Source organism: Rhinatrema bivittatum, chromosome 16 (assembly GCF_901001135.1).
Source record: "Rhinatrema bivittatum chromosome 16, aRhiBiv1.1, whole genome shotgun sequence".
Taxonomy (NCBI): Eukaryota; Metazoa; Chordata; class Amphibia; order Gymnophiona; family Rhinatrematidae; genus Rhinatrema; species Rhinatrema bivittatum.
In genome coordinates, this window is record NC_042630.1 from 23,923,640 (window position 1) to 24,047,871 (window position 124,232).

The 124,232-nt window shown below is 46.1% G+C and overlaps 2 protein-coding genes across 4 annotated transcripts; one reads left to right on the forward strand and one right to left on the reverse strand.

Moving 5' to 3' along the window:
• The first annotated feature begins 7,161 nt into the window (after positions 1–7,161).
• On the forward strand, positions 7,162–26,171 carry PFN1 (profilin 1). The gene is made up of 3 exons (XM_029580238.1): positions 7,162–7,550; positions 18,196–18,382; positions 25,799–26,171. The coding sequence occupies exons 1-3, from the start codon at positions 7,425–7,427 to the stop codon at positions 25,894–25,896; spliced, it is 411 nt and encodes a 136-aa protein (XP_029436098.1). The 5' UTR covers positions 7,162–7,424; the 3' UTR covers positions 25,897–26,171.
• A 12,389-nt stretch (positions 26,172–38,560) lies between these two features.
• On the reverse strand, positions 38,561–117,766 carry RNF167 (ring finger protein 167). 3 transcript variants are annotated; one of them, XM_029581888.1, is made up of 11 exons: positions 117,587–117,766; positions 108,841–108,891; positions 92,427–92,528; positions 91,459–91,539; positions 91,091–91,213; positions 90,523–90,610; positions 81,202–81,292; positions 66,470–66,575; positions 65,672–65,765; positions 40,458–40,538; positions 38,561–40,060 (listed from the first exon to the last, which is right to left on the reverse strand). In XM_029581888.1, exons 3-11 carry the CDS (start codon positions 92,520–92,522, stop codon positions 39,717–39,719), a joined length of 1,104 nt encoding a protein of 367 aa, XP_029437748.1. In that variant the 5' UTR covers positions 92,523–92,528; positions 108,841–108,891; positions 117,587–117,766; the 3' UTR covers positions 38,561–39,716. The 3 variants fall into 3 exon arrangements, with proteins under 3 accessions (XP_029437748.1, XP_029437749.1, XP_029437750.1); XM_029581889.1 differs by lacking the exon at positions 117,587–117,766 and adding an exon at positions 117,373–117,431; XM_029581890.1 differs by lacking the exon at positions 108,841–108,891.
• Between the last annotated feature and the right edge of the window lie 6,466 nt (positions 117,767–124,232).

Here is a 124,232-nt window from a genome sequence, read left to right on the forward strand (position 1 = left end):
TTTTATGTATTCTTACTCAGGATTTTGAGAGATGAGGATTTTCCCCCACCCTTCAAGGGGAAGACATACGGGATATTGATTCAAATCAGAGGAGGAGCACGACGATGAAGGAAACTGCAGCCCTGGGAATTGTTATTTTACTGTTATTGTCGATGGTCTTTTCCATTTTGGCATGAATCCTTTTCTTTAAGTCAGGGCTCACAAAACCTTCCGCTGGAGCCACAAGGGCCTCATATGACAATGCTCTTCAAGTACCAACAGGAGCAGCAGCAGCATTAGTGGTGGAAGTCAACCTAGGGCCTGTGAGCCAGCCCGCGCTCCCAGGCCCTGCAGTGGCACTGCCCTTGCATGAGTTTCCGTGGTAACAAGAAGACCTGCACAAACATCAGCTCGCAGGCCCCATGCCGACTTCATTACTAATGCTGCTGCTGCTTGGGGATCGCCGTCAAGCTAGGGACCAGTGGAGATTGCCACTGCTCCTCTCTCCTCACCCACCACTCAACCTACCCAAGAGAAAAATAAACCTACCCTGTCATTCACTTTTGACCCAGGGTCCAACCCCCCCCCAAAAAAAAAACCCCAAATGTTGCCGCTGACCCTGGCCAGTGTTTGGAGGAGGGGCTGTTTGAAGGGAGGGTTGAGAGGCAGGAGGAGTTTTGTGGGTTGGATATGGTGGGGTTGTAAGAAGGGCTTGGGGTGAAAGGGTCAACTTGATGATGCGAAAAGAGCTGGAGAGGGTGAGCGAGAGGAGATGGGCTGGGGAGGTGAGAGGAGCAGAGGTTGAGAGAGGGGGGTCTGCTGGAGGGGAGACGGTTAAGACCATGAGGGCCAGGGAAGGAGCGTGGAGGTTGAAATGCAGGGAGGGTGCGTAGGAGTGATCCCTGTTAATTCATTTTGGTCGTTCTCTGGGGTCAAGTGGATTTTCAAGTGCTAAAATGAGGTCATAGTAGCGAGACATTTGGTAAGTTCAGCGTTAAGTTGAAGCAAACCGATTTTTGTTGAACACCATTACTGGACTGTTGGTTGTGTTTCTCCAAGCGACTCAACTGGGTGAGATCTCCCTCCTATGGGAGTACCCTCTGAACTGAAAGAGTTACTGAGAGCGTCTGTCAGTGCCCTGGATCCCCACCACTGCCTCTAGGGCCTCGGAGGTTGGGCCTCCTCCATGCCGGTGGAACCCTGGCACCCAGGGCTGTGAAGTCCGATGCGAGAGACAGGAAGACGCGTGAGCTTTGCTGAAGGAGTTATACGTACCATGGAGGCAGTGCAGGTGGCTCTGTCTCCTGCATATTCATGGTGGATATCCTGAGAATCAGATCGGCTAGGCGTGTGCCGCTGATATAGAGAGAGGCAGGGATAGCCAAGCAAGACGCCAGTACTTCTGGAGTAGAAGGTCTGCTTCCCATCTCTGGGGTGATGGGTATATTGTTATGATGCTGATGATGATAACCTGGGTACAAGTGAGTAACTTGATGATCGTTGTCAAAGTTCCTTCCAGCGCCATCACTAATTGATCAGTAGGCGTCATTGTTGGGGCTCCTTCCAGCTTGGCATTGACTGCTTCCGCAGAGTCACTGACTGGTCACTCCTGGTTGCTGCCAGCTTTTCTCACTGGCTCTGTACTTGCCAGAACTCCTTCCAGTCCCATGGCTGGCCAGATGAAGTCGCTGAGCCCTCCCTAATCTAGTGATGGGCACTTCCCCCTCTGTTCACGGCCTGCATCATCCCTCCTGCCCCTCTCTTGCCTGTGGACTCCTGACTGGTTTTGACTGCAAGCGTGTCCTCGGGATAGGGATCGCCTTCTCCGGCAGAAGAAATGTTAGCACTGGTGGGGGGAAAGGTAATGAGGTGACAGACTCGCTGCTTCCCCCTCTCCCTCCACCCCTTCCCATGCACCTGGAACCGGACTCTGTTCAGTCACCCCCAGTAGGAATGAGGGGAATCCCAAGAGGGCAGAGTGACGTCTCTTTCTAAGTTCCCGTGGGTGCCTACTGTCGGGGTGGGGGGGGGGGGGTGTGAGTCTGGGCAGGCAGGGACTGGGTGTAGTTTAGGAGCAGTGCTGCTGTTAGAAAAAAATGCTTCTACGTGGCCGTGTGTAGCTAGGAAAGGAGGCTCTCTTCCCGCACAGCGACGACTGGAGGAGTCAGACTTAACAAGCCATGCAATCCCGATTTTTAATGACTCCCCCTTCTTGGCAGAGCCGGATTCCTGTAGTGCTGAGGTTACTGACAGGGTCCCGCAACTGTTTGGGGGAGGGGGGGGGGGGACGGGACTGCAGGCTGGAAATGTTTAAATAAATAAATAAACTAAACTAAACTACCACAGTGCCCTGAGGAATGTAATTAGAAACCAGCAGCACTGCGCAAAAGGCTCTTCCTGCCCCCTTCAGGAACGGAGTCACTGGGCATGTGCGGGGAGGGCGGCTCCCATGCCAGCGTTGTGCAGAATGTCCTGGGACGGCTGCTCCCAAAAACCAGGAATCAGGAACGGGGCCGGAACTCTGGGGCAATGTCCTAACCCCGCCAGAGGGATAAGGCAGCAGAGCCGGTCCCCAGCTCTGTTCTGGGAGAAAAACCTTTTTTAGGAAACCTAGGCCCCAGTCACAATTTTAGGGAGCCAGGGAAAAGCAACTTTTTTTTGCAACTGGAGCAGCAATTACAATCCTGAACATATCGCTGGGCAAACTGAAGGGTCTTTAGGCTTTTTCTGCTTATTTTTCTTTTTTTGTGCTCTCCCCTTTCCCCTCCAGTCCTCCTTCCTCTATTCCATCTCCAGCCTCTCGCTCAGGACTGCTTCATAGGCAGGTGATCAGCTGGCTCCAGGTCATTAGGGATGGGCTGATCCAGTCCTGGTTTTACACCCATTGTATGCACAGATTTCTAATTCTGATTTTTCTGGGGTGGAGATAAAGATAAATAAACTATATATATATGGTAATGCTTTTTTATTGTATCAACTTAATACATATCTTAACTAGTTTTTGGGAGTTGCACTCCATTCATCTGAATTTGTTTTGTCCTGATGAAAGGAGTGTTATCTCCTGAAACCTGTTCAAAATATATTTTAAGTTCATCCAATAAAAAGGTCTCAGCTTAGATTACTTTTTAATCTTTACTTCTGCTCATTCAAGTGGACTAAAACCCAACAATACTGAATTTCTGGGACAACCAATGGGAAATCAGAACTACATTTTCATGCATGCAACAGGGCAAAATGATGAGCAGGTCAACCTGTCCCCGATAACCTTCGCCATCTGATAATTCTGCCTTGGCCCAAGCCCAATGATTGCTTCTCTACTCGGACCTGACCCCCAGCAGCAGTGCATCCATGTGGGCCAACTGGAAGGTGCTGAATGATAGGTGATCTGACAATGGGGTTGCATCTCACTCCACATCAACCAAGCAGGCTGAGGCAGCCTTGGATGTACCCTACTGTATGCATGGATTTGTAGTTTTTAATTTTCTTAGGGACCGTAACTAGAACAAATTGGAACTAGAAATTCATTTACACAATGGAACAAAACCAGGACTGAAGCAGCTTGTTCATTTGACCTGGCGTCAGGCCTGAATTTTATCCAGCCCTGTGTCTCTATATGTTCATGTGTATCTGTCTTTATGTATATGTTGTATGCATGTGTGTCCTGGGTTTCTGCATGCACCTTTATCTGTATTGGAATTGTTATCCACTTTGGGAGGCAGATCTATCAAATGTCACATTAAGGTCCGAGGCTGTATGTCTGTGTGTGTCTGTATGTGAGTGACTCTGGGTGTGGGTGTGTATATATGTGTACTGTCTGTGTGTTTGCATGTTTGTGTAAGTGTATGTGTGTTTATACATGTCTGTATGTTTATCTGTGCCTGTGTGTGTTTTTTTTCTATTTCCTTCTCTGTTCAGATGATCTTTCTCTTCTATCCATCTCTACCTCACTTCCTACCCTCTTTATTCATTCATGCTGACTTTTAGCCTTCCTGAGGTCCCTGAATCTCTTCTTTTCAGTGCCACTTACTTATTCATAAAGTGTTGTCAGTGTACACCACTCTCTGCAGGTTAAATCATAGACTTCAAAGAATTCTGGCCCCCAAAAACGTAAGATAGGACTGCAGAAGATCAAGCATTTTGCTGTAGGTCACACGGTGAGAAGTGCGGGAAGTGGGATCAGAGCCTGGGTGTGCACTCATCACAGCCCTGTGCCCTCCCTTTGGTTCCGCATGGCCGATCCATAAACTTCTTGTGGACATGAAACGATTAAGCATGGTAAGGTACAGAAGACCCAGTGCACGTGGTGAAACAGCAGAGTTGGAGCCAGCAGCCACATGCCCCCCTCCTGCTCCTGCTTCCTCCCTCCCCAGCTGACATGGAATGCTGCCGGCAGCTACCAGTTCCGCATGCAGAGACTCGCGGCAGAAGAGCCTGGAATTCACTGAGGCGTCTTCGACAGAATCCAAGAGGGCAGCTCCGCTCAAGCGCACAGACTAAGGTGAGAGACCTGGACCAATCCTGTCTTTCATTGCACCGTGGGAGTTGTAGTTTCTGCCTCTTCCCGAGTACAAGCAAGTACAATATTTCCAGTCTTTTAACTGGGGACCGCTCAGAGTTAAAGAAAACATTCTGGCAGGGGTGGGGAGTAGAGAAGGGGCATGATGGGACCCTGTATGGGAGTTAATGGACAGATTTTGGGGATGCAGGGGTAGCAGATGGAGAAATGACCAGGGCAGTAAGGGCACACTCTTGATTCTACGTCTGTCAGCTGAAGAAGACTTACTGGATCCGAGTGCCCCTATGTGGCAGTGCTTGGTGTCATGTGCCAAAATGGCCAAGCTGCCACTTATGAACACATTGACTAAACAGTTATGTCTCAAAATCACCGAGAAACATATTAATTCACAACTTTTCTGGGACCCCACCTATCATGTTTTCCCAACACAATTAGCAGATCCTGCTAGCTCTCCTTCCTCACCCACTCCAAATATCTTAATTTCCACTTTATCTTTCTTTTTTTTTCTAAAATATTTTACATCTGATATTTTTTGCAAACGGTTATATCCCTAACATAAGGCACAGAGCAGCAGTTACTACTATAAGAAACTCGCTGGGCAGACAATTTGGGCTTTTTCTGCTGTCATTACTATGAAGTGTGTAGCCAGAACAAAATGATCACATCGCAGCTAGAATGGGAACATGCTCAAAATAGACACTTCCCTACATTGCACCAATCCCACCTCCCAGCCATCAGATAAATCATTAATATTTAAATGTCCCCATTTCTTGACCAATAAGGACCCCCTAATTTTTCACGAGTCCAATTCACCTCCAAACGGATGAAGGATGGCTGCTATCCGAAAATCTGTTTTTTTTCCAATCCCCCGGGGACTAGGTAGTTTTGTCGGGGTGTAGGAAATTGAAAACTTAACTGCATGCATCGCTTGCTACATCATCTTTTCAGAGTTTTCACTTCATCCTGTACGAATGCTTTGGGGACTCCAATCTAAAAGATCTGCCGTCTTTTTTATGGGCTTTCTGCTCAGTCGGAACTGACCTCTGCTGGGCTACCGCACAGCGAGGTGTCATTCGCAACGACCCTCGCCCCATCCCCCAGCTCAGCCGAGCCATTGCTGTGACAGTCCGGCCCCTCGAGTGATGACCGAGACTTCCCTCTCTTCAGGGGCTGTGAATGCTGACCCTGCCCTGGCTGACCCATGGAGGAGTACGGGAGGGCGGGGGGCAGTTTAATCCCTTCACTGAGCAGCCTCCCCCCACACATTCATGCTTTCCATGGGGCCGATGTACTAAGGTGCGCTGAAGCTGCCGTGGGTTTGTGCGCGCCTGTATGCGCGTTTTCCCGCACAAAGTCCCATACGGGGATGTAATAAGAGTTTTGTGCATGGGAAAAAAGTGCGTACAAACGCGCTTACAGACCTGCGGCGTGAATGAACGCTATCGGCACGCAAAGGAGGCGATTAGCTAATCATAGGCAATGCAGGGAGCCGCGCTAATGCTAGTGCGGGTTTTTTACCGCCACAGACAGGGTGTGAGTTAAGTGTCAGTGCCAACTTGGGGGCCCCTGAGAGTCCTGAAAACCACCTAGCTGAGTGCCTATCTCAGCATCTGAGTGGCCAGCTTAGCTTCTGGGCATCAGAATGGCCAGTTTAGGCAGGTGCTTCCCTAGGCACTTTGCTCAACATCCGAGTGGCCAGATTTGCAACCAGCTGAGCGCCTAGCTCAGCGCACGTGCGGCCAAATACATGGCCGGAACAGCGCCTAGCTCAGGGCCTGAGCAACATTTGCTAGGCACCTTTCTGGGTGCCTAGCATCCATGAAAATATTTGCCATGTTTTCTGCAGCACAATTATTTGAAATATTAAAAATACTTTCCAGGGTCATACTTTCACTTAATAGGGAGACCTGTTCGCTCGCTCGCTTTTATGCACAGATTATTGGTGCAGGTTTTGAGCGTGGATGCGGCCGCTTATTACATAGGCCCTTACCATGCTTAGGTATGTGCATTTTTCCCATATGTGCGTGGATTTCTGCGTGCAAATCATGTGCATAATTTATGTTTTTTACATCCCGCGGATGTGCGATGTCTATATTGGGTGGGGGTATCTTCAAGAACAGCCAAAGAAAATAAAACTATTCTTGCAAAGAAATACTTTGAACTTCCATGATGCAACTTTGTAGCCTTAGTTTAAAAGAAGCACCATGAGCCGTTAACCCCAGACAGGAAATCGCCAAAGAACTCTGTAAAAACAAAAAGTCAAATAAAAAAGTAAAAAAAAAAAATTAAAGCAGTTTAAAGTCCAGCGAGATCTTTTCACCATACAAAATAAACTCTGCCTGAAGTAGCCAAAGGGGTCTAACTTCGCCGCATAACACTTTATTTGTAATAATGGAGAAAAAAACTATGCATATGAGAACAAGTTAAAAAAAAACAAACTGAGTAATGGAGAACCTGAAAAAGCGCCATTAAACCCCCAGAACGACCCTCAGAAAATAGACTAATTTTGATGTTATGATTCCATTCCAATATAATGATTTGGAGGGTTGCTTGAGAGGCAAAGTTGTTTGCGGAAGAATACCTGGGCCAGGGCGGGGCGGCACACCTCCTTCCTCCCAGTTCCCCGCCCCAATTCCCCTTTCCCGCCTAGGGTTTAAGAAGCGGCGGCGCGCGCTAAGGATCTTCCTTCTAGCTACAGCGGCCCCGGCAGCTCGTGCAGCAGCTTTTGGAACGTTGCCCTGGGACTCGCTGCTGGCTCGAGGGTTGAAGGAAGACGCCACGCTTTTTTTTTTTTCTTCTGCTTCCCCCCCCCCAATTTGCACGCACCTCTTTTTTTTTTTTTGGCCATTTTCGAGCTCCGCCACACTGCGGGGTGGAGATAGCGAAAAGCGATTTTTTTTTTAAGGCTTAAAAACTAAACGTAAAGAAGATGGCTGGCTGGAACGACATAGTCCAAACCTTGATGTCACCGCACACGTGCAAGGACTTGGCAATCCTGGGCCACGACGGCCTCGTGTGGGGCGCCTACCAGCTCGGTTTCCTGAAGAACGTCACGGTAAGTCGAACGCCTCGGCTTCTAAATCTAACGCTCGCCCGGACGCGTGGCTATAAGGGGGGCTTTATTTACTCTTGGGTTTAAGAGCTTGCTTAGAAAGGAAGTCTTGAGTCGCGTCCTCAGAATACCGAGACCCGCTTTCTGTTTCCTTGCCTTCTCTTGAGTCATTTGTAGAACTTTTCATGACTTTAACCAGTCGAAAAGTGACTTCCGGGGAGTGAACGGCTGGCTTTCTTTTTTTTTTTTTGTTGTTGTTGCCTTTAGCCGAACTTTGCAACTCTTATTACTGAAGTGAATATTTGCTTCCCTTAATGTTGATCAAAGGATGACTTCCCCTTTTTTTTTTAAACTTTTTTTTCTTTTTGCTTGTAAAAAAAAAAGTAATGGAGGGCAGGAAGCCGCCCAGAGCGGCCATGTCTCTAAAGAAGGAAGTGCCTGAAAGCTTTGAATTTGAGTTTATAATAAAAGCTGAACTATGCTGGCTGGGCTGCAATCGAAGAGCAGACATAAAAGCCGTGACGGGGGAAGCAGCTGCTTGGATAGCAGAGCAATGACTGAGACCCAGGGGTAGGAAGCTGGCACTGAAGTTTCTTTTTTTTTTTTTTTTTTACTTTCACACTTAGGCGCGTAAATGCACGTCCACGCTTTAAAATGGTCTTATTAAGTCCGGGTGTCGGGCTGCATGCTAAGGAGCGCGAGGTCTGCCCTTCCGGAGCAGGGACTTCACAGGAAGGCTCCCACCTCGGTACAGCACGCCGGGAGCGGATGGTTAGGAGGTGTCTCTCTTGGCCCTGTAAAGCGCCCGGCACGGTGGGGATCTGAGCGCTTTCTGGGCAGACGAGTTGCGACTCTGCGCCTGGGCCCCACCCTTCCTGGTTCTTCAGGCAGGTGGAGAGGAGCGCGGTAAGGGAAGGGCTCGCCTTCGTGTTTGAAGCTGAATGGGCGGGATGAAGCCCTCGCGGGTCTCCGGCCCCTTTGCTTGAGGCGGAAGGCAGCCGGTGCAAGGTTTTGGCTGGCGTTGGCCCTCGGAGCAGGAGGGGAGGGTGCAGAGGCGAAGCGGGGCCTTGCGGACGGGCACCCGCCCCGCCCTCCGCATGGGGTGTAGGTCGGGCAGTGACTCATTCCGGCCCCCCCCCGTTTCCGCTGCCTTTCGCTTCTCTAAAGCGGGGCAGGATGTGAACTCGTAGCCTCAGTGAGAAGGTGGGGGCTGGGGCCTTCCGGACCCCCCCCCAAAGCTGTAAACGTGCGACCGCAGGGGGGCGGGGGATGCTTTTTTTTTTCAGGTCCTGGCGGGGGGGGGGGGGCTGGAGCAATCTTAAAGCTGGCTTTACCCGCGTGGGGTCTCCGGGGGCAGAGCAGGCCGAATCGCTGAAGGGAAACCGACGTGCACTGTTTGGGTGGGGGAGAGAACCCAATCGTCCAGCCCCTTAACCGGCAGCCCCCCTCCTCACTCCCCAATCCAGCTCGGGGACGCGAGGCCTGGCAGCGGCGCGCACTGCTCAGTTACCTCCTTACTGCAAAATTTGCAGGATCTTTTGTGTATTTGGTAAAGGTCAAACCTATGCGTCACCCCCCCCCCCCCCCCGGGCCCGAGATTTTCGGGCCTCCCCGGCTCCTCCCGGCCGGCGCCTTGGCTGCCGTTGACGTGGACTGCCGAGGGCAGCACCGCAGCGACTTCCTGCTGCTGTCTCTCTCCATATTGGGGGAGGTAAATTCTTGTGGCATGAAGCTGGAATTGCATCTGAAAGCCGAGGCAGGCTGGCCTGCAGGAGGGTGTGGCACTTCACCACCCCAGGCATATTTAGGTAGCGTTTGCTAGGATTGATTTAAACAAATGTAAACGTGGTCACCTACTAAAGGCTAATCCTTCCCTTATCCTGGAGGGGGTAGGCTTGGAGCCCTTTTAGCTGACTCTCTTGCTAGTGCCCTGCCTGGAAACTCTTTAACTCCTGGCAGTACCGTGTAGTGCCAGGGTGCTAGAGCGCTCTCGTGTAGTGCCAGGGTGCTAGAGCGCTCTCGTGTAGTGCCAGGGTGCTAGAGCGCTCTCGTGTAGTGCCAGGGTGCTAGGCTGGTTCTGTCTTCTGTAGGTTGTTACTGTTCTAACTTGGGGGGGGGGTGGGGTGTCTTTCAAATTCTGTAGGATTTCTTTAACCACCCTCCCACTTCTGCTTTCTTGATGGGTTTAACTTCTTGCCTTATACTGAGTCAACTCTTTTTTTTATTTGGGACTAAGATGTTCTGAATCCAGTCAAGTATCTGCCTAGGGCAGGTTTTTCAGTGCTCTTAGAACACACACGCAGGTTACCTCGTGTTGATCCTGCAGTCTGGACAGCTTTTTTGGGAGATACTTGAAGACAGAGTCCTTGTGGGGGCAACGGCCTGGAAGGCGGTTGCAGCTTTTCAGTCTTACAAGAGGCAGAACAGAAGGGGTGTTATACCCAAGCTCCCCCCCTCCAGGCAGCTTACAGGGAAGATCCAGTCACCTCTGATTCTACAGGGAAGAGGGGAGGGTGTGAACCTGATGCATACACCAGAGTGAAGACAAGAGTTGAAATCATATGCTTGGGAAATTCCGTGCACAAAATTCTCCATGCTTTTATATTGGTGAAAATAACACAACATACACGAGTCTTTTTTAAAATAGAATACAGAAGTTATTACTTAAAAGATGCAGAGTTTCCCTAGAAATTCACTGTAAGTGGCCCACCCTCTCCCTATTCTCTTGGCCAGTCTCCTACACTCTGCCCCCTCAGGCCCCAACTCCTCCACTTGCCGCTCACCTCCTCATACAGGCTCCCTCTTCCTTGCACACACCCACACAAGTTCCCTTTCTCTCACGCATACACCCTCTCACAGGCTTCCTATGCCTCCCACTGCACACTGGCTTCCTCTCTTGTGGCATACTGGGACCTGCTCCATCTTCCCCCAAATTCTGCACAGAAAATGGGAGTTCTGCATTCTGCAGTAGTGCTGAGTTCCCCCCCCCCCCCCAGGAGTAAAATTGGCACAAGCTTGAAACTTATAAGCAGCAGTGCCAACGACTAAGGCTTCAGCACCGTCCTTGATTGGCACTTCTGCTTTACAAGCTTTGAATGTGTTTAATTCAACCCTTTTTGTCAAGTTAACACAGGATTTAATTTCTGGCAAACTAACTCAGACTGTGTGATCTGCCACACTTTTCCAGGACCTGATGAAGTGAAGCGAGGCTGACTATAAAAAGCGTGCACTTTGATTTAATCAAACACACAACATGAAGTACTGTGCCCTTGGATACTCTGGTAGGAATTTCAGGGGCCTAGAGGAGTGGGAGAAGGTGTAACGTCTAAATTAGGATGCATAGTGCAGTGGCATTTCAGTCTACAAGTCTAGGTATAGACTAAAAGCTGCTCTGCTTGCCCCATGTTGATTGCTTTGTTCTTGGCAAACTTCCCTGGACTTCATGACTAATGTTGGAGGCAGGCCGAGGTCACACCTGCACGTCAGAAGGCTGGCTTGTTGAACTGCTGTCCCCCTCCCAGAATGAGCATTTAGGACCAGCAGAGGGGTGGCTATCCCTAGTGCCACTGCCTAGCAAAAAAGGCTTATTTTTAGCTCACCTGACATAAGCTATGCTCAGGATAGCTTACATTAGACTTCAGGTACAATATGTTCTTACCCTCGGGGCATAAAATCTAAATGCATATCAGAGGCAGCAGCCTTGTCTTAGGTCACAGGGAAGTGTTAACGGAGGAAGATTTGAAACCCATTGCTCTGACTAGGTTGCTCTTCTCAATGTCAGCTCTCCACGGTTGCAGGAAAAACTCCAACCTTTAGCTTTGATTCCTGTCCTTCTAGGCTACCCTACCCTCGTAGCTATTCAAAAGAACGTGCTTTCTAAGTTTCAGAGTAACACTACTGGGTATTGCTGCTGCAGGGCAACTGCTTTGTATGCGGTGGGGGAAAATGTCCATTAAAGTTGTTAGCTGGGGAGAACTGCAGGGTCTATCCTCCACACCAGGGCTGGGTTGCTATATTGTACTTTTGGGGTGTCTCTATCCGTGCATGCTTACTGGAGATCCTGGTGACTCCTTTTATTTATTGCAGGGTTGGCTGCAACAGAAGAGAACCCTCTCTTCCTCTAGGCACTTAATTATAGGCCCCACCAAGTCAAACTCATGCTTGCTGCTTCCAACACTGCATTGAGAAGCAGGCTCTGATATAGATGGGTGAGGGAGGGATTAGCAGCATTGTAATTACCATATATACAAAGGTGTTTAAATGTGTATGGGGAGGATCAGGGATGGGAGGTAACTAGTCAAGATGGGAATTTAAAAAAAGCAATACCTAAATTGTAGCAATTGAGACTCCCTCTTCATGTCAATTTGCTTGGAAAAGCTGTCTCCATATTAACCTTTGGGTGACAGTGTTGCCTTCATGGGTGGCTCATCTAGAGGGAACTTAGTTCCTGGTTTCAAAACATTGTCAGGCCTGATGCAATGTAGTACATGGCTCTGATTGGACATGCGTCCAATAACCCCAATGCAAAACAGCATGTCCAACCGAGTGCATAGCTAATAGTGCTCATAACATGTAAATTCATGTTTGATCCTATTAACTATTTCCCCTTGGCAAAAAGTGTGCCAGACATGCACATTTTTACCCTCAAATTAACAAATACTGCTTTTCTGTAGTTCTTCTGACTTGATATCATGGTGATATTAAGTCTGAGGAACCAAAAAAGAGCCCTAAGTGTACCGGCAGTCAGTTTTGTTAATTGAGCATCCTTTCCTAACCTATCAAAAGCACCAATCTACTCAAACAAAATCCATGCAAACAGAATTGACTAACCATGGCATGTGATCTGGGTATAATTGATTTCTCTGAAGAAGCATATTAATCACAAGAGATGGCTAGAATTATGTATCCTAAAGCATTTGAAACCTTTAATTAGAAGTACTGTACAGAAATCTTCATAATTTCCAACTTAGATTATTGTAATGCCATCTTATTGGGTTTGCCTGCACACAAGACCATTAGTTATTGCAAGATGCCACAGCTAGGGCCTTGATAAACAGATCATATTACTCCAGTACTTGAAGCTCTTTGGTTACCTGTGAAATTCAGAATACAATATAAAAGTACTATGCCTATTACATAGTGGCTGAATGAGTCACTGCATCTTTACACCCCACAACAAAACTTAAGATCTGCAAATAACGGTCTTCTAAATATGTGTGAACTGCACACTTAAGTGAGATATGGGAGGGGGGGGAAGAGCTATAATCTATTGCAGGGCCTAAATTGTGGAACTCCCTACCTTGTGAGCTACAATTGCAAAGATTTTATGGAATTCAAGAAAAACCTCAAAATATGGCTGTTTAAACAGGCCTATGAGTAATGCAAACAGAACTATCAAATATTGTAATATAAGGAGAGAAAGTTAATAGGAAACTAAATGAAATATATATATATCATGAAGTGCTGGAAAGCTCTAAACTTACTTTGTTACACTTTAATGTAAACTGAATTGTTCACAAATTGATTTAGTTTATACTTGGTGTAAACCATGAAGATTGATAGATCAGTATATAACAGATATACCTGGGTGGTGCTCTTATTTTTGGGGTAGCTAGTCAAACAGGATAAAGATCCTGCAAGAGATGGAATGCAGAGGCTTTATGGGTAGGAATCTCATGTCTTTTGGGGAAGAGTAAAGTGATAGCATTTGTCTTGTTTTGGCCAGGTGGATGTAATTCTAAGAAAAAATAAGGGGAGCTAACCAATTTGGCAATACAGTAATGGGGATTTCAATTGTTCCAATAACTGGGTAAATATAACATCAGGACATGTTAGATGTAAAGTTCCTGGATGGAGCGACTGGTTCAGGAACACAGCTACTAGATCTAATTCTTAGTGGAACATGAGTTGGTAAGGCAATAGTGATCTTAACATCAAATTTGAATTGACTGGTAGAGGGACAATACATCTACAACTCTAGCACTAAACTTTCAAAAGGCAGATGTTGATAAAATGAGGAAGATGAGAAATGGAGGTACAGCTACAAAGTTTGTGTAACAGCTGTGTCTAATTTAAAAAGACCATCTTAGTGCAGTCAAGATGTATTAACACCTTAAATGTGGCAGGCCCAGAGACTGCCAGCTTAGTTAAAAGGTGGTGAGGATATTTTAATTAAAACTTCCTTCCAAAAAAATGGAAGGATCCATCAGAAAAAAATAAGCATTAGCAAGCTAAATGTAAAATATTAATGACAGCTAAATTTGACAAGCTGGCCAGAGGCAAACTCATAATAAAAACTTTTAAAATATCTGAAGAAGGGAACTTAGACCTTAGATGATCAAGGGGGTCAAAAAGAAACTTGGCCAGACTAAATTCTTTGCTTCAGTGTTTACACACGATGTTGGAGATTTGTTTTCTAGTTTTCAACAGTGAACCTGGAAGATGCAGTAGACCAGAGTAACACATTACATGGACAGGGTTCTGAAAACACAAACAAAATTTTGGAGCTATTACTAGTAACTTTATCTATCACTAAAATTGTCCACTGTACCTGAAGATTGAAAGGTAGCCATTGTGACAGGGAATTAGACTGCTGCACCTGACTTCAGTGCTGGGATAAATCATAGGAACCATTGCAGAACATAGCCAGCATGGATTTACCAAAGGAAAGCCTTGAAGTGGATAAAGGTGAGCCAGATGTAGTGTTTGGATTTTCAGAAGGTGTTTGAGAGGCTTCTGAGAATTCCTCATGAGATAGGGGGCAATCTACTTTTGTGGATTGAAGACTGATTTCAGCTAAGAAATAGAGATGGTCAGTTTTCTCACTGGAGAAGTGAAACAGTACTTCAGGGATTTGTACTTGGTCTGGTGCTTTTTAACATTTATAAATGATCTGGAAAGGGGAATGACAAGTAGAAGTGAGCAACTTTGCAGATAATTCAGAGTAGCTACATCACAGGCAAACAGTGAAATTGTAGAGGACAATTGCCATTCTAAATGGCAGATGAAATTTAATGTGGCAAGTGCAGAGTGCATATAGGGAAATAACCCATGCTGTAGTTAGGTTTTTTATCTTTGGAGTTACCACCCAGAAAAGACCTAGGTGTCATAGTGGACAAGACATCAAAATAGTCAGCTCAGTGTACTGTGGCAGTCAAAGCAAACCTAATATTAGGAAGGGAATGATAAGACTTATGACATTCTTTGTTGCATCTCAAAGATAGTTGTGCTGGAGAAGGTTCTCCTAAATGATAAAGGGAATGGAACGGCTCCCATGTGAGAAGGTTAGAGGTTAGGACTGCTCAGCTTGGAGAAGACAGCCAAAGGAGCGATGGTCTACAGAATCACGGGGACTAGAATGGGTAAACGATCTTTCAGATAATAGGACTGGGGCACTCCATAAAGTTAGAAAGTGGCACAATTAAAACCAGAGAACTTTCACTCAATACACAATTAAGCTCTGGAATTCATTGCCAGAGGAATGTGGTTAAAGCAGTTCCTGGAGAAGTCCATAAACTTAATCAGGTTAACTTGGAGAACAGCCACCATTCACTATGGGCATTAGTATGAGATCTAGTTAATGCCAGATAACTTCTTCTTTTCTGTATTGGCCACTGCTGGAAACAGCATGTTGGATTTGAACTGTCTGACCAAATATGGCAACTTGTTATCTTATGACTTAGCTCACATTAAGACTTTAACTGAATGAAAACAAGGGTTGCAAATTCCCAGCAATATAGACTTGATCTAATACCCAGCTAATCTAGCCTTAGTGTTCATTTGGTTTGCTATAGGCAGAGACCTGGCTGCTTGCAGCAGTCTTTCAAGATTAAGCTAGGAAATTGTGGCAAATTTGCATAACTGCATATTTACAATTTTAAATGCAACTACTATCTAAAGTCACTTTAATTGTGTGGTTCTTACAAGAAAATGGATCTTAGGGCTGGAGGGGACCTCTTGTGTGCAATACTACGCAGGCTTTGTTGCTGTCTGTACCTTTTTGTATGCTTTTTATTGTATTCAGCTGCTGTTTGAGTGCAGACATCTTTCTTATATCCTCTCAGAGGATCCAAGGCAGGGATAAGGGGTTGGGGACTCGAGGGCCAAGAGGAAGGAATGATTCACTCCCCAGACCCTGGTTCTGACAATTTCACCAATCTCACTTGCACAGCACCTCAATCCCCTCACTCTTGCCTCTGTTCCTCAAGCTCTTCCTGCTCCATTCCTATCTGCCCTCTTGCTTTTTCCTGTCCATGAGCAGTGCAGTACCTTGGGCTGTAGCTTCAATTGCCTAGGGTCACTGTTTTGAACCCCACAGGACACTAGTGCTTCATGGCAGCAGAGGATCCCACTGTCTGCAGCTGCATCTCAGCACCTTTTTGTGGCCCTTCAAAATGCCACAGGCTTAGTCAGATTGTAACTTGTGGCTTCCCTACGCCTCACCCCCACCTGTATGCTGCTTACTTAGTAACACAGTAGATAAAGACCAAATGGCTTGTCCAGTCTGCCCAAAATCTCTGTACCTGTTACCTCCCATGCTCCCCTTTTCCTTTCAAACATCAGCAGTATCTAGCCCATGCCCTCCTGAAGCCATTTACTGGTTTTTGTCCTTACCACCCCCTCTGGGAGGGCATTCCAAGCATCCACTATCCTTTCTGGGAAGAAATATTTCCTGATATTGGAGTTGTCCCCCTTAGTTTCATTTTGTGACCCCCCCTAGTTTCCTTTCCAGCAAAGGCTGGTTTGTGCTTCAATACCTTTCAGGTATCTCAAGAACTGTTATATCCTCTGCACCTCCTGTCCAGGGTAATACATAGTTAGGTCCTCCAATAGACACAACACCATTTTGGTTGCCTCTCGGTCTCAGGATTGACACGGTACCCAGGTGAGGTCTCAAGGACCTGTACAAGGGTGTTATCCCTGTCTATGCAGCCCAGCATCCTTCTGGCACTGGCTATGTCCTTATTACCTAGCTTTGCTGCCTTCAGATGGCCACACTGTCGCCTCAAGATCCTGCTCTTGGTCTGTGCACATCAGTCTCCCCACCTCCCCCATTGCATGCAGCCCTTTAGGATCATCACATCCCGGATGCATGACCCTGCACTTCTTGCCATTGGATCTCAGCTGTCAAAGCTTCAGGAATGATCTTTCCGAGCTGAGGGCCCTGCAGAGGCAGGTCTCTGGAATGTGTGCAGAAGAATTCCTCCTCCTGGGATGGGGCCTGCCACGGCTTGTAAGGGTCCTGCTTAGGACTGGTTTAAGTTCTGGGGTGGTTTTAGCAGCTTATGTTCTCAATCTTGCTTGCCTTCACTCTTCCTGGATGAGACTGTTTTTTTGTTTTAATAGCCCAAAGCTATGTGGCGTTCACCCTGGTGTTGAAAAAGCTACCTAGCAGCAGTTTGCATTAAACTAGCAACCAAACCTGCCCACTCATTGCATAGGTAGTCTCCTGCACGAGGGTTTTATTAAGTTAACATGGAATTCATAAATAGCAGAAGCAGCTTCAGTATATAGGAATCTAAACTGGAAGGGGGTAACATTGCTGTTTAATGTACTTCATTTGATCCCAGAGCCCTAATTAAGAGGGGCAACATTATAAATGGAAAACATATTTCAGAGACATATTTCCAACTCCCTGCAGCTGCATATAAGGTAAAAAGCCAACATTTTTTAATGCAATAGCTACAAACTAGAGGCATAGAATGAAACCATAGCACAGTGGTCTTGTGACCAGATGTATGTTGGCATTTTTCCTCTTGATAACTGCACTGTGTACTTCATTACCACCACCTTTAGAAAAGTAACATGCTTTTTAAGTTCAGATGTAAAACTTCTGCATGCATGCAGCTATTATAAACTCATTGGGTCTCTATCTGCCATCATATATTGTTACTACGTATGTGCTGGTTCGCTTGCTGTAGGTGGGTCACATGCAGACTCTAGTTGGTCCAGTAGCCCTTTAGACAGCAGAAAGCACTTAAGTGTAACTATTCATCTGCGTTCTGATGCTGTACTGCAGATGGGACAGATGCGGTATCCTCCTAATACATGCATTTTGACTTGTTTAGGAAGAGACTTGTATTCAGAATTATAATTCTTTTATTAACATGGATTATTACAAGTTATAAGCATTTTTATAAGTATATAGTTTGTATAATCATCTTGTGCTCAGCTATAAGTATTAAAAAGCACAACCTCTTTGCAACACCAGAGAAATACACACGCTGCCTCCTGTGCAAAATAGAAACAGTATATCATACAGATCCCACAGATGAGGCTTAGAATGCCCACAAACAAGCAGAAAAACCTTCTGCATAATCCTGAGAAAACAGGATCTATAGCAGCAAAAGTGTCTTGCCATTGGGCCAGAAATGCAGTTTGATAGGTTTTGGTGCACTTTTGTACTGTCTTAGTTACTAAATTGTAAAATGCGTTCCTGGAAACACGTCACCGGTAGCCGTCTGAATCTGACGTAGACTGGCAGTGCTACAGTAGTGGTGGGGAAAAGGGATCATAAAATGTTCTTGTGCTCCTTGAGCAGATGGAGCCCTTACTTTTCCTGAGAGGTTGAGGAAGGGGCAGGGAAAGATGTTGCAGTGCACTTAACTTGTGTCCTCCCCCACCCCCCTTTCTTTCTCTCTCTCCACAGCCACAGGAAGTGACAAAGGTATTGGGAAAGGATCGTGACAGTTTGCTTATCAATGGCTTCTGTTTGGGTGGTGAGAGGTGCTCTGTCATCCGGGACTTAATGCAGGAGGATGGTACGCTGGATGCCAGGACGAAAAACAGTGAGGGGGGCACAACCTATGCCGTGTGTCTCAGTAAGACCAGCAAAAGTGAGTAGCATTCTGCACTGGCACCGTATGGAGCCTTGGCTGTTGGATAAGTGTTTTCTATTGTGGCTCGTGTTGCTGCAGTGTGGTAAGATGTTTTGTTTTTTTTTTAATTGCCACCCTGCAGTAACACGTAGAACAGAGCAGATACGAACCTAATGTGACTAGGAGTACTTAGATAAATAGTCATGCTTTTTAGATTCACAATTACTGTTATAAGTTTGCCTTGTCATGACTCTTTTTTTTTTTTTTTTTTTTTTTTTTTTTTTTTTTTTTTAATACCTGTCTGTAGGTCACTATGCTTTATGCAGCCATATTTACCCTCTGGGCTGTAGGATGTTGGCACTTAAGTAGGATAAATAATTTTTTTTTTTTTTTGTGGGAATCTCCCAAACAGGAGTTGAGACATTTTTGCTCTTTCAGATGGAAGTTACTTTGGAAAGAGCAACTATTATCATAAGAGCTTTAGCTCTGTGCCCAGCAGCTGATCTTATTTGATCAGAATGGCAGCACCAAGGCCTTTAACAAACTTGTTATCCAGGTCTTTAAATACCTTTCTAGCCTAGCCAATGGAGGGGTTCAACTGAGGTTGCCAGGATCCTGGGGTCTGTGCACAAGCCTGGTTGCCAATTCTATGCTAGCTAGGAGACCCCAGCATTCTTAGATGGCCAAGCTGGCCCACCACATGGGCATGTTAAGCAGTATCAGTGGCTTCAAGTCCTGAGGATGAAGAACTCTAGCTTGTTGGCTAACGGTTTAAGGCAGTGGTTCCCAACCTTTTTATCAGAACACCTGAGATGACTCTCACATGTGACACCCATTGAACACATGACCATCATGGGACTAAATATAAACATACACTGCATCCACAGGAATCTCCCGCTTCCTAACAATGAGTGCAGAGCAGAACTAATATTTCTCTGTACAACTCACCATATAAAAAAGATATTCTGATACCTCAATAACAGCATCACAAACTCCCTCTACTACCAGGTGCTTTGTAAAATTCAAACAAACCTCACTCTGTACATGTGTCAAACCTGTCATACCTCAGCAGCAGTTCACCACCAGTGCAATATCATACTGAGAAAATACAACAGACTGCTACAAATCCCTACTTGCTAGTATAGTACCTCATCTGTCACGCATACAGAATACGGACAGACCTACCTTCACCTAATATAGAATAAAATACCACTGACTACAAATGCAGTAACAAACTGGAATGGAAGCCCCAAGAAGGCCACCAGCATGCTGTGCAAAACTGGAGAACTAGGAACAAATTTCCTCCTACACTAAATTTGCATTTCTTCTGATATGGCTTGTAACCCATAACTTCTTCTCCCAACTACTCAGTCATCCCTTCACATTCTCATATCCTTGTCCAACATTTCCAACACCCCCACTTCTGCATCCTCTTCCCTGACCTCCCTTCTCACTGACCCAGCCCCCACACCACCATCTCTCCTCCCTGCCCAGCACACTTCACCCTCCTGGTTCCCAGCCAGCATAAGTCTTCAGTCCAATCAAGTCTCCCTCCCACTTTACCAGCAGTGGATCGAGAGTACACACCTCTTCCTCTTCCTCATGCTCCTGCTTTCATGCCCAGGCCCCATGAGGTGAAGAGAGCATCTGCAGCCTCACTGCCAGGCAGAGGAAGATAAAGTCAGGGTCCTGCCAGGACCATATGAACAGAAGTGGATATCTCACTCTGATCTGGGTGAAAGGAGGAAAAACCTCCCACTGAGTCAGGAAAAGAAGGAAGCACTTCCCAGAGACCCAGACTGAGGAAAGAGCAGCCTTCAATCTCATGTGTCCTAGTATACATGTTGAGAATCACTGGTTTACAGTATTCTCAACAGCTAATGCAAATGCATCAAAGGTCAAACCACTTGAGCATCAAATTCCTGAGTATAACAGTTACTCATGTGGTTTATTTTATAGAGAAGGTTCCCTTCTAGAAGGGAGCAGTTTTTATGAATTCCAAATATAAGTCAGACTGAAAATGTTTGCTAGCCTTTATTCATAGCTTTAAGCTACTTTTGAGTCAACTAGTCACTGCTTCAGTGTTTTTACAGTGACCACTACACAGAACATACCTGATCCCAAAAAGTCAGTAACATGTAGAGATGTGCATTTGTGTTCACAGTACACATGTAGGTGTCCAATAGAAAACCTACACATGTACTAGATGTTGAAACAAATGCACATCCCTAGTAAAATACATACTCCAGGGACAGTTCAGGAAGTGCTGCACACCGACATGCAGGAGACCTGCATTTAATTCTTCAGTGAAGCTTGCTGCAGAGACAGCATGCATGGAGGTAGATCTGTATACTAGAAGCAGAGCATGCAAAAATATACCTCAATACATATTTATTGCAGATATCATCATGAAAACCAGACTGGTCCTGTCTTGGAGTGCCACAAGAGTTGCCTATTCAATGTTAAGCCAATTAGCTTGGGATTCTTGAACTCATCACCAGACTAAGCTATTCTCTTAATGTAGAGATGCTTTCTCTTCACCTCCAAGGCTTCTTCCAAGTAAATGCTTGCAGTCAGGATATTGGGTTAAATGATCTGATTTTTCTGCAATGGATCCAGCTAGTGATTGCACTTGGGACAGGATTTTTCCCCCACAGTTATGTATATAGATGGCTATAGATAGCCCTAAAAGTGATTAGGGAATTACTTAGCCCATCAAAAGGGTTCACAGGAGGGGCAATGGGTGAAGTACATGGCTTGGACCAGGATCACCCAAAGGAATACTTCTGCACTATGAGTTGGGGGGGGGGGGGGGAGCAGCAACTAAATTCATATTGCATCCCAATAGTTTACGGGGCTTGTAACATCAGCTAGAACTATTTTGTAGTTGGGCTTCAGTTCATCCAAGAGTGCAGCAACAGATGACCCTAGAGGAAATGGGATGAACAATCTATCCACATTCAGAGCATTGCTTATCTGTAGCTGCTGCAACAACTTCTGAAGTCTATGCCACCCAAGACTGGCAGGTCCTACAAGGACCATAAAGCCCCATACAGGTCAAGCTTCCAGCTGTAGGGAAGAAGCACCATTGAGAGAACTTAGACAGCCTAAGGACGGTGCTTGCTGCCGGCTTCAGTTTCCTCCTTTCTCCTTCGCCCCTGCAGGGTGGCCTGGAACAGTTAGGCACCGTGTACCAAATGTGGCTGCCTGAGGCCCCCATGTGACTTTCTGCTAATCCTACAGGATTGGGATAAACAGCACCTTTAATCCAGCATTTCACAAACCTATACTTCAGAGGATAAGCAGGATGGTAGTCCCTGCACATGGGCTCCATCAGATGGAGCCTGGTATGGAGTTTTCTCAGTTTCCAGAACTTTGACTTGGTATATGAGCATGTCCTATAACACACATTCATGTGGGGGTCCCTCTTCAGTCTCTCTTTTTCTGTGGAGCTGTTGTATTGTAGTTTGAGCTCTTGGCTTTTTCTCAAACTTGTGGGAAAACCTTTCCCCCACTCTGGTTTTAGAGACCAGGTTCCTCCTGTAGCCTCCTTAGCTAGGTTTGTTGGTGTTTAGAGTAAGTTGTCTATCACAGATCCCTCATGTGTCCTGCCTGGGGGCATCATGTGATGTCCAGGGTTGCTACACTTGTACCCAAATGACCCCAAAGATGTCTTGCCTAACTTGACAAGATGGAAAAACTCTTCTGGTTCGAAGTTCAAGCCTTTGACTTCAGCATCAGTAGTGTTGTCAGTGGGACACTAGTTCAGTCAATGGTACCAGACTGGCCACACTTGGTAGTCTCAGGTCAAAGATCTGGTTCCTAATCTTAAAATCTGCACTCGGAAAGACCATGTTAAGCACAGAGGGTAGCTGAGGAAACATCTGCACAGATTGCCTTCAATGCACTGGCTCATGCCATGATGCCCCTGAAGTGACCCCATGCTGAGGAGCACCCATCCTAATCTATGCCAGTGGTCTGTAACAGAATCCACTGGACCTGGTGTCACCCACCAATCTACCTCTGGGATCAGAGGAAGAATTGGCCACCCTCCTTCCTCCCAGTTGGTGTTGGCTTCAACTTTCAAGGAGGAGCTGGAGCAGCAATATAGGGCATCAATCCCATGGTACTAGCACCATCCCTGGTCCTGTCTGCCTTGGAATGGCTCAAGTGTTGTTGGCCCAGCTGGTCCTGGTTTCTAAGACCATTGATGCCCAATGGGGCACCAATGCTTCCCCAACTGATCATCTCCTATCACCCGCTCCTCAGAGGAGGAAGCTCTGCCTAGATCAGCAGAGATGCAGCCTGCTACCCCATCCAGCTTGGCCATAGCTTGCATCAGCTTCTGGACAAAGACTGAGCACCCAGGTTCCATCCCCTGTTGATTAGTGAGAATGAGGGCCCCTGTGATCCCTGGGGATAACTGGAGTTCTGCTCTGAGGGTCTCCCCTCAGAACATCTCCTGCAGAAGAGTGAGGGAGCTCCCTGCCAGAGGATTTATCCTCTGCAGGTTTTATGAGGTTAATAGTAGAGGAGAATGTCCAGCACAAGATGTTGGAGATCTCCAGTTTGTGGAGCATCCTAAAGAAATTGTGGCAGTTCCAGTGCATGGTATTCTTGAGCTGCTGTTGAGCATATGGGAACACCCCCTCACAGTACCTCCTGTTAACAGGAAGGCAGACAGGGTCTACCTTGTCCAGAAGGCTACCAAATTCAATAAGCATCAGCTGTACCACCAATTGGTCACAAAATCCACCCTCAAGAGGGCCAAGCATGCTTGGACCCATTCCTCAGCCCCCCATGAAGGACCACAGGGTGTTAGATGCTCCTGGGAGGAAAGTATTTGTTGGCAATGCTTATTGCCCACATGACTTCCTACCAGTTCTACATGAGCCAATACTTGTGGGACCTCTAGCAGGACTCCCTCAAGTCACTGGTGCAGAAAACAGGTCCATGTGACCTACAATGTGTTTGAAATAGCAGCAGGGGGAATTGGTACCCACAGAATGGCAGGGCTGCAGGCCTCTAATCTCCATCCAGTGGCTCAAGAATTGCTGACATCAATGTACTGGGGAGAAACCCTTTGGAGATAGGGTGAGGGCCACCATGTCCTCACCCTAACAGCGCTCTACGAGCACTTCAGACCCTTTCTCTTCATCCAGGAGGCTGGCAAGGCAGGGGTGGAGGTACAATCCACTGCACCCTCACTCACAGCTGTGGTGGTCTATCGGAAGGCCCTAAGAGTTCAAACTCACTTTGTGAGTAAATGGTGCTTCTAACTCTTAATCTAGAAGCCACCACTGGCCAATTTGTGTTTTGTCTTCAGGTTCTGATAAGATAGCTCCCATTTGGAGGTGGGGGAAGGAGCTTGAATATGTACTTAGTGTGTGTGCCCAAGTATCATCACTGTATTTCTGGGGTATTGGGCAGCTGTGCATATGGCTGAATGGTCACATTCAGTGCATGGATCCTGCCAGACATGGGATGTTTGCCTGACCTCCCAACCCTAGCTCTCTAAGGCTTGTAATGGCTGTGTAGAAACCTTTTATTACATACTCCAGTGTAATTTTTTGAAAACAATTATTAAATATAAGGAATTGTATACTTTTCACTCCATAAGACATTTCCCCCCAAAAGAGGGGGGAAATGGTCTGTCTTATGGAGCAAATATAAAAATTAAATCTAACTACAACCCCCCCAGACCTGCCAAAATTCCCTGGTGGTCCAGGAGTGATCTCCTGCACTTGGGCAATCAGCTGCCAGTAATCAAAATGGACAGACAGCCCTTTGCCCTTACTATGTCACTGGGGCTGACCAATGGCACTGGTAGCCCCTGTGACATAGTAAGGACCTCTTCTGAACCACCAGGGACTGGGGGGGTTCCCACAAGTGTTCTGATTTGGGGAGTGGACCAAAATGGCCCTCCCCAGACCCAAAAACAAAATGGGGACAGTTATGCACGCCTCTAATTTGCTCCATAAGACAACACAGATGCCCAGGGACAGAGCTGGTTTAGCACAACTCTCTTTTTTTTTTTTTTTTTTTTTTTCCCCCCCCCCCCTCTGAATCCTAGGTGTGTCTTATGGAGCAAAAAATATGGTAGTTCAAAAACCCTTGAACCCCCCCAAATTGTCAAGTTCAACACTGTAAAATACCTTGACTTCATCTATTGTTAAATATGTATTTTGACCAAAATATCCCCCTGACAAAACTATCAAAACAGTGAACTGTTGGGGTTCACTTCAAATTGTATAGACCATAACTATGGGATACATTTAAACAGGTTTTGTATCTAAGATGTGAGGGGTATTGTCAAGAGTCATACAAATTAAGAAGCCACATGCAATAGTTTGGGTTCTCCTTTTGTTAGATACCATCTATGGTTTTATCTGTCTGGAATGAAGGTGTGTGTATATTTTTATACTACGTTGAACCTTTTGACAATTTGGGGTTTGAGGGTTTTTTGAACTAAATAGTTCTTTATTGAAAAATCATTTAAATTGATTTAAAATTAAACCAAATATGTAAGTATTCTGTACCTGATTTTTGGATTTGTTCTGTAGTACCTTCACTTTTCTATTATCTTTGTCCTTTTTTAAGCTACGGCACATGCATCAGAACCACCTTCTATAATAGAATTGTCACCTCAGAATCTTAGGCTAATATCTGCCTCCAATTGGCTTAAATCAGAATTTAAAAAACCAGCAATATACAAATCATTTGTTTTTATATAGCCATCACAGGTAACAGTAACAATAGCATCATTTTAAAGTAGCAATGTACTTTGAATCTTTCCCCATTCATTCTAACACTTCATTCACTTTTCCATCTCCAATGTTGACAACTAGACACTTAGTTTGCAATACTACATTACTCAATCAGCTGTCTCTTTTTCTTTTTTTTTATTCCTCAGTGATGCAGGTCTGGCAGCATGATATCCTGGTGGTAGGCTAGAAATAGGGGCGCTGGGTATACCTAAACTCTTGCCAACACTTGGTAGCTTGCTCTAACCCAAATTCCTTTTTGTATTATGTTTTAATTCTTTCTGCCTTTACCTTTCTTCCAGCTTTTAAGCTTCCCAAGTTTTTACTCCTTGTTAAATGTAACTTTGCCTTATTCACCTCTTGTTACTTACTTTTATTTATTGCTTCAGTTATACCCTTGTTTTATGTAAACCGATCCGATATGGTTATTACTATGAAGGTCGGTATAAAAAAGTGTTAAATAAAATAGTTCCTAAGCTTAATGGATTTCCTTTCAAAATGTAATCTAACACTAGCTATAAAGACTACCAGTTTATCCACCCATACCTTCTCTAAAGGCCTCTGTTCTAATACTGTGTACCAAAACATCCATTGCAAAGTCTGAAATCTTCCCAAAATTGCTTATTGTCAAACTTCAGTCTACTAATGTCTCTTCTTTTTTCTTCCTCAGCTCTAGTGTGTGCAGTTGCCAAGGAAGGGACCAGTGGAGGAGTACTCAAAGAAGCAGTTAAAAAAATAACTCTATACCTGCAGAATTCAAATTACTGATGGCCCTGCTGCCAGCTCCTTCTTCCCTCCCTGACCCCAAGCTGCTCCTCTTGCTTATCCGATGCAGTACTACTGAGCACATGTGGCAAAACACAAAAGGCAGGCACATCTATAGGAATCCTGGGCACAGCTGCTTGCTTCCTCCCTACCGTCTGTAATTTTGTCAGAACGAACTCCCTTCAGCTGCCAATGTATGTCCTATTCAAGATGTGGTGGTTTTCTAGAATTTATATTGGAATATAAAAAAAATGCAAATAAAAGTTTGAAATTCTAAAGCTTGGTGTGGTTAGAAGCAAGGGTATCCTCTGGTCTTAACCAGGAAGGTGGGATGTCTTAACACCCTACCACAAACATACTCACATGGTCACAAGGCAAGCCACACTATTTTATATAACTTACTGAATTAGCTGGGAGACCAAACCATGAGTTACAATCAAGTGAGGGAAGACTTAAAACAAAGTCATACAGAATGATTAAGCCATGGTGTCAGCTTCCATAACAGGTCTAACTTCATAAATCGTTCACTAAAGATTGCAAATTAGACTGCAGAGGCTCATTCAGGAGCCAAGGAGAGGGAGCTATTTCAGATTTAATCCTTAGTGGAGCACAGGATTTGGTGGGGCCACTTGGCAATAGTGATAACATGATCAAATCTGAACTAATGGCTGGAAAGGGAGAACTATGTAAATCTACATCTCTAAAACTACATTTTCAAAAGGGAAACTCTGACAATGAGGAAAATAGAAAAACCAAAGATGCAGCTGCAAAGGTTTAAGTGTACAACAGGCATGGACATGGTTTAAAAATACATTTAGATTGCACATCTCTAACCTTTAATGTATGGAATACATTCAATTTTCAACATAAATTGCCATGCTGGGTCAGACCAAGGGTCCAAGCCCCAGCATCCTGTTTCCAACAGAGGCCAAACACTAAGAAGATCCCATGCTACTGATGCAATTAATAGCAGTGGCTATTCCCTAAGTAAAATTGATTAGTAGCCATTAATGGGACTTCACCAAGAACTTATCCAAACCTTTTTTGAACCCAGCTACACTAACCATATCCTCTGGCAACAAATTCCAGACTTTATTGTGAGTTGAGTGAGCATTTTCTCAGATTAGTCTTAAATGTGCTACTTGCTAACTTCATGGAATGCCCCCTAGCCCTTCTATTAAAGTGTAAATAACCAATTCACATTTACTGGTTCAAAACCTCTCATCTTGGAGTCCTCTTATCATACACCCAGCCATCTCTTCTCCACACTGAACAGCCCTAACCTATTTAGTCTCCTCCATAGGGGAGCTGTTCCATTCCCCTTATCATTTTGGTTGCCCTTCTCTGTACCTTCTCCATTGCAACTATATCTTTTTTGAGATGTGGTGACCAGAATTGTACACAGTATTCAAGGTGCGGTCTCACCATGCAGTGATAGAGGCATGACATTTTCCATTCTATTAACCATTCCCTTCCTAATTACTAACATTCTTTTTGCTTTTGACTGCTGCAGCACACTGAGCCGACTATGTTAAAGTATTATCCACTATGATGCCTAGATCTTTTTCCTGGGTGGTAGCTCCTAATATGGAACCTAACATTGTGTAACTACAGCAAGGGTTATTTTTCCTATATGCAACACCTTGCACTTGTCCACATTAAATTTCATGTGCCATTTGGATGCCCAATCTTCATCTTGCAAGGTCCTCCTGTAATGTCACAATCCACTTGTGATTTAACTACTCTGAATAATTTTGTATCCACAAATTTGATAACCTCACTCATCTTATTCCTTTCCAGATCATATATAGAAATGTACAGATTCCTGAGGCACTCTACTGTTTACCCTTTTCCACTGAGAAAATTGACCATTTAATCCTGTTTCCTGTCTTTTAACCAGTTTGTAATCACAAAAGGACATTGCCTCCTGTCCCATGACTTTTTAGCTTTCTTAGAAGCCTCTCATGAGGGACTTTGTCAAACACCTTTTGAAAATTCAAATACACTAAATCTACCAGTTCACCTTTATCCACATGTTGTTTAACCTCTTCAAAAAAAGCAGATTTGTTAGGCAAGACTTCCCTTGGGTAAATCCATGTTGACTATGTTCCATTAAATCATGTCTTTCTATATGCTCTACAATTTTGTTCTTGAGAATAGTTTCCACTATTTTTCCTGGCACTGAAGTCAGGCTCACTGGTCTATAGTTACCTGGATCGCCCCTGGAGCCTTTTTTAAATATTGGGGTTACATTGGCCAGTCTTCAGGTACAATGGATGATTTTAATGATAGGTTAAAATTTTAACTAATAGATCAGAAATTTCATTTTTTAGTTCCTTCAGTACCCTAGGATGCATAACATCTGGTCCAGGTGATTTGCCATGCTTCAGTTTGTCAAGCTGGCCTACTACATCTTCCAGTTTCAGTGATTTTGTTGAGTTTGTCTGACTCTCCACCCCTGAAAACCATCTCCAGAACTGGTATCTCACTAACATCCTCATTAGTAAACACAGAAGCAAAGAATTCATTTAGTCTTTCTGCAATGGCCTTATCTTCCCTAAGAGCCCCTATAACCCCTCTGTCATCTAATGGTCCAACCAACTCCCTCACAGGTTTCTTGCTTCGGATATATTTAAAGTTTTTGTTTTGCCTCTATGGCCAACTTCATTTCAAATTCTCTTCACCTGTCTTATCAAGGTTTTACACTTAACTTGACAATGCTAATGTGTTATCCTATTTTCTTCAAATGGATCCTTCAATTTTTGAAGGATGTTTTTTGGCTAAAATAGCCTTTCACCTCACCTTTTAAGCATGACGGTAATCATTTTGCCTTCCTTACACCTTAATGTGTGGAATGCATATGGACTGCACTTCTAGGATTGTATTTTTAAACAATGTCCATGTCTGAACACTTAACCTTTTGCAGCTGTACCTTTCATTTTTTCTAACTATTCCTCATTTTTTTTTCAGTTTCCCTTTTGAAGTTTAGTGTTAGAGCTGCAGATTTACTTATTGTCCCTCTTCCAGTTGGTAGTTTAAATTTGATCATGTTATGATCACTGTTGCCAAGTGGCCCCACCACCGTTACCTCTCACCAAATCCTGTGTTCCACTAAGAATTAAATCTAAAATAGCTCACTCTTGTGTTGGTTCCTGAACCAATTGCTCCATGAAGCAGTTAGCTTCCCTGATTTCTCTAAGCATTTCATCATCTGTCTATTTTGGCCAGGTGGATGGTAGTATACTCTTTCCCAACACACATGGGATTTCTACCCATAGACTAATGAGCATTTAGTCTCTTGTATGATCTTTATCCTGTTGGGCTCTATACCCTCCTGGACATAAAGTGCCACACCCCACCAACAAAATAGACTATGGCAACAAAATTCTGTCTTGGTTCAGGAGCACCCCAAAACAAAAATTATGAAATTAGGGAAACCTGAAATCAGTGCACATAACTATTAAAAGTGGGAGGAAGGCAAAACAATTATGGGCATGCTTAAGGTGAGGTTATTTTAGCCAACAACAATCCTTCAAATGGTAAGAAGGATCCATCTGAAGAAAATAGGGAAGCATAGACACGGTCAAGTGTAAAACATTGGTAAGGCAGGCTAAGAATTTAAAATGAAGATGGTCATAGAGGCAAAAACTGACTTTAAAAAAAAAAATACAAAGCAAGAAACCTGTGAGGGAGGTGGTTAGACAGATGACTGAGGGGTTAAAGGAGCTCTTAAGGAAGATAAGGCCATTGCAGAAAGACTGCTTCTGTTTACTAATGAGGATGTTGGGGAGATACCAGTTCCTTTAATGCATGTGAACATGGAAGATGGAGTAGGCCAGATTGATGAGCTAAAGAGCAGCAAATCACCTGGACCAGATGGGATGCACCCCAGGCTTCTGAAGGAACTCAAATTTCAGATCTATTAGGCAAAATTTGTAACCTATCAATCATCCATTGTACCTGACGATTGGAGGATGGTCAATGTAACTCTGATTATTTAAAAAGTGATCCAGGAAACTATAGATGAGTGAGCCTGACTTCAGTACTGGGAAAAGTGGAAAATATTCTAAAGAACAAAATCACAGTATAAGCAAAGATGTGGTTTAATGGAACAGTCAGCATGGATTTACCTGTGGCAAGTCTGGCCTCACAGATCTTCATATTTTTTTGGAGGGGTGAATAAAGATGAGCCAGTAGATGTAGGGTATTTGGATTTTCAGAAGGGATTTGACAAAATCCCTCAGGCTTCTAAAACTAAAGCATGGGCTAGGTGGTGTCCCTTTGTATATTACAAACTTAAGACAGGTAATGGGAGGATTAAATGATCCCTTTTTCTCAGTTGAAAAGGGTAAACAGTGGAGTGCCTCAGATCTGTACTTGAATGGTGCTTTTCAAAATTTATAAATGATCTGGAAAAGAATGAGTGAGGTATTCAGAGTAGCTAGAGGACCTTGTGAGACTGGAAGATTGGACATCCAAATGGCAGATGAAAGTGCAAGGTGTTTCATATAGGGAAAAATAACCCATGCTGTAGTTCCATATTAGGAGCTACCACCCAGGCAAAAGACTTGGGCATCATAGTGGATAATACTTTAAAATTGTCAGCTCTGTGCTGCAGCAGTCAAAAAAGCAAACAATGTTAGGAATTATTCAGAAGGGAATGGTTGTTAAAACAGAAAATGTCATAATGCCTATCGCTCCATGGTGAGACCGCATCTTGAATACTCTGTACCATTCTAGTTTCCGCATCTCAAGAGATAGTTGAGAAGGGCTACCAAAATGATAAAGGAGATGGAACAGCTTCCCTATGAGGAAAGGCTAAAGAGGTTAAGACTTTTCAGCTTGGAGAAGAGATGGCTGAAGGGGGGGAGAGATATGATAGAGATCTTTAAAATCATGAGAGGTTTTAGAATGGTAAATGTGAATCTGTTTACGCTTTTCAATAAAAGGGCCAGGGGCCACTCCATGAAGTTAGCAGGTAGCACATTTAAAACTAAATCAATTTTTTTCACTCAGTGCACAATTAAACTCTGGAATTTGTTGCCAGGGGATGTGGTTAGTGCAGTTGGGTTTGGATAACTTTATGGAGAAGTCCATTAACTGCTATTAATCAAGTTTTAGAAAATCATCACTGCTATTACTGGCACCAGTAGCATGGGATATACTTAGTTTTTTGGGTACTTGCCAGGTTCTTATGGCCTGGATTGGCCACTTTTGGAAACAGGATGCTGGGCTTGATGGACCCTTGGTCTGACCCAGTATGGCATGTTTCTTATGAGATTACTGTAAATTATACCCCAAAATTATGAACCTGTCTCAAATCAGAAGCTGATTTTCATTAGCACAAATGAAGTGATAATATTTTTAGACAAGTTTATTCCTTTTTCCAGATCATTTATAAACATTAAAACGCACTGGTCTGTCAGGGACACTCCATTTCTTATCTTCTAAGCACCTCCTAGTTCACAATTGGACAGTGCCTCCTATCACATTTCAATTTTCTCACAAATCTTAGGAGGGACTTTGTCAACTGCCTTCTGAATATCCAGATACACTATATCCACCAGCTCATGTAATATACATGTTCACCCCTATAAAAAAAAAAATGTAGCAGCCTGAAGCAAGATTTCCCTTGGGGAAACTTGTTGGTTGTCTGTGCTGTAATCTTGTTCAGAATATTTTTTCCTGGTACTGATGGTAGGCTTACTGGTATAATTTCCTACATAACCCTTTTTTTTTTTTTCCTTATTAAAGATTGGCATTACATGGACCCCTGTAGCCTTCAGGTACAATATACAATGTTAATGATAGCTATACCCTTATCAGTAATAGATCTGCAATTTCACTTGAGTTCTTTCAGAACTCAGGAGTGCATATCATCTGGTCAGCTAGTTGCTTTATTTGATTTACTAATTTTTAATTTGTTAATCTGCTCTATTACATCTTCCAACTGTCATGATTTTTCATCTCTGAATAATCACCTTAGAATATCATTTCTGGCATAGGTTTCTCCCTGACTTCCTTACTAACCAAGACCATACTGTCTTAAAATTCAGAGAATATAGCTTGAATTGTGGGTTGAGGCTACAGGAAGCTGGAATATATACTTGGGGGCTGATGTAATACAGTGCACTCAGCCTAGCACAGCTTGATGTGCTAGAATAACTCCTGATACAATAATGGGATTAGTGCATAGCTAATAGCACTCATCACATGTAGATGAAGCTATTACCCATGATGTAAATGACTGCATGTTTTTAACACACAACTTACTGGCAGTGCTGGTGGTTCATGTGCTCCAAGCCTCCACAAAAGCTTTTGAGATTCCTCCTACTTAATATTGTTGCAATACCAAGTAGGAACCACAGAAAGCAGCATCAGGAGAAGTCTTGATGGTGGTCAGGTCAGGAAAAAGGATGCTCACTTTACAAGTGTCTGTTTTCCTGTGCCAGGGAAGCAGAATTACTCCTTAGTGTGTCCTTTTGAGGACAGGCTCATTTACATATTAAATTGGGCACACGGGAGCTGTGGCTGGGTGCATGTTACTTTTTTTTTTTAATCTGGTTTGGACCTGTTGAGCTGTGGCTCATTGCATCGGCTCCTTAGAGTTTTTAGAACACTTTAACTTGAGATGACTCAAATTAAGGCTTCTGTTGTTAACTCTTCTAGCCCAACCAGCAGTAACTTAATAGTAAGGAAATCTCAATGTAGAGGAAGAATGAAAAGTTTGTGCTATCATGGTGACTGAATTCCAAGGATGAACTGAGGGCTTGAGAATCCAGGTAAATCTTGCAGCAAGATCATCCAGCGGGATGAAAGTACACTTTCCAAGCATGGTCTCAGCCCTGCCTTGTGTAGCTTCCTGCAAAACAGTTCCAACTCCTAAATCATTTGAGGCATGAGAAAAACACCAGTGGAGCTCTGCCAGCAATAAAAAGGTACCAACACTTTTCTATAAAAACCAAATCTTTTAAGGCTGAGGGCTGCACATGGGTTCTCAGTGTAGTCTGTGGTATACACAGAGCCAGTCATGTTTTCAGGGTATCCACGATCAATATGCATAGGAGAGATTTGCCTACATAATCACTGTAGATATCCTGAAAACTGGGTTGAGAACCTCTACGCAGCAAAAACATGTACCTCTGCTGCAAGGCTCCTAATTGGTGTCGAGGAAGATAAAAGATTGAACTGTCCGGCTTACATCAAGTCCTGCTCCCTAATCTGTGTTGGCAATAATGCCATCTTGAAATGTCTACCATCAATCCATTTAGACTGACCTAATTCTAAGTTGGCTGTACCTGGAACCTTTGGCATTAAGTAGGGGATGGGTGAATAGAGAGAATTTCAGGAATTTTATGTGATTAACCAGTTTGAATAATGGTCAATGTTCAGTTGACCAAAACACCTGTAGCCTCAAATCCAACCTGCCAGGCTTAGAGTGTACTCTGATGCCAAGAAATGCTACAAACTAAATTGGGGCACTGAAGAGTTTTGTCTTCCTACCTTTTTTGGAAAGCAGCACAAAAAATGACAGTGTAAGATCACTCATCATGGAAGCTGCTGTGGAAAACTGCTTTGCCTTAGGCTTTCATGTCCCCAGCTATATCTTGGGCAGTCTTTAGACCTGGACCTAACGATTGTTCACGATAGCAATCCCATCAAGTGAACCTCTGCTGCTAGAGCTCAGCTGGCCCTGGGTCAGTCCAATGCAGCAAGCAGCCACGGGCCTGTTTGGTCAGAGTCCTCCTACCTACCTCCCATGCTATTTCACTCTCACTGTGGTTTATCCCATCCCGCAGAGACAGAATTAAACAGGAGGAACTCGCTGCTATCCGTCCTCCTTCCAATGGCAGGGTTCAAATACCAGAGCTGCTCTGAGGTCCTTTACCCTCCGTTGTCTCAGCTACAAACGTAAGGCTGGAAGCCCTGTGGGGACAGAGCAGTATCAACCATGCATATGTTACCAAGGAAAAGGGCCTGAGCTAAATAAAGAAAATTAAGAGCAGTAACCTGAACAAAACCAAAGCCCATGGAGCGAAACAGTGAAGACGACACTGGAGCCAGAGCCGCACTTCTGCTGCAAGTGCACCCAATTTCTCCTCTGACCTTCCCAATGTGTGCTCGGTAAGTGCACCCCTATCAGATTCAGTAAAGAGCCCGAGTACTGCCGAGAGACACTAAACTTCATTCCGAAACTAAATATGAAAATAAACACAGATCTGTTTAAATTATTCTATATTCCCTGAAATGGGGAGCACACGGTGGGTGTTGGTTTTCAAATTAGTAGATGTGTTTACAGGGTCTAGGGTCTAGGCAATCAGATGGGCCACAGGCAGGAAAATAGGAGATAATTAAAATCCAACTGGAATGCCTCATTGGATAGTACATGGGTCGATTCAACCCAGAGACATCTTTGCTAGGCTGGGCAGTGTGGATCTGCAGGCCCTGGGCAAAAGGGATTGTTATAGAAAATATAGGTTGGTGTAGGTGTGCATTCGGATGTGTTGTAACGCACTTTGAGCTCTTTCATTGGAAACATGAAATAAGCGATGATCTGTGCATTCTCAAAAACTGAAGCAGGGGTTAATTTATGAGCATAAAATGGGTGGAGTGGCCGCACATTTTACTTTCAGTATCCAGAGCAACTAATTAGTAGCCTCAGCCATATGCATTTGCATGTGATGAGCACTACTAGTTTCCAAGGGGTTTGGTCGTGGGGTTTCAACATGCTAAACCCCTTACGGTATAAGGGGTAATAGACGCGCTTTGAAAACATGCGGCCAACCACGTGTAAAACATGCGCACGGCCGAGCGCAACCAGCACTGGCACCTGGCCACCACACTCAAAATCATCCCTTTGGACAAGGTGCGGAACAAGGCCCAGCCCGCATCAGCCAAAAAGGCTACAGCTGGTACCATAACAGTGCTAGGATTTTATTTATTTATTTACGGCATTTATTACGTTTATTTATTGAGTTACGGCAGTGTCAGCAACCTCCTGGGAGAGAAGCAAAGAACATAAGAAAATGCCATACTGGGTCAGACCAAGGGTCCATCAAGCCCAGCATCCTGTTTCCAACAGTGGCCAATCCAGGCCATAAGAACCTGGCAAGTACCCAAAAACTAAGTCTATTCCATGTTACCATGGCTAATGGCAGTGGCTATTCTCTAAGTGAACTTAATAGCAGGTAATGGACTTCTCCTCCAAGAACTTATCCAATCCTTTTTTAAACACAGCTATACTAACTGCACTAACCACATCCTCTGGCAACAAATTCCAGAGTTTAATTGTGCGTTGAGTGAAAAAGAACTTTCTCCAATTAGTTTTAAATGTGCCCCATGCTAACTTCATGGAGTGCCCCCTAGTCTTTCTACTATCCGAAAGAGTAAATAACCGATTCATATCTACCTGTTCTAGACCTCTCATGATTTTAAACACCTCCATCATATCCCCCCCTCAGTCGTCTCTTCTCCAAGCTGAAAAGTCCTAACCTCTTTAGTCTTTCCTCATAGGGGAGTTGTTCCATTCCCTTTATCATTTAGGTAGCCCTTCTCTGTACCTTCTCCATCGCAATTATATCTTTTTTGAGATGCAGCAACCAGAATTGTACACAGTATTCAAGGTGCGGTCTCACCATGGAGCGATACAGAGGCATTATGACATTATGAAGAGTGAGATACTACAGGAACAACATGAAGCCATGGAAGGTCACTGCACAACTTCAAGCACCTGCTCAAGCTTAGTCTCAATCTTGCTAACATGAGCATCCGTCAAGGCCTTTCCTCCCATGGGAATAGGGGTGCATTTGGAGATTGCACACGCACGTGCATCTACCTTCGGAAAATGGAAGTGCTCTCTCTCACCACTGAATGCAGAGGCTACAGGCCTTCCAAAATCTGATCCCTCTGGAAATGGGCTCTGGAGCACTGCACTCAAGCTCAGTCAATTCCTGAATGGCTTCCATCATGGGAAAAAAACAAGAGGCTTTATGGGAGGAAACCAAACTAGGCTTTCTCCTTGGCTCAGAAACGGAATCTGCCCCAGGAACTCCAAGCATCATCAAGGTCTGGGAAAAAACAGAGCTGGCCGCTCATCTCTCTGAAAGAACCGTCCCATAATTCTATACGGCTCCAATCCAGGGGGGACCCCATCCAAAGGACCTGCTGCCACTTGAGGGGCACAGCGGCGTTGAAGAAAAGGCAGAAGCATCCAGACTGAGTGGCATCTGAGAACGCCTTACTGAGCCACCTTCTCCTGCTGAGGAACAGTTAGGGGAGGGCCACGGTCTGGCACCCCACCTCACACATCTTCAACCAGACCACATCTGGCTGGGAAGAACTAGGCTTAGCCAAAACCAGAGGAAGACAAGGCACTCTGAGCCTCCAAACAGCACTGGCACAAAGCAGTGGGCACTCCAGGGGAGATGCCCGAAAAGAACAGGCTTAGCCTTCTGAGGCCAGGCACTATCATGCCTGACAATGCGCAAAGCGGCAGCCAGAGGCGTGTGTCTAGCTGCTTTTTGCTTTCTTTTTTTGATATGTGCACTCAACTGGGTGCCCAAAAATTATGTGGCCAAGATTTATGCGTGCACATGTAGGCCCTCCCGCAGGCAACTAAAATAAGAGCACACAAAAAACTCAAGCACATAGTGCCACTTGAGCACTGACGGCAGTGCGCAGCCATTAGGCGGCGCTTCACGTGGGCACTCAAAATTCAAGGCTGGACTGTGTGCCCAGCGAGACGCACACTGACAAGCCAATAGAAAGCAGCCTCTGAAAGAGAGCGAAAAGCCTTAGAACAGGGCCCTGTCTACCAAAGCTGCTCAACCCGCCAGGCTGCCCACCTCTCTCGACCTCCCACAGAGCGGTGCACCGAGCTCTGAGACCGGGCAGGAGAAGGAAGCCCTGCACAGTAAAACCTCCCGCTAAGTCTCTGTCTATATCTTCTTCCTTTTTTTTTTTAAACTTACCCGAGCTCAGCCTTACCTGGCTGAGCACAGATAAGGGCCCCAGCTGCGGGTGGGAGACAGCAATTTCCATCACCACCGTGCTCTGCTTCCTGCACCTGCTGCCTTTCAGTCGCACAAGCAGCTAAGTCCACGCCGGGAGCCGGCTACCGGACTAAAGCCCCTCTCTGAGGGACCTCGGAAATCACCTCAGGAATTCTCAGCTGGGGGAGGGACCTTTAGGTATCACCGCAGGAGAGCGAGGCTTTCTTTTTCTTAGTTTAGATTTCAAATTTCTCCTTCCAAAAAACTCGAAGCAATCCCCATAGAAAGATGCACATCCACCAGCTGCTGGAGACGGAGAATAGTGGCAGGCTTATGTATACTGTGACGTCAGTTTGCTCAGTCTCTAGCTGCTGGCAGGGGAGCATAAACCCACTGGTCCCGAGGGCAGCCATCTCCGCACTAGGAAAGATTGGCTTTTTTCGGGCAGCTTCTTTACTATGGAGGTGGGGTATTGGAATGGTACATTGGTTGGACTGGATTGAGGAACAGAGGAGTCTAAGGGGTTCCTATTTTTCTACTTTTTATTGAGTTAATACAATTTTACCTTACATGGGTGGCTATTGAGAATTTTTATTTATTCCTAATTAATTATCCACCATTCCCAAAAGCATCACAGCAGCTTACAATAAAATAATAATGATGCCCTTTCTTGGTTTTGTAGCACTGCTGTATTTATTGTATTGTACTTTATTGTATAATGTTTGGACTGTGGCTCTTGTATTTTACTGGAAGCTGCTTTGATGTTAAGAAGGCAGGGTATTAAATGTGATGGATAAATAAATGAAGGCCTGGAATCGCTTACCAGCACAGGTAGTAGCAACCTGGTTATCTTCTATGAGCCCCGGGCTAGAGATAGGTTTTGACATATCCCTACCCCACCTGCACCCAGAAATAACAAGTGAGGAAGACACAAGAAAGTCTGATCCCATAGCAGAATGGGATCCAGCAATCTGTTCTCCTTTTCAGGATGCCCACACTGCATAGCCTGAACCTGTATGTGCATGGAGACAATGCATGCAAATACACCTCGTAGATATTCATTGGGTAGATCCTGAAAACCAGCCCCGTTTGTAGAGCTGCCCACGCCTGGGCTCTAACGGTCAGAGGGAGGAATCGGGCACAGGAGAAAAACTTACAACTTACCTGGGAACCAACACCCACGTCAATATTGCAGAAAGACTGAAATAAAATGCATGGACTGTCTACGTTCCTGAGCCCTGCGGGAAATGGCACACACCAACCGCTGCCCCACACCAGGCACGGGCTGGAGGCCTCACGCCCTTCTTTTCCCCCCCATTTACCTCCACAGTGGGAAAGGCACTGTAAACCCCTCTCTCTCCTCCTGAGAACTTCTGAAAAAGGCAAGCTGGATCCTTCGAGGACGACTCCTCACGGGGGCTTCCCACAGAGGTTAGGGGGGACATGCGAACAGGAGGCATATTACCATAATCATCGCTCGTACATTGATCAGAGGCTAAGGACAACCACCTTCCCTCTCCTCCCACCCAGGAGGTGCCAGAGACCCCAAACCAGCTTTAGAGAAAAAAACGGGTTTCTGGTCCCGGCTGCAGTGTGCAAGCGAGCAAGGTGGATGCTGTTAAACTTTACACTCATCTTCCAGTACTGGTGCCACATAAACACAGCCCAAACCAAAAAAAGGTCACAGAGAAGTAGGTTTCCCTATTGAGAAAAGTGAGTTTTACATACACGTAAATCCCTCTGTTCAAAACATGTCAGTTTATAAAGAAAGAAAATATGCAGAATCCTCTTACACGGAAGTATTATCATGAAAGTAAACATAAAAAGTAATCATCTCTTCTCAGGAGCCTAGGTGCTTGTCAGACACATCAGCATCACATACCAGCTACTCAGGGCATATAACAGAGATCATATAATGAGCATTCACGCTGTGAACTGGATGATCAAAAAACAAACAAGATTTCCAGTGGTTTCCTTACGCAAAAATAAGTGAATGAACTCCGCAGTGCAGCGATTTACAAATGACACTGCTCTGCTGGCATATGCAGCAAGGAAATGCGGAAGACGGAGCTCCAGCAGAGCTCCCGTGTGCTTGCTCACCTGTCTCAGTGTCTTACAGGTCTACACTGGCCTTAAGACTACAGCACTCGTGAGGACGGCAGAGCTGCTTAGAACAGTATTCTTCTGCTCCTCATGGTCCCAGTTACTGTGCTCGTTTTTAAGGTGCAATACTTGTATTAGCAATCAACGGAAGGGAACCCTCCCCCCCCACCTCAGGCAGGGACAGTTTCTCCACGGGGTTTGGAGCGCCAGTCTTTAGCGAGTGTTCACCGTTTGCTTGGAAAAAGCACCCTGCCAAGCTCCCAGCCACTGCTGGAAGAGGAAGGAGCCTAGCTCTTAAAGCCCCGTTTTCTTCCCAGACGCTGGGCCGCAGGCAGGCCTTAATTAGCATTTTCAAAGTGGTCAAGGCTCGTCTTAGGGCTCCAGTCCCCCCAGGATTTTTGCTTTTGGGTGGGGCAAAGAGACAAAAAAAAAATGATTACAAGTGAATTTGCAATAAGTTTCTGTTTTATATGCCTGGGGAGAGGGGGGGTGGCATAAGCCTTATTCTCACAGGTCAGAAGAACGTATCCACCTCACCCAAAAGCGATCAGCACTGGCAACCGTTAGCCACTGGAGTCACCTCCACCCCATTTCTACTAGAGTATTCCCCCCACAGTCTGCTTGTTCCATGCGAGACCCTGACTGGAAATGGCACGTATCACATGTCAGAAACATGTTCTTGGGGATGGGGGGGGGAGGGGGAGGGGCACGGATGGAGAGAAAGCTGGGTTATGCTCTGACGATGCCAGCAGGGTGCTCTCCAGGGATCAGCAGGCGGCTGTCGGGATGCAGCTGTTCCTCCTCCTCGGACGAGGACCCTTCCTCCTCCTCAGGCTGAGCTGGGGACTGTGCCATGCTCCCAAAGGAATGGGGCCCAGTGGAAGGCGAGGGGCGGAGCAGCGGCGTGCGCTCCGAATCCCGTTCGCTCCTCTCCTCCTCCTCCTCTTCTGGCCCCCGCTGGCTTTCTGCCTCCGAGTCGGAATCCTCGGCCGTCCGGATCACCCGCTGCTTGCACACGGGGCAGGTCTTCTTGGTCTGGGTGAGCCACGGGTCCACGCACTTGCAGTGGTAGGCTGGAGAAAGCCGTGGAAAAGGTACAGTGAGTATTTTTTAAAAAAAGGGAGCTACAAGAAGCTGGATGCAGGGTGGATCATCTGATTAAAAAAACCAAAAAAAAACCAAAACAGGAGAACTCATCCTGCATGCAGTTAAACGTTTTATGAAAGATGCCAGTGTACGGCTTCACATAGGATCTGGAGACCTTAGTTCTAATCCCACCCCCCCCCCCCACAATGTAAAGTTTACATGCTAAGCTCTTGGGGGCATGGAACCTGCCACTGAATGAGGGCAAGAATAAAGTCTGGGGTGTTTTTTTTCATTCTATTTTTTATGTTTATTAAAATGTGTATTTCGACTACAGTCTTGCTGATCTTGCCAGCACTGCTAATCTAGGCCTGTGGAGTGGTTTACCATGAGAGCAAGGCAGGATGCGCAGCTGGTCTCCTTCCTCGTATTCGTCCAGACAGATAGCACACACATCATACTCATCGCCTGGTGAGGACCCGATGCAGCAGAAACAAACAAACAAAAAAAAACAAAGGTTATAAGCTGTAAAGACCTGCCAACCAACAGAATATATTCAATCAAATCATTACATTTTTATTTTTTGCCTCCTTTTGGACCGGAGCGGCGGCTGTCAGCGGGTTTGACAGCAGATGCTCAATTTTGCCGGCGTTGGTTCTCGAGCCCGCTGACAGCCACGGGCTCGGAAACCGTACGCCGGCAAAAATTGAGCGTCCGGTTTTCGACCCGACAGCCGCGGGGAAACGTGTCATACGCAGCTGCCGCCTGACCTTCCTCCTGGTGCATTCTGGTAGCAGTAGGGCTGATTGCAAATGGAAGGTGCGGGAATTACAAATCCCACATTGAAAAAGCTAGAACGGCCCAAACGTCTCTCTCCAGAAACTGAGTCACTTACAACTCTAATGTCAAACTTCCTGCAGCCTGGGCCGGCCTGGTGACGACTGTGTGCCAGTGCTGTGTGCTGGGTTTAGTTCCTGAGTCAGGACCTTTGCTCCCCAGGTCAGCAGCCTTCCCAGCTCGGCAGGGTAGGAGGAAGGGAGCCATAGACGTCATGAAAGAGAGTGACAAGCAGCGGCCAGGCTTAAGGTCCATGACTGCACAATTTTGACAGAACCCTGGCTGCGGACACTCGCTAAAAGTGAATGAACTGGGATATCCCCAGGCACTTGTAAATGAGCTCAGTTCTGCTTCTGACTGAGTGGGAAGCCCCAAAATAAATAAAGTTATATCACAAGAAACAGCAACATAAATAGAAAGAAAAGCTTAAGAATGAGACCAAAAAAGGAAGGCATCTGGTACTGCTTGGAAGGAAACGAGGCTGCCTGGGCCTGCGGCAGGGTAGGGGGGGTGCAGTCAGCCCTAAAGCCTGGACAAAGAGACTCAGAATAGCTTGAGAGCACTCTGGCCTGATAACGCAGTAACACAGAGGCCGATATTCATGCAGTCAAAATCAGCTAGACAACTGTGGCCGGCTGGCCAGCACTGAATATCACACCCCAGGAATGGCCCCAGCGCTGCCTCTTCTGTACGGGTTATAATCTACCCACGCATAGCTTAGCCAAACAGTGGGTGGTGGTGGGGGGAGGGGGGCGGAAACTTCAGACAGCAAGGGTTTTCTGGCTAACTCCCAAAGTTAGACAGACAAAACCTGTGAATATTGACCCCCATAGTTGATAGCGGCAGAAAAAGACCAACTGGCCTGTCCAGTCTGCCCAGTTCTTTTTGTGTACCCTGCTTTTAAAGATCTCTCCTTATTCAGGCCAGGTTCTGTCATCTTCCTCATTTACAATCTACGACCTCTGGCTGATGAGCACAGAGGATCCTTCACTTAGCCCACACCCAGACTCCTCCTTTCCCATGTCTAACTTCCAACTGCCTCTAGGGCGATCGCCCTGGCTCTGCTTTTAGTGCAAACCTAGTGTCTGCCACTGCACTGACCCCTGAAGCACCTCAGCACGCCCCTTTCCTCATCCCTACATAACCTCGCTGCATCCCTACTGTCTGGCGATGTCCACACTCCCAGATAACTTGTGAGAAATGCCCTCTTTCCATACAGCTAAACCAGCAACACTTTCTTCTCAGACAGCGTCCCTGCTGTCCTGAAACATGTACACCTTTCCCAAGTCTTTGCTGTGCGCTTTGTGGAGGTGGCGTGCTCCTATCAACGTGGGAACCCCTGGTCCTTGCTCTCTCAGCCGTTCCACAGAGGCCCTGCTGTTACAGGGGCCCTTTTCACATGCTATAATTGGCCTCTGTAGTAGCCAAAAAGGATACTACCAGTGCTAGAAAAGCAGGTCCAGCACTTTACCTGTTCTACCTGGCGCCAAGGACGCCTCCTGGATTTAACAGGGAAAAAACTGCATTCTCTCTCACTGCATAGCTGAGACCTGATGATTTCTTTACAGAAATGAGGCCAGGCTACATGCCCAGAAGTACACCCCCTGCAGTCTGAGCTTTCTGCAGCTCTTGCCAGAGTAGCAGGGCCTTGCAGAAAAATCAACCCAGCTAACGCCCACAGCGGGCAGTTTTGGATAGCTGTTTACCCAGGTAACTTGGCCGTTTGAAAACTGCCTCCACCACCTCACGGGTGAAAAGTCCACACGGAGATCAACATACGTCCCTTTCACCCACGGTGGGCTTGAGGCGATAAACACATGTTAGCGTCTTTAAAACCACGCGCGTTCGCAGGAACAAGAAGAAAAAGCTCCGCACTTTCTTTCTCTCTGAGGACTGGTGGTAAACCTGCAGGGCTAGTACTTGCAGGCTCTACAACTCCCCACATCATCTGGAGAATCGCTCCCACAAAGTCCACGTTTCGTAGTGGCTGACCTTGTGGGTAGGGCATTAGTAGGCCAATAACTCCTCCTGATGACTGAAGCCACTCAGGCTTTACGGAAATTATTGCTCTGTCTCAGAGGGGTAAATTCTGCCCCTCAGCATGGAGAATTACGAAAGCGGAGAGGCTTAGCGAGGGACGGGCCCCGACCCTCCCTGCACCTCGGCTCTGCCCCGGACTCTCGGCCCAAGGCCCACACCAAAAGTCCACGGGAGGCCCAGGGGTCAGTGCCAGGATTTCGCCGGTGCAGCTGTGAATCTAAAAACAAGGCCTAGGAGAGCACAGAGGGGGAGGTCTCCCTTCCGGAGGCCACTGTAGCAGGAATCCGGACCTCAGCTTCCCAGTACAGAGGGAGAGAGAGAGAGAAAAGGGCCGTGCAAAGCTGCCGCGGGGAGAAAGAAAGCCACAGCAGCCTGAGTTTTTTAGGCAGCTTGGATTCCATTACAGCTCCTCACGGTTTTGTCAAGAAAAACACGCCAGCAATTTTCTCTTACTGGAGAAAGAGAGCAGTAAAAAAAAAACCAACAAAAAACCAGGAAGTTTTATCAGTGCAGCTGCAGGGAGGGTGGAGGACAGGAAGTGGTGAGGGGGGATCTGGGGTTGCATGCACCCGCTCCTTATAAGGTTAATTATCAGCTCCCTAAGCCCTGCTGATTTCCTCTTTTCTCACCCCATCCGTCCCTTAACCCTTTCCTCACCTTCAACACCCTGCAAAAGCAAACCCGTCTCCTTGCAGTCCAAGGCCCGGGCCTGCGGCTGAGAGGGGAGCTCCAGCTACCTGCCGGCCTCCTTATTCTACCTTCGCTGCGGCAGGGCTGGCACAGGACAGTGTGCCCAACACTAGCCCTAACCGTCAGTCCTTCCCTCCCCCCCCCCAGGAGGAAAGAGGGCACAGCACCCTGACCCTCCCCAAGTCTGAAGAAGGCAATAGCTGGAGGAAGAGATCTGTTGATGGGGCCAGTACTTACTGAGGGGGCTAATAAAATAAACCATTTCCCACCAGGGCCGGTGCTAGATTTTTTTCCTGTCCACCCCAATTCGTTCAGAGCTGGTCCTGGGACCATCAAATAAAGCCCAGCTCCCTCCTGCAACCACATGCTCCCTCCCCCCCAGGGCCCATGGATAGGGGCCTAACCTTACAGCCTAGCACACCCACACTCCCCCACCTTTTACAGACACACTCAATTACATAATGCATTTCTAGCAAATTTTACATGACAAAGAACATTCAAGAGCAGTCTTCTGAGGCAAGAATATCACTTACAACATGCAGATTAGATTTACATGCACTGCTGTGGTGCCCACCAGAAAACGCTGCAAAAAAGACACTTGGAGCTCCTATGGAATTAAGACTTTTTGTAATGCGTATTGGGTGTGAGCAGGGCCCTCAGAAAGCCATGTATTACCATTACAATATAGTAAACCTCCCACACCAAAACAACCTTATCTATGAGAAGGCAACACTGCACCTATTACACCAGGCCCTAGAACACCAATAAAAGCTCTTCTGAGGAAAGCAGGCTGCTATAGATCCCTTCACAGAAATTACATGCTAGCAAAATACCTCACCTCAATCATATATGCAGAACACAGCGAGTCCCTGACCAAATACAGAATAAAGAGATCAGAAAGTAATAACCAGAAACGTGCTGAGAAGAACTGAACTGGAACCCACAACAAGCCGGCCTCAACAATGGAAAACCAAACACTATCATTCTTCATAAAACTTCAATAATAAAATCAAGAAATATAAAACTATCATAATAGTAAAATCATAGTCATAAAAAGAATATTTCAAACAGTTAATGAATAGATTATCGAACCTTTCCCAAACACCAAGAAAATATTTCACACAAATTGTATCTTTTCTCTTCTCACCCTCACAGATACATGCAGGCTGATGCAACATCAGCTCGCGTAAAACCACCCGTTCTCCTAACGCACTCCCTGCCACCTCTCTTGGGCGCACGATGCATTATTTAAATGAGGGGTCATGCGTTGGGGATAAATTGGGCGTCCCTAGCACATCCATGGCATTGAGTGCCCAGGAGAAGTGACCGTGCGCCAGTCAGGAAATGGACGCTCAATTAATAGGCATCAGTTTCCCTAACCTGACCGCTGGCAACAGGTTTTTTTTTTCATGCTGCCTCCTGTGGTTCCTCCCTCTTAGTATCAAGCAGTATTTTGGGCTTTTTTGTGTCTTTGTAGGGTTTTTTGTTTTTTTTTTTAAGACTGCTTGGAGCCCGCAAGACAATGCCAGCCTGGGGCTGGTGTTCAGTTTTCCGTATTAAAAAGTGTGCACTGTGATCTTTTTTTGCATCAGAGGGGTAATAGCTAATAGCCTCATCTACATGCATTTACATGTGATGAGCGCTATTTGCTATGCTCTGGTTTGGATGCACTAATCCCCTTATTGCATCGGGTGTTAGCCTAGCACATCCAAAATGGGCGTCCAAGAGCTCATTGGCCTGTGCGCTGTGCTCAGTGCACGACAAAGCATCGGCCTGATTGTGTATGCGCCTGTGAGAGCCTATATGTGACACACAGGCTCTCACAGGCACACAAACATAAATACACAAGCTCTCACACAGACACAACACACACGGTCTCCTGTTGTCATCGGGTCGTGTTGGGTTGAGCTCCACGGGCCTCCTGCTGTCTTCGGGCCATGGTGGGATGAGCTCTACCACGGCCCGCCGATTTCCTGCTTGGGGGGGGGGGGGGAAATCAGGGGGCGGAAGCTGTGCGTAACACACAATCATACACATAAAACAGAAGACAGGCCTCTCCTTCGGCCGCCGGCAGGTTGAACACAGGCAGCCTGCAACCTCTCCCCTTCTTCGGCCACTGGCGGGTTAGGTTCCGCTGGCAGCCCTGCGGCCTTGTCTGCTGCTATCAGCCCACCGCCCCCCTCCTGGGTGGGCCGCCTCGTGCACATGCATGGTATGCACACATCCAGTTGTGCCAGGCCTGCTTCCCACAAAAGAACGAGCAAGAAAATCTAGGAAACAAAAGACACGGCTGCTAGAGCTGCAAACGTGATTGTATGCTGTGCCCAGATCAGAAATGTAACATTATCAGGCACTCCTGACCAGCACCAGAACCCAAAAAATTGTCCTGCTTATTTCACTTCTGTACTTTGCAATTCTTCTTCCACCACATGATGTATTACTCTAGCAACAGCAGATAAAACTGTCATGCCAAGAAAGTAGTTCTGAAAGAACTAAAAAAAATGAAATTTCAGACCTATTTCAATTAAATTTGTAACCTAATCATTAAAATCATCGGATGATCCTGAAGATTGGAAGATGGCCAATGTAGCCCCCAATATTTAAAAAAGGGATCCAGGGGTGATCTGGGAAACCATAGACCGGTGAGCCTGACTTCAGTGCCAGGAAAAATCATGGAAACTCTTATAAATAATAAAATCACAAAACATTTAGATAGATGTGGTTTGATAGGACACAGCCAACATGGATTCACCCAAGGGAAGTCTTGCCTCACAAGTCTACATTTTTTTTTAAAGGGGGTGAATAAACATGGACAAAGGTGAACTGGTAGATGTGGTATATTTAGATTTTCAGAAGGCGTTAGACAAAGTCCGGCATGAGAGGCTTCTAAGAAAACTAAAATGTCATGGGGTAGGAGGCAAAGCCCTTTCGTGGATTGCTAATTGGTTAAAAGACAGGAAACAGAGAGTAGGATTAAATGGTCTGTTTTCACAGTGGAAAAGGTAAACAGTGGAGTGCCTCAGGGATCTGTACTTGGACCGGTGCCTTTTAATATATTTATAAATGATCTGGAAAGGGGTAAAATGAGTGAGGTAATTAAATTTGCAGACGGCACAAAATTATGCAGAGTAGTTAAATCTCAAGCGGATTGTGATGAATTGAAGGAGGAACTTGCAAGGCGAAGATCGGGCTTCCAAATGGCAGATGAAATTTAATGTGGACAAGTGCAAAGTGATACACAGAGGGAAAAATAACCCTTGCTGTAGTTACACAATGTTAGGTTCCATATTAGGTGCTACTACCCAAGAAAGAGATCTAGGCATCATAGTGGATATCACATTGAAATCGTTGGCTCAGTGGGCTGCAGCAGTCAAAAAAGCAAACAGCATGTTAGGAATTATTAGAAAGGAAATGGCAACTAGAATGATGGATGTCATAATGCCTCTGTATTGCTCCATGGTGAGACCGCATCTTTAACACTGCGTGCAATTCTGGTCCCCACATCTCAAAAAAGATAATAGTTGCATTGGAGAAAGTGCAGAGAAGGGCGACCAAAATGATAAGGGGCATGGAACGGCTGCCCTATGAGTTAAGGCTAAGGAAGTTAGGGCTGTTCAGTTTGGAGAAGAGAAGAATGAGGGGGGATACGATAGAGGTCTACAAAATCATGAAAGGACTTGAACAGGTTAATGTAAATTGGTTATTTACTCTCTCAGATAATAGAAGGACTAGGGGGCACTCCATGAAGTTAGCAAGTAGCTCATTTAAAACAAATCGAAGAAATTTCTTTTTCACTCAGCACATAGTTAAGCTCTGGAATTCATTGCCAGAGGATGTGGTTACAGCAGTTAGTGTAACTGAGTTTAAAAAAGGTTTGGATAAGTTCCTAAAGGAAAAATCCATAAACTATTACGGTAATTAATAAGCAATAATACCTTGTGATTTCTCTAACGTTTGGATACTTGCCAGGTACTTGTGACTTGGCATGGTCACTGTTGGAAACAGGTCACTGGGCTTGACGGACCCTTGGTCTGACCCAGTATGGCATTTCTTATGTATCTTGATAAGAACAGGGCGTATGGTCATTATAAAAGGCCCACACCGTTTATACCACACAAATCCCAAGATGCTGGAATTAAGGGGAAAAAAAAAAAAAAGGGCAAGGAGACCCATGAAGAAGACCAACAAACATTATGAGGGCTGAGAAACAGGCAAGCTGATTATTTCTAAAAATTGCAGCAGGGCAGCTGCTTTAAACACCCTGCTTTTAAAAGTTTGCAACAATGTACGCGTCCTGTGTAACAAGGACAGCGAACCCTACCCCAGCACATTGTACCCTGCAGGAGGATCAGCCCAGCAGGCTAGCAACACTTTGCTGTATGCTGGGCATCCCTGTGACACCAGTATCTGTACTTATGCCAACGAAAATTGAAAGCTGGGGTTATATAATGGGGTTATGCAACTACACCCATCACTTTTTAGCCACTTATAGTGAGCGTTTGGCTAAAGCTGCAGCGGCTCCTTGAGTCCAGAGCGGGAGAGGGAAGAGGGAGCTTGATCACTACGACCTTTCAACATGGACAAACCAAGTTACAAAATCATCTCAAGCAATTACACTTCTCAAAATGTTCAACCGAGTCCGAGACAGCATGTGTGTCTCTCACCGCAAACTGCAGGTGTGCAAATCCTGTTCCTAAAAGCACGCCCTGTCATGCCTCATTATTAAAAGTACAAAGTTAGCAACTACTCCAGTAAACAAAACACAAGGCAGCACACAGCTGCGCCGGGCCAGAGCGCAAACTCTCACAGAAGGGCTGTCTGAGTGGCAGGGAGCTGGAGGAGCCGGGAGCGTTGGGCTGAATTCAGGCAGGAATTGGAGTGCCTGCTCCTGCAGCTGGCAGGGCAGGGCAGGGCGGAGGCCTACAAGCAGAGTTGCAGGGGAATGTCTGTTATAAAGCTTTCAAGGTAACTTCATATCCTGTTTGGGCAGGTCCCTCCTTTCACTCCCTGCTGACTACAGACTAGCTGTGTATCTCCTTGCTTTCTGCAGAGGCTGGGAGCAGGAGTTGTTCGCCGGAGGGTTAAAAGGCACTCACATTCCTGCTTTCCCCATGGATGGGTTAGCACACACATTTGCTTGCTAATCAGGGCACGGGTTTGTTTGCTTTTAGCGATTAAGGAGTGCAGGCATTTGCTCATCAAGATGGTTAAAAAGTGCAGACGCTCGCTCACATTAACCTACCCAGGAAACGTGCAGAGTTTAAGAGGGCTAATACGTGTGCACATTTGCTTCCTCCAGCGATTAAAGCGTGCACATATTTGCTTGCTTGGAAGTGGAATAGATGGGAGTAACCCTGTATATAAAGTAAGAGAGAGTTAATAAGCACTCATTGGTTTGGCAGAAAGCATGCTTACATGAAGATTGCAGCACTGAGAGCAAGAACACACAGGGCAGGGTCAATGCCACAAGAATGGCGCACGAGAACTTGTGAAACTAACAGCACAGCTCTGCTGCTTGGGACATATCCTCTTTTACAGCAGCCACTTCTCAGCGTACAGTCAGGGAAACAGCTTTTTTAGAGCCAAGACCAAGTGCTTTGGGTTGCTTACTGGGAGACTCGGGCTCTACTCCCATAATAATTATCATCAGATACTACTCCCTGTCTGCTCTGTTGCCCCCACCTCACGGAATCGCTGGTACGCAAGAGCCACGCACCCGTTGAGTTTTCAGATATCCTAGATGAAAATGCATGAAATAGGCTCTAATATATTGGAGACAGTGCATGCAAATCTCTATCACTCATATGCATTAAGGATATCCTGGTAATCCAACAGTGTAGTACCCTCTAGGACCCACCCCTGCCTTACTCAGCTCATCACTCTTCCCACTAACGAAGATCTCCCAGCTATTTGCAGGATAGTATGGTTTCTCCGTTTTGGCCTTAACTGGAAAGTGTAGTCAAGTCCTCTAGCTGCCCATCTTAGGTGATCTGCCACATACCCCCAATATCATCTATAAGCGTATCAAATCTGTGCTGCCACCCCAGGCTATTCAACCCTGTCACCATGCCTTGGGAGCTTGATGCAGCTGTACCGTCACACTTTGTAAGTTGGCTTTGTTGTCTCTCTTTTGCTCTTATACTGCTCTGGGTAAATGGGCATATGTGTTTCTAAACCTAAAGTTCTACCCTACCTCTCCCTTTCACCCGACCTTACCACTATCCTCTGTATTGTGTCAAGGTTTTGGTTTCTAGCACCTTTTGTGTTAGGTTATTCAAGGAAGAGGTTCCTACACTAGCTGCAGGGGAACCTCAGGCGTGCCATGAAATATTGTCCTCCTCAATCCCCTAACAGGGAGAGGCCTGGAATGGGTCACATCTACCACTACTGGCAGCAAACTCTTCTTTTCTTTCCTCTGCAAGTCCCCTGCACATGGTCTCACCGTCAGCAGGAGGAGGAGTCAACAAGCAGAGCTCCTTACCTGCTGCTGCTGCCTCCTCCTCTGCCAGTTTCCCCGCTAAAGTTGGTACTGCCCATGGCCAGTGGATTTTGTGAGATTACAGGGCCGCATGCAGTTTCAAGTTCAGCAGGAAGCTGGCAGAAGAGGCAACAACAAAAGCAGGTAAAAGAGAGTGCCGCCCGCCCAATGGAGATGATTCGGGGGAGGGGGGGGGGGGGTGTGAGCAAAACGGTGATGCTAGGGGGGTGGATAGGATGGAAGGATGGTGGTGATGCCAGAGAGCTAGGAAAGGGAAGGGGGGAGGGTGGCAGAAGGAAGATGACATTGTGCCATGACAAAGAGAACCCGGTGCTGAACGTGCCGTGGCATTTAAGAGGTTGGGAACCATCAATTCAAAGCATCCACCACCATCTCAGTAAAGCAGGATTTTCCCGATAGCTCCTCTGCTCCTCCTTCCCTCCCTCGGGGAGTTTCTTTTTCTAGAGAAGATTCCTTCTTCTTGTACTTTAATGAAGCCTGCTAACCCTCTGGGAGAAATGCCTCGCTTCCATTGACTCCCTACTCACTAATCTCCACGAAGACAGAACTGCTCTTCATTTCCAACCACCATATTCTCAAGCCCTCCCCCTCAAGCGACCCAGCTTCCAGCTCGTTCGCCTCACAGCCTTTCGTACGAGATCTTGGTGTTCCAATTGATCAGCATTTAAACCTAAAAAAAACACATCAACTCTGTCCTAAAGGATGGCTTCTATAAGCTCAATGTTATAAAAAAACCTCAAACCTGTACTCCATACCCACGATCTCCGTACAGTCATTCATGCGACCCTCTCTTCTAAACTGAACTACTGCAACTCCCTATATCTAGGCCTCCCCTACTCCACCATCAAACCACTTCAAATGCTGCAGAACACCGTTGCTAGAACCATCATGAATACCTGCAAATCCCACCACATAACCCCTCTCCTTAAAGACTTCCACTGGCTCCCTATCATGCATCCTCTACAAGACCCTTACCATTATTCACAAATCAATCTACGAACACAATTCCAGCTGGCTCGATGAGCCCCTCCGATTCATACCATCCACCCGCCTTACTAGAGCAACTCTTAAAGGTACGTCTCACATCCCATCCCTCAAGAACGCTCACCTTACCTTTACAAGGGACCATGCCCTGTCAATTGCTGGCCCCACCCGCTGGAACGCACTACCCACGAACCTCCGTCTTGAGCCTTGCACCATCAAATTCAAGAAAAAGCTAAAGACCTGGCTTTTCAACCAGGCTTACCCAGACTAGGTCCATGCACATTAACTCATTACTACAAACTTAGGCCTCTAAGTTATTCATTTTTTTTTCTCTTTCTTTACGTTATTACGTTAATATGTTATCTCTCCAATTTTTTTTTCCTGTTCCTCTATTTAGTTTTCTTTAGTTGTTGCACTATATTGTCCCCTCCATCTACTGTTTGATGTAAACCGATATAATGTACCCACTAATATCGGTATAAAAAAAAGCCTCTAAATAAATAAATAAATATTTTAATGTCTTTATACACCTCTTTCCTCCAGAGAGTACATTCTGAGTTCCTTAAGCCTCTCTATGTAGGGTTTGTTTGACCAGTCCTGTACCCTTCTCCAAAGAGCTTCATTCTTACTGATCTCTGATGCAGAAAGCCTACGAGGGAGGCAGCAACAGGAAACTCTTTCCCCCTCAGCAACTCTTCTGCCCCCCACACCTCATTTCTCTCGCTGCCTAGCTCCCCCCATTGCTGCACCTCTATTACTCAGGGCCTGCTAGCCGAACAAGGCAGCTAAAACCAAGCTCAGCTCAGCCCATCGCAGTCCAGCAGGCCCACGCAGTAATCTGGGTGTTAAACCCTGAACTGGTTTTTGGCGCACATTTTTTACACTCAGATTACTTTTTTTTTTCAACTCCTGATGCAGTAAAGCTAATGAAATGCAAATGCATTGGAATTAAAAAAAAAAAAAAAAGGCGTTTTAAGAGTAAAATGTGCTTTTGGCACAGGTCCAATTAAATACTGTTTATCCGGCTATCTGGCAGTGAGCAATAAGAAAGAGCTGTGAAAGAGAATTAATGCTTCAGGCCGAAGTTTCCATACAGTCTGCAGATTCCTTGAACAGCTAGGCCCAGAAGCAGTGCAGGGAAAGCAAAAGAAAATTATTCCTTACCTGCTAATTTTCGTTCCTGTAGTACATAGGATCAGTCCAGACCGTGGGTTATGTCCCCCGTCCAGCAGATGGAGTCAGAGCAAACTTCCGAGGGTGCTGACATATAAGCAGGTGCACCCTCTAGGGATCCTCAGTATCGAGAATATCAAAGCCCAGAGAAAACAACACTAGACAGAAAAGTAGGATGGATCAAGCACCAATCAAATTGTAACCACAGGACATCTAACCAATGCAACTTGCAAGGAGAACTGTGAAGAACAACAACAAAACCTCAGAATGTAGGAGTTGGAGGGACAGGAGATAGAACGTACACGAGCAGGCGTCTGACCATTACTTAAGAAACCCGGGTGGGCGTCTGGACTGATCCTATGTACTACAGGAACGAAAATTAGCAGGTAAGGAATAATTTTCTTTTCCCTGTACGTACTAGGATCAGTCCAGACCGTGGGATGTACCAAAGCTTCCCTAAACCGGGTGGGTCCCTGAAGACCCTGCTCGAAGAACCCTGTCCCCAAAGGAACCCGAATCACCTACCGGCAGTTGCAACCGGTAATGCTTCGAGAAGGTATGCAGCGACTTCCATGTCGCCGCGCGACAGATTTCCTGAATGGGAACATGTTGAGACTCAGCCCGGGACGTGGCCAGGGCACGCAACGAATGAGCCCGGACTACCTCCGGGGGCGCCTTCCCGGCGCCGATGTAGGCTGAGGAAACCGCTTCCTTGAGCCAACGTGCGATAGTCGTCTTAGACGCCTGCTGGCCTTTCTTATTACCGGACCAAAGCACAAAGAGATGGTCGGAAGCCCGGAACTCATTGGTCATCTCCAAGTAGTGCAGCAGAGAGCGCTTCACGTCGAGACGCCGGAGGGCCTGAGGCGCATCCGACGGGAAGGCCGGCAATTCCACCCACTGGTTCAAATGGAAGGACGACACCACTTTAGGTAAGAATGAAGGCACCGTACGTATAGAGACACCCGAATCCATGAAGCGGAGAAACGGTTCCCGGCACGAGAGCGCCTGAAGCTCGGAGATGCGTCTCGCCGAGGCAATGGCGACCAGGAACACCGTCTTAAGTGTGACGTCTTTGAGGGAGGCCTGCCGTAGTGGTTCGTAGGGAGCCTGTCCAAGGAGACGGAGAACCAGGTTGAGATTCCAGGAGGGATAGGGATGACGCACCGGCGGCCGCAGGTGCTTGACTCCCTTGAGGAAGCGCGAGACGTCCGGATGAGACGAAAGGTCTGGATGTCCCGTGGTACGAGCCAGGGAGGCTAGAGCCGAGACTTGCACACGCAGGGAGTTGTAGGCGAGACCCTTCTCCAGGCCCTCCTGGAGGAAGGCCAGGACCTGACGGAGTGAAGGCGCCGTCGCGGAGGCCCCATGTCCAGCACACCAGACCTCAAATACCTTCCAGACCCGTACATAGGCGACTGAAGTGGATGTCTTACGTGCCTTGAGAAGAGTGTCTACCACGGCTACTGCGTATCCCTTGCGCAGGAGACTCTGCCTTTCAAAAGCCAAGCCGCGAGACAAAAGTGTTCCGCCTGGTCCGAAAATACCGGACCCTGATGGAGTAGCCGCGGAAGGTGTGACAATCGCAGAGGTCCGTCCACCACCAGGTTGAGTAGGTCCGCAAACCACGGGCGCCGCGGCCATTCTGGCGCCACCAGAATGACCTGCCCTGGATGATCTTCTATCCTTCGCACCACCTTGCCCACCAGGGGCCACGGCGGGAAGACGTACAGCCGAACATGAGGTGGCCAGGGTAGCACCAGGGCGTCCACTCCTTCCGCCCCGTGATCTCTCCTCCGACTGTAGAACCGCGGAGCCTTTGCGTTGCCCGACGTTGCCATGAGGTCCATGGCAGGAGTTCCCCAGCGCCGCGTGATGAGCGACATTGCCTCGTCGGAGAGAACCCATTCCCCCGGGTCCAAAGTCTGCCGACTCAGGTAGTCCGCCTGAATATTGTCCACGCCTGCGATGTGGGAGGCCGCCAGGCGGTCGAGGAACCGCTCTGCCCAGGCCATGAGGCGGGCCGCTTCGAGGGCCACCCCCGGGCTCTTGGTGCCTCCCTGTCGGTTGATGTAGGCTACCGTGGTCGCATTGTCCGAGAGAATCCGGACCGCACGCTGCCGGATGAGAGGCAGGAATTGGATGAGCGCCAATCGGACTGCTCTGGTCTCCAGGCGGTTGATCGACCAGGACGCCTGTTCCTGTGTCCACTGCCCCTGAGCTGAGCTTCTGAGACACACTGCCCCCCAGCCGGTCAAACTGGCATCGGTTGTGACCACAATCCAATCCGGCGACTCCAGGGGACAGCCCTGCGCCAGGTTCCTGGGATCTAGCCACCAACGAAGGCTGAGTCTGGCAGCCGGCGGAAGAGGTAGTATCGCCTGATAGTCCTGCGAGACCGGTTTCCACCGCGAGAGTAGCGCCATCTGTAGGGGCCTCAGGTGTGCAAAGGCCCAAGGTACCAGGTTGATTGCGAAGGCCATCGAACCCAGGATCTGCAGGTAATCCCTCGCTATTGGGACCTGGAGAGCGGCAAAATGGAGGATTTGCTCCCTCAGCGACTGGGCCTTGTCCGGCCGCAAGAAGACTTTGCCTTGAGCTGTGTCGAAGCGTGCTCCGAGAAAGTCCAGCTGCCGAGACGGAAGGAGACTGCTCTTGCCGAAGTTGACTACCCAGCCGAGAGACTGCAGAAATTCGACCACCCGGTCGACCGCCTGTCGCCCCTGCGAAAGGGACTTCGCTCGGATGAGCCAATCGTCCAGGTAAGGATGTACTAGAATGCCCTCCCGTCGGAGCGCAGCCGCCACCACCACCATGATCTTGGTGAACGTCCTGGGTGCCGTTGCCAACCCGAAGGGGAGGGCCTGGAACTGGAAGTGCTGTCCCAGTATCTTGAAGCGGAGGAGCCTGTGATGGGCCGGATATATCGGAATGTGTAAGTAGGCTTCCGTCAGATCCAGGGAAGCTAGGAACTCCCCCGGATGAACGGCCGCTATGACCGAGCGGAGGGTTTCCATGCGAAACCGGGGTATCCAGAGGACCTTGTTGATTTCCTTGAGATCTAAAATGGGACGGAAGGATCCATCCTTCTTGGGCACCACGAAGTAGATGGAATAATGACCCGAGCCCACCTCTCCGGAGGGGACGGGTGAGATGGCCCCCAGGGCTAGGAGCCGGTCCAGCGTGCTTTGTACTCCTAGACGTTTGTGACTTGACCCGCAGGGCGAGAAGACGAATCTGTCTTTGGGGCGATGCCGCAAATCCAACGCGTAACCGTGCCTTAGAATATCCAGGACCCATTGATCCGTGGTGATGTTGGCCCACTCCTCGTAAAACCAGGCTAGTCGTCCACCGATCTTCGGGAGGGGGGAGTGGGCCGGCCTGACATCATTGGTTGGGCTTGCCGGAAGCTCCCTGCGCCGAGGAATCCCTTGGTGGTCTGCGGCCACGAAAGGACCGGGTCCAAGACTGAGACCTGTTCGAGGGGTTTCTCGGACCCTGGGGCTTGGAGCTCCGAAATCGCCGTTGAGAGCGGGACCGATTCCTGGAGAAGGAATTGGACGGACGATATGACCTCTGGCGGTCCTCGGGTAACCTATGTACGGAGTTTTCCCCCAGGGATTTAATGATCTGGTCAAGATCCTCGCCGAAAAGGAACCTACCCTTAAAGGGTAGAGAACCTAGGCTGGACTTGGACGAGGCGTCCGCCGCCCAATTCCGAAGCCACAGCAGTCGCCTGGCGGAAACCGCCGAAACCATGGTCCTCGCCAGGACCCGCAGCAAGTCGTGGAGAGCATCGGCCCCGTAGGCAATGACGGCTTCCAGCCTGTCCGCTTGCGCCGCTTCCTCAGGTGGCAATTGCTGTGAAGTAAGGAGCTGCTGCACCCACCGTAGCCCCGCACGCTGGGTGAGTGAACCACAAATAGCTGCGCGGACCCCCAGCGCAGAGACCTCGAAGATCTTCTTGAGGCAGACTTCCAACTTCCTGTCTTGGACATCGCGGAGGGCCGTTCCCCCTGTAACGGGAATCGTGGTCCTCTTGGTGACGGCAGAGACTGCCGAGTCGACCTTGGGTACTTTAAGCAGGTCCAAGAAGTCTCCGGGAAGAGGGTAGAGCTTGTCCATGGCTCTGCCCACTCTGAGCGACGCCTCCGGCGTGTCCCATTCCCGTACCAAAAGGTGTAGGAAAGACTCATGAATCGGGAACGTTCGCGCCCGGGGACGTAGGCCCGCCAGGACAGGGTCCCCTTTGGAGCTTGCTGAGGCTACGGAGGGAGCCGGAGGCCCAGGCGGTTCGACGGGCGGGTCGAGATCCAATTCCTGGAGGACGTGTGGGATGAGGTCAGACAGCTCCTCCTTTCGGAAGATCCGGAGCACCCGTGGGTCGTCACACTCCAGGTGCGCTGCCAGGACCGAATCCTCATCAGCCGTCGAAGCCGGGTCACTTCCAGGGTCCTGCGGTGGGGTCGCTCCGCTGGGTGGAAGAGCCAGGAGCGTCTTCTGGCCGGCCCCCGAGGGCGCTGGATTGGCCCCCCCCACCCCCACCAGCCGGGGCATCTTCGCGGGCGTGGGGTTCGCTTGGCCACCGCCGGGCGACCCCCCCACCGGCTGCAGACTCTGGCGGTACGCCTGGTGCATGAGAAGAACAAAATCCGCCGTAAACCCCCCTGCCGGTGGGGGGACGGCGAGGGCAAGGTCCGTGGAGGGGCCCGAAGCGATGGGGGGAGAGGATGGGGCTCGAATCGGCCTCAAGCGCGGCGAAAATCCATGCTGTGACTCCTCAGCTTCCGAGTCAGCAGCGCTCTCTAGCTCCAAGATGGCCGCCGCTCCCGCCAAAGGAGGGGGCGGGGCCCTTCCCTTCAAGCCGCGGCGCTCCGAGCCTGACGGCGAAAAAGGCGGGGAAGACGGCCCGGACTCCCCCCCGGGGAGAGCGACGCCGGAGGAGACATCCCGCGATCCGCCCTGCCCCGGGTCGGCGCCCGGAGCCCCCTGAAAGCGCTGCATGGCGTCCGGTCGGGAGGGAGAACCCCTTCAGGGACTGCCCCTGGGGCCGGATCCGGGGAAACCGCGCCGCGGGAGGAGCGGGCTCGTCCGCCCAGGCTCAACTCCGCGAACCCTCCCCTCAGGAGCAGCAGGGGAATGGGACTTCCCTGCTGCCGCGGCCCCGGGGAATGAAACTTCGCAGGGCCGAGGGGGAGGGGTTCGAATCGCGGCGCTCCGAACAGGGGAGAGACTGGCTCCACCAGCGTGCCCCTGAGCCGTCCGACGGCGAAGCTGTGAAGAAAAAATTAACAGCAACACAAAAACTTACCGCCGGAGAGAGGAGGAAACAACAGAAGAACAGAAGACAGACAAAATGAGAAAGTAGTCCCGCTGGCAAGCTAACCAGGGCTGCGAGACCCGGGCAGGGGCTCAGAGAGACTCCCTGAGAAGAGAAAATTTTTTTTTTTTTTTTTTTAAACTCTATTTAATAATTTAGAACCCAGGCCTGCTTGATCCTGTCCTGAAAAGAAAAAGATAGAAATAGTGGGGCAGAAGCCACCAACTGGGGAAGCAAAGGTTCCCCCACTCGCATCTGCTGGAGTCAGAGAGATACAGAGGATCCCTAGAGGGTGCACCTGCTTATATGTCAGCACCCTCGGAAGTTTGCTCTGACTCCATCTGCTGGACGGGGGACATAACCCACGGTCTGGACTGATCCTAGTACGTACAGGGAACCTGCTTTTTCTCAAGGAGGGGTAACATCAGCCAGGAAATGGTAGAGCTCAGCCCCCTCGGGGGCAGGTCTCATTTTCAGCTGTGTGATAGTGACTTCTTCCAAGGATCATTTCATGCTGTGACTGTGTGAGTGACAGAAGGCCAGATTTAAGGACAGGGCAAACTAATAATTCATCAAATCAATTTTCTTACACAGGTGTAAAAAAATAAATAAATAAAAATCTTTTGCCCAGGATCTTAAATTTACTGCAGCTTTAGAAGGGAAACATTCCAGTTTTAAAAAAGAAAAACCCAGTGTGAAAGCAAAATCTTCTGCAAATAGCACTGTAGGACTTTTGCCCTGATTCTAAAATTTTGCCCTCAGGGGATTCCTGGGGTATGAAAAGCTCAAATGCAATTTTGCATTTGAGCTTGTCATACATAAATAAATTAACACAAACATACAACAAAAAAAATTATACTCACTGCTACCCTCCAAAGCCACAGACCAAAAATCCTTTATCAATAACAACATCTACCATCACCCCAACTCATCTACTAGGAAGGAAAAAGATAAATCTTAACCTGACTACTAAATTTAAATGAACTAATTTCATTCCATACTAAAACTGGTAAGGAATTCCAAGCATGAGGAGCATAAGATGTAAATGCCCGTTTTGAAACTCTGCAAGTTTATTTATTTTATTTATTTAAAATCTTTTCTATACCGTCGTTAAGCGGGTGCCATCACAACGGTTCACAATAAGGCACAAAAACTATGTTGCATAAAGTGTCTGGAATTCTAACTCTTAAACAGGTGCCATCAAAAATACTGTAACATTATATCATAATAAGTACTATTTGGTGAGTGTTATAAGTTATGTCTAGATTTTCTAACTCTGCTAAAAGTTTGGTGTTACTTAACTTTAGTTCTTTGAAGTTTAAGATAAAGGTGGAGATTAGAATATAGGAGAGGAGACACACTTTAAGAAGGAAGGAGTGTGTTTGTGTGGGCGTTTGCTTGACCGCAACTAACAGTTCCCTGGGTTCTACCCTTGATTCTCTTTGTGGTATGCTTGCTTAAATAGCCATGTTTTTACATTTTTTTTTGAAGGTTTTGATGTCTCTTTCCAATCTGATTTCTACCGGCATGGTGTTCCATATTATCGATCCTGCTAGGGATAGGGCCCTGTCCCTTACTTGTGTTAATCTGGCTGTTTTGACTGACTGACTGAAGTTGGACATTTAAAATGGTTTGAAAACGCCAACTGAGCCCCCAAGCAGCCCACAGATCATGATCGGGCCTATGTCACTCTAACTTTGCAGGCAGATACTTGGGCCCATTTGCTCAAACACAATGGAAAATCAATGCCAAGATCTTAAATTTCTCCCTCTCTGCAACTGGCAACCCTTACAGAGAGGAAAGTAGAGAGAGGAAACGCACCTAGACTTCCCACGGATTAACCTGGCCGCAATGTTCTGAATCAAGTGCCGTTTTCTCGTTATGGTCTTAGGCAATCCCACCAGCAAACCATTATAATAATCTAGTACCCTACTAAGGAAAGGACCAAGATCTTAATTGCAGTCTAAAAAAAAAAAAAGATTTCAAATGATGTATTCTTAATTACATGCAAGCTTTCTTACAACAAAAGGTTCTATTGAAAAAAGAAGAATCTGACAAAACCCAGGACTTTTAGGAGGCACAGACAACATATGACCTTCCAAGCTGGGATTAATACAAGACACCCAGGGAGAAGCAAACAATAACCAACACCCAAAGTCTCCAGTGTCAACTTGTTTAATACAAGCCAACCGGTGATCTTGCTTAAAGAACCATTCAATTGACCAAAAGCCTCCTCAATCCCTAGTTTACTAGAATCAAGAACTGGATGTTACCTTCTAACATCCGGTCCCTGAAACAAATCAGCCAAAGGCTGCAGAAAACCATTAAACAGCAACGGTGATAAGCAGGACCCCTGTGGCATCCCCATCTGTTCAGACTGAACTTGGGAACACTCCTTGACTTATTTGAACTCACTTAAAAAAAAAAAAAAGAACTAATCCATGCAAGGACTCTCCCCCTCAAAATATCATAAATCGGTCAGACTGAAAGCACTGGAGAGATCCAGCAAAAAAACTAACAATGCAGAGTTCCCCACATCCCAACTGCCAAAAGATATCCTTAGATTCTTCTTCTGTTGACTCAATAAAGGGCATTGCAGCCTTTAAAGGAAACAAAGTTAATGAACTGTGTTCAGTGCAATGGGGTAACACAAAGTGACACTGCCCATTTACATGAGTCTTATTTGCCAAACAAATATCAGTTACACTCTGAATTAGTCCTCTGTAGTAACAGAGATTGAGCTACAAAGACAGTATCAACAAGGGCTCCGGCAGTAAGTACAGCTAACATCATAGCAACGGCTGAAGAGATTGGTATCGGTGGCATCTCAGAGACCCAGTGAAAGGAGGGGACACTCTAACAGGGTACAAATTATATCTAAATGATAGGATGGATCTAATTGGTGAAGGGGTAGCAAGTGAGTCATACACAGGGCATTGAGTTAAACAGGATAAAAAGTTCTGCAGGAAACAAATTGCAATGTTGAATCTTTATGGATAGAAATCCCAGGTGAAAAGGGGAATAAAATAGCAGTGGGGATGTATTACCGTCCACCTGGCCAGAACGAACAGACAGACAATGAAATGCTAAAAGAAATTAGGGAAGCTAACAAAATCAGCAGCACAGTAATAATGAGTGATTTCAATTACCCCAGTATCAACTGGATGAATGTCAGTCACATCAGGACATGCTAGAGAGGTCAGGTTCCTAGATGAAAGAAATAACTGCTTCATGGAGCAACTGGTACAAGAAGCTTGCCATGGAAGCAAACTGAAAAACATTTTCAGGTACATTAGAGGTAAAAAAAAAAACCTGCGAAGGAGTCAGTTGGACCATTAGATGATCAAGGGGTAAAAGGGGCACTTAGGGATGTCAAAGCCATATTAGAGAGACTAAATGAATTCTTTGCTGAGGAAGATGTAAGAGAAACGATATTCAAAGGTGATGAGTCAGCAGAACTGAAACAAATCTCAGTGAACCTGGAAGATGTAAAAGGATAAATGGACAAACTAAAAAGAGTAACAAATCACCTGGTACACACCCAGGATGCTGAAGGAACTGAATCATGAAACTGTGGCCCTGCTATTAGTAATTTGTAAACTGTCATTAAAACTGTTTACAGTGCCTGAAGACTGGAGGGTTGCCAGTGTTATGCCAATTTCTAAAAAAAGGATCAAAGGGTGATACAGGAAACTACAGACCACTGAGTCTGACGTCTGTGCCAGGCAAAATGGTGGAAACTATCATAAATGAACACAAGTGCTGAACCTAGAGATAGGCACAGTTTAATGGGACAACGTCAACATGGATTTAGCCAAGGGAAGTCTCACCTCACCAATCTGCTACAATTTTTTGTGGGTATAAATAAACATGTGGCTAAAGGTGATTTTCTGCGGATTTTGTTTTGCTGATACATGAGGCCTCTCTCGCCAGGCAGGAGCTGGCAGCTAAGCGGCGAGCCTCTCGGCCGGTCCAGATACAGAGGGAGACTGAAATCCACACACTGAAAGGCAGCCGGCATCCCTCTTGTTCCAGCATCCATGGAAGGTGAGGAGGATGGAGAGGCAGAGGCAGAAGCAGAACTGTTCCTAAACTTCACTCTATTCTAAAGCTAAGTTAGCTAAGATTACCACCCCACCCCCATTTTTCCCTGCACAGTGGTATATGACAGAAAGAAAAAGACTGCCTGGTAGCGCCTATAGAATTGCATGACGTAATTAGAGTGGCTATAGCCAATACTGATCAAGGAAAGTTAGGGAGGTGTTTTTTTCTTATTCTGGCAACTTTTACTTGCCTTTAACTTTCAGCAAAACTTGAGTTCAGTAAGAATAAACATAGAAAGAGAAGTTTGGGGAAGCTTAGCAGTGCTTCAACCTTGGAACTGGGTGGAAGGCTTAAAATTGCCCCTAAAAGTTTAGGTGTTCAGAATGTTATAACGGAAAGGGAATTGTGGAGCTTACTAAGGGTCTTAAGAAGTTAAAATGACAGTTTTGGGATATTTTATCCTGGCTATGAATACTGCTGGGAAATTAATTAAAAAAAAAAAAAGAGGGGTTAAGAAACCAGAAAAAATGTTTAGAAACTTGGCGTCATCAATTCCTATCTTGAGAAGCTTTAAACACTGAAGAGTTTATTTGGAATTGGGAGGTGCTAATTATGTTTAAGCAGCCAAACCAGCAGCTAATAAGTTTATATTTTGGCAGTGTGTGTGTGTCTTCATCTTCTTTCGTTCCAGTGCAACCGTGAATACAGAGTTTGGGAACTGCAGTATGTGGCAGCAGTTGCTCAATTACTATTGAGATTCCTGAGAGCTGCAGCAGCTTGTCAGTAGTATTCTTAACTTGAAGGTGTCTGTGCAAGAGGGAATAAAAAACGTGCTTGTGAGCGGTGGACGGCTGTGAATCCCACACTGCAGGACAGCTACTGGGGTTGAGCGCTACTACAAAATTAATATTATTAGGAGTTATAATTAAAGGGAAGGAAGTTAGCCTGGAGAGTTTAACAAGTGACTGCAACCAGCACTGCTCTGCACTAGGGAAGGGAAAAAAAAAAGGATCCATATGTTTAAACCTGGAAGTAAAGGTGGGTCTCTCACGGCACATATCACTGTGACAAGTGAGTGTGTACCGCCACCTCCACCAGCTGAAAGACCGAGGGGCTCAGGAGGTCGTGCATGCCATACAATTCTTACTGAGCTCTGAGAGCTGGATCGAGGTTGGTGCAATCAGATAGCGTCATCTAGAAGGAACAACTCTAGGAACTGCCATGCCCATCTTCAAAAATGTTTTCCTTCAAGGCAAAGAGGGTGGATTCACCAAGGGCAGCTGGTAAAGAAAAACCATGGTGCTCCAGAACAAACAGCAGATTCGGTGAGAAGTTATTTTTCTATCTTGGCCAGGTTCCATGCAACACATTTTTTGTTTCTCCCGTGGAAACGTTCAAACTTTAGCAGTTTTAAATCTCTACTATAGACGAGTATTTTTTTTTTTTTTATTATACTGGATATCAAACTTTTGCGAAAATAACATAAAAAGAAAACAGTACCATAACAATTCAAGAGGTAATGAGATACATAAAAATAAAATAAAACAAAACATACATACACTCAGAAGGAGATCAATGCCATTAGGAAGCAGACTAGAGGGAGTCAGTAAATAACACTCTAATAGCCTCCACGCCATGGACCACTGGGCTACAGCCTTCTCAAATTTACAGTTCATACAAACCGAATTCCACCAAAAGTGTTCACTGAGAGATCACTGTTCTTCCACTTGGAAATAATTATTTTAATAGCAATCACCACAAGGAAGGCTAGCAACTTTTTGTTGGGAGGCAAAAGAGAAGATGGGAAGGCTGCCGCCCTTAATATATGTGATGGGACAATCAATACACAGGAATTGTGATATTGATCTCCAAAAAGTGTAAACTAATGAACAAGAAAAAAAGCATACAAGATAAACGATGCTTTAAGTGCAGCCCAAGACCAATACTGGTAGCCAGTTAAGAGGTACCAGATCAATATCTAATAACCAAACATTTCTCTAAACACTGGATGGCTTCATCCAATTGTCAACACTGGCATTTTTTTTCCACCGTCTTATTTTAAATATTTTCTATGTACCCTGCTGCCTCCAGAAACATAGCTGAAAACAAGGTTTCTGTCCTAATCTGATTTTCCCTGGTCAACAGATTTAAAATAGTCAAAGGGGGGGGGGGGGAAACTGTGATGACATCGCTGTTGGAATGCACAGAAAATGTCATCAGCCGGGGCACAGTGCAAGAGAAAATTGGAAACAGATACACCTAGGCCCCTTCATAGCATCAGATCGTTTGGTTTCTAGCATCTAATCTCGTTCCCTGCCCTCAGTCTCGCTCGCTATCCATCTCAGCTTAGCAGGAGGCATGATGGCAGCAACATAATACATCCCACGTCTCAAAACATCCGAACAGGTGGCTTGTAGGTTTCCCATTCCATGTTCATCCCGTTCCACTTATCAGAAGCATTTCTCATTGGAGCCAGCTGGCGGTGGGACAGAAACTGACCCCCGAGAAATGGCCTGACAAAACTACTCTCTTTCCTAGGTTTCCTCCCCATCAGTGACTGTAGCTAGACTTTACCTTCTGGTATCAGCTTTGGAGTTCTGACCATTTCATATCGGTCTGCACATTTTAGCAGCTTTAGCACTAGCGTTACACATTCTCTGAGCAATGTCCTTCTACAGCACTAGAAACTGCAGATGGCAGCTCTCGCCTGGCACAGTCATACAAACCCAGGCCTAGAGAACCCTGTCCTGCCATTAATCATATCCCACTAGAATGGAGTGCATTGTGTATACTGATACTGACACAAACAATCTGGATATTTGCCCGTGGGTGGGATTAACTGGATAAGTGCAAGAGAAGTCATAAGCGGAGAGCATTCATTGGTTATCAGAGCAAAGGTAGGCGTGATCAGAGAGGCATATTAATTGGTTATCGACAGAAGTGAAAGCTAAAGCACTGTACCCCAGAAGGCAGCAAATCTTTCACGTTTATTCTATATATGGGGGTGGTAAACACCATAGCATACTGGCCTCCTAGCCACAAGTCCAAATCCCCAACCCTTAAAGCCATAAGCAAGTTCACAAGTAAAGAACTGAATGAGAATGGTAATAACGTTCTGATTCTCCCACCACCGAGAGTCTAGAGTAAATCCACATTCACCTCTGGAAGAGGAGTGTCTGCGTGAGCACAGCCTTAGGGACACTGGACTCGCAAGTCCAGCAACGGGCGCAGCTTGTGCCAGGTGACCTGGAACTTCTGGCCAGCCCTATACAGCTACATTCACAGCACGGGAAGTCCCATTCTGCAGAATCAACTCCAAATTATGCCGTCACGCATGGAACAAAGAGGGCCTTGTCCCTGCCAGGTCTTGTCAGACAGCAGCAGGCTGAGCAGCTGAAGACAAGAGACTGCAGTGCCACCGACAACTCACACAGTGACGGAAGGTCAGGCCGAGCCAAGGTCACGGCACAGGCAGCCGGTGAGCTGGGCGTTGCCAGCGAGAAGAGGCAGCTGTGGGGATGGCACCCCCTGCTGGGAGCCTGCCAATACTGCAGTACATATATACTCAACAACATTAATCCCATCCCAAGAGCAGTGCAGGTGAGCCTGAAACCTGGCACTATGATACCACTGTGGCATTTTACCAAGCAGGAAGCCAATATGCTTCATAATGTAAAGAGCTGGACACTTCAGACTATGTAGTAGTTGAAAAGCACACAGGGGACAGGGAGTCAGGCGTGTGTATGGGTTTCGGAGTTGGAAACTGGGGGGGGGGGGGGTGAATATGCATTTTCAAGGAGGGGGAAAGGGGGGACATAAATGGAGCAGAAGAGGTTGCATGCATGCAGAGAATCAGCACCAATCTCTACTAATACTGTGTACATTTTGAGCACAAGTGGCTGAAGAGATTTGGTTTTAGAAGCGGGGAGGTGATCAGAAGCACAAAGTATAAAACGTCTCAGCACCAGGGCTGCTGGGAGTAAGCCGTATGGTAGGGCAGCGCCCGGCTCTCACCTTTCTTGAACTTGTGAACGGGCACTTTCTTCAGCTGGTCCTTGGACAGTCTGTTTCTCCTCCTGCGCTTCCGGTGCTGCACGCATCGCGCAATCTGCCAGGACACAAAGAGGCCAGCGCTGTTACCCACCCTGGCCCTGGAGCAGAAGAGTTCACGTCACAGCCAGCACTGCTGTCCCACACCCCAGTGCTGTCACTCGAGCGGGACAAGGGTGGGGGGTAAAGGAGGGACCCTGGAGCTTCGGTGGCACACTGAAAAGGATTCGGAGAAGGTAGCTGGCTCTGGGCACGCGGTGACACTTTCACAGTAAGAGTGACAGCGGTAATATTCTGTCAGGTTGCTGACGGGGAACCTTTTGAACTTGTTTCTTCTTCCCCATTGCAGCTGGCATGGAAGGTGGATGCTGCTGCTGGCCCTGACCTATATATATATATATTTTTTTTTTCTATAGAAAATTATCACTGAAGAAGCACCTCCCACACCAACCCGCTGTTTTTAATCACCCAACTCACTGCTATTCTGCTGTAGGGCCAATGAAACATATAGCACCCACTGACCTATGCAGGCCTGTCTGGTTCCACAAGCTCAAAATGGACAGCTAGGAGCCGAAATGAAGGAGGACAGGGTAGGGCGGCTTCTGCTGCTTGCTCATCTAAAGAGTTTTTCAGTCACGAGTTTGGCCCCGGCACCGCTGCCATGAGTCATGCCACAGCACAAACAGCCGTGTGCAGCGTCAGACAGAGAGGACTGCAGGCCCCGCCCACGCCCGCCTCGCCCCATTCCCACCGAGCACTTACCAAGATGGTGCACATGACCACGATGACAATGCCGACCACGCCGGTGAAAGGGATGAGGTAATAGCCCAGGGGGAAGTTGGATTCGGGCACCAGGATGACATGGGCGCTGTGGAAGAAGAGAAGCAGCAGGAAGGTCCTGAGGGGTGAATTGTACAGGCAGATGCGGTAGTGCGGGGAAAGCAGCTCCAGCACCACAGACAGCAGCAGCAGGACCACACAGGCAATCATCTGGGAGAAGGGGGCTCAGGGGCATGCACCCCCCCCCCCCCCTTCCACAGGAGGTCCCTGGCGGGGCCTGGCCCAGGCTAGCTGCTGTTCCACGGGGGCTAGCCACCCTGCACGCCTGCAAACCCTCAGTAATGCAGGGGCTCAAGGTTCGTCCATGCAGGCAGAGCTCTGAGTGAGTGACATCTGCACAGGCCAGTAATGTCACAAAGGAAGAGAAGGGCTTTGTGATGTCACAGCTCAGCTTGCTCCCATCTGAGACTGGCCGGCCTGTCTCCATTCCCACACCCCCTAACCGGCCTTCTCCTGGTACCACAGGTGGCCTCGGCACACCTGGGAGTTAGAGAGTCCGGGCATGTTCAAGGTGGACCCTGAAAGGTGCGGCACTGCTGCGTACACCAGGAGGGGGTCATTATCTTAGGGGGATAGTGTAAGAGCACGAGGAGGGAATGTGGCCCAGTCTAACACTGCTACATGGTTTTCTACAGAGCTTGGAATCAATCTCTTTCTGCTTAGTGTGGAGGCAGAGACCACTGGCAGGGCCCTGGAGTCAGACAGGTGAGATGACCTCTGAATTCTCTGTACTAAATAGAAGCCTTTATAGGCTGCAATCCCTTTCAAAGAGCAAACAGAAGACATCACCAGGAGATGTCACCTCCTGTTAACCACTACTGTGGAAACTCCCTCACTGCAACATCCTTCTCCAGTCACACTAGAAGAGGCAGCCTGGGAGGGCTCCAGGGGGTCGGTGACCTTTATGGAGTGGACGTGTGTGTGTGTGTGTGGGGGGGGGGGGGGGGGGGGGGGGTGAGAGAGGAATCTGCTGAGAACTAGCTGCTGCAGGGGTCACCACTGAAAATCAGCTATGCCTACCAGATCTGGCCCAAGTATGTCGCCGTTCCTTTCTGAATGCCAGCCTTTAAAAAAAGGTGCAACAGCCTAGACAGACTATAATCCTCAGCAATCAATACGGCTCTGCATTATGCTAAATTTCAAATCATGCAAGTGGCTGGTATCTTTGTTTTCCTTTTTTTTTTTTTTTTTAATTTTTCCTGGGAATTGGTCAGTTTATTACAAGAAAAAGACTACTACTAGTACTTAACAGTTATAGCGCTGTACAAAACAACACACCTAAAAGACACTGGAGCTTACAATCTAATAAGACAAACCTATAGGACAAGAGGCTTAGGGCTTTTTATAAAGTAAGACAATTGTTAACAAAAAGGAAAGTTAATGAGGCTAAAAGCAGACAAGCAGGCCTTAGATTTCAAAGCAGCCTCAAAAAGGTGGGTTTTTAAACACAGCAAGATTTAGAGAGCATGATGCACCAGTTCAGAGAGAATCTTCCAAGCACATGGCACAGCCTGCTAGAAAGCACGGAGTCAGGAATTGGTGATAGAGGAGTCAGGCACGGATAGGAGCGACTTATCAGACGAGCAGAGTGCATGAGGAGGGTTGTAGAGAGAGATAAGAGAGGAGAGGTAGTGAGGTACTGCAGCGTGAAGGCATTTGTAGGTGAGAAAGAGGAGCTTGAACTGTATGCGGAAGCAGATAGGCAGCCAATACAGTGACTTCAGAAGAGGGGTTATGAGAGTGTAAGAAAAGTTGCGCAGCTGAATTTAGGACAAATTGCAGTGGAGAGAGATGGCTTGCTGGGAGACCTGTGAGGAGCAGATGAGAGAGTGGATAAGGGTTCTGGTAGTGCGTTCAGAAAGGAAGGGACGGATTTTGGTGATATTAGAGAGAAAGAAACCTTGTTTTAGCAGAGGTCTGGCTATGTGTGGAGAAGAGTCTAAGATGACTCCTAGGTTACAGGCTGAGGGGACTGAGGAGATGATCATGGTATCCACAAAAACAGAGAAAGAGGAGAGGTGGGCTTGAGGGGAATGATAAAATGCTCTCTCTTGGCCAAACATATCTCACTCTACAAAAACAATATACTTCTATTATTTCAGAAAAGAGTACTTTGCATGACTCGGATGTCATAAACAAGGGCACAAACCTTGCCTTATTTGTACATAGGCAAACCAGAGGGCAGAAGGTCAACGTCCAGGTAACTCACAGTCCTGGCAAGAACACTACCACAGTCTACCTGGCATTACAGTCATATGGTTTAGGATTAGATTTATTCTTCTTTCCTCTCTTTCGTTTAATTTTCTTTTCACCTTTCTTTTTTCTTTTTTTAAATTTAGAATAAAAAATGTGTTCCTTTTTACACAAATAAAAAATGGCCTTCCCTATCCGTGTCACATGCATAGACATCCCTGGTCAAACTGTATGTTTCAATGAATAAGTGAACAGAAGTTCACACAACCTCCACATGGTACAAAGTTAAAAACCATGGGCCTGATTTCCAAAAGCATTTACATGCATAAAACGGGGTTTTACATGTGTAAATGCACTGTACTCATGAAAGTGGGCTTTTGAAAATTCCTACAATATATGCCATTGAATTGGCCATAGGATATTCACATGTAAGTGCACTTTATGCACGCAAATGGATTTTTAAAATTGCTACAATAGTATGTTACATTTACGTGTGCATAACTCCTTTGAAAATTCGCTTGTATATCTTTCTGCAATTTTTAATAAAAATTACTCCTTGCTACTTTTAACAGACTGAAAATAATAAAAGTGAATATGGCATGTGCAGAAGTTTGGACACCTTTCCAGTTGAGTCATTTCTATTTTTTGAAAACAAGGCCCAAAAGGTTGGTTGGCTTGTTACATAGAAACATAGAAACATAGAAATGACGGCAGAAGACGACCAAATGGCCCATCCAGTCTGCCCAGCAAGCTTCCCTCATTTCTTCTCCCATACTTATCTGTTTCTCTTAGCTCTTGGTTCTAATTCCCTTCCACCCCCGCCATTAATGTAGAGAGCGGTGGAGGAGCTGCATCCAAGTGAAATATCTAGCTTGATTAGTTAGAGGTAGTAGGGGTAGTAACCGCCGCAATAAGCAAGCTACACCCATGCTTATTTGTTTTTACCCAGATTATGTTATACAGCCCTTATTGGTTGTTTATCTTCTCCCCTGCCGTTGAAGCAGGGAGCTATGCTGGATATGCGTGAGGTATCAGTTTTTTTCTTCTCCCCTGCCGTTGAAGCAGAGAGCTATGCTGGATATGCATCGAAAGTGAAGTATCAGGCACATTTGGTTTGGGGTAGTAACCGCCGTGACAAGCCAGCTACTCCCCGCTTTGTGAGTGTGAATCCTTTTTTCTTCTCCCCTGCCGTTGAAGTTATGCTGGATATGCGTGAAGTATCAGTTTTTCTTTTCCCCTGCCGTTGAAGCAGAGAGCTATGCTGGATATGCGTCGAGAGTGAAGTATCAGGTACATTTGGTTTGGGGTAGTAACCGCCGTAACAAGCCAGCTACTCCCCGCTTTGTGAGTGCGAACCCTTTTTTCTTCTCCCCTGCCGTTTAAGCAGAGAGCTCTGCTGGATGTGTGAAGTAACAGTTTTTCTTCTCCCCTGCTGTTGAAGCAGAGAACTATGCTGGATATGCATTGAAAGTGAAGTATAAGAATGGAGTGATCAAGCTAGTTGAAAGGCATCAGGAATAGAGGAAGGTGGAGGTAGTAATTTGGATATTTGGTTTGGGGTAGTAACCGCCGTAACAAGCCAGCTACTCCCGTCTTTGTGAGTGCAAATCCTTTTTTCCACATTTCCTCTTGCTGTTGAATCTTAGAGTGATGTTGGAGTCACAGAAACCATGTGTATGTTTATTGACTAAGGGTATTGTCTCCAGGCAGTAGCCATCATTCTGGCGAGTCACCCACTCTTCATTGGCGGCCTCTTGACTTTATGGATCCACAGTGTTTATCCCACGCCCCTTTGAAGTCCTTCACAGTTCTGGTCTTCACCACTTCCTCCGGAAGGGCATTCCAGGCATCCACCACCCTCTCCGTGAAGAAATACTTCCTGACATTGGTTCTGAATCTTCCTCCCTGGAGCTTCAAATCGTGACCCCTGGTTCTGCTGATTTTTTTCTTATGGTAAAGGTTTGTTGTTGCCTTTGGATCATTAAAACCTTTCAAGTATCTGAAAGTCTGTATCATATCACCTCTGCTCCTCCTTTCCTCCAGGGTGTACATATTTAGATTCTTCAATCTCTCCTCGTACGTCATGCGATGAAGATCCTCCACCTTCCTGGTCGCCCTTCTCTGTACCGCTTCCATCTTGTCTTTGTCTTTTTGTAGATACGGTCTCCAGAACTGAACACAGTACTCCAGGTGAGGCCTCACCAAGGACCTGTACAAGGGAATAATCACTTCCCTTTTCTTACTCGATATTCCTCTCTCTATGCAGCCCAGCATTCTTCTGGCTTTTGCTATCGCCTTGTCGCATTGTTTCGCAGACTTCATATCATTAGACACTATCACCCCAAGGTCCCTCTCCTGCTCCGTGCACGTCAGCCTTTCCCCCCCCATCGAATACAGTTCATTCGGATTTCCGCTCCCCATATGCATGACTTTGCACTTCTTGGCATTGAATCTCAGCTGCCATATCTTCGACCACTCTTCCAGTTTCCTTAGATCCCGTCTCATTCTCTCCACTCCTTCCGGCGTGTCCACTCTATGGCAGATCTTAGTGTCATCCGCAAAAAGACAAACCTTACCTTCTATCCCGTCCGCAATGTCGCTCACAAAGATATTGAACAGGACCGGTCCCAACACCGATCCTTGCGGTACACCACTTAAAACCGCTCTCTCTTCAGAGAAGGTTCCGTTTACCATCACACATTGTCTTCTGTCCGTCAACCAATTTGCAATCCAGGTCACCACCTTGTCACTCACTCCCAAGCTTCTCGTTTTATTCACCAGTCTCCTGTGCGGAACCGTATCAAAAGCTTTGCTGAAATCCAAGTATATGACATCGAGCGCTCTTCCTTGGTCCAATTCCTTGGTTACCCAGTCAAAAAAGTCAATCAGATTTGTCTGACAGGATCTTCCCCTGGTGAATCCATGTTGCCTCTGGTCCATCAATTCTCCGGACTGTAGATAGTTCACTATTCTCTCTTTCAGCAGAGACTCCATTACTTTTCCCACCACCGAAGTGAGGCTAACCGGCCTGTAGTTGCCAGCCTCCTCCCTGTTCCCACTCTTGTGAAGCGGGACCACCACCGCTCTTCTCCAGTCTCTCGGCACCACTCCCGTTTCTAGGGATCTATTGAACAGGTCACACAGCGGACCCGCCAGAACATCTCTGAGCTCCCTCAATATCCTTGGATGAATCCCATCAGGCCCCATGGCTTTGTCCACTTTCAGGTTCTTTAGCTCTTCCCACACATTTTCTACTGTAAAAGGATTTTCATCTATTCCACTTCCCTCCAGTTTCTTGTTGTGTAGAGATGGTCCTTCTCCAGGGTCTTCTTTAGTGAACACAGAGCTGAAGTATTCGTTTAATATTTCTGCCATTTCTTCGTCTGTCTCCACACATTGATCATTACCACCTTTCAATTTCACTATACCACTTTGGACCTTTCTCTTTTCGCTGATGTATCTGAAAAATGTTTTGTCACCATTTTTTATCTCCTTGGCAATCCTCTCTTCTGCTTGATTTTTTGCCAACTTGATTGTTTTCTTCGTCTCCCTCAGTTGATACAAATATTCTTCTTTGTGCTCCTCCCTTTGGGATCCTTTATATTTCTTGAATGCTGTTCTTTTAGCTTTAATTTTGTCAGCCACCTCCTTTGAGAACCAGATAGGTTTCAATTTTCTTTTGCTTTTCTTTATGTTTCTAACATATAGAGCAGTTGCCTTGGTGATTGCTCCTTTTAGATTGGTCCACTGCTGATCCACATCTCTCTCGTTCTCCCATCCTTTAAGTTCTTCCTCCAGGTACTTTCCCATTTCCTCAAAGTCTGTGTTTTTGAACTGTAAAACTCGGGTCTTTGTGGTTCTTTTCCCTATTCTATTAGTGATATTAAACCATACCGTTCGATGATCACTGCTGCTGAGGTGGGCGCCCACCTGGACATCTGAGACATCTGCATTATTGAGCAATAAGTCGAGTATAGCACCTTCTCTCGTGGGTTCCAACACCATTTGTTTGAACAAAGATACTTGCATGGCATCCATTATTGCTCTACTATTTTTAGTTTCTGCAGAGGGGATTTTCCAGTCTACATCTGGCATATTAAAGTCACCCACGATCACCACTTCTCCCTTCTTACCTATCTTATGGATGTCTTCAATCAGATCTCTGTCCAGCTCTTCCTTTTGGTTTGGAGGCCTGTAAACCACTCCAATATAAATGGACACTCCGTCATCTTTTTTTAGGTCGACCCATAGAGCTTCTTCTTTACCCCAACTTCCTTGTAGCTCAGATGCTTGGATGTTGTTTCTGACATAAAGAGCCACACCTCCCCCTTTTCTATCCTCTCTGTCCTTCCTTAACAAGTTGTAGCCTGGTATTGTTGTATCCCATTCATGAGATTCTGTGAACCATGTTTCTGTGATAGCAACAATGTCCAATTCTGCCTCAGCCATTAGGGCCTGCAGATCTGGGATTTTATTTCCCAAACTATGAGCATTTGTGGTCATAGCCTTCCAGGTACTCTCTTTAAGGTTATTGCTTTTCCTGGACTCCTTATGAGATATTAGTTGAGATTTGTTATTCACTTTACTCTTTCTGTTTGTAGTTGTGCCACTGTTGACAGAGTTATCCATCTCAATTAGATTTTTCTTTTGGTTATGGATCTTGAAATACTGCATGCATTGTGTTTTTTCTCTCTTTTCTGGTAATACTGCAATGTTTTTCTCAAGAACTTCCTCAGTTTTTAATATAGAGAGGGCTTGTTCTTTTTGCATTTGGTACATTGTGTGTCTCCTTATCACAGGTCTAATTCTACCAGAGCCCACTGTAATCCTGGATTGTAAAGAATTTCTTAATGACCTGTTTGAGTGGGAGGGTGTACCTGTTGGCTGCTCATCTGTCAAGAATGGATGACTTTGGGTCCTACCTGAGCGTAATGGATCTCCTTTTCTTGACTCCTGGTTTTTCCGTGATATTGGGAAATTATTATCTGTGTAATGCAATGTGGGTGTAATACTTTTAATTGAAGCTAATTGAGCTTTTATCTCAGTCAGCTCCATTTTCAAGGAAGAGAGTTGTGCACAAATTGGGCAAGCTCTAAGTTTCCAGATGCTTTCCCTCAGAATAAAGGCTCCAATTAGTCAGATGAAGACAATTCCACAATTCAACAAACTCTCTGACCTTTTCAACCTCTCAGGTTGTGACTGTTCTATTTACTTTCAACAACCATGGGCTCCTCTAAGCACCTGCTTGGCTTTTGAAAAGGACGATACAGTAACTCACTTTTATAAAGCAGGGGAAGGCTATGAAAACATTTCTGAACGCTTCCAGCTAGCATTAGAAACATTAAGAATATCTTGTGTGGTTGCAGCCAAACAGTTCAGTTTTCATTTCATCAGTACAAAGTATTTTGCTCCAAATAAAAGTTCACATGCTTATTAAGACATTTTGTATACTTTAGTTAATGTCTTTCTGATGAGGTCATAGAAAAAGTTTTCTTCTCATATCTCTGTCATGCAGATTATTGTTGTGCAAGTAACTCTGTACTATGGACCACTACTCCTGTCAGTTAAACTTTTCAGTAGGTCATTTTTGCAGAGATCAGTTGGTTGAATTTGCAGATCTGACCAGTTTTCGGGCAGTTCTATCAGAGGTTCTTCTTGGTCTTCCAGACCTTGCCTTGACTTTGATAGCTCAATGTAACTTCCATTCCTTAATATTTCTGACAGTTGATACTGCTAGTTGAAAATGTTGAGAAATGTTTTAATAGCCTTACCCTGCTTTGTAAAAGTGAATTATCTTCATTTTCAAAATGTTCAGACAGCTGCTTAGAGGAGCCCATGGTTGTTGAAAGTAGACAAAACAATCACAACCTGAGTGGTTGAAAGGGTCAGAGTATTTATTCAACTGTGGAATTGACTTCACTAGACTAAATTGAAGGCCTAAATAGTTAATCAACTTTTTGAGCCTTAATTTTTCTTTTTTAAAGTAGAAATGACAACTGGAAAGGAATCCAAACTTATATTCAGTGCTATATTCACTGTTTTATTTTCAATCTGTTAAAATTGGCAAATAATTATTACAGTAAATTGTAGAAAGATGTCATGTTCAACTCTGTGCCACTTCTGTTCACTTAGATATTCATAGAAACATGCAATTTGACAGAGGTGCTTAACCTTTTCACAAATCAGACAAAATCTAACACCATAATTTTTACAGGTATCAAAAGCCAGAGGCAGAACTCTGCCTGTCTCCACAATCATTAACCCAATTTTTATAACTTCATCATCTGCAAGTAAAATATTGTTAAAATTGTGTCAAACATGTATAAAGTCTCCAAACTGCAGCAAATCCAGTTCATAATGACCCAATATCCAGACATTAGCTAATGTTTCGTCCTGGGAGTGCTTCAGGAAACAGAGAAAATGTAATTTTAACCTAAGTATCCACACTTATCTGCTGGTGTTCAACCTTCAACCGCTGGAAGACACTGAAATTTATAAAGACTCCCCTTGAGGATGACATCAACATAACCATGTGTCATGCAGTTATGTGCTCTGATAGGTCTGAATGTGGGAACTAAAAAATTCAAATAAACATGAGCTTAATCCACTGCTATAAAACTATTGTCAGTAAAAGTTTCACAACTAAATATCAACATTTCAAAACACAAAATAAAAAAGTCATGTCAAGAAACTCCAATGGTTGAAAACCGGATTTGTCCCAAACATCAAAGACTCCCCCCCCACCTCTGGCCATGTCACAAACATGAGCGGTCTTGGTCCACATTTAATCCAAAAGGAGTCCCAGTGCCCAAACAGTGTTAAAAGATGTGGTAGATCCCCCCTACACCAATCAACTTCAACTTTTGCAATCACGCAGAATTGTAGCAAGTCAAAAGTGTGTGCAGATTCCAAGCAATGGATATCTAATGGAGCAACGAGTATCTGCTTATTAATATAGCTGCAATGTTCTACAATGCATGTGATGATCTATCCCAGTGGCTTTCCCACAAAGTTTATTACAGGGACATTGTAAATCAACGGGGTAGTATACATTATCCAATTAGTCTGAAAATGAGGCGTAATCGTATAGCCCAAAGCAGGAAGAATGACTGAAACAGAACACATAGAGATGTCACAAACTGGGCAAGATCTGCTGGGTTGCTTAAAACCACGAGATATACCACTATGACCAAGACCATCCCAACACTGTCTGGAAAAATCCAATTTGATTAACAGATCTCTTAAATTCATGCTGCAAGTGTAAGTGATCCTCTAACAATCTTGAAAAACTGAATTTAGTTGCAGGATATGCCAATGATGATAATTTGTTTCATGGCCGAAGCTTGAGGAGTAAAAGGCAAAATATATTAACTTAGAGTCTGGATCAGAGGATGTCAGCAACACACATACAAGCCACTTCCAGGCTGCGTTTTGCAAAATCCAAAGCGTAACCATGATTTACAATATCTAGAACCCACTGGTCTGAGGTAATCTTGACCCATTCCTCTTGAAATCGCGAGAGTCGACCCACGATCCTTGGAACTGAGGAATGGGCCGGCGCCCCTTCATTGGGGAGATTTATTGTTGTGGGCAAAGGTATGGGTGGCTCCAGTATGCTGAGGTAGTCTGCCACGAAAAGAATATGCCCATGATTGTGCTCGGGTAGCCGATTGTCTAGGATTATAGGAAGAGGAACCCCTACCAGACTGGAAATGGCGCTGTCCCCAAAAACGGCCCCTGTAGATACAGGGTGAATGGGCCGACCGGGGTTTGTCTTCCGGTAGCTTGTAAACCTTGTTGTCTCCCAAGGCCTTTATAAGTTGCTCGAGTTTGTCTCCAAATAACAATTTCCCCCTAAAAGGAAAGGAACCCAGATGAAACTTGGAAGAGGCATCCGCCGACCAGTTACATAGCCATAGACGTCGCCTGGCAGACACCGCCGAAGACATAGTGCGTGCCGAAGTATGAAGGAGATCATACAAGGCATCAGCCATATAGGCTACCGCCGATTCCATTTGGTTCGCCTGCTCGACCTCCCCCAGAGGAAGGTCCTGGGCCGTGAGCATCTGTTGAACCCAATGGAGAGTAGCCCTTTGCATAAGGCTACTACATACTGCGGCCCGCACCCCCAAGGTGGACACTTCAAAAATCCGCTTAAGCAACACTTCCAGCTTCCTATCCTGGAGGTCCTTGAGTGCTGTGCCTCCTGTCAAAGGGATAGTAGTATGCTTTGCTATGGCCGTGACCGCCGAATCTACCTTGGGGACCTTAAGTAGTTCGAGCGATTCATTGGGAAGTGGGTAAAGCTGTTCCATGGCCCTGCTAACTCTCAAGGAGGCCTCCGGGGTCTCCCATTCACGGGTCACGAGCTGGAAAAGCTTCGGATGGAGCCCGAAGTCCCGCCAAAACCGAATCCCCTGAAGAAGTATCCGACACCTCTTGTGGGATGGGGATCTCCAGCTCCTGAAGTACATGGGAGATTAAAGGATCCAGTTCCTCCCTGCGGAACAAACGGAGCACCTGCAGATCATCCCCCTCCACCAGGGTGGCATTTTCTACCTCATCACCCCCAGCCTGGGTGGAGGGATCCTGAATCTCCGGATCCGCCGTAATAAGAGGGTCTGACAGCCCATCCCCCGGATCCGGCCGAGCAGTGTGAGGTTCAGCCCTCCCATGATCCTTGGAAGCCCTAAAAAGTTTAGCCTGGGTAGGAGACTGGAATTCCCAATCAGTCTCAGCCTCCATGTATGCTTTATGTAAAAGTAATACAAATTGAGAAGAAAAAGGATACTGCCGCTTTAAGGGCCCCCCCCCCCCGGGGGGCATAGGCGGAGGAGGAGTCGAGTCAGCATGCAAGCTGCGTGGTCATTGAGGGCTGAGGGCCAGCGGGGATAGAGGGAGATCCTCTCCCTCCTCAGACAAATCCGCGTCTCTGTCTGCTGGAGGCAAGAGGGTCACCGCTCCCGTGCTGATCGGGAGCAAGCCAGGCCTCTGCCTCGCAGCTGACTGCCGACCACGCGAGCCCTGTATGGCCGCCCCCTGTACCGAATTTGAGTGCCGCGAAGGCCCCTCGCCCCCGGTAAGTTTTCCCCCTCAGCTCACCGGGTCAGTGAATTAAGTCTCTGGGAAAATAGCTGTAGGGCAATGCCCTGCCTTGCCTGCCAGTAGTTAGCTGCTTCTTCACTGTTAAATTGTATTTATTTTTATAGGAACTAAACTTTAAATTGATTTAGTCAAAGGTTGCTTGATAGTGATAAATCAAACCTGTCGGGAACAAATCCCAGGAAATTTAGACAGAACCAGGACCGCAGGTTATGCCTCTCAATCTGCTGGAGTCAGAGAAATACTGAGGGATCGCAGGTGGCACACCAGGTTATATGGTGGGTGCTTTTCAGCTTTTCTCTGACTCCATCTGCTGAAAGGGAGGCATAACCCAGCAGTCTGGACTGATCCTGGTACGTACAGGGAACTCATATTTAAATTGATCCATCACCACAAGGTTTCCCGTTTGGCAGCTGGTTTTATGACAAGATTTGTGGAAGATTGTAACACATGTGCTGCTGTCCATTTATTTCTAGTAAGATTATTAAAGTAGTGGACATCCTGGAGCACAAGGTCATGGAATGTTTTAGTGACCAGATAGTCCAATCCAGGAGGGCATCATGTTGAGAGATTACTCATGATCGTCCTATCTATAGTGTAGCATGGATGCCTGGCAAAAACAAATGGTTAAGTTATAAGAACCAACAATTATCTCAGCAGCAAATGCATCAAATTTAGATGTAGGGACGAAAGAGAGTCCTTTAGCTAACACGCTTATCTGAATACAAGACAGATTTAAACCAATGATTTTGATGGGACTGTGAATGTGCTGGTCTGAGCGATGACATGTCAAACATTGTCGCTGAAATGTATTGCCGGCTGGAGCCTCGTGATCTAAAAGGCAGGTGCGAAACCCACCTGTCTGCTGCTAAAAAAGGTTGAACTTGCAGTTGTTTGTATGGAAGGTCATCACCAGATGAATTCTTTGATCCAGACTTCAGGTCAACATGTATTTTGCCTTTTACTCCTCAAAATTCAGGCATTATCGCCATTGGCATGTCCTGCAACTACATTCAGTTTTTCAAGATCTTCCGAGGATCACTTACACTCGCGGCACAAATTGAAGAGTTCTGTTGATCAAAATCAGATTTTTCCAGCAGTTGGGATGGTCTGGGACATAGTTTCACAAAAAAGATCCCACTTCAGAGAGATTACAGATGTATAGTAAAGATCTCATATATACCCAAAAAAGTGTGTGAATGACCATCCTATTTTTAGCACTAGTACAAGCACATGGAGAACAACTGTGTGCGCCCTCTTGGTGCTAAGGGACGATTGAATGGCCCGCTCTGGGCTAATAATTTTAATCATCATTCATTGTTGCCGCTCCGTTTTGCAGTGATTTCTCCTTCACGTTGAGTCTGATTATATTTCACTTTAGTTCAATTATATCAGTCTTTTTAAATAGTCACATTTTCATACGATGTGCGCTCATCTATAATTGCTGTTGTGCATTTGCCGTGTCTCTCTTCATTTCTTTATTTTCACAGAAAAACCGGGCTATACCATTTTGCACCATAGTGTGCCTTCAACTTTTCCCTGAGGAAGGAAGGCACTACCCTTCCGAAACATTGCAATGTCGGGTTAATCAAGGTCATTCTCCTGACTGACATCTTTGGAACGTTATTCCAGAGATGTTTCCCAGTGTTGAAAAAAAAATACATATATAAAAACACACAGATAAAGTGCATGCTTTCATGTTTTATATGCAATACGAAAAAAATCTTTAGAAAAAAAATAAGTGAAAGAACAACAGAAAAATATGGATTAACATTATTAGCACAAAGAGGGCACACAAAGTTGTTCCCCATGTGCTTGTATTAGTGCTAAAAAAATATGATGGTCATTCACACATTTTTTTGGGTATATATGAGATCTTTACTACACATCTGGAATCTTTGAAGTGAGATCTTTTTTTGTGGTATTTTGCATTATTCTTGTACTTTGGGGTTATTTTGTACTGGACATAGTGTTACATCTCACGGTTTTTTTTAGCATTCCTGCGGATCTTGTTCAGTTTGCGACGTATCCCTTGTGTACCGATTCAAATCAATCCCTCTGCCTGCTTTGCGCCTCATGATTAAGTTATATTTTCAGGCTGAATGTAAATCAACAGGGGTAATCTATATTATCCGATATCGCTGCGATAAGCTTTGTGTAGAAAAGACACTGCGATCAATCAACACAGGTGTTATACAGCATCGCAGCTCTATTAAAAAGCAGAGACTCATTGCTCGGAATTTGCACGCTCTTGGCATGCTACCATTCTGTGCGATTGAGAACGCTGAAGTGGATTGGCATTGGGGGGAGGGATCTACCACATCTTTTATTACAAAGAGAGCATAAGTGGAAACACCATTTGGGCACTTCAACTCCTTTTGGATTAAATATGGAGCAAAACCTTTCAAGTTATTTGTGACATGGCCAGAGGGGGGAGCCTTTGAAGAATTTGTCTGAGATTTGGTGTTCAATAACAGGAATATGCTATATTGTCAAGAAAGGACATATCACATTTTATTTTGGTTTTTGATATTTTAATTATAGATTTATTGGTGAAACTTTTAATGACAACAGAGTTTTGCAGCAGTGGATTAAGCTCGCGTTTATTTGAATTTTTGTGTTCCTACATTCAGATCTGACAAAGTGCATACTGCATGACACATGGTTGTAGGAGGTCATCCTTAAGGGGCGTCTTCGTAAATTTCAGTGGTTTTCAAGCAGCTGAAGGCCAAGATGGACGGTGTCTGCATGATTCTCTGAAACTGATAAATGGTCCAATACTGAACATCAACAGATAAGTGTGGACACATGATAAAATTGGTCTCTGTCCCCTGAAGCAGTTCCAGGATGAAACACTAGCTAATGTTGGGATTTTGGGTCATCATGGACTGGATCTGCTGGAGTTTGGAGACTTTACATGTTTGGTACAATTTTAAGAATATTTTACTTACAGATAAAGTTACAAAAATTGGGTGGGTGATTGAGAAGACTGGCAGAGTTCTTTGTGTACACTGCATCTAGTTTGCTGTCACCTGTTAAAATTAAAGTTATACATTTTTTCAGATAATTTCATATTATTCATCTGGTGCGTCTAACTTAGAGACAATTTTTCCCTATCTCTTGGAGGCTTTTTTTTTTTTAAACATAGATCCATCCAGTGTGCCCAGCCATGCTGCCAGGCCTAATCTGTTTTAGCTGAGAATTGAATTATCCCAGATAAACTATTTATTGCTAGCATAGTGGCTTCAGACTTGAAATAAGTGTTAATCATACTAAAACCAAACATCTGGCTAAGGTGACCGGGGCCATGTGTCTGCTGTGGGGTCCCTTCCTCCATCACCCCCTTGCATTTTACGCACCCTTTGTAGTAGCTGAAGATATTGACCAGATACTCGGCTGTGCTCTCACCCACAAAGACGGCTGGGATCTGGATCTGCTTCTTCACTGTTTCTGCAGGGAGAGAGAGAGAAAGCAGGAGAGGGTTATGCTTGCTCCCCTCACAGGTTTGGAGATTTCTCTCCGGGCCGCTAAGGGAGAGGAGCCATGCTTACGATCAAAGCTGGTAGCACTGCCATGGACAGCTTCTGGATCATGCACAGATAAAACTGGGGTGGGGGGGGGGGTCAAACCTGCTTCTGTCTACTACATTTGTTCCCCTGGCTTTTACACAAAGTAGATGCAAGTCTGGAGAGCGAGCCCAGGGATGCCAAGGAGATTTAGAGTCATGTCCTAACGCCTTGGTTTGGCAGGGTCAGAGAGGGCAGATGAAGGATGACAAGGACTGAGGCAAGTTCTGCTCTTAAGGCAATACCTAGTGGTTTGTCAAACAGCATGGGTTATGTTCAGGGTGGGCCTAGAGCTCCATGTCCAGGGGGACAGGCCGAGTCCGTCCTGGCTCATCCCACTGCATACATGGAGATGTAGGCTTGCTTTTCTTAGGACTAAGGAGGGAAATCAAAACTCCATGTAATAGGATAAAACTGGGAGTGGCTCAGCTTGTTGCCCTTGCCATGGAGCTATATGGGCCACTCAAACATGGCTCCTACTAATTTGGTCGGCAGGAGCTGGGGATACAATAGCGACACTTATGGATGGGGTCACGTGTACTGGCTTCCAAAAAGACGGTCATCACAGTGGCTGGATGGGAAGGAATTAAAATGGGAAAACCCAAGCATAGCATGAGTGAAGGCTTATGGTGCTACAGCTGCAGGAGAATCTGGTTTAATTGATCTGGAAAGCCAAAGGAGGAAGAGGAAGCCAACATGTTGAAAAATCACAAAAGACCATCTCCTGTTCTTCCTTGATGTTGTAATGCTACAACTATGATGGCGAGGTATACTATTGTTTTTTTGGTGCTTTTCCTTGTATAGCAAATATTGCTTACCTGTTACAGGTGTTCTCACAGGACAGCAGGATGTTAGTCCTCACATATGGGTGACATCACAGGATGGAGCCCAATCACTGAACACTTTTGTCGAAGTTTCTAGAACTTTGACTGGCCCCTACTGGGCATGCCCAGCACGGCACCAACCCTGCAGCCAGCAGGGGTCCCCCTTCAGTCTTGTTTAAAAAGCTACAGGAAGTGCCGAAAAATAAAATAAGAAACGTAACGAACCCAACACCGTGGGGCGGTGGGCGGGTTTCGTGAAGACTAACATCCTGCTGTCCTGTGAGAACACCTGTTACAGGTAAGCAACATTTGCTTTCTCACAGGACAAGCAGGATGGTAGTCTTCACATATGGGTGAGTACCGAGCTGAGAATGTCTGAGTATACACCAAATGTACCCAGGTGTGCAAGGCACTAGGACTGGGGTGAAATTTGGCTGAGGGCATCCTGAACCCTACCGGGCAGGCGGAAGGGTGTTGGTACGTCAAGTTGTGAATAGGTGATGCAGGACAGATTGGCCAAAGATGGAATCTTGTCTTCCGGCCTTGTGCAAGCAATAGTGGGCTGTAAAGGGGTGGAGAGAACTCCAGGTAGCAGCCTTGCAAATGTCAGGAAGCAGCACTGATCGTAGGTGCGATACTGAAGTCGCCATGGCCCTCACAGAGTGTGCTTTAACACGGTCTTGAAGCGGAATGCCTGCTTGCTGATAGCAAAAGGATATGCAGTCTGCTAACCAGGAGGAGAGAGTCTGCTTACCCACAGGCTGCCCCAATTTGATGGAATGGAAAGAGACAAACAATTGAGTGCTCTTCCTGTGGGCAGCTGTACGGTCTAGGTAGAACGCTAGAGCCCGTTTACAGTCAAGGGTATGCAGAGCCTGTTCTCCTAGATTGGAATGGGGTCTGGGAAAAAAGGTAGGTAGTATAATGGATTGATTGAGATGAAATTCCGATACTACCTTAGGCAAGAACTTAGGGTGAGTGCGGAGTACCGCCTGGTCCTGCAGAAGTTTAGTGTAAGGCAGATAGGTAACTAGGGCCTGTAACTCACTATCTCTGTGAGCCGAAGTGATTGCCAAAAGGAAAATCACTTTCCATGTGAGATAGCGAAGCTCACAGGATTGGAGAGGCTCGAATGGTGGTTTCATGAGCCGACCAAAACCAGGTTGAGGTCCCAAGAAGGGGCCGGAGGATGCAGTGGAGGCTTGAGATGAAGCAAGCCCTTCAGAAAACATGTTACAAGGGTTGTACTGACATGGGAACATCCCCGACACCTTTATGGAAGGCGGCCACCGCACTAACATGCATTCTGATGGAGGAAGCTTTTAGACCTGACTCCGACAGGTGCCAGAGATAGTCCAGAAACTTCGTGATTGGATGGGTAAAGGGGTCAAGGGATTGAGAAGAGCACCATGACTTAAACCTGTTCCATTTGTAAAGGTAGGATTTTCTCATGGAAGGCTTCCGTGAAGCAATCAGGACACGGGAAACTGATTCAGAAAAGTTAAGTGGCTGAAGGATTAACCTTTCAACATCCATGCCGTCAGGGACAAGGCTTGAAGATTGGGGTGGCGCATGCACCCGTCGTTTTGCATAATCAGAAGCGGGTCCTTTCCCAAGGGAATGTGCCTGCGAATGGAGAGATCCTGAAGTATTGGAAACCAAACTTGGCATGGCCAGTGAGGTGCTATCAGGATCATGGTTCCCTTGTTCTGACGTAACTTCACGAGAGTCTTCGAGAGAAGTGGAAGTGAAGGGAATGCATATAGGAGACTGGTTGCCCATGAGAGGGAGAACGTATCTCTTGGCTGAGAGTGTTGGCTGCGAGTGAGAGAGCAGAAGTTGTCTACTTTGCGGTTTTGAGGTGACGCAAAGAGGTCTATTTGAGGGTAACCCCATTGTTGGAAGATCGAGTTCGCTATTGAGGGGTTGAGAGACCACTCATGTGGTTGAAAGGTGCGACTTAGTTTGTCTGCCAACAATTGTCCACTCCCGGCAAGTAGGTGGCCCTGAGGTACATCGAGTGGGAGAGGGCCTCCGCCCATATCTGCGCAGCTTCCTGACACAGGAGGTAGGAGCCCGTGCCTCCCTATTTGTTGATGTACCACATGGCCACCTGGTTGTCCATCTGAATCAGGGTGACTTGGTTGGAGAGGCGATCCTGAAATACTCTGAGAGCATATCTGATTGCTCGAAGCTCCAGGAAATTGATTTGGTGTTTGGCTTCCTCTGGAGACCAAATTCCTTGTGTGTGCAGATTGGCCACATGGGCTCCCCAGCCAAGGTTGGAAGCATCGGTGGTGAGAGTTATTTGAGGGTCTGTAGGCTGGAAGGGCAAGCCTTGGAGGAGATTGATCTGAATTTTCCACCAGGCAAGAGACTGAAGGAGTGAGTCGGTGACGTGGACAATGGTCGACAGGGGCTGAATGCATTGAATCCATTGTGACCTTAGAGTCCACTGCATGACTCTCATGGCTAGGCGGGCCATTGGGGTGACCTGAACTGAGGATGCCATTTGTCCCAGTAGGATGAGAAAGCGGCGTGCAGTTGTGTAGCGCTGAGACTGCAGCTGGTGTGCGAGAGAGATGAGAGTGAGAGCTCGTTGTCGAGGTAGAAAAGCTTTTGCCTGCAAGGTGTCCAAGTCTGCCCCTATGAATGATAAGGTTTGAGATGGGACTAAGTAGGATTTGTCGTAGTTGGCGAGAAATCCTAGCAAAATCAGAGTGTGTAAGGTAAGATTGTAGGGATGACAGAGCAGTTTGCTGAGTGGGAGCCCTGATCAAGCAATCGTCTAGAAAGGGGTAGAAGTGAACACCTTGAGTCCTGAGGAAGGCTGCAACTACTACGAGACATTTTTGTGAAGACTCGTGGTGCAGACGCGAGGCTGAATGGAAGCACTCAGTACTGATAGTGCTTGGGGCCTACCAGAAATCTCAGGTATTTGCGATGAGATGGAGTTATCGCAATATGAGTGCATGCGTCCTGGAGGTCTAGAGAGCAGAGCCAGTCTCCTCTTTGTAGAAGAGGAAGAAGAGAACCTAAGGTTACCAATTTGAACTTTTCTCGATGGAGGTACTTGTTGAGGGCACGTAGATCCAGAATTGGATGAACACCTCCCGATTTTTTGGGGATTAGGAAGTGCCGGGAATAGAACCCTAGGCCGTGCTGAGAGTAGGGTACTGGTTCTATTGCCTTGGACTGGAAAAGGAGGGAGACCTCCTGTTCCAGAAGAATGGAGTGATCGGATGTTCTCCACGTCGGTAGAGGTGGTGAGTCCGGTGGGATGGAGAGAAAGTTGAGATGATAACCTTGAGCGATTATCGCTAGGACCCACTGGTCTGAGGTGATTGAGTGCCACCTGTTGTTGAAATGGCACAATCGACCTCCCACTGGTATGTGAGGCAGTGGAAGCTGGCTGCTGCTCTCTATGCAGGAGTCAAAAACCGGAAGCAGGGCCCGGCTGAGAAGCTGCTTGCGGCTTTTGTTTTTGTATCTGATGAGACTGGGTTTTTTGAAATGGTCTCGTAGAGTGAGTTCTAGCCGGTGGCGGGTAGGATTTCTTCGGACGGAAGAAGGACTTCTTAGTGTCTTTTCGGAAAGGCTGTTTTGAGTACTCAGAAGGCATCAGAGAGAGCTGTCTCAGGGGCTCATGATGGTCCTTGAGTTCCACCACCATTCGTTGAATCTGTTCGCCGAACAGATTGTCTCCTACATAGGGCAGGTTGGATAATCTGTCTTGCACTTCAGGGCAAAGGTCCGAAGACTTGAACCACACCCATCTTCTTGCCGAGATAGCAGCTGCAGATACCCTGGTAGCAGTGTCAAAGATGTCGTAAGATGATCTTATCTCATGCTTGCCCGCCTCAAAACCCTTGTTTACTAGGGTTTGGAGCTGATCATGAAATTGCTGAGGCAGGGAGTCTGTCAAGTCTTGTATCTGCTTAAATAAGACCCTGTTGTATTGGGTCATATAGAGCTGATAAGAGGCGATTCGGGAGATGAGCACTGAGCCCTGGAAGACCCGACGACCAATGGCATCTAGAAATTTTTGCTCCTTGCCTGGGGGAAAGGAAGTGTGGGGTTTTGATCTCTTTGCCCTCTTTTGGGCAGATTCTACAACCACAGATTGGTGATCCAATTGAGGTTTTTAAAAACCTGGGGCTGACTGTACCAAATAAGTGGTGTCAGCCTTCCTGTTGACTGGAGCAACAGAGCCAGGGTGTTCCCAGTTCCTTTTGAGGAGATCCAGAAGAACTTGGTGAATAGGGATAGAGGTTATTTCCTTGGGAGCATCCAGGAATTGCAACAGCTCCATCATTTGATGCCCGTCATCTTGTTTGGTCTGTAATTGGAAGGGAACCAATTCAGACATCTCCTTCACAAAATTTATGAAGGAAAGGTCCTCTGGAGGAGAACGCTGTCTGCTTTCAGCAGGAGAAGGTGGTGAAGACAGGTCATCGGTGTCTGGCGAAGAATCATCAGTCCAGGTATCGTAGGGATCAGTACCTGCCCCTCTAGGAGCCCGAGGGGACGGGACGGTGGAATCCCTGAAGGTCCTGGTCTAGGCTCCGAAGGAATCGATGAATGGATCGGTGGCGCCGGACGCATCGGCATCGATGGATGGATCGGTGGCGCCGAGGGACGAGGCATCGGTAGGACTCCCTTTGGAGGGATGCGGAACAGTGTTTCTCCTCCCGATGACAAGGTAAGCAGAGAGGGCACCGGAGCCATCGGTGACCCAGGATCCATCGGCGGAAAAGTGGCAATGAGCGCTTCCATCCTCGAGAGCAGCGGTGCCAACGCTGCCAGAATCGGGTCAGTGGTTGGTTCCACGATCAGTACCGGTGCCGGAGGAACTTGGAGTCCATGCATCGCCTTGTTGATGGTCTCCTGAACCAGCCGGTCCAGTTCTTCTCGGAGACTTCAGATGTCGGTGGCGATGTTTCTCTCTACGATTCCCTCGGTCCTGAGGGGGAGTAGAGGTGGTTGAAGGCCGAGAAGTCATCGATGCCGGACGGTCACCGATCGGTGGTCGATACTGGCGCGAAGTTGACAGTGCCGGTTCTGACGACGTCGATGCAATAGACGGCATCTGGGTTTGAGCACAGAAGAGAAGTTCCATCTTCTCCATTCTGGCCTTGCGACCTTTTGGTGTCATTAGGGCACATTTGGTGCAGGTCAGGACATCGTGCTCACATCCGAGACACATTACACAGACCTTATGAGGGTCTGTTATGGACATGGTGCGACTGCAGTCCGAACACCGATGGAACCCCGACGCCATGGCCATGAAAAATTTGAGCCGCGGTACAGTCGACGGCCAGTAGGCCGCGAGGGCCAAACTCGACGGGAATCGCACAAAAATGGGTAGAAAACTTACCGGAGTACCGCGGCTTGAAAAATTTGAAGGAGGGACCCCTGTGGGGTAAGAAAAGTTGTAGTAATTCCGTGAGGAAAATTCCTGTCAGGAATCTCTTTGGAGCTCCTTAACCGCGTGGCTACTGCTGCGCAGAAAAAAGAAGGGGGACCCCTGCTGGCTGCAGGGTTGGTACCATGCTGGGCATGCCCAGTAGGGGCCAGTCAAAGTTCTAGAAACTTTGACAAAAGTGTTCCGTGATTGGGCGCCATCCTGTGATGTCACCCATATGTGAGGACTACCATCCTGCTTGTCCTGTGAGAAAAATTCAATCACTATATAGGTCCCCAAGTGTGGTCTTATAGGATAATATTGTTAATATTTGTTTTTTCTAACATATTGTACATTATTCTTGTCATATCCAAATTCTGGATGTTTTGTTTCGACTTGTTAATTGTGAAACACCAAAAATAAAGTTAAAAAAAACCCAAAACAAAACACTAATGAAGCTATATCATTAGATTATCAGTTAAATCTTTTAATCACTTGTAGCCACTATCTATCCATTGAGATTCCTTGTACTGAGGATGTGTATTTAAGCACACAAATTCCTTGATTAGAAACAAGTGAATGCAGTTTTGTTACAGTGTCCATTGGTACTGCATATGGTAGTATACAGTTGGAGCAATATGAATAAAGAGTTGATCAGAATTACACCATAGGGGTTAATTGTTTCGCTGCATAACTGCCCTGTCCAAACAGGTGAATAAAGCATTGGTTTTAGAAGTTTGCTTAGCTGCAGATAGACACAGAATTACGGATGTTCTAGGAGTAGCTTTGAGAGGTTGCTCAGGTGCGCTAGCAGCTCAGAGATAAGAAGCTGGAATCTATGTGGTTTACACACTTTGCTTGGAGGAAACTCAAGGCTGAATGTGCCTTTAGTACTGAGAAACTGAAAGTTAAAGCCAAGCACTGCACTGCTTTATAAATCTTTTTAAGTGCACTTTGCTAAATCAATGTTTTTCTTTTGACGTTAAGAATTGTTCTAATTAAAATTTGGAACTCTGGCATTCAGCTTAGGGTTAATAAGAGAAATATTATTCTCATGATTTATTTATAATTGAATCTGAAAATGGTATTTGGAATTTGTTCTGTTCCCACTCTCCTGCCATCGGTACAACTCTGGGATCCTTCAATGCTGATGCCTGGAAAGTCTATCATTGAGTTCCATTTGGGATGATCATCCTTTAAGGGTCATTTCTGCACTTTTGGCACTCACAGACGTCACGTGATGCCTCCAAGCAGAGGATCTATCTATCATAGGGCTCCGCGACAAGACATGGTCATGCTGCATCGAGGCCGCTGCTGGAACCCACTAAGACAGGACGGAATGAAATAAAAAAGGCGTACAAAACTGATCTCAATGGTGGCGGTCGGTGAATGGCTGGCGAGTATTGAAGACCCCGCTTCCACAGAGGGGAACGTAGTGAAAGAAGAATACAAAAAAAAAAAAAATCTTATTTAGGGAAACTACGACGGACAAGCCTGCGCTGAAGTAAAAAAAATGCATGAAAAACATCTGAAGAAACTTCAGGAAAAGAGGCAAGAACCATGACTGACGGGTTCTGCGGAGAAAGAGAGAGACTGAAGGGAGTCTGCGTGGACATATGGTACAGCAGCATAACTGACATCATTCTTCCGTGTCTGGCTCCATCAGATGAGGTCACCCACATGTGAGGACTGCCATCCTTGCTTGTCCTCAGAGAAAGTTAGGACTGTTATTTTTCCCCCCCAACCATACTTGCGAGCTCAACTTTATCCAGATAGCGTTGAGTGTGCGTACTCACTGGGTAAAGTTAAGCATTGCCCCAGAATACCTCCAGCACCCTTTTTGAGGGGTCAGTTTCGCATGCATAAATAATTGTGGACACAAAATATATGCAGTCAATGGGAGAAATATGGAAAAGCTTGCTTCTGTGCACACAACGGCTTTGAATATTAACCTCAATGTGTCATTCCCTACCCCCTCCAATTGCCGTTAGAAGTGATGGAAGCTTTTCTTTAGCACTGCACAGCCACCGCCTTTCCAAGTCTAGCCCGAGAAGGCAGCGGCTCTCCCTTAGCAATGCGCATACCCCACATAAGAACATGCCATGCTGGGTCAGACCAAGGGTCCATCAAGCCCAGCATCCTGTTTCCAACAGAGGCCAATCCAGGCCATAAGAACCTGGCAAGTACCCAAAAACTAAGTCTATTCCATGTAACCATTGTTAATGGCAGTGGCTATTCTCTAAGTGAACTTAATAGCAGGTAATGGACTTCTCCTCCAAGAACTTATCCAATCTTTTTTTAAACACCGCTATACTAATTGCACTAACCACATCCTCTGGCAACAAATTCCAGAGTTTAATTGTGCATCAAGTAAAAAAGAACTTTCTCCGATTAGTTTTAAATGTGCCCCATGCTAACTTCATGGAGTGCCCCCTAGTCTTTCTATTATCTGAAAGAGTAAATAACTGATTCACATCTACCCGTTCTAGACCTCTCCAATGCCAACCCAAGGAGATGGCTGCTGTCCTCTGGCACTCCTCCTCCCCCACCAAACCAAGTAGAGTCCAAGGAAATGGAATTGCTCCTTTAGTACTCCACACTCAATTCTAAGCTGATGATATGACAGCTCTCCTTTAGCACCAGCCCACTGGCCGAGAAGACATCGGCTCTCCTTTAGCACCTCAACCTTCTGCATGCACACACGAACCTTCTGCATACACATACGAACATCCTCAATTCCCTCTTTTAGTATTGCACCCTAAGGAAACGGCAGGGGTTAATGCCACCTCCCACTCCACTCTGAGGAGACAGCAGCTCTCCTCTGGCATGGCGTCCCTCCCCCACCAAACCTCCGATTCCAGCCTGCATCGCTTCTCTCGGGCTCACCATTGTTCCACGTCATTCTCAGCAGGTTCTCGGAGTTCACATTGTGCACGATGACAGCTTGGTAACCCGCTTGCTGCGCGTGAAGCACCTAAACACACACGGGCAGACAAAAATTGGCATCTGTTACTGCAGCTGCTGCTTTGGGCTCCCAGATTAAAATTACAACCAAGGCTGCGATCTGCTCCAGCGAGCTTTCTGTGCGCTAGCAGCTGGACATTGCTCCCTATTTTTCACCTGCCCCCAGCTTTACCCTAGTTCAGATGCTGCAGTGACAGTCCTCGGTTAGGGGCCACGCACTAGGACTCCTTCCAGAGCCCTGTAGTCATAGGCCCTAAACCCGGCCACTAGGTATCACTGTTGCTCTATGACTTGGGCTCCCTCCACTCGGGCTGCGAGCACAACTTCTGCAGCATCCCCAAGCACCGGTCAGCCTGGAGCATGGATGACCTGACCCAGGAATCAAAACAAGACCTCTGCATGGCAGCATGCAGCCGTACTGCTGAGACAATCGGCCACGGCTGGCTTTTTAAATGCTAGACAAGGGCCCAGAGCGTGAGCACTCACTGACCTTCACATCAAAGTTGCATTCGTTCCGCCGGATGAGGGCAAAGAAAGACTCATTGCCCGACGCCGGCGGGGGACCTTCGATGGGGATGCAGGCATTCTGGGGACTCGCCTCCACGAGGCAGCCCTGTGGAGAGAAGCAGCAATGTCACCGCAGGAGCCCACCATGTGACGCTCCGTTTCTCCCATCCTCCACACATACCCAAGCTCTCTCACACGAGCGAGGGAAGGAGACTCCCTCGCTCCCATACGAGAGGGAAAGCAGCTCTCACTCTTCCGGTTTCACTGTGACATGGGGAAAGGCATCCGCTGACACCCTCCACTCCCCCCCCCTTGCTTTCGGATAAATAAAGCCGCAGTATTGTATTTTACCTTTAGCCCATCCTTGGGCAGCAAAGCTCCAAAGGCAGCTGGCAGGTCGTCAAAAACCATGCTGGAGTTGTGAAGGGAATACTGCCAAGAGGTAAGAGGTGAAAAGTGAATGCTACTCGTGTCAGCAGACATCCAGAACTTTGCAGACCACTTCCCAGCAAGTGACTCAAAAGCTCACAGACACAGCGGTAGGAAGAAGAACATTCAGGCCAGAGAATCTAAATGCTGAGCCAAGAAAAAAGGAGCACGGCAAGCTACTAAATCCCTGCACAAGTTTTACAAGAAAATGCATCCAAAAATTGAAAACAAACCTCACAGAGACCATGCAAACCGAAACTGGCCAACACTATGGAGTCAATAAATGCTTCTGAATTAGATGAGCCCAGGGATGCACACAAAACAACTAATTCCACACCGGAGGGACAGAGGTGAGAGGAAAGCCAAAGACTTCTCAGGAAAGGCTGAGCAGAAATCTGCCGAGACGAGGGACCGTGCTGAATCTGGCAAGCCCCTTTCCTCCGGGTAAAACTGTCAATCAGCAGCAGCCATCTTGACTGCTCTTGCACCATTCCCTTTGCATTGAAAGGGAACATGCTTACTGGATCCCAGAAGACGTGGAGCTGATCAATCAACGAACGGGTGGAAATGAGCCACAAACCATGCTTTATGTGCCTGTGCCTGTACACAACCTAGACTGAAGGCACGAGGAAAGGGCGAGGGCAAGGGACCTGGAGGTAGGACACAATGCAGCTCTGGCAACTGTTTGGGCTCAGGGCAGGAATTAAAAACTGTGGGGGGCTCCTAGATGGGCATGGCAAAGCCTGAGCAGGTCACCTCTGGATGCACACCTGCTCGTGGATTAGCAGGTTCATTTTCTCATGCAAGGCAAATTATAGTTATACAACTCGTTACCTGGCTAGGAACCGAGGCACGCTAGTTACTAAGGTAAACAAGCAGTCGCAACTTACTGCGTAAATGAAGGCTTCAGCAGCGGGTCCATTCCAAAGGAGGGTCAGCAAAGCTACCACGCTGCAGGGGCTCGGGGGAAGATAGCGTAGCTCCATAGCTGTCTGTGATGACAGAAGGGAAAGACCAAGTTTAACAAGAGAGCAAGAGGCAACACCACCCCCCCCACACACATAGATACAATCACAATATATATATATATATATATATATATATATATATACCCATTACAACTCAAGCGCTACCAAGTAACCAAACTACACAGGCTGCACTTCAAACTTCTCGTGTTGCCCTCACGCCAAATCACCCATAGCAGCCTTGGAATGGCCTGTGGGCGATGGAAGCAGAGGGAAGAGAAACGCAGCAGTGCACCACAGGTAGAAAACCCATAATGCAGGGCCGGGGTGAGCATGCACGTTCCCTGTCCCTGCAGGAGACCTCCCTCCCTCCTCCCTGATCTGAAACATGCTTCTGCTTTAGAGAGGTAAAGCATGCACTGGCTGAGCGAGAATAAGCACCTGCTGAGGCAGCGAGGACACGCACCCTTGTGCCGGTGTGGGGGAGGGGCTGCGCCTGCTTGCGTCGTCGGTGATCCAGTGGAGAAGGCAAGACAGGCGGACTGGGAAGTGGGAGGAGAAACAGGGAGCAGATGGACAGGGAAGGATAAGTGCAGGGAGATGGACAGCTAGGTAGGATGGTATGAGATGAAATCAGGGGAGGACCAACAACTGGAAAGGGCAATGACAAGACTTGGGAAAAGGAAGTTTGCTTTACCATAAGCAGTTTTCTCCATATACAGCAGAATGAATGTATCATGATCTGCGGGCGATGCCATCAAGCAGCACTGAATGCAACCATTTCTCCAAGCTAGCAGGGCTCAAAGCTCTACTGTGCATGCGAGTGGCGCCAAAAAGCTGCACTGGAAGGAGCAAAAGGGAGTCTCTCTTTTCCTCTTCTGATTCTCATTTGCATACAGCTCCGCCTACCTCCTGAACTAAATGTATTTTTGACAATCCGTATTGGTTCTTGCGGATGTGTTTGCTTCAATAAACATTTGACCACTTGAAATTAAAATGTTCCTCTGCTACTTAATGGATTGTTTGAAACTTATCTTTGGACCTTTTCTACCTTGGTCGCAGCACACCTGCTGGATTGGTTCTTATTTATATCATTATTTCCCACATCCAATTTAACATCCAATCTAAATGTCAACTGTGTATCCTTGCCTCCTACTCCGTGGTTTACATATGTAACTGTTTTACTCTAACAATCCATGTTGGGTGAAACGGTTAACTCTATTTGATTTCTTCTAGAGATGCTCCCTTTTGTTCCTCCTGGTGCAGCGTTTTGTCGGGAGACAGAGCCGTACTTTAATTTTCATTAGTGTTACACTTTCAGTTACCTGGATTTGTGTATTTTTTCCTTCAATAAAAATGTGTACACCTATTTTACAATATCTGCAGACCCTTTCATCTTCACAACACACCTTTCTCTTTGGCTTTAACCTGTGTGTGTTTTGCGCTCCTGTCCACGTATTTTTTGTGGTGATTACATTGTTCTGTATTGCCCACTGCCATTTGTGCAGGACTTCTTGGCACGGTGTCCATGATCCAGTTCCTATTTGTTGTCATAAAACATTGGTACCTGATTGTCTCTTTGGATCATTATGCCCTTTCCTCTGAGGATGTGAGTGAATGTGTGCAGGGCACTGTGCATCAATCTGAGCTCCTGTAAATGGATTTGTAGTCATCATTCCAGAATAGTCTATACTCCTTGCATCTTGTAGTGGCCTGTGTGGGCTCCCCAGCCCACTGTGGACGCATCTGGATTAGTATGACTTGGTAGTGGAGCAACTTCTTGAAGTATTGTTGGTTGTAACCACCAATGTATTTCTTCCCTCGTTTCGAGCGTAAAAGTGATTCTTGTGTGAAGCGGTTGAAGGAGCTGGTTCCACGGAGTTCTCAATCCCCATTGCAAGCACCACATATGCAACTGTATTAACAGAACTACATGAATAGCCACCGTTAGATGTCCCAAGAGTGATAAAATGCGGCAAGCTGTTAAAGATGTTGACTTCAGCAATGTCTTAGCAATTTTCCTTGGTGCCTCTGCTGAAGGCAGGAATGTTCACACTTACATGGTATCTATAATGCCCCCCCAATGAACCGAATTTATAAAATGGGTTCCAAAATCGATTTTTCTAAGTTTACCGGGAATCTAAGGGGATATTGCTGACTGAAGATGAAACTGGAGGGTCTCTCTTGATGAGGCTACTACAAGCCAGTCATCCAGATACAGGAATACTCAAATCGCCTGACAGCATGAGGAACTACCACTGCAAGGCATCTCATGAAGACTAAGGGGCCAGCCAAAAGTCCAAACAGAAGAACTTTGTATTGGTAGTTACATGTGCCTACTTTGAAACATAGGAAACATCAATAAGAAGGGTGTATTGGGATGCATTTATAAGCATCTTTAAGGTCCAAAGAGTATATCCAATCATGCTGTGGAATGAATGGAAGGATTGTGCTCACAGAAGTCATTTTGAACTTTTCCCGGTGGAGATATTGATTGAGATTTCAGATGTCTAAGATAAGCCATCTGTGGGAAGGGTGCGGATTAGCCGATGTGGACAGTGATAGTACCACCACATTTTGTTCTGTGATCTAATCTATGGTTTCTCACAACTTTCCTCTGAAGTGATTGTTGCCCAGACATGGAAAGTCGGACAACTTTTCATGGATGTCTTCTCTAATACTACTGGCCCTGAACCACATCATGTGATGTACTCCAAATGACACAGCAATTCGAGCTGTGGTTAAGAATTCATACATTTTTTAGTTCCTTCAGAACTCTGGGGTGTATACCATCCGGTCTAGGTGATTTACTACTCTTCAGTTTGTCAATCAGGTCTACCACATCTTCTAGGTTCACCGTGATTTGATTCAGTCCATCTGAATCATTACCCATGAAAACCTTCTCCATTACGGGTACCTCCCCAACATCCTCTTCAGTAAACACCGAAGCAAAGAAATCATTTAATCTTTCCGCGATGGCCTTATCTTCTCTAAGTGCCCCTTTAACCCCTCGATCATCTAACGGTCCAACTGACTCCCTCACGGGCTTTCTGCTTCGGATACATTTTAAAAAGTTTTTACTGTGAGTTTTTGCCTCTACAGACAACTTCTTTTCAAATTCTCTCTTAGCCTGTCTTATCAATGTCTTACATTTAACTTGCCAACGTTTATGCTTTATCCTATTTTTTTCTGTTGGATCGGTCCTGGGCCGAGTCCCCCGAGGTGCCCCGGACGACCCCTCTCCGCCCGGGATGTAGGCCGCACAGAGGCCCTCCCGGGAAAGGCGCGCGCGCGCCAAGCTGCAGGCCTGACAGGACGACCCACGTGGCATGCTGGCGATCATGAGGAACGACGCGACCAAAATAAATAAAAAACAACAAAAGTAAGCCCTGCGACTTCCCTCCTGCCGGCGGCGCCCCCCCCCCGGAGCAAAACGGAGCGGCGACGCGAAGCAACAGAGAGCCGGCAAACAACAAAAATAAAGGAAAATTAGTTTCTTACCTGATAATTTTCGTTCCTGTAGTACCAAGGATCAGTCCAGGACACCTGGGTTGTGACTCCGCACCAGTAGATGGAGACAGACTAAAACTTGTGGGCGGAGCCATATAAGCCCCTGTGCCAGTCACAGCCCCTCAGTCATACGTAATGTCAAAGTAGAAACCCAAAGGGCAACCATAGCTAACTAACAAAACTTGCCATTTAATCGGAAACAATTCCAACCCCTGCGGGAACCGGACTCCCCAACCGGGAGAGCGAACAAGCGGTGAGCGCAAGGAAACAACGATGAGCGGACTCTCCGTCAGCGGGCGGGATCCTGGACTGATCCTTGGTACTACAGGAACGAAAATTATCAGGTAAGAAACTAATTTTCCTTTCCCTGTACGTACCAGGATCAGTCCAGGACACCTGGGATGTACCAGAGCCAACTTACCGAGGGTGGGAAGCAGAGAGTCCTGCTCGGAGTACCCTCTCTCCAAACCCTCCGACCTCAGCGGCCTGAACATCCAGACGGTAATGTCTGACGAAGGTATGCAACGACTGCCAGGTAGCCGCCCTACAATCTCTTGGGGCGACACCTGAGAAGACTCCGCCCAGAACGCAGCGTGAGACCTTGTCGAATGAGCCCGAAGACCCACCGGCGGAGTCTTTCCCCGTACAAAGTACGCTGAGCCTATGGCCTCTTAGAGCCAACGGGCGATCGTCGTGCGAGACGCTGCAGCCCCTTTCTTGGGACCAGAAAGGAGGACAAACAGATGATCCGTTATCCGAAAAGGATTAGTGACCTCCAGATAGCGAAGGAGGGACCTCCTCACATCCAGCTTTCGTAAGTCTCTCGTCTTCGGATCCGACGACTCCCCGACCGCGAAAGCAGGAAGTTCAACGGATTGATTCAAATGAAAAGCCGAGACGACCTTCGGAAGAAAGAAGGGACCGTGCGCAAGGAAACGCCTGTGGCGGAGAGTCGCAAGGAAGGCTCCCTACATGACCACGCCTGCAATTCCGAGATACGGCGTGCTGAAGAAATCGCCACCAGAAACACGGTCTTCAACGTGAGATCCTAGACAGTAGAGCGCTGCAAAAAGGCTCAAACGGTGCCGAACATAAGGCAGAAAGAACCCAATTAAGATTCCAAGCCGGACAGGAAGGACGCAAGGGAGGACGGAGATGCTTAGCCCCCTTCAGGAAAACGGGCTATATCCGGGTGAAGAGCCAGAGGGGATCCCCCCGACCTTCCCCCGCAAACAACCAAGTGCCACCACTTGGACCCGTAGGGAACTGCACGCCAAGCCTCTGGCCAGTCCCACCTGGAGGAAAGCCAGAATATCAGAGACCGCAGCGGCGGTGGGATCCAAACCTCGCTTCATACACCAATCCTCAAAAACTACCCAGACCCTGACATAAGCCAGGGAAGGAGACTGCTTCCGGGACCTCAGCAGCGTAGCAATAACCGCGTCCGAGTAAACTTTGCTCTTTAACCGATTCCTCTCAAAAAGCATGCCGCGAGACAAAAGTGATCCACATCCTCCAAACAGACGGGGCCCTGATGAAGCAGCCCCGCGAAGCCGTGGAGACGAAGGGGAGCCTCCGCTGACAACTGAATGAGGTCTGCGAACCATGGACGGCGTGGCCACTCCGGTGCCACCATGATCACGTTGGATGGGTGCAATTCTACACGCCGCAGGATCTTGCCGATCAGTGGCCACGGGGGAAACACGTACAGCAGCACATCCGTCGGCCAAGGGAGCACCAGCGCATCGACGCCCTCTGCTCCCCGCTCTCGACGCCGACTGTAAAAAACGCGGAGCCTTCGCGTTGTGCCACGTGGCCATCGGATCCAAGTGGGGAACTCCCCACGTCCTGCAGAGGAGAAGAAACGCCTCGTCCGCCAGTTCCCACTCTCCAGGATCTAGACGATGCCTGCTGAGAAATCCACCTGCACGTTGTCGACCCCGGCAATGTGAGACGCTGCTATGCTGCTGAGATGTTGTTCCGACCAGGCCATCAAAATTCTCACCTCTTCCGCCACCAGTGGACTTCTCGTCCCTCCTTGACGACTGATGTAGGCCACGGTGGTTGCGTTGTCTGACAGTACTCGGACCGCCTGTCCCCGCACCAAGGGTATGAAGGCTTGGAGAGCCAGACAGACCGCTCTGGTCTCGAGGTGGTTGATGGACCATTGAGCTTGCGACGCTGACCAACGACCTTGCACCGACTTCCCTAGGCAAACTGCTCCCCCTAACAAAAAACCTAGCCCAAAAATTCAAACCTGACTAACACCAACACCAGAATCAGGTCAGGCAGGGCTGTGACTAGACCTGCACCATCTACTGGAGACAGAGTAAGACTGAGGGGCTGTGACTGGCACAGGGGCTTATATGGCTCCGCCCACAAGTTTTAGTCTGTCTCCATCTACTGGTGCGGAGTCACAACCCAGGTGTCCTGGACTGATCCTGGTACGTACAGGGAAGAAACTTTTTTTTTTTTTAACAAACGCTTGTCGCTGACCACGGTCCTGGAGCCCTATTCCAGCAGGGGTGAGTGAACCGGGCTCCCCGGTGTCACCCCTGACGCTGCTACTAGAAAAGCCGGGTCCTCGACCCTAGCAGCGGCCTCGACCAGGGGGGGGTGGTCCCCTCAGAACCTCACAACTCCCCTGGGAGGCAGGGCGGACGGGACTTCACTTACCAATCAAAAACAAAAACCCCAATTTGACAGCCACCTTAAACTAGGCTTGCCTACAATACTAAAAACTAGCAAAAAAACAACCAACCCTGAATGACTACCAGAATCAGGGCAGGCAGGAGCTGTGACCGCACCTGCACCATCTACTGGAGACAGAGTAAGACTGAGGGGCTGTGACTGAAACAGGGTCATATATGGCTCAGTCCGACAAGTTTTGCTCTGTCTCCATCTAGTGGTGCGGAGTCACAACCCAGGTGTCCTGGACTGATCCTGGTACATACAGGGAAATAGTTTCTTTCACCTCCCCTTTTAACCATGCCGGTAATCATTTTGCCTTCTTTCCACCTTTTTTAATGTGTGGAATACATCTAGACTGTGCTTCTAGAATGGTATTTTTTTAGCAATGACCACGCCTCTTGGACATTTTTTACTTTTGTAGCTGCTCCTTTCATTTTTTTTCTAACAATTTTTCTCATTTTATCAAAGTTTCCCTTTTGAAAGTTTAGCACGAAAGCCTTGGATTTGCACACTGTTCCTCTTCCAGTCATTAAATCAAATTTGATCATATTATGATCACTATTGCCAAGCGGCTCCACCAGTTACCTCTCTCACCAAGTCCTGTGCTCCACTGAGAATTAGATCTAAAATTGCTCCCTCTCTCATCTGTTCCTGAACCAATTGCTCCATAAAGCTATCATTTATTCCATCCAGGAACTATCTCTCTAGCGCAGTGGTTCTCAACCCTGTCCTGGGGACCCCCCAGCCAGTCGGGTTTTCAGGATATCCACAATGAATATGCATGAGAGAAAATTTGCATGTTATGGAGGCAGTGTATGCAAATTTTCTCTCATGCATATTCATTGTGGATATCCTGAAAACCTGACTGGCTGGGGTGGTCCCCAGGACAGGGTTGAGAACCACTGCTCTAGCATGTCCCAATGATACATTTACCCAGTCAATATTGGTGGAAGAGCACGAGCATGTGAGACAGCTTGTGTGTGTGAGAAAAAGCTTTTGCGTGAGAATGCCTATGAGAGAGCGAGAGAATGTGTTTGTGAGAAAGACACTGTGCATGCCCACGGAGGATGTTGCTCCTGTCTCTATGTTCTGGGTAGAGGGAGCATCTGTTTGTGCATGTATGTGTGTGTATATGACAGCAAGAATATGAGATCATAAGAAGGAGAGAGAGAGAGAGCACGCATGTATTTGAGTGTGTAAGAGAGAAAATGTGTGCATCTGTGAGTAGACGAGTGTGTATGTGAGTGAGGGGAAAGTTGTGTGCATCCTCATCCCCCAGCTCCACCCATTAATCCACAACAATCTTAGGATGACTGGAAATCAAAAGTTCCCAGATATAGAGAGTGGTGGGATTCTGAAATTTATTTATTTAGGACTTTTATATACTGGCATTAGTGTACAATATCATACCGGTTTACATTGTAAGAGTGGAAAATACAAAAAACAGAAATAAAAAATATTTTTTTTATATCTTTTTCAGAAATATTTTATTGGTGAGAAGAGAGGCTTACCATCCATTCCCCACGCTCTTCCTGGAATACCTTGAGCTATTGGGGGCCCTCATCAGAGTGCAATGCCCCATAGGAAGAACCAGCTCCAGGCATAAGAGGCACCCTGCATTTTTATTTTTTTTTATTATTGGTGATTGGGTTATTGGATGTTCTTTTCATCAGCTTTTTTAAATATGTATTCATTTTATGAGTATGGTTTTACTATCATGATGTTTTATATTTCTTGATTTTATAGTATGATGTTTTATATGGTATGGTGATGTTTCCTTTTTTTTCCCCCATTGTTTCACTGCATACAGTCTGGCTTGCTGCGGTTTTCAGTTCAGTTTTTGTTTGCATGTTTCTGTTTATATTTTATGGTCTCTTTATTCTGTGTTTGGTGAGATTTGTCTATTTTCTGCACACATGACTGAGATAAGGTATTTTGCTAGTATGTAGTTTCTACATAGGGATCTATAGTTTAGCTTATTCTATTTTCATAATAGGAGGAATATCAGAGTGTAATATTTGCAGTATTGCTTTTTCATAGGTAGGGATGTTACTGTTTGAGTGCTGGCAGCACTGTTTTGAGTAAGAGGGGTAATATTTTGTAATTCAGTTTTTTTCAGAGGATTTATTGTTAATTAGTTTTCAGCATCAAATTAAAGACAGCATAATTTTTAAATGTCTACAATACTGTAACCTAAATGCTGTATGTAAGTGGTTATGTGCTGTGTCTGGCTCCCTCAACCAGCTGTATGGAGCACCTTAAGAAGAGATCAGTGAAAGGTATGGTTAACTGGTGCACTCATAGTATTTCCATAACATTGGGGAAAATGAGCAATGCACACATAATACACGTGCGCATACAATTAATGGCATGCATGCATATCTGCAGATTATGCTCAGTCATTCTCGTGTTGATGGCCCTGATGATGCATTGTTAGATTGTTCAGTGCCATTGTCCTGAGAATGCCAGGCTAGAAGAAACAGAGGAGCCAGAGAGGGGAGGTTTCGGGCGTACTGGTGACAAAGTTATGCAAATGAGCTTCCTCCCTCCCCAAGGGTCCCGTTCTGGTCTGTGGAAAAGTAGCCAACCCTGGGAGTATGGGGGTGGGGGAGGAAAGGAAATACCTATGGGCCCGTGCCCCAGATCTTTGAAGTACCTTGCAACGCCTCTGCCCATAAGCCCAGCTTGGCGAACCCTGCCACTATTACTCTGGAAGATCTCTTTACAAAAAACTCTAAGAGACTGGAAGATGTTTCTTCATCTGTAGAACTGCTTAAAGGTCAATTGGCTGCGATACAAACTGTTTCAATTGAACATAATGAACTCTGTTTCAGGAACTTAGAAATGCTGTAGTTAAAGACAGCGCTAGGACTCACAGGAGGCTTGCCTGGTATTTTAAATGATATTCGTCTTAGTTCCGGTTGTGAAACTTTTTTCTGTCAAGCAATAAACCTACTTGTTATTCTACATTATGAAAAATTAAAGTAAAAAAACAAAAGTGGGTTACATTCAGGTGCTGTACTTATTTCTCTGTCCCCAGAGGCATCACAATCTAACAGGATCGTGTCATGACTTTAAAATTTAAATGAGGGAAAGGGGAGGGGTCTGGGCGGAGTTTTAAAAAAAACGTTAGGGCCCGGTAGCACCGCGGGCGATGTTTTACACATTAATCGCCGGCAGTACCGCCAGAAATAAATACACCTTCCCCTTCGGCGGTACGGGGGCGACCGAGACTGCAACAACTGGAATCCAAATAAAGGCTAATACCCAGAAAATATCTAAACACGGCCATCTTGTATCAGAAACTCATGAGACCCCAAAAATCAATCCCGCTCTACTTGTACCTGTTATTCTCCCGCAAGCTCTTGTGAGTAGAGACCACCTTTGATGGATATAATTACCTTATTCTACCTGTGTAATAGCAATTTTATTAGAAAGGCAGGTTGTAAGTCAATAAATTCAATTAATGTTTATTTTAACGTTTGCAAACAGAAATGTATTTGCACTGTTGAGTATCTATCTACTGAAAGAACACAAATCTTATCCACAGCCCAGGGTGACACCTATACACTGCATTTTTTAAAAAATATATTTACAACTCAACAGGCCTTAAAAAAGTATGGGGAAGCTACTAAGGCTACTCAGCAGTCACCATTTAAGGTTCAAGAATAAAAGGTAACAAACAAAACAATAAAAAGACACCTACATATATATATATATATCATAATTTGTATTTGTCACTTTTATTTCTGTGCATTCAAGTGGCCTAACATGGCAGCCATACTACTTTATCACATAAGAAAGTCACTGTAGGTTTAAAAAAACAAAAACAAAAATGATGACATACTGCTACTGAGTAAGGAAAATATTGGGAAATGGGACGGGATGAACCTTTCTGACGACAACTGGAATTCAGTAGTTGAGATCCCTGAATATGTATCAACTAATTGCAATTCCAGACTTACAGGCTTCAATTTTATCCCTGACACTTATTATACCACATAAAATGGGTTGGTTGGTTTCTTCGATATGTACAAAATGTGAAGCAAGAGAGGCTCTGGATGGATGTTACAGAACTGGCTCTAAAGGGATTCTAGCTTTAAGACCGTTTTTATTTATTGGCTTTGCACACTTAAAACACATCCTGTGGGCAGGTCTTTGGAGAGCTCCAAAGCAGTGAAGAGAGTTACCCTGAAATGGAAGGAAACAACTGCTCCGTTGAAGGTATTAGGGACACTCTGAATGCAATTCCCAAAGGAGAAGACTGCATATGTAGAGAAGAGAGGCACAAATAAGTTTTTAAAAGTTTGGAAGGCAGAAGATTTCTGAATGAGATACTGGCGATCTGTTTACCCTGTGTGACTGATGCCATCTAACATTATTTTACAATGACACAGACTCCACTTAATTTTATTTTACTTTGTTCTAGTATTGTTTTTTATGGTACTTATGCTAAAAAAAAAGAAAATTGTGAAAAGATAGGGAAATTGTTTTGTCAGATGCAGATTCCTCTGCCAGGTTTGGGAAGAACTGCTATTCTCCTGGTCCATGCTTAGGATAGAAGAGAAACTTCGGTCAAATGTATTGTTCCACTTGTCTTGTAAAAATGTAGCTATTGGACAGTTTGGGCCTGAAGAAATCACATTTTGCAAAGACCGTATAAGAACTCAATGAGGCTTTTCGTGAGATGACCTGGTTTTCTACTAATGCAACAAGATTTTGAGGGCACAGGAACTCCCGGTTTGTGTGCCAACATGGATTCCGGGTAGTAGGCAGGACTATAAAATCCCTCAAGTCAGCTGCTCACTTTTCAGCACCAGTTTCCATGCTGAATCGTGAGGACTGCCGCTGACGTCTTCACGGAAATGCTACAGTCTGGGCGCTCTGGTTGCCAGCTCCATAATATTTTGGCTCGTGAATCTTATAGCCCGACCCTTGCACCTGTTAATGAATTCACTCATTTTCTTTTAGCTGCAGATAAAGTTCTTCTAGCCTTTTTATTGCTGTAGCGAGTTGCACAGCCTTTCACACTTTGTAATAACCTCACAGCAGTGGAGCTAGGTAAAGCCACCCATTTTCAGAGAACAATCTAATCTTCAGTTTCCAATCATATTGTTAGTAGGGTGATTAAATCATTAAAGAGACGGCAAAATGATCAGGTGGCAACACTGAAAGAATTGTAGCCACGATATCAAGTTTTAGTTTGTTTAGAATTGCGAAACTAATTCTGCTATATCAATTATAGGGATTAGTAAAAGAAGGTATAAGTTTTATTTTTTGGGGTTTGCAACCTCCAAAATACTTACTCACTTCATTTCTTTCAGCTGCTCGAATAATCATCGAGGACTAGCTTTCCCGGACCTATCCCTTGAACATTTATCTAAAGTGGCATTTACAACAATTGTACAGCCAAGGCTTGGCTCTCACCATCTCCTCCTACTGCCGCTCTTCTCTGTCCCACAGCTGATCCCTCACCAGCCCTTCTCTCTCCCTGTGCGAGATGTAGATATGAAGAGAGCAGAGCCAGGTGGCTGGAACTTTAGTTATCTGGAAAAAAAAAGTCCTCAGCTGGCTTTGTACGGTCCCGACCATGCCGAATAAGCAGGGGCCTGCTGCAGAGGTGGGCAAACGGAAGCCTGAAGTTATCAGCTCCCACCGACACTGTTCTTGAGCTGCCTGCTTGATGTAGTCGTCGTCGCCAGCCTAACTTCACGCACGTCAGGCAGAGGGATGATGGCATCGGGGACCGAAGTCACAGCAGGAGGGGAGCTTTGCTAATCAATGGCCAGAGGAAGCCAGGGGGGGCATTCCCCTCCTCCCCCACCCCACAGTGCCCCTTTGGCGTGCGCGGCTTAGGCGGGCGCCGGCGGTGCGCCACAAACCGTGGGCTTTTACCCTCGCGGTCTCTGGCTGATGATGTCAGCGGAGGAGTCCCGCAGCTGAAGCTGGATGTTAATCAGTTCCAACTCCGTCGAGCCAGGAAGGTTAGTGGCAGCCTCTCTCTCCCCACAATCGCCGGTCCCCTCGTTTAATTCTTTCATCCTCACCACCTCCTCCAGAAGGGCATTCCAGGTATCCACCACCCTCTCCACAAAGACAACACTGGATCTGAGTCATCCCCCCCTTGGAGTTTCCTTTCCAATAGAAAAGGTTCGAAGTTCACCCATCATTGAAACCTTTCAGGTATCTGAAGGTCTGGATCCTACCTCCCCTGCACCTCCTCTCTTCTAGGGTATACACATATTCAGATCCTTCAGCCTCTCCTACTAAATCTTTCGATACAGACCCTCCACCATTTTCATCACCCTTCTCTGGACCGCCTCCATCCTGTCTCTGTCCCTTCTGAGATACGGTCTCCAGAACTGAACACACTACTCCAGGTGAGGCCTCACTAAGGACCTGTACAAGGGGATTATCACCTCCCTTTTCTTACTCAATATTCCTCTCTATGCAGCCCAGCATTCTTCTGGCTTTAGCTAATGCCGTGTCACATTGCTTCGCCGCCTTCAGATTGCCAGACACTATAGCCCCAAAGTCTCTCTCCCAGCTCGTGCACGTTAACCTTTCACCCCCCATCACATACAGCTCTTTTGGATTACCACACCCGAGGTGCACGACTCTGCACTTCTTGGCACTGAATCCCAGCAGCCAAACCTTTTACTGCTCTTCAAACTTTCTTAAATCATGTTTCATTCTCTCTACTTCTTCCGGTGTGTCCAACTCTGTTGCAGATCTTAGTATCATCTGTAAATAGACAAACTTTACCTTCTCTCTCTTTCACAATGTCGCTCACAAAGATTACTGTAACCCACTTTCATTAGAATTACCAACTAGCACTATGAGATCTTTGCAAATGCTTCAAAATGCCACTGCAAGACTTCGTTCTGAAAATAGAAAAGTAGGATTATATTACCCCAACATTGATGGCGGTTTGTGACTCCCACCACCACCTTGGCACCCTCTCCCAAACTTCCCATTTTATTCACAAGCCTCCTATGTGGGACCATGTCAGAAGCTTTGCTGAAATCCAAGTAAATCACATTGAGCTCTCTTCCTCAATCCAATTCTCTAGGCACCCACCAGGACCTTCCCCTGGTGAATCCATGCTGCCACCCAGGTCCAGACTGTAGCTCATTCACTATCCTTTCCTTCAGAAGTGTCTCCATTAATGTTCCCACCACCGAGGTGAGGCTCACCGGCCTGTAGTTTCCAGCCTCCTCTCTGCTCCCACCCGTATGAAGCAGCACCACAACTGCTTTTTTCCAATCCCGTTTCCAGGGATCTACTGAACAGGTTTTTCAGCGGATCCACCAGCACATCTGAGCTCCCTCTCCTCCGACCCCATGGCCTTGTCCATTTTCAGTAGCTCTTCCCATACATTCTCTTCTGTAAGTGGAGTTTCCTCCACCCCCATCTGTCAACCAGCAATGGTCCTTCTCCAGTGAACACCGAACGGAAGTATTTATTAATATTTCTGCCACACGTTGCTCCCTGTCATCATTTGGACCTTCCCCCTTTCTCTGATATATCTGTAAAATTGTTTTGTCACCTTGCTTCCTCTTTGGGAATCCTTTCTTCCGCTTGACCTTTTGCTTTCCTGATTTCCTCCTTCATCTCCCTCAGTTTCACTAGGAATTCTTCCCTGGGTTCCTCTTTTTGGGATCCTTTGTACTTCTTGAATGCTGTTCTGTTTGTCTTTATTTTTTCAGCCACCTCCTTTGAGAACCAGATTGGTTTCTTCTTCTTCTTCTTACTTTTGCATACTTTCCAAACATACAGATTTGTTACCTTTGTAATAGCACTTTTTAAATTTGGCCCACTGATGTTCCACCTCACCCATTTTTCCCAGTCTTCGAGTTCTTCCTCCAGGTGTGTCCCCATGTTCAGTAGATGATCGCCGGTGCTAGGGCGGACACCAACCCGGACGTTAGAGACATTATCCCCATTACTGAGCACTAGATCAAGTTTCACACTCTTCCTCGTGGACTGCACTACCATTTGTATGAACAGGGCCCCTTAAAAGGCAGCCACTCTCTCTCTCTCTCCTTCTCCTAGATTCTGCTGAAGGGATACCCCAAATCCACAGTTTAAAATCTCCGAACAACACTTCTTCCTTCTGGATGTCTTCGACCAGATCTCCGTCCAGTTCTGCTGTTTGAGTCGGAAGCCTGTAGACCACACCAGTGTAAACGGAAGCACCATCTTCTTTCTTTAGGTCGGCCCATAATGCTTCTTCCCTTGCATTTCAGTTGCTTGGATATTGTTTTTCACATAGAGAACTACTCCTCCCCCTTTTCTGTCCTCAACAAGTTATAGCCTGAGATGACCATATCCCAGTCATGAAACTCAGTGAACCAGGTTTGTTTCCCCGAACAGCAACAAATGTCCAAGTCCATCTCCAACATTAAGGCCTCTAACTCTGGGATTTCATTGCCCAAACTACAAGCATGTGGGATCATAGCTTTCCAACTTTCCTCTCTTCCCAATCACCTCTTCTGCTTTTTTGAGCTGACTGACTTTGTAATTTTCACCTCCCACATCTTATATTGCTTGGGGGATGACCTGCCAATTTCACTGGCCACCTCCTGTAAACAGCTAGGAATGGCTCCTGCTCCTGTGGAGGGGAGCAAACGATTTAGGGGGGTGAGGTAAAGATAATTGTTTGTATATATAAATCCAAGGTTTATTTCGATTTAGGAAACAAAAACAGTAAAACAAACTCAAATAAAACTATGTCCCCTGAAACTATGTTTTTTTTTTTGCACATAAAACCAAGTTTCTGTGCAAGGGGGAGTTTGTGTAACTTTTAAATGAAACAAAATGCTTGTGTTTCATTCATAATTATCAGGCTGATACAGTACAGTGCGCTCCAATGGAGCGCACTGTTAACCTGCCATTGGACACGCGTTATCCCTTACCCCTTATTCAGTAAGGGGCGGAAAACGCGCGTCCAAGCTGCCGAACCTAATAGCGCCCTCAACATGCAAATGCATGTTGAGGGCGCTATTAGGTATTCCTGCGCGATTCAGTAAGTAAAATGTATAGCCAAGCCGCACATTTTACTTTCAGAAATTAGCGCCTACCCTAAGAACATAAGAAAATGCCATACTGGGTCAGACCAAGGGTCCATCAAGCCCAGCATCCTGTTTCCAACAGTGGCCAATCCAGGCCATAAGAACCTGGCAAGTACCCAGGTACCTCCGACTTAATATCATGGCGATATTAAGTCGGAGGTCCCAAAGGGTAAAAAAAAGTAAAAAAAAAAAAAAAAAAAATTTTGAAGTCGGCCCGCGGCTGTCAGGTCGAAATCCGGACGCTCAATTTTGCCGGTGTCCGGTTTCCAAGCCCGTGGCTGTCAGCAGGCTCGAGAACCGACGCCGGCAAAATTGAGCGTCGGCTGTCAAACCCGCTGACAGCCGCCGCTCCTGTCAAAAAGGAGGCGCTAGGGACGCGCTAGTGTCCCTAGCGCCTCCTTTTGCCCGTTTCTACCGCCGGGCCTCATTTAAATACTGTATCGCGCGCACAGGCGAGTGGCCTGTGCATGCGCGCCGGGAGAGCGGGCATTCGCCCGCTCTCCCGCGGACTTTACTGAATCGGCCCATATGTATTTTTACAGGATTGTTCTGGGAAGGTTGTGATGCAGTCATAATGACTGTTGAGTTTTTAATTACCAAATTCTCAGGGGGGTTCTGTGGTGTGCAAGGTGAAGTTCCACCCACAGGGATATTTCCCAAACAGCGTGCCATCAGACCTTATCTAATGCGCCACAGAAAATCGCCACTGACCAGCACCTGGGCTGTGCTCTCCACATCTCACAGTGACAAGAGACATCAGCGATGACTCAAAGATGCAGGAGCGACTGCCTAGGTCATGCGACTGCCTAGGTCATGCTGAAGTCATGCATGCCTCTTCTTCCTAGCTATAGAATAAACCCTGGACTGCACTAATTAATCAGCAGCATGCAAGGCATAGATAGCTGGGCTCTGCTTTATGTAGCACATATATTACAGATAAAAAAATATCCTCCTTTGAATCCTTCCAGCCTCTGTTTTATCCCCAGGCTGAGTGAGATGGAGAGAGCATGCACTGAGCACTGAATGCGACTAACAGTGTTGAGAGTAACTGCGCACCACCTAACCTGTCTGGAGTTCCTGAAGATGATTTCCGTTTAACATCAGTCATGAGTTTCCTGCAGTAAGAGAAGACAACAAATAAATTCTATGTCCAATGTAGAAATTAAACCAAACTAGCTTGAAAACTGCCTTTAGACTATTTCTGGAATCCCAGATACACTGACATTTTCTGACTCTTAGTTCCTCCTTATTCTGTTTGAACATGGGCCAGCGAGTGAAGCTTAGCAATAACCACACACTGCCCTTCGTTCTTTTGCCGAGTACCTCCCCAGCACAGAACGCATATGATATCGGGCCCTTTTCACAAATTATTTAGCTACACATTAAATGAAGAATTTTTCATTTCACCTCCCTTTAAAAAAATGTAGTCACACTTTAATCGTTGCATAGTAACATTTAGCCATAACATTTTCCAAGAAAAGCGAATTTGCTTACTGTAAATAAAACTATAAAACTATGTGTGATAAAACTACCGGTGTAAGTACCTTGGTACAACTGATCATGAACGACTTCGCTAAATGACTATGTCTAATGATATATTGTAACCGAACCTTTGATGGCACCTGTTAGAATGTACTATAGCACACTTTTACCTACATTAAATATGTGCCTACATGTAAACCATTGCGATGGTATTTAAATTTAGCAACGGTATAGAAAAGTTTTTAAATAAAATAAATAAATAGTGTTTTCCATAGACAGCAGGATGAATTAGCCAATATCCGTAGGGTGATGTCTGGTGGCATTGAACAGAATTGTGTCTCCAAACTAAGAGAGCTTTCAGCTCTACTGAGCATGTGCGGGGTGGGGGGGGGGGGGTGCTGCCTCAGTTTCCGCAGTCTGTTTCCAAAGCTAGTACAATAGGACAGGGAGGACGACGGGCATCTTCCTGCCATCTTTAGAAAACACCATTTTTGGTAAGTAAACTTGCTTTTTTCCCATTGATAAGCAGGGTTGAAACAGCCGTAACCTATGGGGAGTCCCAAACTAAGGGTTGCGGTGTAGTGTACCTGAATAAGTAACCCAGGCTCCACCATGGAAAGCAGACTATTTAGAACATGTATAATACAAGACTGCTTGTCCCACTGCATCATCTATGGACGCCAAAACATCTAGACCAATGGTTCTCAACCTGTGGTCCACGGGAAGTGATCTGGATCTCCCCTATCCTCCTGAGAACAAAGCCCACCCCATGAAAGAAGAGGCCCGACAGGCTGCTGAAACACTCCAGCCAGAGATGACTGAAGAAGGCAGTAGGGCTATGGGATACCTATCCCGCTGACGGCTGAAGATCGAAGATGGCCCTACAGCGCTGGCGCATCCATCCTGCCAGTGGCTAAAGACAAAAATGCCACAAGGGAGCTGCCACCGCATCCCAACCCGCTGGCAACATGACAGAGATGGTGGCCATGGGACCCCACCTTCCCTGCAGGCTCCAGGAAATAAAAGTGGAAGAGGTCTGAGTGAGAGTGAGTGTCTATGTTAATAAGAGAGAAGGAGCATATGTGTGTCTGTAAGAACATATGTATGAGAGAGAAAGCTGTGAGTCTGTGAGAGCATGTGTGTGTAAGCGCGAGAGTGTATGTGTGTATGAGAGGGAGCATATATATGACCATGTTTGTATGAACATGTGTGTGTGTGTGGGGGGGGGGGGGTGAGAACAAACATGATCATGTGTGTGTATGAGACGGGAGAAAGTTTGTGTGCCCCCCTCTTAATCCACAACAATCTCAAGGTAACTGAAAATCAAGTCCCCAGGTATGGAGAGTGGGAAATTTTTTTAATCCTTGCTAGTTTTAAATTGTTGGCAATTATTTGATGTGACTGAGGTTTTGAAATATTTTATTGCTGTTTGTGAAAATTTAAAAATAATTTATTAGATTTTAATTATTGGATGTTGTATATATCAGTTTTTATTATTATTACTATTATTGATATTTTATATTTCTTGATTGTATTGTTTGATGTTTTATGAAAAATGCAATGTTTTTGTTTTTCATTATTGCACTGCAGTTTCCAGGTTAGTTTTTGTCTGCGCATTTGTATTTATATGATCTCTTTAATGTGTATTTAGCATGGGGCTGTCTGTTCCTGCATGTGTGACTTAGGTGAGGTATTCTAACATGTAGTTTCTAGATAAGGACCTACAGCTGCTGGACATGTTCAGGTTTCCTAACTGGAGGTGTATTGGTGTTTTAGGGCCTGTTGTAATATTTGCGGTATTGCCTTTTTATAGGTGGGATTATTACTGCTTGAGTCTGGCAGTTAGGGTGTTATGGTATGGCAGGATTCCTATAGGTCCCATTTTTTGTAGGATTGTGTGTTATACAATTTTCCTGGCAGTGGTGGGAGTTTGTGAGGCTCTGAATGAGATGACACCAGCATTTGATTATTATTATTTTTTTTTTTTTATGGTGAATGGTAAGGGGAAGTGCCCTTGTTCTGTTCTGCACCCTTTATTGGGGGCAGTTTCTATGAATACAGGGTACTGTAGAACTTCAAGTGCAGGTTGTATATTGGGATTCTGTCCCACTCCTATATAGAAGAATTTTTATTTTGTAATGCACTTGAATAATTTTGGTGGTAGTTTTCTTTGATGGTTGAAAGTGACCAGGGGCTGCCCTGTTACTTAGAAGGTTCTTCTGTCTAGAGAGGCCACCGACACCCATGCCCAGCACTTTGTGACAATGGTGCAAAATGTTTTTAGTGGTTCCTCTTCCTTTAGAAGTGATGTGTCCTTTCGCTGCATATAGGGAATTTGGTAACAGGCAAGTGTGGAGAGTCATTGGACCCCTGCCAAGATCAAACTAACAGGGTGGTTTCCTTGTCACAAGATTGCCTTAAAAAAAATACCATGATGTGTGTGTGGGGGAGGGGGGGGGGGGGAGGAGAGAGAAAGGAGGTTGTGTGTGCACCAAACCTCTCACATCTCCATTTTAGTGATGTGGGCCTGTCTCAAACCTTCCCCCCCCCCCCCCCCCCCTTCCCCACCAGTCTCTCTCACGCTGTCTCTGCTTCATGGTCCATCCCACCAGTCTGTCCTGCAAGGCTCCTTCCTCCACACCCCATCCCCACCAATCTCTCTCTCTCCCACTCCACCAGGTGTCACTCAGTACATTTCTATCAATGTCTCTCTCCTTCCACTAGTCCATCCCCACCAGTCTCTCACCTCCACCCTCTTTCTTGCCAGTCCATCTCCATCAGCCTGTCTCTCTCCCCCCAGTCGAACCCGATCCAGCTGTGTCTGCCTATAGTTTCACAACGTAAGTTATTAACTACAAGTACATTCTTGCACATTTACTGCTGTGCAATGATATGTATTCTATTAATTTCAGTAAGCATTGATTAAGAAGTTGTGTATTATGAATGAGTCTTGTGTGCATATAGCTGTTTCTTTGTTATTACATTAATCACTTTTCTATATGACACATAACTGCCGGTAAAAATGAAAAGGAAGCATGTGGGAGTCCGCAAAACTTTTGGAGGTTGACAAGGGGGTCCACACTCTCAAAAAGGTTGAGAACCCCCGGATCTAGACAATAATGGGCAGTGAACGTAGGAAAAAAATGACCAGGTCGCTACTTTACATATATTCTCTATGGGTACCTCTGAGGCATGTAATGGAGGAAGCCATTGCTTATACCAGGTAGGCTCTGACTGGACTGGCGAGATCTAGTTCAGTCGTATGCAACTGGTTATCCAATTTGATAGGGTCCTTTTAGCAACAGGGGCGCCCAATTTGTTTGGACCACATGAGGCTGTTAAGATGCTTCCTGTGGAATAGTGTTTGGCGTTTGTAGTATGCCAGAGTCCTTTTGAAGCCTAATGTATGCAACAACTTTTCATCATCATAAGCATGAGGCTCTGGATAGTAAGAATTATTGATTGGTTCAAGTGAAAAGCAAAAATCATTTTTGGTAGAAATTTCGGATGTGTTCTTAGGACCACTTTATCATGAAAGAATTGCATATAAGGAGAGTAATGAACTACAGCTTGCAGTTTGCTTACTCTTCATGTACAAGTGACTGCTACTACAAAGAGAACTTTCTAGGTTAAGTATTTTAAAGATACAGTTTCTAGAGGTTCAAAGGGAGCTTTCATCAGCAAGGTAAGAACAACGTTGATATCCCAAGGCACTGGTGGATTTTAAATGGTGGGTGTAGGTGTATTATTCCTTCCATGAATTCTGCTCCATTGTCATGTGAATAATAAGCTGATCTCACCGAGATGAATGCACAACAATGTAGTTCCCAAAACAAACTGGGAGAGGTGATACAGATAGGACAGTAAATATCAGTGTTCACAAGTGAATGGGTTTAAGTTGTGGCAAGCACACCAACGTGAACACCATTTTCATGTGAAAGAGTAACTGCTTGTAGAACGTTCTGTATTAATGTTTTCAAACTCAATAAAAAGATTAAACAAAAAAAAAAATGAAAGAGTAACTGCATCTCGCAGACAGTTTCCTTGCTGAGAGGAGGAGGACACATTTTGAATTGGGTCCGGTAGAGACCACTGAGCTAGGACAGAGTACTCAACTTGAGTACTGGCAACATCGGGTGTAATAACTTGTCGTCCTCTTGAGTTAATAAAACAGAACTGTCTCCCAGTTTGATGGAGAGCTGTACTAGATAGTAATTACACTGGCATGGCCTAGACAACTGTGGTATGCCTATCATCTTGGCTCAGTCTCGCACGAACTTCTGGTCTTCGCTATGAGTGGTATTGGATGAAAAGTGTACACGAGGCCTGTGTCCCAGGAACTGGAAGGCATTTGGAGCCTTGGGTAGATTATTGGACTGAATGGAAAAGAATCAATTTAGTTTTCTATTTTGTTCTATTGCAAAAAGGTCTTAGGGGTGTCCCCAAGGCTTGAAGAGATGGTTTGCTGTAAATCAAGTCAGTGAAGAGCACATAAGCTCCATCCCAAAGGACCAAGTCTAGCCTAACAGACATCAGCTCCAAGATACGAAGACAGTCCTGAATCCTGGGTGCAATTTTGTCTTGCGATATTTTTATTTCTCTTGGAGTGAGAGTAACCTGGCCCCCTACTTTACTGAGAAGTTCCCTTGGGAATCCTAGGGACTGAGTAGGGTACAGACTACTTGTAATGGGACTACCCTTTGGTGAACCCAGAGGTCTCCCACACACAGCCTCCCAGCAATGTGAGGATACGGATAGGCCTATCCCTAGCCCCAAGTTAATTTACATCCGGCACAGCTGAAGCCAGGCATAACTATGAGGTTAACAGACCTCCAATACAATTCCTTGCTACATGGCCATTCAACAATACAGCATAAAAAAACCGACTCAGACAAAGAGAAGAAGACAGAAGAACAGAGATATGCTGCTACCCTGAAATCTGCAGAAAGGACTCTGACATGTAAGGGTTGTGTTTTATATTATATTATATTATATATATATATATTCTGTGCTAACCATCACCCCCACAGAAAGGACCCACCTCATAGGAACACGCAACAAAAATGTTATGGACCCTTGGGATACAGAAAGGGATACAAGTAGAAACATGGAACCCTGGACATATGGAACTGACTTTTTCCCTAAGTAAATGCATCCATGTGTTATGATTAGTACTGGGGGGGGGGGGGGGGGGGAGGGGAAGAGTAAAAATTACATATATATTAGTAGATAGGAAAGTTAGGATAAGCTCCTGAAGAATGTCCTGGCTATTATATAGACTTTCCATACAGACATTTCTATTCTGGCCTACCACATCTCAGAATGCATGGAATAGTGGGCATTTAAAACTCACAACAGATTAAGTAATTAACTTCTCATATGGATAAAATGAACATTTAAAAGAATGAGGACATTTAAATATATACATTAACTAAATAAGGAAGGCCGATAGACTGTCCAGCTGTTGGGGTCTTCTGCTGGAAAGAATATTTTACAACAGGAAGGTTTGCAGAAGGTGGACTCTGTTACTGATAAAGCTTTGTAGAACTTGGCAATGGACTGCGTTGGATTGGAAAAAAGAGTCTAGAATTACCAAACACTGATGAAAGCTGCAGACCTGTGTTGTAAAAAAAACAAAAAAAAAACCCCGCATCTTCGACCACAAGGGTACATTGACCATATAATAGAATAAGTACCCAACCCCATCCATCAGGAAACTTCTCATAAATGTCCTCTCCCTCCCATTAGTAAATGCATCCTGGGACATAGGAACATAAAGAATAACAGCAGATAAAGAATCATATGGCCCACCCAGACTGCCCATCCACATACAGGGACAATAAAGTGTGCCTAGCCTAGCGCACAGGTCAACGCACAGTTGGTTGTGCTATGCTAACATCCAGTGCAATAAAAGGATTAGTGTGTCCAAAACGCCATCCAAACTTACACATAGCTAATAGCACTTATCATATGTAATGTAGTTGAGGCTATTAGCTATTACCCCCATGCAGAAAAACTCCCAGCATCCAATGCACACTTGTTAACGAGGCAAAATTAAAGCCAGCCCCAGAGCTGGGGTTAAGTCAAAGCGCAAGTCGACTGCTCTGGAAAAACTGAAAAAAGAAATACTGTCTTATGTGGTTCCTCCTACTTGGTATCACTGCTATGCTCAAGTCTTCTGCTTGCAGTGTAAGATTAACAAGTTGGGTAAAGCACAATTGATCTGCAATGCACATTCACTAGGCTTGAATGATAAAGTTTAAAGTTTTCTGAACCAGAGGGAGAACAAAACCAACCATGTACGGGGTTCTTCAGGGAATAAATAAAGGTGGGCAATGACCAGGGCTCCAGACCCACCGCAGAGGCTTTAAGCGATGAGCCTCCGTTGTAATTCTGAGCGCCCAATGCATGGGGCACTAGGGACACATAATACCCTGGTGCATCCCTGGTAACACAGACACTAATTTACATACAGGCCGATACAGAAAAATCCATGGGAGAGCCGGCGAGCGCCCGCCCTCCTGACACACGCCCAGGCCACTCTCCTGGGCATGCGATTCAGTAAAACAAAATATGTAAATGAGGGCCCGCGGTAAAAGGAGGCGCTAGGGACACTAGCGTGTCCCTAGCGCCTCCTTTTTGACAGAAGCGGCGGCTGTCAGCAGGTTTGACAGCCGACACTCAATTTTTCTGGCGTCGGTTCTCGAACCCGCTGACAGCCATGGGTTCGGAAAACAGACGCCGGCAAAATTGAGCGTCCATCTTCCAACCCACGGGCAGATTTTACATTTTTTTTTTTAAACTTTTGGGGCCTCCGACTTAATATTGCTATGATATTAAGTCGGAGGGTGTACAGAAAAGCAATTTTTTCTACTTTTCTGAACACTTTCCCGGTGCCGGCCAAAATTAAAATGTGTGGCTTAGCTGCACATTTTACTTTCTGGATCGCGCGGGAATGACTAATAGGCTCTCAACATGCATTTGCATGTTACGGGCGCTATTAGTTTCGGGGGGGGGTTGGCCGCGTGTTTTCGACATGCTATTACCTCTTACTGTTGGGTCGATACAGTACTGCTCCGGTGGAGCACACTGTTAGCCCGGGTTTGGCCACGCGTTTTCGACGCGCTAGCTTTACCCCTTATACAGTAAGGGGTAATAACACGTCGAAAACGCACTGCCAACCCCCCCAAAACTAATAGTGCCCCCAACATGCAAATGCATGATGGCCCTATTAGTTATTACCGCGCGATTCATAAAGCAAAATGTGCAGCGAAGACGCACATTTTACTTTAAAAAATTAACGCCTGCCCAAAGGTTGGCGTTATTTTCTGCCGGTGCCAGGGAAGTGAACAGAAAAGCAGAAAAAACTGCTTTTCTGTACACCCTCCGGCTTAATATCATAGCAATATTAAGTCGGAGGCCCCAAAATTTAAAAAAAATTTAAATTAAAAAAAAAATTGTTTAAATCGGCCCATGGGTCGGAAGACGGACGCTCAATTATGCTGGCGTCCGTTTTCCAAACCCATGGCTGTCAGCGGGTTCGAGAACAAACGCTGGCAAAATTGAGCGTCGGCTGTCAAACCCGCTGACAGCCCCCGCTCCTGTCAAAAAAGAGGCGCTAGGGACGCTCTAGTGTCCCTAGCGCCTCTTTTTACCACAGGCCCTCATTTGCATACTAAATCACGCGCACAGGAGAGTGGCCTGTACGAACGTCAGGAGAGCAGGCTCTCCCACAGGTTTTACTGTATCGGCCTGTGTATAAGGGGTAAAAATAGCGCATCAAAAACACGCTGCCAAACACGGGCTAACAGCGCGCTCCGCCAGATACTACATTGGGCACCCAGGGGTTGTGAATGTGTGCACACTGAAAAAAACAGACACCCAATTTTGGATGCACATTTTTGCGCGTGTGATATTGCATTGGTCCCTTACAGTGTTGCTCTCCAGCTCCTATCAATACATGCATCCTGGGAGCCACAGTTCTGCCCTCCCCAATCCGTAAATCCTTTAAGAATAAAACTTTTCTGATAACACTTACTATGCTATTTGCAATGTATCCTGACTCCCCCTATCAACAGTAAATATATATCCTGAAACGTAATCCCGATACATACCCCTCCAAAACTTCCAATAGCAAGTGCATTCTGGAACATTTAATGCAATCCTCCCCTACCCCGTGTAGATTTACCCTGGGGCACGTAATCCCCCGTCTGCAGTGCATCCTGGGACAAGTAGTCCTGCTCCAGCAAGAGAGGCAGCAGTACTTTGCATTAAAGACCGACGGGGCGGGGTGAGATGAGAAGAGTGCAGCTGAGAAAACCCACTCACCGGCTCCGCGTGTCTCCACCACTCGCTCGCTCACTCACTCTTCGTGGCACTGCTCTCCCTGGGCCACCACCGGCCTTCACCTCTAGTCTCCGCTCTCCTTCCCTCCTGCCTTCTCTTTCTGTTTACACTTTCACGAATAACATGGCGGCGATGGAGGGAACACCCGCACCCGCCTCTCTGCGCTTGCGCACTCAACCCCGCCCACCACTCTCTTCGCCTCCCTCCTCTCCGGCCGCGCCCCGCCCCAACTGTCCGGGAAGAGGGGCGGGGCATCAGCGCGTTCTTCGCCAGCTCTTGCTCGCATTCTGTTCTTCTCTTCTTCCGGCGCGAGCGTGCGCGTGCGCTCTATAGAACCCCTTTGCACGTGTTCTAGAGTCCAGGAACCAGCGTCAACCTCTGTCTTTCTCTTCTATCTAGCAGCAGTCCGCTTCATTCTTTCCCTCCATCCCTTGCATTTCTAAATAGCACACCCCCTTTCTCTCTTCTCCGTCCAGCTTCCCTTTTTCTTTCCCATAGCATAATGGCATCCCCTTCTCTGTCTTTCTTTCGGCCGATACAGTAAGACGCGTGGGAGAGCCGGCGAGCGCCTACTCCCCTGGTCGTGAGATTCAGTAAATAAAGATATGCAAATTAGGGCCCGTGGTAAAAGGAGGCGAGTCCCTAGCGCCTCCTTTTTGAAAGAAGCGGTGGCTGTCAGCGGGTTTGACAGCCACCGCTCAATTTTACCGGCGTCTGTTCTCAAACCCGCTGACAGCCATGGGTTCGGAAAACGAACACCGGCAAAATTGAGCGTCCGTCTTCCGGGCCTCGGGCAGATTTAAAAAAATTTTTGGGGGGGGGGGGCCCTCCGACTTAATATCGCTATGATATTAAGTCGGAGGGTGTACAGAAAAGCAGTTTTTTCTGCTTTTCTGTACACTTTCCCTGTGCCGGCGGAAATTAACTCCTGCCTTTTGCAGACGTTAATTTCTAAAAGTAAAATGTGCGGCTTGGCTGCACATTTTACTTTCTGTATCACGCGGGACTAACTAATAGGCTCATCAACATGCATTTGCATGTTGCGGTGCTATTAGTTTCGGGGGGGTTGGACACGCGTTTTCCACGCACTATTACTCCTTACTGTATAAGGGGTAAAAATAGCTCATCAAAAACTCGGTCCAAATGGGGGCTAACGGTGCGCTCGGCCTGAGCGCACTTTACTGCATCGGCCCGTTTGTGAGGCGTTAGAGGGAAAACATTTTTCTCCTGGAATTTGTCCAAAATTCACTATGCTAGTTACTTTGACCACATCCTCATCAGGGGCGATGAGAATCAATCGGAGCAGGAACCATCTTTTTCTGCACCCAGGGCAGATATGCAGAATTACGTCCTCCCACCCTTTTTCTCTTACCAGTGTCTGCTCCAACACAGGGCTTGTTCCTTGAGCAGCAGAGGCACAGCTGTCCTCACAGTGGTGGCATCTTCAGCAAAGCACCCCTCTTTCTCTCTTTCCCCTCCTACCCACCATCCCCATCATTCTCATCGCCTACCCCATGCCCAGCAATCTCTCTTCCCCCCCTTGTCTTGCATCCCCCTTACACCTTCACCCACCCCCTGTCCAGCAGTTGGAATCCCCTGTCTTCCACCCCTGCCCAGCAGCAGGCATCCCTTTTCTTCCTTCATGCTGCCCTCTTTACCCCTGCCAAGTGGCAGCCCCTCTCCCTTCTCTCTTTTTCTCCCTCCTACGCTCCTTAGGCTGCAGTGCGCAGCAGCAATAGCTGAAGGAACATAAAATCATCACAGGGCCAACGAGCCTTGAGGCAGCAGCCCTGGCTTTCTCCTACACACGCTTACTCATTGCGGTATCCTGAAAACAGAAGTGGCTGGGGGTCCCCCTAGAACAGATTTGGGTGCCACTTCCCTATATCCTTCAGCCTTGTGCACCCTCCTTAATTAGTTTTCAGACTCATAGGCCCCCCCTGAGTTTTTATAATTAAACTCAGCTATTAAGTCCCCACCACAACCCTTTGCAGAAGGGATTTTGATGTGATATATTTTATTTGAATGTTTTTTATGGTTATTCTTTGTAAAACCACCTAGAAGTGACAATAGAGCGGTGAACAAATTTTATAAATAAATAAAACTTGTAAAATCATACTTTTAACTATTAAACTTTGTGTTGCGAAATATATGTTTAAGAAATCATGTCACAGTATCTGATGAATAAGTGTTATATAATTTTTGGAAATAGACTGCAAAAAAAGAAGATCCCAAGAAATACCTAAATTATCAATTAAAAGATATTTCTGCTACATTTGGCAATGCTGAAGGAGGAGGTGCATACCTGGCCTCCTCCACCGGTGGTTCCCTTCAGGCCTACCGGGCCTTCTCCACTGGGGGGTCCCTGCGGTGGCAGTGGCAGCCTAGAGAAGATGCCAGTGCTGCGCCAGCAAGGACCGCCCACCCACCGAGGACCAAGGACCACTGTGGCAGCGACACTGAAGGAGGCAGACCATATCTGGCCTCCACCGGCGGTTCCCTTCAGGCCTACCGGGTCTTCACTGGCGGTCCCTGCATCAGCAGCAGAGAGGAGACGCTGGTGCCACACCGGCAAGGACCGCCCACCGAGGACCAAGGATCGCCGCTGTGGCAACGCCAAAGGCGCCTGTGCCGAGAGTTACGCACACGAAGGAGCACAACAAAGGAGCTTGCCCCTTCATTCAGACCCAAAGTCCTAGTAATGATGACCACGATTACAATTATGGATCAGATGTGCCCCACTGCGACTGTGCTAGGGTCGGCATGAAGATCTAAGGAGTGGTGAAGAAAAGAAGGAACACAAATATGATCACCCCTACGATAAGTAACAACTCTTCCGCTATCTCTGTCTACCTAATGTTTACTCTGCTCCTGTTAAACTCTCAGTCAATATCAAAAAAAAAAATCCCTCTGATTAATGATCTGATAGAGAGGATTTAAATCCCACTCATTGTTTCATCTCTGAAATCTGGTTGAATGACAAAGATAATGTGCTCTTAAACCAAATTTCCAATCCTAACTATGATATATTTCATTTTCCTAGACCTAAACAAAAAGATGGGGGCTTATTAATAATTAGTAAAAAAAAAAAAAAAAGGGCTTAAGCTAGTTCCCTACAAAGTAGAGATAAAGCCTGCCTATGAGGTGGCAAGTCGAAAATCTCCACAACTAAACTTAGGACTGGTATATTGTCCACCAGGTATTCTACTAAAAGATTGCTCACCACTGATTGAATTGCTTGCCAAGATGTTCCCAAACCAGACTCTTATCTTAATTGCAGGAGACTTTAACCTCCATGCAGATAAAACACCAAGAACCGTGGCCTGAGAAATGTTTTTAGAGACAATGGAAGCATTAGGATTGTCCCAATTTGTTTCTAAAGCCACTCGTAAAGCAGGGCATATCCTAGACCTAATATTTGCCAGTACCAGCAACTGTCTAATCAATACTTCTCACACTATATTGGCATGGTCTGATCTCCAATTAATAAAGGCGGAAATAACCTTCCTAAACTCAACTCAGAAAAGTATAGACAATAATCATACTTTTACCTTCAGGAAAAAAATAGACATGGAAGTATTTGCAGAATCAATAGAAAATAAGCTCCTTGAGCTAAATCAAGCCAATGCCTTCGCATCACTGGATTCCTGGGATAAGCTTGTCAGTGAAATAGCTGAAGACCTCAGTTCGATCCAAAACCTAAGAAACCCTGGTACAATGATGATCTAAACCGCACTAAATAGAACTTTAGAAAATTAGAGAAAAAAATGGCGGAAATGCGCATTTTCTGAATCCCTAGGAAAATATAAATCCCTCCTAACAAAATACCATGCACTAATCAATAAAGCAAAAAAAAAGACTACTATGATAAACAGATTCACGGGCTAATATTCAATTCTAAATTACTTTTTGATGTTGTTAAACATTTAATTAAGGACCCATCATCCTCCATCCCAAGAAGCTCTAACTTCTCAAAGGCCACTTGCAATTAATACGCCAAATCCTTGTAAGACAATATCAACAGATTGAAAACTCAGTTCCCTATCTGTTCTCCCACAAAATCCCATGAAGATACACATGGCCTGGTTAAGTGGTGCACGTTCGACAGAGCAACTACAGCTGTGATAAAGCTAATTCTGAAAAACAGAATCTGGGACAACTATAGGCCCATATCCAACTTGTCTTTTATTTCTAAAGGACTGGAAAAGGCTGTGCTATCTTAACTTGTGAATCATTTGGAAGATCAAGATTTTCTTTTCCCAAATCATTTTGGATTTAGGAAACACCATTCAACTGAGACTTTACTCCTATTCTTAACAGACTCTGTTCTATGAGGGTTTGATGGTGATGAATCCTATTTTCTTGTACTAATCGATTTAACTCAGTGGACCATACAAACCTTACTATGCCATCAGCTGAGCAACATTGGGATCGAGGGTAGTCTTCACAGATGGTGCTCTTCCTTTCTGTCTAACAGAACATTCCAAGTCAAATTGGGCAATTACATATCTGATACTTTCCATACTGATACAGGTGTACCTCGAGGCTCGGCCCTTTCAGCAACACTATTCAATATTTATATGCTCCCACTGTGTAAATTACTAGTGTATTTAAGGATTACTTTCTTCTTGTATGCTGACGACGTACAAGTCTACATTTCATTCTCCAAATCATTGGAAAATACAGGATCCACACTTTCAACCTATATGAAAGCAATACAACAGGAGCTATCTAAACTAACATTAAACCCTAAAATGTCTGAAGTCATTTGGTTAAGTAGGAACTCATTAACAGACTTAAACCACCAGCTCTAGATCTGGGTAATTTTCAAATTACCCCTTCAAATCAGGTACAGGATTTAGGTATCCTGCTAGGTGAGAATTTTACTAGGAAAAAGCACATCAATAAATTAATAAATACAGGCTATGCCAAGTTGCATATATTACATTGGTTAAAACCTCTTAACTTTTGAGGACTTCCGTGCTGTATTGCAAATTCTAATGTTCTCCAGCCTAGACTATTGTAACTCCTTGTTACTCGGTCTCCCTGCAAGTATCCTAAAACCATTACGATTATTGCAAATTACATCTGCAAGATTTCTGTTAGGAACTAGGAAATTTGACCACCATTACACCCTCACTGATTTCTCTGCACTGGCTGCCAGTATAATCCCAAATCTATTTTAAAGTACTTATGTTACTATTCAAATTCATTCATTTAAGTAACACAGATATGATCGGTGTGACATTACAGCCATACACTCCTCAGTGAACACTAAGGGGAAGATTTTAAAAACTTGCACGTCCGCGTCCATGTGCGCGCGCTACCCGGCATGCACACGCCGGTGCGCGCATGTTATAAAAACAGGGGTCGGCACGCGCAAGGGGGTGCACATTTGTGCAACCTGCACACACTGACGCCCGCGGCCTTCCGCAATTCGCTCCCAGTTCACTCCAATTTGGGAGTGGCCTGGGAGGGAACTTCTCTACCCCCTATACTAACCTTCCTACCCCTTCCCGCCCTCTAGCCCTATCTTAAACCCCCCCAATAGTTTTAACCTACCTTTTGTGCTCATCGGCACCCTGTTGGCACGCGATCCCCCGGCACAGCAGCAAATAGCCACTGTGCCGGGCACCTCTAGTCCTGCTCCGGACTGCCCCTTTCAGCAACCCCGGGACTTACACGCGTCCCGGGCGTTTATGCGTGTGGCCGGGCCTTTGAAAGTATACATATATACTCATTATATATAATTTTTGTTGCCCTGCTTTGCACCTTTCTATTCTGCTAGGTCTTTTATAAGATGTGGTGACTAGAACTGCACACAGTTCTCAAGATGTGATTGCATCATGGACTGATACAGAGCAATATGATACTTTCTGTTTCAGTCTCCGTTCCTTTTTAGATCATTCCTAATATTCTGACACACACCGAGCCGAGGACTCCAGTGTGTTGCCCACAAGGATTCCAGTTCATTTTCCTGAGTGGTGACTCCCAATAGAGAACCCAGAATTGTGCAACCTTAGTTGGGATTATTTTTCCCTTTGTGCATCACTTAGCAGTTTTCCACATTAAATATCATCTGCTATTCAGATGCCAAGTCTCCTGATCTTGCAAGGTCCTTCTACAGTTCCTCATAATCTGCAGCTGTTTTAATAATTTTGAATAATTTTGTTTCATTTGCAAATTTTATCACCTCACTTTTCCAGATTATTTATGACTATGTTAAACAGTACAGGTCCCAGTACAGATCCATGTGGTAATCCACTAATTACCTTTCTCCATATGTAAAACTGATCATGACTGTCTCATGACTTTTTAATTTCCTGAGGAGTCTCTCATAGGGGATATAACCCTTTGGAGACATGAAAAATATTTACTTTACCTGAATGTAACTTGCTTTGAGCTATCAAGGAAACGAGTGATCTAAATAGACAATAAATAGTCAAATGCTTTCTGAAAATCCAAATACACTGTATCTCCTGGATCACTTTATCTGTATGTTTATTTATACTTTCAAAAAAATCTAATAGATTTGTAAGGCAATATGTCCCTTTGCTACAACCATAATTACTCTTCCCCATTAAGCTATATATATATATATATATATATGGCCACTAATTTTGTCTTT

What these genes read in the sequence shown, in the direction of transcription:
- RNF167 (XM_029581890.1), bottom strand. Translation starts at nt 92,522, where the DNA reads ATGGAGCTACGCTATCTTCCCCCGAGCCCCTGCAGCGTGGTAGCTTTG. An exon ending in TGGTCATGTGCACCATCTTG is followed by an intron (nt 65,766 to 66,469) that starts GTAAGTGCTCGG and finishes GTGTCCTGGCAG; the next exon opens with ATTGCGCGATGCGTGCAGCA. An exon ending in CATCCTGCCTTGCTCTCATG is followed by an intron (nt 40,061 to 40,457) that starts GTAAACCACTCC and finishes GGCTTTCTCCAG; the next exon opens with CCTACCACTGCAAGTGCGTG.
- PFN1 (XM_029580238.1), top strand. Translation starts at nt 7,425, where the DNA reads ATGGCTGGCTGGAACGACATAGTCCAAACCTTGATGTCACCGCACACG. An exon ending in GTTTCCTGAAGAACGTCACG is followed by an intron (nt 7,551 to 18,195) that starts GTAAGTCGAACG and finishes CTCTCTCCACAG; the next exon opens with CCACAGGAAGTGACAAAGGT. An exon ending in TCTCAGTAAGACCAGCAAAA is followed by an intron (nt 18,383 to 25,798) that starts GTGAGTAGCATT and finishes TTTCTTCCTCAG; the next exon opens with CTCTAGTGTGTGCAGTTGCC.